At 33.4% G+C, this 120,911-nt stretch overlaps 14 protein-coding genes, 2 long non-coding RNA genes and 1 pseudogene across 24 annotated transcripts; 5 read left to right on the top strand and 12 right to left on the bottom strand.

The window, feature by feature from the left end:
• LOC18601593 (F-box protein CPR30) lies at positions 3,131 to 8,988 on the bottom strand. 5 transcript variants are annotated; one of them, XM_018119824.1, is made up of 3 exons: positions 8,693 to 8,988; positions 3,968 to 5,439; positions 3,131 to 3,406 (listed from the first exon to the last, which is right to left on the bottom strand). In XM_018119824.1, the coding sequence occupies exons 2-3, from the start codon at positions 5,181 to 5,183 to the stop codon at positions 3,393 to 3,395; spliced, it is 1,230 nt and encodes a 409-aa protein (XP_017975313.1). In that variant the 5' UTR covers positions 5,184 to 5,439; positions 8,693 to 8,988; the 3' UTR covers positions 3,131 to 3,392. The 5 variants fall into 5 exon arrangements, with proteins under 5 accessions (XP_017975313.1, XP_017975316.1, XP_017975312.1 ...); XM_018119827.1 differs by having other exon boundaries at positions 3,968 to 5,169; positions 8,693 to 8,986; XM_018119823.1 differs by lacking the exon at positions 8,693 to 8,988 and adding an exon at positions 6,740 to 8,668 and having other exon boundaries at positions 3,968 to 5,169.
• On the bottom strand, positions 11,531 to 13,162 carry LOC18601592 (F-box/kelch-repeat protein At3g06240). Its single transcript, XM_007032582.2, has one exon. It carries the CDS (start codon positions 12,731 to 12,733, stop codon positions 11,588 to 11,590), a length of 1,146 nt encoding a protein of 381 aa, XP_007032644.2. The 5' UTR covers positions 12,734 to 13,162; the 3' UTR covers positions 11,531 to 11,587.
• Positions 19,351 to 23,615, bottom strand: LOC18601591 (probable mitochondrial saccharopine dehydrogenase-like oxidoreductase At5g39410). The gene is made up of 3 exons (XM_007032581.2): positions 23,263 to 23,615; positions 21,899 to 22,223; positions 19,351 to 20,279 (listed from the first exon to the last, which is right to left on the bottom strand). The coding sequence occupies exons 1-3, from the start codon at positions 23,613 to 23,615 to the stop codon at positions 19,590 to 19,592; spliced, it is 1,368 nt and encodes a 455-aa protein (XP_007032643.1). The 3' UTR covers positions 19,351 to 19,589.
• On the bottom strand, positions 31,034 to 33,964 carry LOC18601590 (pentatricopeptide repeat-containing protein At3g03580). The gene has a single exon (XM_007032579.2). The coding sequence runs from the start codon at positions 33,611 to 33,613 to the stop codon at positions 31,241 to 31,243; it is 2,373 nt and encodes a 790-aa protein (XP_007032641.2). The 5' UTR covers positions 33,614 to 33,964; the 3' UTR covers positions 31,034 to 31,240.
• LOC18601589 lies at positions 34,259 to 39,990 on the bottom strand. Of its 2 annotated transcripts, XM_007032578.2 has the most exons (5): positions 39,480 to 39,990; positions 39,365 to 39,388; positions 37,905 to 38,122; positions 36,975 to 37,803; positions 34,259 to 36,699 (listed from the first exon to the last, which is right to left on the bottom strand). In XM_007032578.2, the coding sequence occupies exons 3-5, from the start codon at positions 38,118 to 38,120 to the stop codon at positions 34,619 to 34,621; spliced, it is 3,126 nt and encodes a 1,041-aa protein (XP_007032640.2). In that variant the 5' UTR covers positions 38,121 to 38,122; positions 39,365 to 39,388; positions 39,480 to 39,990; the 3' UTR covers positions 34,259 to 34,618. The 2 variants fall into 2 exon arrangements, with proteins under 2 accessions (XP_007032640.2, XP_017975317.1); XM_018119828.1 differs by lacking the exon at positions 39,365 to 39,388.
• LOC18601588 (UPF0301 protein Plut_0637) lies at positions 42,719 to 44,406 on the bottom strand. The gene is made up of 2 exons (XM_007032576.2): positions 44,082 to 44,406; positions 42,719 to 43,840 (listed from the first exon to the last, which is right to left on the bottom strand). Exons 1-2 carry the CDS (start codon positions 44,224 to 44,226, stop codon positions 43,110 to 43,112), a joined length of 876 nt encoding a protein of 291 aa, XP_007032638.2. The 5' UTR covers positions 44,227 to 44,406; the 3' UTR covers positions 42,719 to 43,109.
• LOC18601587 (pentatricopeptide repeat-containing protein At3g29230) lies at positions 47,323 to 49,733 on the bottom strand. The gene has a single exon (XM_007032575.2). It carries the CDS (start codon positions 49,667 to 49,669, stop codon positions 47,651 to 47,653), a length of 2,019 nt encoding a protein of 672 aa, XP_007032637.2. The 5' UTR covers positions 49,670 to 49,733; the 3' UTR covers positions 47,323 to 47,650.
• On the top strand, positions 52,795 to 57,310 carry LOC18601586 (chorismate mutase 1, chloroplastic). Its single transcript, XM_007032574.2, has 6 exons — positions 52,795 to 53,281; positions 54,301 to 54,526; positions 54,641 to 54,727; positions 55,361 to 55,504; positions 56,557 to 56,649; positions 56,735 to 57,310. The coding sequence occupies exons 1-6, from the start codon at positions 53,094 to 53,096 to the stop codon at positions 56,969 to 56,971; spliced, it is 975 nt and encodes a 324-aa protein (XP_007032636.2). The 5' UTR covers positions 52,795 to 53,093; the 3' UTR covers positions 56,972 to 57,310.
• On the top strand, positions 60,379 to 62,849 carry LOC18601584 (lamin-like protein). The gene is made up of 2 exons (XM_007032572.2): positions 60,379 to 60,790; positions 62,148 to 62,849. Exons 1-2 carry the CDS (start codon positions 60,610 to 60,612, stop codon positions 62,486 to 62,488), a joined length of 522 nt encoding a protein of 173 aa, XP_007032634.2. The 5' UTR covers positions 60,379 to 60,609; the 3' UTR covers positions 62,489 to 62,849.
• LOC18601583 (lamin-like protein) lies at positions 64,369 to 66,450 on the top strand. The gene is made up of 2 exons (XM_007032571.2): positions 64,369 to 64,684; positions 65,962 to 66,450. Exons 1-2 carry the CDS (start codon positions 64,522 to 64,524, stop codon positions 66,279 to 66,281), a joined length of 483 nt encoding a protein of 160 aa, XP_007032633.2. The 5' UTR covers positions 64,369 to 64,521; the 3' UTR covers positions 66,282 to 66,450.
• Positions 66,978 to 68,059, bottom strand: LOC18601582 (annotated as a pseudogene).
• LOC18601581 lies at positions 68,856 to 72,400 on the top strand. 2 transcript variants are annotated; one of them, XM_018118711.1, is made up of 7 exons: positions 68,856 to 69,149; positions 69,231 to 69,325; positions 69,658 to 69,775; positions 69,910 to 70,028; positions 70,872 to 71,058; positions 71,163 to 71,297; positions 71,761 to 72,400. In XM_018118711.1, the coding sequence occupies exons 1-7, from the start codon at positions 68,913 to 68,915 to the stop codon at positions 72,049 to 72,051; spliced, it is 1,182 nt and encodes a 393-aa protein (XP_017974200.1). In that variant the 5' UTR covers positions 68,856 to 68,912; the 3' UTR covers positions 72,052 to 72,400. The 2 variants fall into 2 exon arrangements, with proteins under 2 accessions (XP_017974200.1, XP_017974199.1); XM_018118710.1 differs by having other exon boundaries at positions 71,154 to 71,297.
• LOC108661687 lies at positions 72,658 to 74,028 on the bottom strand. Its single transcript, XR_001927457.1, has 3 exons — positions 73,727 to 74,028; positions 73,241 to 73,469; positions 72,658 to 72,929 (listed from the first exon to the last, which is right to left on the bottom strand). It is a non-coding gene; the product is annotated as an uncharacterized LOC108661687 (long non-coding RNA).
• On the top strand, positions 75,213 to 76,750 carry LOC108661795. Its single transcript, XR_001927629.1, has 2 exons — positions 75,213 to 75,576; positions 75,856 to 76,750. It is a non-coding gene; the product is annotated as an uncharacterized LOC108661795 (long non-coding RNA).
• Positions 75,411 to 79,835, bottom strand: LOC18601580 (probable serine/threonine-protein kinase At1g54610). Of its 3 annotated transcripts, none has more exons than XM_018119914.1 (9): positions 79,274 to 79,835; positions 78,162 to 78,446; positions 77,668 to 77,985; positions 77,183 to 77,410; positions 76,860 to 76,957; positions 76,677 to 76,785; positions 76,037 to 76,579; positions 75,798 to 75,912; positions 75,411 to 75,715 (listed from the first exon to the last, which is right to left on the bottom strand). In XM_018119914.1, the coding sequence occupies exons 1-9, from the start codon at positions 79,670 to 79,672 to the stop codon at positions 75,705 to 75,707; spliced, it is 2,106 nt and encodes a 701-aa protein (XP_017975403.1). In that variant the 5' UTR covers positions 79,673 to 79,835; the 3' UTR covers positions 75,411 to 75,704. The 3 variants fall into 3 exon arrangements, with proteins under 3 accessions (XP_017975403.1, XP_017975404.1, XP_017975402.1); XM_018119915.1 differs by having other exon boundaries at positions 75,411 to 75,712; XM_018119913.1 differs by lacking the exon at positions 75,411 to 75,715 and having other exon boundaries at positions 75,814 to 76,579; positions 79,274 to 79,833.
• LOC18601579 (probable WRKY transcription factor 3) lies at positions 81,334 to 85,537 on the bottom strand. The gene is made up of 4 exons (XM_018119894.1): positions 84,990 to 85,537; positions 83,482 to 84,182; positions 83,237 to 83,392; positions 81,334 to 82,097 (listed from the first exon to the last, which is right to left on the bottom strand). Exons 1-4 carry the CDS (start codon positions 85,410 to 85,412, stop codon positions 81,815 to 81,817), a joined length of 1,563 nt encoding a protein of 520 aa, XP_017975383.1. The 5' UTR covers positions 85,413 to 85,537; the 3' UTR covers positions 81,334 to 81,814.
• Positions 96,482 to 103,145, bottom strand: LOC18601578. The gene is made up of 10 exons (XM_007032563.2): positions 102,726 to 103,145; positions 101,084 to 101,383; positions 100,516 to 100,599; positions 99,614 to 100,093; positions 99,002 to 99,137; positions 98,713 to 98,875; positions 98,394 to 98,522; positions 97,634 to 97,828; positions 97,055 to 97,177; positions 96,482 to 96,877 (listed from the first exon to the last, which is right to left on the bottom strand). The coding sequence occupies exons 2-10, from the start codon at positions 101,358 to 101,360 to the stop codon at positions 96,764 to 96,766; spliced, it is 1,701 nt and encodes a 566-aa protein (XP_007032625.2). The 5' UTR covers positions 101,361 to 101,383; positions 102,726 to 103,145; the 3' UTR covers positions 96,482 to 96,763.

The following is a 120,911-nucleotide window of genomic DNA, read 5'->3' as shown; positions in this document are numbered from 1 at the left end:
ATTTTCACCGAAGCGTCGGGATAAATCCGAATTCTAAACTCCAATACCCGTTAAGCCAAATAGTTATTGTTAAAAAAATAATATATATATAAAAAATTTATATAATGTTGCATCGGAATTTAAATTAATAATATTAGTTAATTAGCTTAAATAAATATTACTGAATAAAGTTAATTTAATCGTTTTAAAAAAAATTAATTAATTGTTTATTCGACAAGTTATATAATCAAGTTAAATGTTAATCAACAATGTTAGTTAAAAGATACGGATCTAAATAAAAAATAGAAAAAAACAAAAAAAATAAAAAAAATAAATAATAAATAATCAAAAAAATTTTTAAACAATCAATAAACGCGTGCATGTAGATATCATCATTTTATACTGTCATTGCATGCCACTCTTATTTTGCAAATGGTGTGGGAATCCCGATGACGGCATTTCCCCGAGGAGCTTGTAGAGATGAGTTCTTCCGGGGATATCTCTAGGTGAGGAGAATTTCGAGACTTCACCAAAGCGTTGGGATGGTCTTCGAATAATTTTTCAATAAAAGATTACCGACTCCATCATTTAAAATAAATAAGTCATGACATCATTTTACGCTCGCATCATGTGCATACGTAAAACCAAATAAAAAACTCAGTCTGTCAATTTAACAAAAATTTAATTAATAAAGTAGGGATTAAATTAAGAAAATGCTATATTAAGATAACTTAAGATTAAATGGTACCGTTCGTGGAACGGGCGCCACGGAGGTGCTAACCCTTCTCCGTGCGTAACCGCACTCCCGAACCCATCTCTGAAAACATGGACCAGTTCTCGTTCTGTCGACGAATCTAAAATCAATTTAGAACTTCGTCGATAGAATCGGATTAATAGGTGACCAATCACACCTTAGATAAAAAAGATTGGTGGCGACTCCCACACGGATTTTAATTTTCGCCCGCGTCTGGCGGACGGGTTCTCGGACCAGCACGTCACGACACATCCAAAAAGTGAAGATAATTCAGTGAATCTTGCCACTCATTTTAAGTTACTTTCACTTTCCCATGTGACATGGTTATTTCATGATGTTCTCATACCGTAAGACAATACTTAAAAGAAATAATAATTAACTAAAATTGGGTATCTATGGAGACTTTAAAGATGAGGGCTTTTAATGCATTAAGATTATAGACCTTAGACAGGAAGAGAGATATTTTTATATAAAGTTGTTTTTTAATGACCCTTTTGTAGAATCTTGATGTGTAAAATACAAATAAAAAAAGAAAGATAGAAAGAAAGAAAGAAAAGAAAGCTTTGTGAGTGCACCTTGATGTATTTGTGTGATCTAGAGAATAGGTTGAAGTAAGTTAATAAAGTTGTGTGGGGGATGGAAGTAGGGGGAGGGAGGGTGAAGGAGAAAAAGGTTGAAGGAGAAAAAGGTTAGTTGAGGAGTAGGCATTTATGGGGAGTAGGGGGAGGGAGGGCCAAGGAGAAAACGGTTAGATGAGGAGTTGGTATTTATGGGGAGGTGCGACGGTGTTGATCATGTTTTTTATTTTATTTTATTTTTGAGTAAGTAAGATAGGGAGGATGAAGGAGTTGAAGGTGAAACCAGGGGGGAAGAAGAGTCTAGCTCAAGGTAGAGGGTGAGGAAGTTCTTAACGGAGGGAGTGGTGGGGGTTGCTCATGTCTTTGAAGTGATGGTAGGAGAAAGTGGGGAATTACCATGGCTTGGCTTGAGTTGTAGAGAGAGATTGTAGGAATAGAGGTCATCTATTGGGGTTTAAATGAGTGGTGGGTGGGGGGAGTTTATATAGGGGTAGGGGGAGGGTGGTTTTCGGAAAGAATGTTAAGATGATGGCTGGTGATTTGATGAGGCGGAATGTTGGGTAGGTAATGATGGGGTGGTACAGATTCAGGTCATGTGCACACAAATTTCGTGTTAAAAATTAGATTGTAAATTTGTCTTGGCTGGATTTCTTGTTGACTATGATTGATTGGAGTTGGCGCAAATTTGCTGGCTATGCGCTTGGAGTTATTGTTGAGGCTATGTGCTGCATTTGGTTTAGGAGCCACCACACTTTTGGTTTACGAAACAAATTTAAGTTTAAGAGTACAGTTGCGTATAAGGAAGGTATTATCACTCTCACAACACCCATTTAAATTGTGTGTCAGAAATTCACTTGATGAGCTTACGAAAAACTCTTACCAACCCAAATATTCTTAGAATTTCCCTTAAGCTTACTAACACAAGTGAAAAGAGGCATTCAAAGATTGTTTGCTTAACATGAAAAAAAGCATTACGTGGGTTTCAGATCGTGTCAAGCTTAAAGATCAATTTTCAGAAAAGTGATGTTATAGGGGTACGGATTAATGTGACAGAACTGAATATGTGGGCAGTAAAAATTCAATGTAAAGCAAGTGTCTTACCATCTACTTATTTGCAGTTGCTGTTAAGTGCTAATCAAGCATCACTGAAAATCTGGAAACCAGTGATTGAACGATTTGAGGTGAAGTTGAAAGGGTAGAAGTCCACATTGTTGTCACTAAGAGGTAGAGTCACTTCACTGAAATCAATGTTGAGTGGTCTGCTTATATTCTGTATGTCCTTATTTAAAATGCCTCGAGGCATTCCAAATGAACTGGATAAGATTTAAAGAAGATTTCTCTGAATTGAGAATCGGTTATGTTAGTTGGGACAGCATTTGTACTTATAGAAACAAGGGAGGACTTGGGTTAATTGATCTGGAGATAAAAAATAAGATCTTGCTCACTAAATGGTTGTGGAGGTTTGGGATCGAACAAGACAGTCTATGGAGAGATCGTGATTGTAAAGAACGACTAGGATGATAATATAAAAAATCTTTTTAGTTATTAATGTGGAAAAAAAAAGAAGACAGAACGATGCCCAGCAGCCAAATCCTAAAACAGAACCTTGCACATCTTTGTCTTCTTCCCCTCCTCCATATGTTTTTTGACGCTATGAACATTTGTTTTATATCAATGTCTAGGCTAACATCAAATCCCTAAATCTAAATATTTTCTACAGGAATAAATGGCAACATCAACAACCGGAACTTAGTAAGGTAGGAATCGGCAACACTATCCTGGCTCTACCAAACCAAAAAAAATTTCAAAAATTCCACACTTATTGATCTTAAAAATCTTTATTTATAGCACAAAGATTCTGATAAACCCAAATTTAGGATGGTAATTTTTCTGTACATTTATGATATCATCTGTACACTGAAGATTATTTCTCTGTTCATTTTTCCTTTCTTATTTATTGAACCTGGCAACATTGACTTTCCATCCTCCCCGTATGTCTCACTCATGATGGTACAGGGCTCTCAACCTTTGCTTCATACTGAAGGAAGCATTTCGGAAGGTTATCCAGGGTGGAAAAGCCTTCACCAACCAAAATCTAAGACAAAAACTAGGATTAGCAGAAATACACGAGAGAAAATTCTTGTAGCTTCAACATATCTTTTAAACCATGATATGTTCTAAGAAACAAATTACCAAGGCATGTACTGCTACAAGTAATTTACAGGCCTAAGGATGTAAGTATTTCAAGACAATATGAACATTAGCAGAAATGACACCTCTTTTATGGAAAATAATGATGCCTTTCCTTTAACAGACAAACTATACCTTTACTTGTAATGGACTAAAAAATATGTCTCAAATCAAATTGGGAACTCATCCTGTATGCCTCTAGGCCATGTTAGAAAAGGAAGAAAGGGTTGGGAAAATTCACAATTCTTCTGTGCTAAATTCTAAATAGTTGGTGTATATATATATATATATAGCAAAACTTTAAGCATGTTCAATTCTTTGAATGGGCAACAAAAGGGTTAAGACAAATGCAGCAAAAATGATTTTAAAAGATGCAAATCTGTTATGGATCTCCAATGCTAAGTAACAGAGATATAAAAAGACCTTTGTGCAAAAGAAAATATAACAAGAGTTGAAACCTTTTCACCTGTATTATCTCCTTCAGCGAGCATTTGATAGCCTCCTTTGACTGAAACAAGGCTATTCACGTAAACAAGAGTAGCAAATGACTTTGGAACCCCATAAATTGGAAGATCCTTAACTTCTTGGGTCCTAAGGTTGTAAGACACCACCTGTCCGTTAGTGCCTTCCATTAGAATCTCATCATTTTTCCAAAAAACCAAAGGCTTTTCCACTCTTTTAAGAGGTCCGATTGTCAATACTTTTGTCCAAGATTTCCTCACTCCATATTCCTTCATCACACATATCTCAAATGATTTTTCAATCCCCCTCCCTGGATAGATTATTAGAGAAATGCACCCATTCCAAATCAAAAGACTCCTACACATCGAATAATCATACATGGAGAGAAAACTTGGCATTGGTATTACTTGGAACTCCTCATTTCCCATGTGGAATGAAAGGATGACTTCATTTCTGTTATCATCCATAGCATGCCAGTGAAAGGATCCATTAAAGTATGTTTCGAAACATGGAGAATACCAGACATGGGCAGGGACCTTAACATTGATTTCTTTCCAAGAACCAGTTCCCAAAGAGTAGACTTCAACCCTGGAAAGGTGGGGTAAACCATTCTCATTTATCTCCTCCCAATATGAAACTATCCTAACAACTTTGCAGTGGTGACTTTTTGCATCATAACCAAATCCCAAGGCACTGGTTTGCGGGATCAAATTTGGTATTGATGGAGAACAAGGGAGACAAGACTGGGGGAGGACCATGGACTCCCTAGTTGCAGGGTTACATAGAACTATATCATCCCTGTAATTTGATAGACAGATAACGCCATCACAATGACCTAAAAGTTGCAAACATGGCTCCTTCTTATACAAAGACAAGTCAACATCTAAATTTACAAAAGAAAAACCGTTGCTGCAGACCAAAGACAACATATTTTCTTTCTTCCCTAAGCATGTCAGAAGGCAGCGCTTGAGAAGGACACATACATTGTTGTTGCAGTTGTACTTAAGGTGCAATTCAATGAATTTAGCATTGCGAATGAGAGTGTACCAACATTTGCAAACGCACTTGCATCGCATCAAAGATTCCACTGGCAACCGTAAGAGGATTTCAAGGAACAAGTCTCTTGGCAGATCACCAAAGCCCTCCATTCTAGGTTCTTTTTGCTTTTCTCCTTCCCTATAGTCAATAACTAGAGAAGCCAAAACCCTGCATGTGCACATTATTATCAAAAACTCATGCTTATACTCTTGTCGAAACTCATGGTTTCCCCGAAAAATATACCTGCATCAATAAGCATTTGCCATAGCAAATCTTGGAGAGCTTTAAAAAACAGGTTAAGATAAGAATAGTAATAGTTGTATGGCAGAACTTACCAAATATTATACCTGCTTTCTTTTCCTTTCAGTTATTACCATCAATTTAGCATCAGTTTTTGAAACTGATAATCGTGTTAGAATTGTTTTTCTTTCCTTAGCCCTGCAATCATAGAATTAAAAGTCCTTGAATCTTACACTCCCAAATCATGCAATCCCAATGTGGAAACTGGGACTGGCATGGTGCTGTTTCACTATCTCAAAACTTGATGATTACGAATTCATTAGTATTCCAAACTTGGTGGGTGAGTTTTGTTTCTTACTGCCTTCTCTAAAAGTTGGGGCATATACTTTAAGCACAGATTCCTGGGGAAATCTTGTGTCATCATATTCTTTTCTTTCTTTCAAAAGAATTTTAATGAGCATTTAAAATAATTCAGATGCTTGACTTTTGCTATTGATACAGTTGGTTCAGGAGTTTAATGCATATTTCTGTAAAGAAAATAAACACAGTAACAGAGAGAAGTGCTTTTGAGTACATTTTCTGTCTATCAATCTAAGAGAAGGGCACTTGTCAGGACAGAGAAACATTTGCTTTTCCTTGGCAATGCCTATGAAAGAAAATCTTTTTGCTCTTCCGCCATCTTATGATTGAAATGTTATTGTCACTGCTTATGATTTTCCTCTTTATCTCTTAGAGTTCAACACACAGTTCTAGCAAAATGTGGCCATTATTATTGAAAAAAACACGTCACAAATGTTTCAAGAGGTATGTCACATATTTACATTGCTTCAAAAATTATACTCCTGAGAAAAGTGTGCACAAAATTTGGGTGATTCCTAGAGCTTTTTAACATAGATACTCAGGAATGAGGTTCTTATATAGGTGATCTGAAAATAAATAAACCCGATACTTTTTTTTTTTCTTCACAAAATTGAAAGCTCGATGACATGGTGCCTCAAAAATCTGGTCATAAGAGTGAAAATATCTAGTTTCAATAAAAATCGCGAATTGAGAAAAAAGGTCATGACTAAAAATTTTAAGTCCTGCTATGTATTGAATAAACATTTTGAAGTACTGATATATGTAAAGGAAAGAGCATCAGCAAGCTTTCCCTACCGCAAACAGTGTGATACTCTTTCCACCAAAGTTGGAAGGTCATTTCCTCCTATATTTTCCCGACTGGTCCCAGATAGAAGTAAATATATTTTTCAATGACAAAAAGAACTCAATAAGATTTAGAGTAAAACATCTGATCTAAAAGGGCAATACGATAATGGTCGCTGAAAACTATACTTATCTTTGTTTAATACTCCACTTCATAGACAGTTAAGAATATGCAAAGCGATAGGTTCTATTCAGTCCCTTCAACTAAGCAATGAAATTGATTTCAATCCCAAATCTGTTGAACACACTACCAAGCTAAATAATAGAAAAACCAGAGGCTCTTAAACATATTTACCTGTACTCCATCAAGCATTTGATTCCCTCCTCTGACTGAAACAAGGCTATCCATATAAACAAAAACTGTGAACAATATTCTGAACCCATGAATTGGAAGATTGTTAATTTTTGTTTGCCAAAACTGTTGGACACAACACCTCCACCATTGCCTTCCCCGAGAATCTCATCATTTTTCCAAAATATCAAAGGAATTCAATAACTCCATAAACCTTTAGTCTTCTCATTTTGTTAATTACATATCCAAAAGTATTCTGTCACTCTTGTTGGAAAATGCATGCTAAAAGTGTTCAAATGACCTTCCTCATCTTTCTTGCTAATAATGATTTGGGAAAATCAAATTCATGCAGCCATAAGAGTAATAGATAACTAGAATGGGTAGCCAGGACCTTTTAAGCACAAGGGTTCCCTGCTTTCTTTTTATGGTTTTTTATTCAGATTTCTTTGTAGGCTGTGATTGCTTTGTTAGACATTTTTCTAGCCTTCTTGTCTCTTGGGGCTGGTTTTGTCAATAGGCATAATCAGCCACACTCATGCTTCACTCAAAGCTTTGTCTGCTGGAAATGGTTAAAACATGTTGACTCTGTTGTTTCTAAAGGTAGGGTGGTGCTGTGCTTCACAATTCTGTTAACAAATTTGGGTTCTGAAAAGTGTGACTATAAGTAACCGATTCAAGAAAACTAGGATCTCATCAAATTACAACTTCAAAAAAGCTCTATTATAAAACATTTATAGATATGAAGATGAATGTATTTAAGTGGTTTATCGTGCACTTGACTCGATGACAACTATCATATAAGTTCCATTTGCATCAATATACTAACCCTCCCATACATGAAGTACAGTCGTAATATGTGAATTTTCAACAAAAGGCCCTTCGAAAATACTAAGTGATATAGCATGCATGGTTGAGTAACTAAAGCAAAATTATACATATGTTTGTAAAATAGTGTAGGATAATGAAAAAGTTAAGCAATGTAAAATAACGTTTTTGAAAGATTTATGGCCCCTGCCTTCAAATGCCTCAAATTCAGAATCATATATGATATCCAACCCTCATTCATCATCCTATCTTTTTTTTTTTTTGTTTGCTTTTTTGGCCAAGGTTCATCGTTCTATCTTTCCTCTACATCAATATGTCCAATTCTGATCCAAATTGTCTCCATAAAAATTTGAGTTAAGCCTCCAAATACAGATATTCACCTCACCCTCTCGCCTATGGTCTACTGCTACCCACCACAAATTAACCAATTAACAAAATTTAAAAGCAAACCTTAAAAACTAGAAATCCTAATTTTGCATATGCTTAATTTCTCAATTCCTTAGTAAAGCTAAGACTCCAAGAATTGAACTTAATGAAAGAAAACAAAATTTTGATCGTATCATCAATACAGCAAGGCCCAAAGCAAACAAGCCTAACAAAAAGCACCAATAAAACCAAGCCACCTGAACTAGTCTCCCTCTGCCACTAAATTGTTTGGATATCTTTTGTCCCATTGTTATTGCTCCATAAGTCTCCACATGATGACACGTGCCACTATAACATCAGCATATTTTCCTTGGTACTTTACAACAAAGAATTAGAAATATATATACATATATATATATGTATACATATATCCTACTACTGTCCAAATACAGCTCTATTTACCAAACTGCAATCAATAATAGAAATTCACCAAAACACCCTTGGCAGCATCTCAAATTTTCAAAAACGACCCTTTCTTCCAAATTAAGATGACAGCAAAAATTTTTTAGCATATACCAGAGTCCTTCTTTCCCATAACAGTTTATTTTTGTCTGTTTCCAACAAATACAAACATATAAGGAAACTTTGTGGTTTTGTTCTAACAATTATTCAAACAATACCCTTTCAAGTTTATGAACATTCATGAAGAAAAATTCAATAAACAAACATGTTAAAGGAAATTAAAATCAGTGAAATCAATTATACCTTAATTGGCTCCCATAGCATCAAGGAAAATTGGGTTTCAAGGATTGTGTCTGGTAAAGCTGTAGGCCAAACAAGGAATTGATAGTTTCAAGCTTTTTCTACAAAAGATGGAGAATAAAAAAGTAGAAGGAAAGATAAGGAAATTGTTGTGAAGAAGAAGATGATGACATGAAAAGAAGACGGAAGAAGGAAAATAAAAGGGAATAATGAGAGGTGCGGAGTGAAGGGGTGACGGTTTTCACTCATGGTTTTTGGTTTTGGAGTTGTATTGTTTGTCAGCACATCATTATCCAAATATCCATGGGAAAGGAAAGGAAAACGCTACACGTACTGACACTGTCTTTGAAAAGGAAAGGCTATTCCATGTACTACTAGAGATTCTTCTACTAGATAGATACCCTTTTGAGTTATTATTACTTCCCAACCTGAATAAAAACTGTTCCACTACGTTTGGATGTGCACATAGTGACAGGAAGGAAACAAGGGATTTTGTTCCTGCCAAGACTGGTTAAAAGACAAAAAAATGAAAAGATTATTAAACTGGTTAAAAGACTTTTACACCTAAGGAATGATAGGGTTTTTATGGGTGTGAAAAGTGCAAACTGTTCTAACACAAAATCTGGTGCCAAGTGTTGATCAAAAAGAATTGATAATCATTTAGATTAATGCCTGTTTTGAATACTTCCACTGCTAATAATTGTATTAGGTACTCCTACTATTTAGATGCTTCCATAATTGAGACTTTATTAGATGCTCTCAATAATGAACACTAAATGAAATAACTGTTCATCCTAAACGTAGTTACTTTAATTTTATAACCTCATCAATTACACAAGCAAATAGCATAAAAAATTAGAAACTCTTAGTAATTTTTCTTTCAATCTAAGCCAACTCACTTAATATGTCACAAATATCTTCTCTAACTTGCTCTAATCTTTGCATATTCCAATATTTTATAGTAAATGTGTAAAACTTAATTGATTTTCACTAACATTTGGATTTTTGAACCCCTTTGTAACTTCAAGATATTTTGAGGGACATTCTAGTCTTCTATGCTGATATTTCTCAAACGGGAAGAATCATGATAAGTCCTTTGTTGTTTCCTAGGAATGTTGTTTCTTTCTTGCAGGTGCTAAGGTTTGGGGTTTGGAAGTTTCTGTTTTTTAAGGTTACCCTAGATCTTGTTGGAACAGTGCATTAGTATTTATGTTTATTTCCTTATTATACTTGGGTAGTTTGGCCTGAGAAGACTAAAGTAGGGTGAAGTGGGCACTTTCTGAAAAGAAATGATGAGATTCCCATTTCTCTCTTTTAGTCATTCATGGAAATCAATTGGACCACTTCTTCTTTCTTTTTTTTTATTTTTGTGTCAATCCATATAATTGATAAGTTACACATACCAAGAGTAGAGATGATGATGATGATGAAATCAAGTTGTTGTCAAATGGTGTATCACCCCATCTTGAAATGAAGGGACCTTTTTGCTTGAAAGATAGGTATTGGATAAGGCATGGCAATGATAAGTTTTGAAAATATCACCTCACCTCATCCTAAGTTCATTTAAAATGCATTATTTTTTTTAATTTTATTTGCTTTTTATATTGTGTGTGTGTGTGTGGGTGTGGGTAGTTTTTTTAAGAAGATACTGTGTGCTTTGATGATTGTACTACGTAATATGTACACAGATATGGTAAGATACAAATTTGTATCTTTTCCTCCCTCTAATTAGCGTCACATCAAGGTTTTTTCTTTTATTCGTTTAGCTAATTCCTTCCATTTTCTTTCATTTGGTAACAAGTGGAGTAAATGTCTTAATCAAAGCAAGTCCAAAAAAAAAAAGAGAGGATAGAAGAAATCAACTTAAATGTGCGGCACACGGTTTATTACTAATATTCCCAAACTTATCTGTAATTTTCTCCTAATATATACCCACAGTTATTTTTAAGAAAGACAATTTAAAGTGATTTTAGCTTTAAATTTGTAAGCATTTATAATTTGCACCCAAAAAAAAAAAAGAAAGCAAGCATTTATATCATCACCCTATTGTATATATATTCCAAATAAGATGTATAATGGGTTTGTTTAATTTGATATGTAAAATCTCTCCCTCATATGATTTATTGTTATAAAATAAATACAAAAAAGAGATAAATATATCGATAAGATCTTTCTCTCTAAAAAAGAGTTTACGATCTTATCTCATTTTTTCTTATCTTATAATAAATACATATTTAAGATTAAAATAAAATATAATTATATCTAATAATTTGTATTTAATAATAAATACATAATAGTTACCCAGAAACTAAAATTCTAAGTTTTCGTTTCTCAAAACAAAAAAAAAAAAGTAAGACATATGATTTTATATCTTATGTCTTTCTTTTTTAGATAATTTATGCCCTAAACCAAAACTTAAAACAAACAAACAAACAAGATCAATAAGATCATTAAAGAATTAAGAGAAAGATCTCATCTTATACTGAGAATTTTTCTTCTAAATATTATATCATGTCATATTTGGTGTAGATAAATAAATGTAAGATAGGATAATTTTGTTGTCATTTATCAAAGTTACTCTTCTTTTCCTCTCCCCAGGATGCAAAAGGTTCGCTTATTTGTGACACAAGTAATTGAAAATATCAATCTCTGATAATGTACTTCACAAGGAGAGTGGACAACATTATCCTAACCGCCAAGAATCCACAAATTTTGAGAAAATGACACTTGCTCCCCAGTGGGCAAGGAGACTAAAAAGATTGACATTTTTGTACTATGCAGAAGTGATTGGTCGGGGAAAAAAATAGCATAGTTAATCACAGTAAAAGTTAAAAAAAATAATAATGAAAGTGTCAATCAAACAGAACCACCTCTTAATTATTCATGACCGATAATAACTTATTTCATCAAGCATTGATTCCCTCTCCTGATTGAGACAAGGCTATTTGCATAAGTAAGACTTTGAAACGATTTTGGAACCCCATAAATTCGAAGATTCTTGATGTCTTTTGTGATGAAGTTGTAGGACACTGCCTGTCCATCAGTTCCTTCCATCACAATCTCTTCATCATTTTGCCAAAATATCAATGGCCGTTCAACTCCTGCAAGAGGTCCAATAGTTAATTTTTTAGTCCAAGATTCCTTCATCCCATAATTTTCCATCACACATATCTGAAATGATTTTTCAATTCCTTTTCCTGGATAGACTATCAAAGCAAGGCAACCATTCCACACCAGGAGACTCCTGCAGATGGAATGATCATAAACGGAAAGAAAATCTGGCATTGATATGTTTTGGAACTCCTCTTCTCCCATGTCGAATGAAAGGATGACTTCATTATTGTTGTAGTCCATAGCATGCCAATGAAATGCTCCATTGAAGTAGGTGTCAAAACATGGAATTGGACAGTATTGGACATTGGCAGAGACCTTGACATTCTTGACTTCTCTCCAGGAATCAGTTCCCATGGTGTATACCTCCACCATGGAAAGTTGGGGTAAGCTGTGGTCACCAAACTCCTCCAAATATGACACAATCCTAACCACCTTGTATTGTTGATTTTTCAGGTCATAACCAAATCCCAGGGCATTCGTTCGGGGAATCAAATTTGGGTTCGATGAAAAACAGGGGAGACAGGATTTCGGGAGAACCGTGGATTCTTTGGTAGCAGGGTTACATAGAACTATGTCATCTCTATAATTTGATAGACAAATAATGCCATCACAGTGACCCAAAAGCTGTAGATATGGCTCTTTCTTATACAAGGGTAAATCAACAGCTACATTTGCAAAAGAAAAGTCCTTGCTGCTGACCAATGAGAACATATTTACTTTCTTTCCTAAGCATGTTAGGAGGCAGCGCTTGATAAGAACAAATTCATTGTTGCTGCTGTTATAGCTAAGGTGCATGGAAATGAATTTAGGATTCTTAAAGAGAGCATACCATGATTTGCAAACGCACCTGAATCGCGTCAAAGATTCTACTGGCAGGCGGAGACAGACTTCGAGGAACAAGTCTCTTGGCAGATTGCCAAAGCCCTGCATCTGGCTCTTCTCCTTCAGCTACTGTCAAATACATAGTAAGAAACCCCACATTTATATTCTCTTCTACCCACAGGTTCAAAGAAAACACTATACATGCTTCAATATCTCTTATATTATCTACTTATGTGGTAGAGAAAAAGCCAAGGAGTGCTCCTACCAAATACCATCATTCCTAGTTCTTTCCTTTTCAACTTTTTACCATAAATTTGTCATCGTTTTTTGGAAACCAGTAGTTGCAATATAATTTTCACAGGCTGACATAGAATCCTATAATATTACCTAATCATCCAATCTCAATCTCGAAATATGGGACTAACATTAATGAGGGGATTCTTACTATGTACCTTTGACAGGATTCTAGCCTTCTGGTACCTCTGCATGAGTTTTATTCTTGCTGCCTTACTCAGCAAAGTTGTGGCATATACGTTAAGCACTGATTCTTAGAGAAAGATTAAGGAAAATGCTTTTTCACAGAATATATTATATTCTTTTCTCTCTCATATCTTTTCCTAGATACCCTTCAACGAGCATATCAAATAATTCTGATGCTTAAGTTTTGTTGTTGGTTGGAGGGAATCTCATATGCTCAATGAATCTCTTGTTATTGCACAAAACCTCTACTGTGAACATAGATACAATATATGTTAGGATGAGCCCTGCAGTTAATTAGAATTGGTTAAGACTTAATTACAATCATGTAACAATATCATTCATATTAAATTATTAGAAGTTTTCCTTTATCAATAAGATATTAATTACAATGGGTTATAAGTCTAATTAGATGAAGTTCATGAGATTAATATGCTTTGCAAAAGAACTGTAATGGTTTACAGTTATGAGATCTCTATACATCAAAACATAATCTCTAAATGTTCCTGATCAATGTATCATTGAAACTGAACATCAATGATATATAGAGACTAATATATTCTATGTTTTTTACTTGAGAAGTAAGCAACCGATCTCACAGGTTGAAATATAAAAATACTTGAAACTACAATGTAGGTGCTTGCCTAGGAGAGAAAATTAATTAAACATGACATGCCATGAGAAATGCATTTGGTATTTCACTCAAGTGTTTATATAATACTTCTCATATATAAGTTGTGTAAATACTCCCTAGACTTGAAATACTAGGTTGTCTTATATATGAAGTGATATATTTTGATTTTATCTCTATAGGTGCCTAACTAAAGATGTCAAAACAAGATGTTTTTGGGTATAGCATAAAGCATATGAAGGCAAATGAGTGTAGTCAAGAAAAGAATCATCACTCCAAGTGATTTAGGAGACATATCCTAATAGTTCTTGGTTGATATTAGCTTATTGAAATCCTTGACTAAGACGACTTGGAGATTATGAAAAAGAGTTTCATAAGTCTCTATAAAACTAATAATCTAACCTCAAGAACGATTATGGAGATCAATAAGAGTAGGGATGGCAATGGCCACCTGGTTATAAGGTACCCGCTGATATCCAACCCGATTATATAGGGCTAAGGTATCTTATAATTGAGTTTGGGACGAGTTCAGGTAGTGATTTTACTACCATATAGAGTTTGGGTAGGGTTTGGGTAGACTTGGCAATTCGTGTTAACATATCGTAAACGTGTCAGACATGATTAGACATGAAACAGGTTAAGGCTAAACACGAACACGACACGTTTAATATTCGTGTTTTAAATTTAAAACATGTACACGTACACGTTTAATACACGTGTAACACAACACGACACGATTAATACATTTATTAAATGTGTCAATATACGACACGATACGATTAATAACACGTTTAACACGATTAACACGTTTAACACGATTAACCCGTTTAACATGATTAAATAAAAATATTTATAATTAAATATAATTTTATTATTTAAATTTAAAATCTATAATTATAAAAATAATTATAATAAAACAAAAATAATAATAACATCAAATAATCACTAAAAGTTAAAAATTAGGGTTGAGCATGTATAATTACATTATACCCTTTATAAAATTAAAAAAACTTATTAAAATAATTATTTAAAATTATTTATATAAGGTTAAAATAGTTTTTAACTATTAATTTTTAATAGGTTAATAAATGTGTCACGCGTATACGTTTAAATACGATAATACGATTAAGTAAACGTGTTTAAACATGTTTTAAACGTGTTTGTCTTGTCTGACGCGTTAAGACACGAAACACGTTAAAACTAAACTCAAAACCTGTTTAACCTGTGTCTTCTCGTGTCGTGTTAATGTATCGTGTTCAAAATTATCAGATCTAAGTTTGGGTACCACCCCTTAGGTACTACCCGTATCGGGTTTGGGTAGGGTTCGAGTACCACCCCTTGGGTACCCGTTATCCGAATATGATTACTATTTATCAATATTTTATTATTATTTTAATAATTAAATTAAAATTTTACAACTTTACCAACTTTACAAGTAATTTTTTTTGTTAAAACCTAACAAATATATGAAACATATAGTTACTCTAATTATTAATATGATAACATTAGTATATTTAAATTAAAAAATTATTAGATTGTTAATTATGTTTAAATAATATAAATAATATATATTAAAAAAGAATATAATTACTATTATATATATACTTTTAATATAAATATATTTATTTTCTATTTTGTATTAACATTACAAAATTATAACTTATAAAATTATTAATTATAATATATATAACTTTGTTTATATAAATTTATATAAACCTAAAGAGAAGTTGTGAGATTAGAATAGTTCTAAATCTTAGTTATTTTTTTCAATTTTATGTAATTAAGGACAAACTCGTATAATTAATTAAATTAATTCATGAAACTATAATTATTAATTAACTTGTAATATCTTTTAATATTATACTTTATATATATATATATATATATATATATATATATATTAGATTCATTTATAAGGAATNTAAGGAATATAATTACTATTTTATATATATTAAAATATTTTTTTTGTATGTTGTGGTGTATATATATGTACTTTAAATATAAATATATTTCTTTTCTATTTTGTGTTAACATTGTAAAAATTATAACTCATAAAATTATCAATTACAATATAATAACTTTGTTTATATAAACTTATAACATATAGGTGGCATTTGGTGTGAGAGAAATGAGAACACATTTCTTACAATGTGTCTAATTAAATTACATTGCAGTATTTGTTTTGCAGCAGACCACTACAATATAAGATTGCAATGCAATTACATTGCAATCAAGGGATGTAATGTGATTGCAATCCAAAACTAATACAATCACATTATATTACACTCTACAATATTCTTAAGGATATTTTTACCCAATATCTTTTAAAAAAATTATTCACAATCCCTTTCAAATCTTATTCATTGTCGTTTTTGGGGTTTAGGGTTTGCTGCTTCTCTATTTTGCTAAAGTCGCTCCTCCTTCTTCTAGCTAATAAGGTCCTACTTCTTCATCATCTAAAATTGTGGATTGAAATCTCTCATTCTTCTTTTTCTTTCTCTTTTTTTTATCTTCTTTTTATATTTTTCAAATTGAGTTTTTTTCTTTTAATTGGAGTTTTCTTCATATTTATATTTTTGTTTTATCAATAAAACAATTTGATCCTTGATTGGCAAGAAACGTTGGATTTCTGGGTTAATCTTCAACAAGAAGTAGATATGTACTCCATCTTGTTTCTTGGCAAGCAGATATATCATAATTTAATGACAAAAACCAAGTAACACAAAGAATTCCAATTCCTGGCTCGAGTGAAAATTTAGAATAGGCATATTTGACAAGACCCAAGGCACTAGAAATAATACAACAAGGAAGCATCGTTTTCTGTTTGTTTTTCCCACTTTGTTCTCCTCCGTTTTCTAAGCAAACAAACAAACAATTTGATGAGAATTCAACAAGGCAGCAGGAGGCGGATACTTACCTAAGGGTTTGTAGGGATGAAATGCAAAAACAGACTCGAGTAGCTATAACTTAGTAGCCTAACTAGGAGGAGCAAAGAATTTACAGTCTGTTGCACGACATGCAACGGCTGGTGGAGATTCTGACAGCAATAATTAGCTCTATTTGACTTGATTGATCTGTCTTTCTAATATCTAAAATTTGAACAAAAAAATCTCATGTGATGTTATTCAGTGTCAACGAGAACATTTGTGTATTGCTCATTTTTTTCTTCTTCCTTTAGCATTGCAAAGACAATTTGAGTTTTTTTTTTCTTTTTTCATACTATTCATCATTACTAGTAAATTCATAAACAAGAGAGGAAGCTATCACGTTAATATATACACATAAAACATATTAAGAAATAAAAATAAAATACTATCTTTTAAAGAAAAAAATTAAAATAAAATATATAATATAAGAAATTATGTTAAAAATAAAATATATACCTGTAACAAGAAATGAAAAATAAAATATATGACATTAAAAATATATTTAAAAATGACATTATATAAAAATTAACAATAAAAAAATACATGTTAAACTTGTATTTTAATATATAAGGATAGTTTTAGAAATTAACATTACATACCCTGTAAAGTAGTTGTAAAACAAACACTGCAATATTATCTTCTCTGCATTTTAATCATTATATTACTTATATACCAAACAATGCAATGTTATCTTTTATGTAATCACATTGCTTGTAATTACATTACCTATAATCACATTGCATTGTAAAGTACTAAATGTCATCATAAATCTAAAGGGAAGTTATGAGATTAGAATAGTTAATTGGGTAATTGGGTATCCATGAAAAAGATTTTAATAACTTTTTTATCTAATCAAGTATTTAAACAGGTTAAGGTAATTAGAGGATAGTGGGAATGTATTAGGGTTATGGTAATCATTTTTAAAATTATTCAAGTAGTTAATAGGGTTAGGATATTTGATTTTTAATAGGGTTAGGGTTTGAGTACCTCGAAATTAACAAGTACCTTACCCGTTGATATCCCTAAATAAGAGTAGACACTGCACCATACTCTTATTATTTTCGGGATATATGATGAGAAAATGAATTACACTGATAGACTGTACACTGAAAGATTGTCAAAGAACCCTTTGACTCTCCTAACAATTGAGTGGTTATAATACATTGTTATATATCAATCTTAATCTATAGAATTGAATTAATTAATTTAATAAAAATTATAATTCACTTCCATTGTCAATATGTAAGGAACCTAATGGCGAACACATAATAAGTTGCATTATGAAATAAATTGGGAGTGTGATTTGAACTTATATCATACACTAGGTTTTGAACTTCTAAGGACTTAATTAAAAAAATTTAATTAAGTATAAGGCCAATATTATAATTAGTTATAATATTAAAGCCTTATTGCAAATAAATAAAATAAATTTAATTTAATTTTAATTTTAATTTACAATGACTTAATTAAAAAGGTTTAATTAAGTATTGTACCAATATTATAAAAGGTCATAATATTGAAGCCTTATTTGCAATTTAAGAAGTTAATTAACCTCAACATCAATATTACTTTTCAGCTACTCCTCATAATACAACTGAAACATTAAAGGTTTTTGAGTCCTCAGGAAACTAACAAGAAAGCCTAGCCGCACACTTTCTTAAGTGACTTGAAAAATAGTTTCCAACTTTTTTTTTCGGCTAAGAAGAGAGTGATGCGGAGAGGACAAGTTGTTGTTCACCTTACTAACACAAAGGCATAATTGAGAAAGCTCCCTCCTTATAAAAGTTCAAGTGTAACCATGCGTGCAATGGTTGGAGGTTAAGCATTTGAATGGCTCAAATTCTTTGCTCCTTTTGTTGTGTTCATGGGTTAGACAAGGAACAGGTATCATCGTGATAGCCACATCACTTGGTAAGATAATATTATTTTTTTATTATTTCTCTTCTAGTTTTGTTTGTATTAAAACCACCAAAATGATTCATGAGTGACAACATGACATAGTAAGTTTAAATTTTTATTTTTTGATGCGTATGATAATTGTTATCTCTGAGTTTCACGTCATTCCAACACTATATATCTGAAATCATATTCTCAGAATGTATAAAAAATTTAGATGCATTCTTTGCTTCATTTCTCTTAATTTCGATTAAAAAGAACTTAATTTTTGTGTGAATCCGGGCAACTCAATTTTCCTTGTGTTTGCATTGACTAGATTTTGCTTTTGTACATATTCTATTGATGACAACCTGTTCCCTTAAATCAAGTGACATGAAGCAGAAATCTAAGCAAATAGGTTTAGACTGTTTTGAAGAGTCTTAAAAGTAATCTGAATCACCTCACACCTCTGGCATAGTAGGGCCGGTATTTTTTGAAAGGAAAATGGCTCCAATTTTTCAGGAGGCTTGTTCTTTCCCTACAATACTCAGATTCCCTGGCAGGGCAGCAGGAGAGTGGAAGGCTGGTTGTAAATTCTAATAAAGAAAATTTCATTCAAGAAAGCAGAGTTCAGCAGTACATTATATTTAGACTCGCATTTGTGTGATTTGTTGGAAAGATGGGGAGGTAAAATTAGTTTTGAATAGCCACAGGCATGCTAGAAAAGGACTGGGGGACAAAGGAATTGTTATGCTTGTGTTACCACCTTTTGTCACATTTCTCATGGCTTGTTCACAGAGAAGAGACCTACGCAATTTTTCCATCAACTACAAAGGGAGCTTTTCCTCAGTTTGCTTTAAAGAAATTGTGTCGAAGAGACAATAAATAGCTTCAGCAACACAGACATTTATTACAATCAGAACTCACTGGAAACAAGTTTGAATTTTATTATTTTCAAGTGTTGGTATGTTATTCATCGAAAGGAAATTGTTCCAAGACCATGGCTTTGTTATATTTCCCAGAAAGACGAGCAAGTCCGCACCAGGCTACCAGTTTAAGCAGGCAGTGCACACTTTGAAATCAGATCAAATGATATTCCATTCTCTTGCAGCCGTTCTTCGAGATGTGGGCCAAATACAACCCCAGGGGTAAAAGCTCCTCCCTTGGGCAGGCTTTCACGTTGGCTCAAAAGTATAAGAGCGCATTGAAGTAGTACTATGGGAGTAGTCACATAGCCAATCTCAGGTCCCATCACTCTTGTTATTATTTGCATGTCAGGTTTTGAGTTTGCTTGTGAAGCGAGACTGCTGTCACTAAAACCATATCCAACAAACCACATCTTAAATGATGCACTTCTTACCTCATCCTCAGAGGGACCCTTCTTTCGAAACCATCCAAGGCTGAAAAATGAGGGAAATTTCAAGAGAAGCCACCTCCCAAAAGAAGTTCTGCCTAAGAGACCAATGAACATCCCCACTCCGATGATCCGATAGATGCCCAACAAGGACTTAGATCCTATTTTCACGCCAAAATGAGCTGGCTTCACTGATGACCAGAAGGCCTCCCTCTTGTCACTATGTTCAACACTTTCATTAACCCCAGGTAGGCCATGGGGGTTCTCTATCAGAGTAACAAGAGTCCTTCGAACAACTACAGCATCTGCAGAAGGTAGCCTTACGGCCTTAAGTCCGATTTTCTCCTGGTGTTCTATCATTGGTCCTCTGGAAGGAGGTGGACCAGGAATCTGCAACCATGCAAGTAAACCATTGTTACTGGACACCATAAGATAAATCTTTTAGAAACTCGTAATTATTAATTTTGAATATGTAAGATTCAACTTAAGGATAACATAATTCCAAAGCCTAAGACTTAATTAATAACGTGATCCATCATTCAAGAAGCCCCTGGTGGGATTCACATAAGTCTTGATTTCACAGCATCACACCAACCTTTTGGCACAAGGGTTTATGACTTCTACTAGCAACAGGGTAAAAAATAAGCACAATTACAAACTGTATTTTCTCATACTCAACCTCAGGTGCATTATATTGCAAAAATGATTATATTTTAACCATAGAATACCAGAGAGAAATATGAAATCCAATCCCACATAAATTCAAAACTAATAGCAATGCCCATGTCAAATATTGAACTACGTCAAAAGATGCTATCACAGGCAACACCATTATCCACCCACCTCTGCCTCCAACTGCAGCTAGCTCAGCACTTCTGCCAACCAATCCCAGCACTATTATTACCACTCCAATACCAGCCGATCAATGTAAATTTCACCGGTAACCTCATCACTTTTGTTGCTGTTAGTACCATTATTCCTACAATATAAATCTCTGTGCTGTAAGAAGTAAGAACCAATACCTCCAATATAAAAATGCATACACCATGGTCTTTCCATGAACATCAGCACCATCACTACCAACAACACAGCAACTACCATTATTATCTATATACCCAAAGATATGTTACCATCAGTATTTATTACTGCAGCCACCTAGCCCTAGGTTTCCAACCCTACCAACATCTTCAAAGCATTTGCCACAGGTACAGACTCCTTCATCACTTCAGCCACCTATTCCTACTCCATGGCCATTACCACCAATCATGACTACTTCATGGGATGGTGGTGAAGGAAGAAGTGGCTACCATGGTACAACCAGTGCTACCACCAACATGTGCCTTTGGCTTCATTTTCACCATTAATGTTCCCACCACCGTGTTTTAGTCATCAGTAGCACATCTGCCATCATAGTCGGTGATATGTGCTGCTACAAAAGGTAGTAGCAACTTGCCTTCCTTGATCGATACTACAAGCAAACCAGGTGCCACTGAGCATCATAATGAAGGTGCTTGCACATTGTATAGCAGTGCAAATAAAACCTGTTTAGGATCTGCCTTCCTACTTAGGGATGACCCACAAAGCCAAACATATTTAGGAATGATGAAGTAAAATCTATAAAATATAGAAGGTAAAATGAGCAGGCCCCAGATCTAGTTGCCGTCAACAGCTGTAAACCCAAAAGAAGAAGGCCAATAGTTGCATTAGGACAAGATTAATGAAGCTTGATTTCCTTAAATCTGACATTTTGTATAACTAAGATCCACAAGTTATTTGTCCTCCTCAATTTCCAAACTAACCAACTAGAGGATATAATTAAATAATACTACAATAAGGAAAAAAATCACTTATAGTGAGATGAGGTTGGAAACTAAAACAAAGCAAACCACCATTGAATTCCTAAATATTTAGAAAATCATAATAGCCGTCCTGCAGCAACTGATGTCTTTGTTAAACAATGAACCACTAGGGTATCTCTAAGCAAAAGAAAATGGAGAACAATTGCTCACCACTGGTCTAGGTCTCTTAGGTCTAGAACTCCTGAATTCCTGCAGCTTATCCATGTTCGCAACACCCAAAACTGCTGATTCGTATGTTCCAAAGTTCCCAACAATTCTTTTATCAGACTCCAAACTCACATACGCATCGACATGGTTTGGTACAGCAGGGGCCACCCACTGCCTGGAATTGAACATAAAACCCATTTCAGCAGGAATGGAATCAAATCCACATGCTGAAACAACCAAAGAACCTGTCTCCACAGCCTTTTCATGGTATTTTGCCTCCATTCTTTCCATGAACTCAGGCTCCCCACTTATATCCAAATAATCACACCTAGCATAATAAAAAAACAATTAAATATATTACTTTGGAATTTATTATAATCAAAAATTTTAAATTAGAGAGATTAATGGTCAGAACAACTAATTCAACTGATTAAATACTTCTGATAACTCAACTAATTCAATTCAATTTTAATCCTCATCTAAATAGAGTGCAAGGCATATCAAAGCAAAAAGGAAATTATAGACAGAGCAAAACTAAATGTGGGAAAAAGATGATTAATTTTACAATACATTAAGCTACTGACTACTGTACTTATCATTACCATGAACCAACAATATAACTAAGCTACAAGTGTACGACAGGAACATAAGAATATGTATCCAATACCCAATTATGTATGCAATAGTAGCATGAGATTCCATCAGTTAACAGATGACACCATACAGGCAGAAAGTCTCTCTAAACTTAATGTCACTTGTAAAACCATCAATTATCATGTAATTCAGAAGCCTTCCCAAGAATCATTAGCCTATTGAAGGCTTTCACTTTCAAGATTTCGTTTTCACAGCCTATTTCCACCCATCTCAATTATCTAATAACACTTATTTCAACAGTAACTGTTCAGCGAACAAACTAAAAGATCATAACTTTATGCATCATCGACATCCAGAATCCTTCAAAACCCAACATTTCCACCATTTGGCAATAAACCAAATACATGCCTCTACATAATCAAGATTAGCAATAACTTTCTAGAGACCAAAAAAAGAAGCCGGGGCAGAAAGGGCAGGGCCAACAACATTATCATCCCCTAATTTGCTAAATACCCCAAATATTGGTATCCTATCCAAGGTCTTTACTCTCAAGATTGAAGATTCATTCATTTCCAACATGCTCTGAATATAACATTCATTTTAACAATAAAAATCCATAAATAAAAGCTAATGGATCACACATTTATACATCATTAGCACTCAAGAACCCAAAAAAAAAATAAAACCCAATTTTGCACCATTTAACAACAAATCTGAAACTTCAAATACACAAACAAGAATATTAAAAACTTCGAAAAAGGCCAAAAGAGTACCCAGAAGAGGCGCAAGCAGCAACAACAGGCTCACCATGGATCCTAAAAGGCCCAACACAGTTAAGCAAAACCTTAGTTTGCCTACAAAGACTCAAAAGAGAAGGTCGGTCAGTAGTATCAGCAGTGATAATACTAACAGATGGAGGAAGGGGGTTAGGATGAGCTGCCCATTGAAGCGTCCTAACAAGCTTCTCATGGCTACGACCAGCAATGGCTAAATTTTTAAGAGGAGAAGCCGGTGTGTTGAGAAATTTTAAGGCCTCTTTTACTACATATTTGCCAGTAAAGCCTGAGGCTCCTAAGATAATTATGTCATACAGAAGAGAGGGGTTTTGGAGTTGCGATGTTTGCATGGTTTTTGGGTTTTTTTTTTTGGTTTTGCTGGAAAATGAAAGTGGAAGAAGGAAGGAGAGGTTTTCCTTTTTGTCTTTTAAATTGGCGACGGAGGTTAATGGATTGGGAGATTTAGCAACGGTGTCTGGTAGATTTCGTCGGATTTGACTACATATTGATGCTCAATGGGATTTTGCAGAAGAGCAGGTGGAGCAAATTAGCTGTTACTTAGTTGGCTTACTTATTTAAGTAATGTAGTTTCATTTAAATATAGGATGGCTTGTTTTGACATAAAATGTTCTTTGAAAAACATTTTACAAATTAATAAAAAAAACCATTAATAACGTAAAATATCCCTTTTTTAGAAATTATAAAATATTTTTTGGAAAATAGAAAAAATGTTTTTATACTAATACTTAACTTAAAATATTAAAAAATTAAAAATATTAATATTTAAATTATTCAATACTATTAAAATTAAAAAACTACATATTTTTAATAAAATCAATCAATGAAATTAATATTTTAATTTATAAATTAAATAAATCTTACTAATAATTATAGCAAAAAATATTTCAATGTGTATCATTTGACAAATACACATTTATAAATATAGGTTTTGTATGTTTTACACAATGGATGAATATTGATATTTTTATAGTGTTATGGTAAAAAAAATAATGAGATCAAATTTTTTTTTGAAAATTAGAATTTATTTTAATTTCAATATGTGGTTAAATACTTTTGAAAATATCATTCTTGATTTTTTCTTTTTCATTTTCATTTTCATTTTCATTCTTAATTTTAATGTGAAAACTAAATGTTTTGTAATAAACTCTTATTTATCATTTTAACATCTAAAAAACTCCACTAGTGATTATGAAAAATATTTTCTAGAGTATTATTCAAACAATAGAAAATATTTCTATAGTTTATCTAAATAAAAAAGACATTAAAGTAGCGTTTGATAACCTAATCTATTTTGTTTTCTTTTCTAAGTAAAAATATAAACATTGTTTTTGTTTTTTTTTTAAATAAAAATAAAACACGTTTGGAAATATTCCTATTATAAGAAACTTTTAAAAATAAATACATAAAAACATGACCAGGGAAATTTGAACATAGTTATCATAACTCGCAGATAAAATGACATAAAATAAGAAAAAACATTGTTCTATACAAGCACCTAAAGTCTCTAGAAATAATAAATCAAATCTAAAAGATAAAATAAAGTCAAAAAGAAAAACAGAAGAAAAGAAAAAAAAACTCGACTGACGTGGATCAAATATGAAAAAACTCGCTTGAGGTGAAAAAGCAAACAAATTAGACAGAAAAATAGAAAAAGAGATTGAGAAAATTATGAAGAATAACCTTTCTTGATAAGAGCATTTCAAAAATAATCATCAAAATAATTTTAATTATTTTTAGTCATATTTAGTCATGACTTGACAAAAATACCTTTAAAACTATTTCAAATAAATTAAACCATTCATAACAATTTCTCTCCATCTGTGCTTCCGATTTCTCTCTCTCACACTTCCACTCTTTCTAATTTTATCGATTTTTCTTTTCGGCATTCGTTTGTTATGCTCTCAATTTCTCTCCCCCGCATTTTCAAATTTCTCTTTACTACGTTTTTAAGACACCAAGCGATGGTTTTGATCTGCTTGGGCGGGTGGCTATTTGGAGAATTTGATTTTTAGGTATTTTAGATAAACTAAAATGATAAAAATGATCACAGATGTTTGAAATAGCTTTTTATTATATCAATTTGAGACCTAGACACAAATAAAATCAAAAATTTGAAATTTATAAACCTAGGTTTTCAAAGGGAATTTTTTTTTATTTTTAGTCAAAATAGGTGTTTCAGATAAGAAAATTTGTGTTTTAATTTATGAAAACATGTTAGAAACACTTTAATTGGTGCTAAATTGTCAAAAAAAAAAAATGAAGAGAGTTAAGAAGATTTGAAATTTTGGTTCATAAGTAACAACAACATTTTAGGTATTAAAGTATAACAAAATGTTTTTGAATATGGTGTATAACAATAATATTTTTTTCAACATGGCGTGTAACAACAATATTTTTTTTCAATATGATATGTAACAATCTAACCATGACATGTCACATATTTTTGTACATGGCATGTAACAACATAACTATGACATGTCACGTGTTTTTGTACATGACATGTAACAACCTAATCATGACGTGTCACATATTTTTATACATAGCATGTAACAACCTAACCATGACGTGTAACATATTTTTATACATAGCATGTAACAACCTAACCATGACGTGTAACAACCTAACTATGATGTATCACATGTTTTTATACATGGCGTGTAACATGTTTTTGTATATGGCGTGTAACAACCTAACTATAGCGTGCTAGATGTTTTTGTACATGGCATGTGTAACAACTTAACCATGACGTGTCACATATTTTTGTATATAACGTGTAATAACCTAATTATGGCGTCACATGTTTTGCATATGACATGTGTAACAACCTAACCATGACGTGTCACATGTTTTTGTACATAATGTGTAACAACCTAACTATAGTGTGTAACATGTTTTTGTATATGGCGTGTAATTTCATTAAAGGGTAATTTTGTCCAATTTGATTAAAAATAGTTAAAATTATAAAAAGAGTTATTTTTGAAAACATCTTATCTTTAAGGGTTATTTTTAAAAATGTTTCAAAAGGATTTAGAGTGTGGTAATTGGAAAAGAGAGAAACAAAGAAAAAAAAGTGAGAGTGGTGGTTTGGTGTTGGTCTAATTGGGATGAGGTGGTTCAGCATGTTTTTTTTTTTGTTTTGAAAACAAAAATAAAAAAATATAAAACACATTTTTTGTGTTTGTGTTTTTTCCACCAATTTAAAAAACGATTTCAAAAAAGAAAAAACAAAAATAGAGTTACCAAATATGTTTTTTGTTAGTGTTTTTATAATTCTACAAACAAAAATAAAAAAATAGCAAACACCTACTTTACTAAATGGAGCCTAAATTTTCTCGTAAAATATTTTATACAAAAAAAAATTTTCGTAATAAATTATTTTCCGATTACCAAATGGATTCATAATTTTTAAATAAAAATAGTATTATATCTTTATATCTTTATTTCCTTTTTATTAAAATTTTAACTAATTAACGGATTTAGATAGGGATTCAAGTAGGCAAGTCTACGAAATACGAGTACCTCTACTACATTGATGGAATTTTTGTCCTTTTTCCTAGATATTTTGAATATTTTAGATTAATTTTTTTCTAGGAAGGTTGATTTAGTTATTTAGAAAATGATCTCTTTATAGTTTAAAGTGATAAGGATGTCCAACCTTAATTTAAGTGATAATATTTTATACAAATCTTCTAAATAAGTATGCTTATTTCAATTTATGTAATTTTTTTTTGTTATTTGGCTAAATATCTTATAATCCAATATTCAGAATAATACCTAATGAAATCTGGGGGCTTAGCTTATTGACCTACTTGGAAATGACGATATGCAAGATTGAGTATTCAGAATTCCAGTTGCTATTAAAAATTAGTCCAAATACTCACCAGTTTCTATGTTCATGCATTTTGTTCAATTTAGTCTCTGTACTCAAAATCGAAGTAATTTAGTTCATTGATTTTAAGAATTGTTTCAATTTAGTCTTTTCACCTAAAGACATCTAATTTTACCGTTAAAAGGGATGATATCAGCACTGACGTGCCACATTTTAGTGATGTGGTACCGATATGATGATGTGGCAGTACCATGTGGCACTAACATGCTAACATGTCGTGCCACGTGGCAATGCTGACGTGGTAGATAGAGAAAAAAAATTTTAAAATATATCGCGTTATAGGGATTAAATTGAGCAAAAATCTATAGTACAGAAACTAAATTGAACAAAATTGAAATATTTAGGGACTAAATTAAAAAATATATAAATATAAATTTTACATAGATAATACATATACTTATTAACAAGTTAAATGTTAAAGTGTAAAAGATTTATGGTGTTAATAAATATATAAATATTTTCTTAATTGATCATTTGATTCCATAATAGGCACGTTAATTCATCTATCTTGCAAAAATTAAGTTTGAATTATCCTTTTATAAAAAAAGTTCTAATATTTTATCTTGGATATATACTTATAGAAGGATAGCATCGTCATTTACATAAACTCTAAAAAGGCTTAGAATTAAGATTTCATTTTTGCAGTTATAAAAGGCAATACATACTCTTCTCCTTGACCACCCCTCAATCTTTCTTCTCTATTCTTTGTTTTTCTCATTAAAAGTTTAATTCATCGATTAATTGTTACGAAATTAGGGCGATGATGACAAATTTATGTTTTTGGATTCTGATTTGGATTTTTTTCTTAAATTCTTTTAATTTAAGGACCAAACAACTCTCTGATGACAATATTTGTGCGTGTTTGAGTCTCATTGTTATTTCTTTTTATTTTTGTGGTTTTTTTCTTTTAAAAATAAAGAAAGAAGATATGAAATTAGAGATGATTATAAAAGTAATTCGTTGTTTTGACTTGCTCAATTTGAGCATGACAGACCTTTTATTATATTCATAGAATCTGAGCTGCTCTACCCCTTCAATGTTTTGTTTATTTTTTTATGTTTTATTTTATTTAATATTCAGGTTATATATTTTAGGTTGAAATTATTTGGATTAAATACTATAGTTATGGTGGTAGAGTTAAATATAATTGTATATATTTGTACCATTTTATTTTGTATTTACAATTTTTTTGTAGATCCAAATTAATAATTTAAATTTAATTTTAGTAGAATTTGATTGTGATTTTTAAACTTAAATAAAATCGTTTTATAAGAAACTGTGAGTAAATTTAAATAAAGGGTAAATTAGGGAAGGGTTGAATAATTTCAAAAAAATGAGTATTTATAAATTGTGAAAGTTATAACTAAATTAACTTATTTTGCTAATTTGAGTTCAACTCAAGTTAAAAACTAAGTCAAATTTAGAATATAATTTTGATCAAAATAGCCAATAAGTCCCTGTACATGTACATATGCATCTTATTCAATTTAGTTTTTGTACTTAAAATTAAAACAATTTAGTCTATTGATTTTAAAAATTACTTCAAATTAGTCCATTCTCTTAACGACATCTAATTTTGTCATTAAAAATGATGACATCAACGATGACATCAACGCTGACATGGCATATTTTGGTGACATGATACCAATATGATGACATGGCAGTGCCACGTGGCATTGACATGATGACATGTTGGTGCCACATGGCGATGCTGACATGGTAAGTTGAGAACAAAATTTGTACCACATCATAAGGACTAAATTGAACAAAAATTTATTGTACATGGATTAAATTGAACAAATTTAAAGTATTTAAGGACTAAAATGAAAAAAGTATTTGACAAAATACACATTTTTAAGTAAATAATACATATACTTATTAGTAAGCCAAATGTTTAAGTGTAAAAAATTTATGGTATTAAGAAATATATATAAATATTTTCTTACTTGATCATTTGATTCCATAATAAGTACATTAATTTATCTATTTTGTAACAATTAAGTTTGAATTCCACTTTTATAAAAAAAATTCCAATATCTTATCTTAGATATATATTTATAGAAAGACAGCACCCTTATTTCCACAAACCCTAAAATCGCTTAGAATAAGGATTTTTATTTTTGCAGTTATAAAAAGCAATAACTATTTTTCTCCTTAACCACCCATAATCTTCTTCTCCATTCTTTGTTTTTCTCATTGGAAGTTTAATTCATCCATTAATTATTACAAAATTAGGACAATGATGACATATTTACGTTTCTGGATTCTAATTTGGATTTTTTTTTCTTAAATTCTTTTACTTTAAGGACCAAAGAATCTCTAATGACAACGTTTGTGCATGTTTGAGCCTCATTGTTCTTGATTTTTGTTTTTTTTTAAATGAAAAAGGAAGATATGGAGTTAATAATGATTATAAAAATAATTTCTTATTCTGACTTATTCAATTTGGGCATGACAGACTTCTTATTACACTTATAAAATCTGAGCTATTCTACCCTTTTAATTTTTTTTATTTTTTATGTTTTTATTTTGTTTAATATTTCAAGTTATATTTTCTAGGTTGAAATTTCCTGGGTTAAAGACTGCTATTATGNTTGTTTAATATTTCAAGTTATATTTTCTAGGTTGAAATTTCCTGGGTTAAAGACTGCTATTATGACTGATAAAATTAAATATAATTATAAATATTTGTACCATTTTATTTTGTATTTACAAATTTTTGGTAGATCCAAATTAATAATTTAAATTTAAATTTAGCATAATTTGATTGTGATTTTTGAACTTAAATAAAATCGTTTGATAAGAAATTTTGAATAAATTTAAATAAAAAGTTAATTGGGTAAGAATCGAATAATTTCAAAAGAATGTGTATTTGTAAATTGTGAAAGTTGTAATTAAATCAACTTATTTTGTCAATTTGAGTTCAACTCAAATCTAAGTCAAATTAAGAACATAAATTTCAAAATTCTATGCTATTATAAAAAAAAAATTTTATTTATTTTTTTATATTATTTTATCCCAACATAATGTAAGTTATTCATTTAAATTTGATTATAGCTATGAAATTTTTTTCAGAATTTTTTTTATAAAAGGGGAATTCAAACTTAATTTTTACAAAGAAGATAAATTACTATATTTATTCTAGAATCAAATAATCAAGTAAGAATATACTTATATATATTTTTAATATCATAAATTTTTTACATTTTTTTAATATTTTTTTCAATTTAGTTCCTCAACATCTTAATTTTGTTTAATTTATTCTTATATTATACATTTTTATTCAATTTAGTCCCTATGATGTGACACAAATTTTTTTTTTAAAAGTTTTTTTTTTATTTGTCACGTCAATATTACCACGTGAAACACATCAGCATGTTAGTGCCACATCAATATTGTCACTTCATCATATCAATACCACGTGGTAATACTACATCATCACATCAGTGCCACGTAATTTTAAATTATTCTAATTTTAAATATAAAAACTAAATTGAATAATACGCATAAATACATAGACTTGATAGATATTTTGACCATTAAAAATCCCTAACTAATGTCGATAGCCTCTTAGGGAGGCGTGCCCCTTCTAGGCCGTTTTAAGGCTCTTAAAACACTAAGTCGGAAATTGGGACTCGAGGAAAACAACAACCTTACGTGGATAAGACTTGGTTCAATGACTTTAAAGAAAGATGATGCAAGGAATTTTATTGAACCAAATGTCGTTTCTTGCTTTGGGAGTGTCATGGCAGTCCATGTCTCAATCGTTTCTTGACTAGTATAATGATAAAAGCATTCATTCAGAGTAATGTGTGCATGGAAAACATGGTTGAAGCAAGGACTATTAATTTGAAGATATATCATCACTGAAATCTTGACCCATCCACTTTGTTTTATTCCACTATAAACAATTGTAACTAGATTACAGGCTACACATGCAGATCTCTTTATTACCTTGCGGTAATTAGAAACAGTATCCAAGTCAACAGTATGTTGTACCGAGCCTAGGTTCTAAAGAATGATAATTGTATTTGAAACCAATCGTGAATTCAGTCCAGTAGATATTTACATCTCTGAATCTAGTTCAATCAGACTGTATCCTGGGGGCTTTTTCAAACCCCTCTTCTTTGCCATGTTCCTCATTCTGGCTGCTGCATCCCATTTTCCACTTTCTGCATATAAATTTGATACCAAATTATATACACTTGGGTTATCAGGTTCTAAATCCAAAAGGCGATTTCCTATGACCTCCCCCATTTCTGTATTCCAATGCATTCTGCAAGCAGCAAGCAGAGCACTCAATGCAGTAGCACTTTGCCTTTCTGGCAGCAATCTAACCAAATCATATGCTACTTCAAGCCGTCCTGCTCGGCACAATAAATCCACAATACATGCATAATGCTCTTCACAAGGATCTATAGAATATTCTTCTCTCATGCACTTAAATACTTGCAGACCATCTTCTACCAAGCCTGAATGACTGCAAGCAGTAAGTATTGATGTAAAGGTCATGCCATCGGGCTTAATCATCTCCTTTTTCATCTGATCAAATAGTCGGAGAGCTTCTATGCAGTTCCCATGCATCCCATATGCAGCTATCATTGTGTTCCATGATGTTGCACACCCTCTAGTGGTGTGCTCAAACAGATTTCTGGCCATACTTAATTTTCCTAACTTAGCATAAGTAGTTATCAGGGAATTAATTACTGGTGTTTCTCTTTCCATTAGAGCTCGATACAAGTGACAGTGGACTTCCTTTGCTAGACTAAGATGTCCAAGCTGTGAGGATGCCTGGAGCAAACTTATCAGAGTAACAGAATCATGGTCTAGTCTTTCTCTTTTCATAACCCGGAATAATATGATGGCTTCATTTGCATGCCCTTGGTAGACATAGCCCATTATCATTGAAGTCCATGAAATCAAATCCTTGTATTTTATACTGTCAAATACTTGCCTTCCATCAAAGATGGAACCACATCTTGCATACATGTAGATAATTTGATTGGCAACTTCAGTATTCATATGAAACTCATGTCTCAGTATGTATCCATGCACACTCCTTCCTCCTCTTATGTTCTTCAGATAAGAGAATGCAGAAAGTATACTCAGGATGGAACCTAGGTTTGGTTTACTACAAATTCTAACCATTTCAGTAAAAATGTCCACGGCTTTGAAAGCAAATTCATTTTGGAGGTAGCCTGCCATCATGACATTGTATGAAACCACATCTCTTGTCTCCATTACATCGAACAATTTCCTAGCTTGGATCAAATTGTTGCACTTGGAGTACATATCAACCAAAGCAGTAGTAGCTACTAGATCAAGCTGGTACCCTATCCGAATAATGTGACCATGAATACTCTTGCCTTCCCGCAAATACTTCAAATCAGCACAACACAAAATCCCATTGGATAAGCTAATCAGATCTGGAAAAACATTTTCTTGTACCATTGTATGAAAATGTCCCAAAGCTTCCGAGGGCTGCCCCATTTGAAGATATCCAATTATCATTGCATTCCAAGAACCAATTGTTCTCACCTTCATGCTACCGAAAATGCAGGCTGCCATTGTTGGGACCCTACATTTAATATACATGTCAATGAGACTTGTCTCAAATACTTCATCTAAACAACCAATCCGTCTTCTAATAGCATATCCATGGATTGAACGACCTTCTTCTAAAGCCTCCAACTCAGCTGCTGCCCGCAGTAAACTAACCAAGGTCACCCTGTTGGGATCAATCTTTTCCTTTGGCATTCCACGAGCTAATTCAAAAGCCTCATAAGCAAGCTGACCGCCCAGCTGTGCATATCCAGTTATCATTGAAGTGTAAACAACAACATCTCTAACAGCTATTTCATCAAACACTTTAGAAGCACCACCCGTATCTCCGAACTTCGAATATAACCCTATAAGTGAAGACCCCACAAATCCATCTTTACTAAACCCAAACTTAAAAGCATCAACATGAACCCCTTTTCCAAATTCAAAGCTACCCAAATCAACACAACTCTTCAAACAAAACGTAATAGCTGAACCATCAAAACCAATCTTATTTTTCTTTAAATTCAAATACAGCCTAAGAACTTCACTACATTGACCATTTCTAAAATACCCAACAAGAATTGCATTGCAAAGAGAGAGATTGTTATTGATAATTCTATCGAATACACATCTTGATTCAGCCAAGAATCCGAACTTTGAATAGCAAGTTACAAGCTTTGAGCCTAGAAAAGTACTTTGACAAAGCCCAAGAGTGAAAATACAAGCATGGAGCTTTCTCAAGGAAACAATATCTCTACAGTTCTCTAACAAAGAAGCAAACTTTTCTACTTCATTGCTAGTTGAATGATAAAGGAATAGACTTTGAAATTTAAAAGATGGAATTGGGTTCATTTTTGGGACAAGTGAAGGTATTTTAAACAAGAAGAAAATCATGCTTATACGTAGAATAACGGAGAAAGATTGCTCTTTTGAAAGGAGATAGGAAAACCCAGAAGGCAGATCAACTAATCAAGTCATTTTTTGAAGTTTTAGATTTTTCTGCAATTTTTTTTCCGAAAGATTACTAGTTCTTTTTGCAAGTAGTAGTAGGCCTAAAAACTACAATTTGAATTTAGCGCCAAAGCTGAAAGGCTGGCTTCTAAGTTCTCAGAAAGAGAAAGAACTCAAACAAGGCATTCCATGTGAGAAACCTAAATTTTTTTTTATCTTTCCTGCCATTTTTTTCATTTCTTTAAAGGACGAATTGTGAAAAATGGCGCTGAGGCAAAAGAATTCACCTTCTCTTTTTTTTTTTTTTTTGCCCTTTTAGAAACATAAGTACATGTATCATTCTTTATGTTGCATAGGCTTGAAGCAGTATCTAATATGAGTATGTCATGTAACCGCAACCATAAACTTGACTCACATTTTTGAAGGTCATGGAGGATATATCTGGATTGAGAGCTTGAATGGCCTATTCAACAGGTTTTACTACGCACAGGATGCGAAGGGATCAAAACAAGTGGTATAATGCAATACAATGAAGGAGCTTGCAAGCTTTAAAACATCATATCATATTTTATAGACAGATAGACACAGTTGATCAGCCAAAACACAGAAATATAACAATGAGCTCATTAACAGTGAGGCATTGAACAGTTCTTGCACACTCTCAAGCAATCCTATGGAATATTTTACATTCTACGTCGAAAATTTTCAGTTTTTTTTTTTTCCTTCTCTGGTTACATAAGGGGCAATACAACTTATTTATAAAAAAATTATACAAGTCACTCAGGAATTAGGATACTGTGAACTAAGAGAAAACCGAATTATGGTTAAAAAGGGAAAATGAAAAGAAAGATGATGTACAATACGAATCTTCCTGGCTTGGAAAACTAGCGAAGCCATGACAAGAACATCCAGTTCACTCTGAAATGACAAACTGATTTTGGTTTTCGCTTATTTTATAGCAAGAGGACTGCAAATTGGGTATCTCTGACGTGGTGGACGCCTGGTCCTCTTTCCCCATCCTGTTAGGCTTCTTTCTTCAAGTCCTGTTTTCATTTGCTGAAACTGGTTCAAACAGTCTTCAGTCGTAGTGGGAGGAGCAGATCCCCCTGAACGCTTCCTTCCCCTACCAGTACTGCCCTTAGCATTATTCTTCTGTGTCAAACTTGACTGCCAACTTCCACCAATTTCTCTAATTAGGCCTTCTATCATCTGAAAATCCTCAGTCACCTCATTTCTCGACAAAGAAGTGAGATTGGGAAGTACATCTCTCTGAAAATCCTTCCGCTGCCTTCCTCGCCTTGCCTGTCCTCTCCGGGGTCGTTTTGAAAGTGGTTCTTCACTTTTTTCATTCTCCAGAACTTGTGGCGTATAATAATACTCCTCTGTTTTGGTCTCCGCCAAATTTAATGTCATGAACTCAAAAACATCAATCCCATCAGGTATTGAGTCTCCAAGGCATGCACCATTGGCTGCCTCAATATCATGCTCAGGATCACTCCAGCAAGAAGAAACTATCTCTGCAAACCAATGAAGGGAATCACTTGCTGATGTTTCTGATTGTTGACAACTGACATTCTCCTGAAGATTAGTCACACACGATGATGATATGGCAACCAGTGCCTCAGCTGCAGCAGAAACACTCAAGAGTCCTTGAGACTCTCTAATTTCTTCATCTTGCAAGTTAAAAGGTTTTGTAAGGTTGCTTTCAAGATATTCACAACCAGAAGTATCATTATTTCCCATTTCAATGGCCACTGGCATATCCAAATCTATCTTGGCAGTCCTTATATTGGTTCTCATAGAAGAGGGTGTTGATTGAACATCTTCTTCTACCCCTTCTTCCATAACACACAAATTCAAATCAATGTGCCTGACATCAGCATTCTGATTAACTGATCTCTTCTCTGCAACCAGACCCTCCAATAGACATTGTTGTTCACATTTGGGTGGCAAAGGACCATGAGTTATAACAGAGTTAACACCATCGATTGCTGAAGCAGGAAAACCCGGCTTTAAGGGGGAGTTCGGCAAAGGCAGATCTCTGGATACATTTCCAGAAATGGAGAACCCAAGAATCTTTGTACTGCTTGAAGAGCAACCATTACCGCTTTTCCGGTGCTTAGCATCGGCAGCACAAGTTGCTGAAAAGGAATCTTGGATTCGCATTGCAGTTTTCTCAATTGATTGCTGAGAGCAGTTTTGCAAGGAATTCAGATTCATTTGACCAGAAACTTCTTCTTTGATAGGTTTGGCATCACATGGTCTTGCGGCTGTTAACCAAGACAATCCTCCATTTGAGTTCTGCTTCACTGATCTGTTCATAGAAACAAAGCCAGATTGAGAAATTTCTTCATTCTGATAGTTGTCCACAGCAATTGCACCCATATTTAGATCTACTGCAGACTTTGACTCCATCATGCATGGTAAAAATTCGAAGCCAATTTTAGGACCATGTTGAGCTGATTGTTCAGAAGCAAAATTACTCTCACTGGTGCCATTTTGGTTGCAGAAGCCAACTGGTGCGCAGCAAACACGTGACTCCTTGGAATCAGATGGAGAGCCAAAGTGAAAGTCATTTTGGGATGATGCTTCAGCTCTCAAACTTGGAAGAGATCTTGAATTGCCATCAACAAGCAACTTGCCCCAAATAATGTCATGACCCTGCATCAAGGCCGTTGAACTAGAATTCAGTTGGCCATAGGTCCTAGAGCCAGGGTTTCCTAATAAATTCTGGTTCAAGTTACCAGAAAACTTTGTCCAAGTTGAACAAGAGAGTATCTCAGAATTGTCTGCCTCTAACTGAGAATGAACTGGCAGTGGATCAAGTGCATGTGACGCAGCAGCAGATGCACCAGTACTCTTTTCAGGTATATCTACACCGAAAATTTTCCGTTTAGTACATGTTTCTCTCTTATTCTGATCAGATAAAAGAAACATTGCAGAATGGGCCTTGGTAGTTTCAACTTGTACCGATCTACATGGGATATGCAAATCTTCAGAATGAAAACTTCCATTGCTTCTGGTTTGTCCTGAAAGTGTGTGCCATATCAAAGAGTCAAATGGAATTGAATAATGTTGCGACACTAATAATTAATCCTGCTTTTAAAGAAAAAAAAATCTTTTGCTGCTTTTGCATTAAGCACCAACTTATTAGCTTTGGGGATTGAGGAAAAGAGAAGTTAATGTAAAAGTTTTAGTTATAAAGGATTCAGTAAGTGGCCAAAAAAAAATTTAAAGGATATAGCTACTTGTAATAGCACAAAATTTGAACATCAAAAGATTCATAGCAACATAGATACATTACCGTTTTCAAATTTACTGGAGAACCATCCATTTTGCCTCCTTTCAGCCTCCAAATGCAGATTGTTAAGACTAATCCCTCTATCTCCTGCTTTGTTGCGGTCATGCGAAAATTCTGCACCCCAATGCTGGAAGCCTGTATGTGAGCGTGACAATGATGATAGATCCTTCCTTTGGACCTCCTGCTTGGAGCAGGTAATGTTACCAGGAATGCCAACACAAGCTGAAGTAGATGCTTCTTCAACCAAGATAGGTTCATTCAAATCGGTGAAACCACGAGTTTCCTTTAAATTTAAATTGAAACTGATGGCTGCATCATTACAACTATAATTGCTATCAAAGTGCATAGATAAATCCCCATCCCTCTTACAGGGAACCTCATAACTCCTTTTTAAGTGGTCAATTTCCACTCCTGACACTGCAGAAATTCCTTGCCCTCCCTCTTCTTCGTTAATACATTCCTCGGCTGGACATTCAAGGTCAAACAATCTGCTCTGAACCTTGCTGCAATGAGATTCCAAACTTTCACAGTTTTTTAATTTTAATCCATTTTGAGTCAAACCACAACCAGATTGGACAACATTCCCTTTCAAAGGACTAAACTGGGACTGGATGTTATGTGCACCAGACATGGATAGTCTAAAACAATTTAAGTCTGACAAATGAGATTCCGAAGCATGACACCTCTTTTGTTCATCTTCAGACATAAATCCAGATGAAAAAGGATTTGGCTGTGATGTAGCCACAGGAATCAAATGTTGGTTTCCTTCTTCACTATTGATTTCATTCATCATGTCCCTCTGTATTCTGTAAAGACGATGGAGTTCACGGAGCTGCAGAAACAAATGCATAGCATCAGAGAACTGCAATCCAAATCGACTTGTGCGGCGGCCATTAAAACATCATAATCCAACAAAGTTGATAGAGGGAATACCTGATGCCTGAATATAGAATCATGCTTCAAGATAGTCTGCCTCATTTGTTCCTTATCATATCCCATTGCCAGCCTCGTCAGAAATAAATCATTGAACTGCCCTGAGTTTCTGTTTTCATGATGTAAAGGCCAGCCAACGTTGCCAGTATTTCCATTTAGATTCCTCAAGGAATAGTATCCAGGAAGCTGCATGTTTGAATGTACTTCAGTTCCCATTCCTGCAAGCAATACAAAAGTGGCATTGAATTACTAGGCAGAATGCAATCTAAAAGAAATACTTTGTATATTAGCTGAGTATCACAGGAGTACTCAATGGTTCATGATCAGAACAACTGAAATAATCCTTGCATTATGCCTAAAACATACAATGATGCAGACAACTTTTTGTGATATGCATAATCTAGAGCCTCCTGTCCATCTTTGTACAACCATCCCCACATCACTAATTATAATCAACCTCACTATTCAAGAGTGATTAAACTAACAGAAAGAAATGGAAACCATCCCCAGCATCATAAACAAGTAATGAAGCAGTTCACTTCTGGGAACTGGAAAATTATATTGGTCTAAATTCTCCTTTCTGTGCAAATGTTCCAAAAAGGTCCTTTGATTAAGAAGTATATGGTGTGTTTGTATGCAAGAGAGAAATGTGTTACTCGGTTTAATTAGGAAATTCATAGAAGCAAACATCTTAACTGACTATTCACCAAGTATTATATTTGAGGTGTTTTGTCTTTTATGTCAAGCATTTCTGAAGTCAAATCATCAACTAAACGCCACAAACATAAATTAAAGCACTGTTGGTTTCCACAAACTATTGCCATACCTTTCCAAATGATGGCTAAATTTACACGCAATCTAAAATAGACAACTCATTATTGCATTGATAAGCAGGGAATGCATTTGGAACAAAACCCATAAAACCAAGGTGGGTGCAGATTCAGAAGTCAAAAGTCTATAGATATGGTCAATCTGGATGAAATCTGTGGTTTCAACCATCAAGATCCACACACACACAAAAAGATCACCAAATGGTACAAAAAAACGCTAGGCAAAAGCAGCAGAATGCAATGCTCAAATTAAAACTTTAAACATAACTCTACAAAATCAGGGAACAAAACGAGAAGATTTATTAGGTCATTCACTGGAAACCGAAATCAGTTCTGCTTGCTATCTGGAAAAACAGCGGGAGACGTTGCAACAGATAATTAAAGTAGATTTTTAATTGGACATTCAAATGCTCACACAAGGAATGACAAATGCAGCTATAAACCTATTCAGGCCAACAACAAAGCAATCAAGGAAAGGAAAACTAAATCCCCAAACCCATAATAAACATAATAACAGTTATATAGGAATAGAATCTACTATAGTAATGACTACCATGGCCAATACAAAAGAAGCGAGATGGATAAATCACCCAGATATATAGAAACTCAGACAGAGAGAAAGAACCATACAATCAAAGCACCAAAATATCCAACCTGCAAAAGGGAAGAAATAAACTCCAGATTATAATCAATTAACAGAATCAATCATCCACTCTGGAAATTAAAAAATAAAATAATAAATTACCTCATAATTATATTCTTTGCCACCCTACTTATCAGACTCTGCTGTATAAAGTCACCAAATTATCCAGAAAATGACAACCACCCAGAATCCAACATGATTCCTGACAATTCACTGTAGCAGAACAGGAAAAAAATACACAATAAAACCCAGAACAACCCATGATCTATATGAACCAAAACATGAAAACAAAGACCTTGTAAAGCCTAAATAAGGAATTGGGTATCTGAAAAAACCAGCCATTGAAGAACAAAAGAAAAAATAGAGAGAAAAGCTCAGATCATGGTCACCCCAGAAAAAAAAAATAAAGGAGGAAAATTCAGATCTGCTGGGCCAGTATCTGATGAGAGAAAATCGAGAGATCCCACATCCCAGATAAGAGATCTTCTCTAAATAACAAAAAAAAAAGGGGAAAAAAATGTCTCTCTTAACAACAACAATGACTTCAAATTTGTCAACTTGTGGTCTCACTCATTATTCTATTATACTTAGCTTTGTTTTTCAATTAATGTAAACCTTTTTCTCATAACCTTTTTCTTTTCTGGGCCAATGAGGATGTGAAAGATATGCCCCTTCTTGAAATAAATAAATAAATAAATTATTATTATTATTATTATTTCACAATTTCTAGATTCTCTCCCACCCTCCATGCTTTTTGGGTACACATATTTTTAAGTAGTTTAAGAAAAATTCAGACACCTGGGTTTACTCAAACAACACCTCCCCAACAGTTTCCAAAACAGCTGACCCCACCATTGCTTTCACTTATAAAATCTTGTTTTCTGAAGACTCTGTCACACCCCCACGCGCAGTTTCAAACACATGAGACAACAACACTCTCAGACAAAGTACGACGTCTTTTATTTTCTAATACTAGGAACTAAAAGTTCTGTCACACGCGCAGCCACAACAAAAGAAAATTCCTTTTTTTTTTCCTTTTCTTCTTTTTTTTTTTTTTCTCTTTCTGGTTTGGGGTTTGAAAACTTTTCTAATTATTAAAATTTATTTGGATTATTGCGTTTGTTTGCTTATCTATGTTGGATTGGTTGGTTGGTTGGTTCCTAACTTATTTGATCATGATCTTCGGTCCTTTTGCAGCAACCAACTCTTTTATTCTGAGTGCTGTGACCAATCATGGAATGTTAATATTCATTAACAGATAAGCTTCGTGTCCTGTCCCATTGATGGGTTTATTGTTTTTGGAAGGATTACTACATGTTCCTCCCTTCTTCTTTTTCTTTTCCTTTCAGTTTTATTTTGGAGAATTTTTAAATTTATGTTATTAGAAAAAGTTGGAAATTAAAATTATGTGGACGCATCATGTGGTTTTGGATTATGTACCATGGATTTTAAAATTGAAAAAGCGACAAAAATGATTATGAAATAGGACTGTTTGTTTAATTTCAATTGAAATGAAGTGAAGAATAGCCAAAGCAAGAATGAGGTAAAAAGAGTGCACTTTGAGATGATCAATGATGAGACCCAATTTAGCTGCACATTGGAACAATTATTTGCTTTCTTTCAAATTAGTTTTATGGGTGTAAATCCAATATGCTTAGGAATCTTACCCAACCATTATTATTATTATTATTATTATTATTATTAGTAAAGTCATATAATTTTTTTGGTTAGGTCCAAAAATGATCACCTTCTATTCTATACCTTACTTCTTGATTAATCAATTAAAAAATTGAAGAGAATAAACGTGGCTACATATTTTGACACCACATTGATTAGTCCTCTGGCATCTTCAACTTGTGTATTAAATATATATTTCCAGTTATATTTGATTCCCCTATTGAAAAGCATTTGCCTCTCTCTCATATGAAATGAATCCTTTTGTCAGCTTTCCAACCCATCACCATTGATGAGGAAAGGCTAAAAATGGAATGATTAGTTGATGACAATATTCTTATTTGTTTACAACATAAATCGTAACAGTTATTATGCCTTGAATAAATTAAAATCCATGGGATTTCTACTGATACATGTTGTTACCTGAACTCAACAACCTTGGCAACAGTCAGAATTCCGCAAGTCATCTCAAGTTAGGTTTAGTCATAACGTGACTCTAATCAACTTCATTTCAACATGTACAAGGCTCTCTATGTGCAGTGCAGATGGCAACTATGTCGATACATGTTCTTATCCAATGACACTGTGCAGCAGCAGTCAACCCAGAAGCAGGTAAATTAAAGCAAACTTTGCAAATGAAAAAGAAGCACAACTTTTTTTTTTTTTTCATCTTTCCCTGTATTTCTCTCCTCTCACTACAGTTAAAAGAAACCTGGCAAGATCTTCAGGGTTACCTTCTTTTTGACCAATTTTGGACCATAACCAGATACAGTTTTCAGGCAAAACCTGCTCTAATTTGAAACAAAAGGGTTCAAAATCATCAACAAAAGCTACTTTAAAAAGCCTGTCTGTTTTGAATGGAATGATCTAAAAGCTAAGAGTGCCAAAAGAATGAACATGAATCCCCCAAAAAAAGGGTTGGAAAAAGTGTGATTGAAATGATTACCAAACATACTTGTCTTGCAGCTTGAATCTTCGAAATTGGATTGGGCACAAGGATTTTAAATGTGGTATTTTTCAGTGATGGGGTCCTAAGGACTTCCATTAAATGCTGCTACTCTGTATGCACCCTTTGTGCATAAATTGCTTGGTCCCATGATGTAAAATATCTACTTCCTCTTCTCATAGTTGGCAATAATTTAGGCCATCTACAAATTGAAATTATAGGTTTGTAGTTATGGTGTTTTGTTAGATCTGAATAAAATATTTGTATTTAATAGTCCATTCATCATATGATCTTGGCACGTCATAAATTTGATTGAATATGTTGAACCCTCAATCAATTTCCAAAACCCCCTATGTTTAACTTGCCCACCTAACTAATAAAGCTGACATTAAAAATTACAGCTATGTAGGCTGTAGGCTGGAGGCTGAAAGGACCATCTAAATATTTGCTACAATTTGTCAAATTGTTGTTTTGTTTGGTCAGTTTGTACATCATAATATAGAGTTATCATTGTATGTAAATGTTTTCAAGTTTGGGAATCCAAATTCTAGGTTAATGACATGGGCATGAATAAGGACGCTTGCCGTCCTGGACTGAGTAACGAGAAATATCTATATATACCATGATTATACAAGAAAATAAAGCATAATAGGTGATCAAGTCATTAAAGGTATGGGGTTGGGAAGGTGGAAGAGACCAGGCCAAATTTCCTGGAGCTATATGTGCAACAACCTTATTATAGCAATTGCATTTTGATTTCAAACAGGAAACATCTTTTGTTCAAATTTTGAATAGGTGGGGAAGAAAGCAGCATTGCATCTTCATATGCCCCACTTTTCTTTTTAACTGCATACTTTCTGTTTTAGCTCTGCAGCTAGACAAAAAAGGCAGTCTTAGTTTTGACCATATAATCTATTTCTGTTCACCATAAATCAACTCCAGAACATTGGCCAAAAAAGAAGCTAAAAGTTATATAATAGAGAGCATACTATACAACATGTAAGACTATGGATCAGATTCCATTACCATAGACCAGATCATGGTATAATTATTGCCTGAATACGCACATAACCTTGGATGAAGCAGTCCTACAATTTGTATGGCGTGTAACTTCACCAAACCTTTCTAGGACCCATAAGCCCAAGAATCTCTTCCCAAAGCCCAACACTTCCTACACTCCCAAGACCAATTACACTTGGGCTACAAGCTGCCACTGTCCAATAACCAGCCCTTATCTCCTCATTCAATTGCTCCTTCTCCCACCCACAATACCCATCGAAGAACCTTAAATCCCCTGCCCCGACCTCGTTTCTCTTGACCATCTCCGCTGCACATCCAACGCTCTCTTTCGTTCCGTAATACAACCCTTTCATAACCTCTTCAAACACCGCGCTGTTATCATTCCCCGTCGGGCTCACCAGGAACAACCCTTCTTCCAAAGGCCCGCCGAAGAACAATGGCCTATCCGAGAACGTCCCCACAACGTCCAGCACCGTCGATCTCATTTCTTTTATCGACATCAGCGACGGCCGGTTCAATATGATCCCGGATGGGCCTATGGGCCCAGTTGATAAGAGCAGGATCACCGTCCGTTCGAAAATGTGGACCCCATCCAGCTTCTCCTTGGCGATGAGCAGACAACCCTTTTCCGGTTCATGGATTATATGAGCCCATTTGTCACCAAGCGTAACTGGTGGATGATCAGGGTCGGCATATGCTGACGAGTCCTCGGGCCTTGATACTTTCTCCTCAGCCACTAATCTTGCTCTAAATGAACGCCAATCAGGATCAAGGATTGGTCTGCTGTCATCATCCAACGGTGAAGATGAACCGAGATGGCAGCCTATCAGTGAAAAAACTCATTAGATTATCCAAAAACAAGTTTAATAATCACAGAAGCATTGCTTTTCAGGCCCAAAATATTGTAAGTGGTATCAGTAGCAATGCTTATGATCAATAAATGTATCCTGCCGGTGTATGTGTGGGTTAAGACACTTCTCAAAATAAAATCAGACCACAAAATCAAACCCAATACAAGATTTATTCAGTTGATGTAATGTTGATATGGAAATTGAACAACTTACATGTTATACAAGTTGGGAAGGCAACTTTTCTACGGTGGGAAAGGTTGGCGTTTCTTTTTGGAAAGGAGAGTGCTTTAGCTTTGATTGAGGGCACAAGCTCAACGCTTTTAGTGAATGAATTTGACGAAAGACAGCAAGCTTCCATGCTTTGTCTTCTGTGCGTAGTTCCGTCAAATTCAAGTGAAGATCCTAAAGGATAAGAGAGCCAATACTGGGCAATTTATACTTGGAATGAGAGTATATATGCACCACAAGCTGAATTCATTCTCATCCCATTCCATCCAAGTTGGAGGCTTTGTCTTGCGCTTTACGAACAGCACAGCATTTGGACACTGAAGCCTAGACCTTCTTTTGTGGGAAGTAGTTAATGGACATTTTAACCCTTTCTGAGATGATGTGTCATGCTCATAGCCAGTTATTTGTTATCGAACCACTATCTCAGCAGACACTTTTTAATGATGTGTCATCCACTTAGCCTGTCACGTTTTTTAACATTTTCTGCTGCTCACCTTACTTTCAAATGCAATTTGGACAATTCAACAAGTTTGGTAGTGCATCCTCCGCTTGCCTACATAAAGGGGGGGATGCCAAGAGGGCAAAAAAGGGAAATGATATCTTCTTCTCAAGAGTGGATAGACTTCCTTGATAACCCACTAAACTAAACTTCTTGAAACAAAATATTGCAAAATTAGAAGTTAGTCAATTGAGCAGGGGAATATTCCTCAACTGAAAGAATATAAGTGCCTCCAACTTAAGCCAACTGCAAGTGCGAGTGCCATGTGTCTTTAATTTTGCTAAGCTCCAGCTCAGTGCCAACGTTTGTTCGGTTTGTAAAGAGGGGGTTAATAGATAGAGCTTTCTTGAAGTAGCATCTATATATTTATACATAACACTTGTTATCCTAGAAGTTGGCAATGCCTTTAGAATATTAGGAAAGTCACACTGGTGCTCATTCCACTGTTAATATTATCTTGTCATTTTCAAATCCAAAACTGAGATAATGGGTTTCTAGGCATCTACTTAGTTGCTCTGTTCTCCAAGATTGCTTCACATCAACAGCATCATCCCAATAACTGTCGCCTTTTTAATTAAAATAGGGGGCAGGTGGGAGCAATGGTCACCCATGGAATGAGATGAGGCACATTGATTGAGTCCCAATGCTATAAGCATTGGGTACTTGTATTTGCCAAAATAGTACAGATATATGAGATTTTCCTGTACAGTTGCTTTGCTTTTCCTTTCTATAGTGACAGGCAAAGCATGAATGTTCCTCTTTTCACCAAATAAAGAAGAGGCGAAGCAGCATTCAAGGCCCATAGAGGAAAAAGAAAATGTTAGACAAGCCGGGTGTCTGCTACAAAAATGTGATATCCTTCTTACCTTAACCTACTGGAATGACCTCATTCAGCTTAGCTTCTAAAGTAGACACGAACCTGCAGCACAAAAGTTCGTCACGGTGGATCTACTGCAGGCTCATATTTTCTGTTAAGCACCCTAGCTAAATTAGTTTGAAGCTGTTAGGGAGGATGGTGGTAGGGGGGAGGGGGGTGGGGGACTGCTCAAGGATAGTAGTAAGCATTTCCAAAAATGAACTTCCAACGCCCAAAAAATGCAAGTTTACAGCACATAAGCATTGTACCAGCAGTAGCATGAGCAATGACTAAGTGACACAAACAGGTGGGATAGATAAATGCTAAGAAAGATGAAGGAAACAGGTGGAGAAAGAAGAAGCCTATAGTTTCTTTTAATCAATCATCCAACCACAACAAGAAACACTCCCCACAAAACATATTGGCTCTTAACAATCAAGCAAATTTAACCAGTGTAGAGGATTCTTATGATAGAAAGAGAGGATATGTTGCAATGAGTGAATCAGAATACGCTAGAGGCGACAGCGAGAAAGACTGGAGTAGTTTTTGAAGCGTAAATGCTTTGGTGGCATATGGTGAGGGATAAGAAAAAGTGAAGGAAACGATGGATTACGATAAATGGGAATGACTGAATAGAAAGAATGTTTACAGGAGTCTTGAGAGAGCTTTCAAGATAATCTCTGCTAGATTTCTAATGTTTTCTTTTTGTTTCCTATAACTTCCAAGACTCTCATATTTTTACTAATCAGGAGCATCTTCTTAGAAGTAGTTGGAAGAATACGTTCAATAAACATGCTTGTCATAGAAGAGTAGTTAAAAGAACGGTTTATAAGATATTAAGAAAATAGCAATGTAGTTGAGTAGTTGGCGCAAGTTTTGGGTAATGAAATAGTAACACTTGACAGTGCGCCACGTATATTTTTAAGAAAAAAAAAAAGAAAAAATGGTAAAATACATGTACTTCAAAGAAAGTTTAAGACGAACTATCTCCATATTTGAGCTATCAAGCCAAACTCTCTAAAACATCCCAAATGTGAAGGTAACTCATGAACTCTACAGCTCGTTCTAAGTTACTTTCACTGCCCCAAACAAACAGTTGTTCAATGCTTCTTCCTAGGTGCTTCCGCACTTGGAACGCTCTTGGGATCTTTTGCGTTTAGAACACCCTTGGGCCCTTCCGTGCCGTTTTCATGCTTGGAACGTTCTTGGATGCTTCCGTGCTTGGAATACCCCTGGTGCTTCCGCGCTTGGAACGCCCATGGGGGCTTTTGCACTTGGAATATCCCTGAGCGCTTCCATACTTAAAACACCCTTGGGCGTTTCCTTGCTTGGAATACCCTTGGGTACTTCCGCGCTTGGAACAACTCTTGGGCATTTCCACGCTTAGAACGACCTTTGAGCGCTTTCGAGCTTAGAACACCCTTGGGCGCTTCTGCACTTAAAACACTCTTGGGCACTTTTGTGATTGTAATATCCCTGGACGCTTCCATGCTTGAAACACCCGCTTCCGAGCTCGAAATACCCTGGGTGCTTTCACGCTTGGAATGCCCTAGACGCTTTTGCACTTGGAATGACTCTAGATGTTTTTGTGCTTGGAACGCTTTTTGGCGCTTAGAATACCCTTGAACGCTTCTGCGCTTGAAACACCCTTAATGTAATTTTTTTCTATAATACAATACTACAAGAATAATAGTTAGCCAAAATTGGACATTTACAACCAATAACCTTATAAATTTGCAGCAACCTATAGGAGAAAGTCCTAACCAACAAAACAGATGCGTTAAAACTATTGAGAAAGAAAGTGAGTGGAAGTGGGAGAAAACAGAGTAATAAGGAAAGTAAGTCCATTTAACAACATGGGACAATAAAAGGAGAAATATCAACTAAAATGTTTTATCATCTATTTGAACAAATATGTAACACATTGGCATTAAAATAAGTTTAAGTTTACAGATAAAATCATATAAAAAATAAACCACTCGCTCCATAATCCACTCTACACCCATCGTCTTATGCTTTTCATATTCTCCCAGAGTCAATTACTTCTTTTCTTGGTCAGTTTGCAACTAAAGAAGTAGAGAAAAGAGCTTGACTCTCCCGAAATACAGGCTTTTTACAAGAGTGCCCCTACCTCTTTGAGTGATAACTTATAATATGCTTGCAAATTGTAATTAAACAATCTTGTAGCAGTGCAATCATCTAAATCACCACCTCACCAACTTCTATCGGTAAGGTTGTACCTTCGGGGTGTACAACTTGCTTAAGGTCCTCTCGCAACCTCTCAATCATTTGATATATTCCATCAAATTTTGGGTGTGATTTATCAAATACAGTGAAATCATGGACCTCATTGTCTATTTCAATAGAACTTGATCCTGATGGTTTTTGGACCCCTATGCTCTTCATTCGAAGCCTTACACTTGCAACATTGTCCCAATCCCCTGATGCAGCAAAAATATTTGCTAACATGGAATAATTTCCGGGATCTGAAGGATCCAATTTAAGAAGGTGATCAATCACCTTCTCTGCCAGTTTCACAGCATTATGCAATCGGCATGCAGCCAAAAGCGTACCCCAAATAATGGCATTTGGTTCAAAAGGCATGATTTGAACAAGTCTAAAAGCTTCATTTAAACGCCCTCCACGGCCTAAAAGGTCAACCATGCAACCATAATGCTCGATTTGGGGAACAATCCCATAATCCTTTTCCATCACATAGAAGTATTCAACACCCTCATCAATAAAGCCTGCATGGGTACAGGCACACAAGATACCAACAAAAGTAACTCTATCAGGCTGAAATCCTTCCTTCTTCAATCTGGAGAAAACTTGAAGTGCTTCCTTCCCATGCCCATGCATAGCAAACCCCTGCAGCATCGCATTCCAAGAAACCACATCCCTTTTTGGCATTCCATTGAAAACACTCCATGCCTTGTCCAGACTACCACACTTTGCATACATATCAACTAATGCATTACACACCGCAATGCTACATCTAAACCTAAGCCTCTCTATTGAATTATGCACTTTTACACCCACTGCTAACAAACCAGACTCAGCACAAGCAGCCAGAATACCAATAACAGTTCCATCATCCAACTCCAGTCCATCTTGCTCCATTCGATCATACAACTCAATAGCTTCCTTTGCTAACCCCTTTTCTGCATAGCCGGATATAATTATAGTCCAAGGAACCAATGTCTTAACTGGCATCCTATCAAACAAAACCCTAGCCATATCCATATCCCCAGCCTTACTATAACCTGAAACCATCGTTGACCAAGACACAACATTCCTCTGAGGTATCTTTTGAAACAATTCAAAAGCTTTCTCCATCTCTCCTGCTTTAACATAACCATCCAAAATTGTATTCCAACTAACCATATCTCTCTGAGGCATTTCATCAAACAACTTCCTAGCTTCCCTCAACTCCCCAACTTTCAATAGCCCCCCCATCATAGAATTCCAGGAAACAACATCTCTATCTTCCATTACCATAAACAACTTCAAAGCTGCTTTAATACCCAATTCTCCAAACTTTGAATAACTATCAATAAGAGCATTCGGTACAAAAATATCACTCAAAAAACCATTTTTTTCAATCTGGGTATGTATCATTTCCACCATTTTCAGATCAGTACAAGCCTTTAAAAGAAAAGTATACGTAAAATTGTCAGCCAAAATCCCATTCCATTGCATATCAAAGAAAAAAGAAAAGGCTTGGCTGGGCTGTGAATTTTGTACATAGGCTCTTATCAAATTGTTATACAAATGAACATTGGGGTCTTGAATTTGGTTAAAAACGTTAAGAGCTAAGGTTATTTGGCGGCAAAGAGAGAAAGCTGAAATTAACTTGGGAGCTATATAAAGGTCTTGGTGAAGATTTTGTCTGATTATTTGGGCTTGGAGTTGTTTAATGTGGCTTAAGTTAGTACATTTATGGAGGTCTTGGAGCTTTTGTTCAAAGAGCCTTCTCGTGGAGAACCATGATGGGGATTTAAAAGGGATAGACATGGGGTTTTGGAAGGGTTTAGGGAGAGGAAAATGGTGGGAATTTTGCATAGAAAATGAGGTTCTGCATTGGAGATTTTGATGAAGTAAAAAGGTTTGGCTTTTTGAACTCGTGCTCTTGAGAGTGGCTTTGCTAAAGTAGAAGAGCAAAAGAGTTAGAATGAAGAAAAAATTCTTGAAACTTGGAAGGGGGAAGAGATAAGGCATCTGTGTTTTCTCTGGCTAAGGTCTTCTTCATTTAACTGAGCTGTTGGGTTTATTTTTGCGGAATTGGTTCTTTAGATTTCTGCCCTGCTTGTCTTGCCTCAGTTTTCCTCGTATTGGGCCCCTTTCCCATGTGAGTAGGTGGTTTTTTTTATTCCGGAAAAAAAATCTGAACCTTATCTTTTAATTAAATAAATACCAACTAGTAAGTTAAATATTCGAATATATATAATTATTATTTGATTTAATATTTTATAATTTTTTTTTTTGTTTTTTAGAGCTTGTTTGTGAGTCTGGATTTCGAAATCTTGAGTTAAGACTTTCGTTCAACTCATGGATAAATTTTGGATTTTGAATTCATGTTTACCTCATTTCATCAATTTTCAATTACAAAATACACAAGGAAAAAAAATTACAATATTTACACTTTTGAAACCAAAGTTGTCACAAATTTAATATTTCAATCAAGGCAAACTACTCAAGAAGTCCTTGTACTATAATGTTTTTTTTCAATTTAATCTCTTTATTAAAAAATTGATTAATTTAATCTATATATTATGGCATTGTATGCAATTGAGTTTTTATAATTAACTTAGTCCAAATTGGCCGTTAATTATATTAATGTTGAGGTAACACTGATGTGTCAAACAATTTTTTTTTTTTGAGAAAAATTCTCCACATTAATTTTTTCTATACCACGTTATAAGGACCAAGTTACACTAAATAGCAAAGTATATGAATTAAATTGAATAAAACTCTACACTATATAGACTTCTTAGATACTTTCACCATTTTTTTTGTTTCACATTATATATGGGAATGTTGACCCTTACTATAAGTTGAAATAGTGTATGAAGTGTATGGAAATCTTGAAACACTATAGTTGAATGCAATTTTTCCTTATGATATGAAACACTCTAGTTGAATGCAATTTTTACTAGTAATATAAAACCCTGCTATTTTTTGTTTCATTTTACCTCCCCTTTTATGATGCTTTCTTGAGTTGAAACTAATGCACCATCTAACAAATCAACAATCGATGAAGGCCTATGTGGTTGATGTTATTGTACTACTGTTATTTTGGTTATTGTTATTTTGTTGGAGCTGGTGAAAGATCTTGGGATAGATAAATGGATCTTACAATTCTTTTTTAACTAAAATTGATTATTTTGTAATCAAGAAATTAAACTAGATGTTACATTTTTTGAGTTAATTCTTAAAAATGGAGCAATGCAATGTAATTGATTTGTATTTGAACATGAATCAAATTGTTACCTTCTATGTTTTCTGGTACAAATGAGAAGTTAATACAATGCTGTCATTTCATGATATATTTTTTCTTGGATTGCATAAATAGATCAATAAAATAAAAAATAGCAGGGTTTCTTATTACAAGTAAAAATTGCATTCAATTACAATGTTTCAAGATTTTCATACGCTTAGATATATCGTTTCAGCCTATGGAGAGGACCAACATTCCCATATGTAATGTGAAATAAAAAATAGTAAAAATACCTAAGAAGTTCTTCTACTATAGAGTTTTGTTCAATTTAATCCTTATATTATATAATTTTGTATAATTTATTCCTTATGACATGATATAAAAAAACTGATGTCGCACAATTTTTTTTCTCTCAAAATTTTTTTTTGACACATTAGTGCCATGTCAACATCATCTGACATGCCAGCATAATTAGCGGTCAATTTAGACAAAATTATTCATAAAGATCCGATTGCACATAATGTCAAAATATAAAAACTAAATTGACCAATTTTTAAGTAGTTTGATCATTTTAGTTAGTATAAATTGTTGTCAGATAATGCACTAGCAATATCAAAAGATACCAAAACAACAATTTCAAAATCTCTCTTAAAATTTAATTTTAATTATTATATGTCATAACATAACAAAACGTATCAAAAATAATATAATAATTATAACCATTGTGTATTGTTTTCCAAGAAGATGCACTCACTTATAATTTCAATTAAAACAAAACAATAAAATTAATAAAAAAATATGTCAAAATAATTTTAACCGTTACATATAATTTTATCTAATTAAATGTGTAATTTTATCTAATTTTTATGTTAATTTGTTTAATTTATTTATGGATTTCCTTTTAAAATTTAATAGTTATGTCATATGTGTTGAGTAATATTTTTATTGAATTGCAATATTTACTTATACATGTACTTATATAAAAATCACAACAAAATAGAGTAATGGAAACAAGTAAAAAAATAACAAAAAATACCAAAATAATTTTAAAAGTTATATATCATCATTTAAGAAAACTCACTTGTAATTTTAAATCATAATGAAACAACAAAACTAACATAATTGAAAAAAAGATTACATAATAATTTCAATTATATCGACTTTTAAAAAAAACACCTTCTTAATTTAAATCACAATAAAACAATAAAATCAACTGACAAAAAAGGTAAAGAATTACCATAAATAATTTCAGTAGTTACATATTGTATTTCAAGAAAACTCAATTGCAATTTCAAATCACAGTAAAATAATAAAACTAACATTGCAAAAAAGAAAAAAAAAACATAATAATATAACTGTTAAGTATGATTTTTCAAGAAAACACACTTACTTTCGATTTTAAACCACATGAACAACAAAACCGATTGACAAAAAATAATATGAAAATATTTAACCATTATATATCTTTTTCCCATAAAATTTACTTACAATTTCAAATTACAAAAAAAAAACTAAATTCTATAAAAAAACAAGAAATGCATTATTATATATATTATATATATAGCATCTTCGAAAACAAAACCCATTTACGCACAATTTTAAATCACATTAAAAAATTTACTAAAATAATTTTATCATATTGGGAAAAAGAATTCACTTATCATTTCAAATCACAACAAAATAAAATAAAAAATAACAAATTAGTTGTAGTAAACACCTTCCAAAAAAAGGACTTATTATTTCAAATCATAGAAACGGATAAAGCATGTGACTACTTTTAATCATAGTATATATCCCAAAAAAAAAACCTATAAAATAAGGCAAAATAAAATATATAATTTAATTATCCAAAAAGATTTTCAATACCGATACAAAAGATAAAAAACTATACGTAGGTATTATTATTCAAAAATTTCAAAAAAAAAAAAAAAGTGAACGTCCTTGTGACCTGTCAACGCAACTCGTGTTTCTCTGTTTCTTCTCAGATTCTCACACTCCACCAACCCTCCTTTCAACACCTAACTCAACCACCACAAGAAAGCGCCAATCTCCGTTTTTTGTTTTTTTTATTGATGGATCTTTAATTTTTCTCTATTTATACCCTTTGGTTTCTCCTCGTTGGCTCGTTGTGTTTTAAAGCCTCAAACTTTTGCTTTCTCTGTTTTTGTTTAGTGATTTGTTTCAAAAGTCTTCTCTTCGTGATCAATGGAGGCTAAGTTGTTAAGAGCTTCTTCTCCAGCCTTACCTGCTGCTAATGGCACTACCAAGTTTTCAAGACCCAGATACCTGTTAACCTTGCAGACCAGGGAATTTCCAAGGTTCAAGTTTGATTGCCGTGCAAGCTTGTCGAAGAAAAACATTCAATCTCTTCATGCTTCCACCACCTCTGTTGGGTATAAGAATAGCATCCCTTCTGGCTATTTTTGTTGTTTCTCACGATTCAGCTTGTAGATGGTTGAAAACGGAGTCTTTCTTTTATTGTTTCTTTGAAAGAAAAAAAAAAAAAAAGCTTTGACTTTTACTTGCCTGAATTTGAAATTGGGTGCTTGCGATTATTGAATGAGCTGCCTCTTTATTAATGCCCTGTCTTTAAATTTGGCTGATGTTGGATCTTCCTGAATGTTATGATATTGGGTTTATTTCTATGCTTCAGTTATGATGATTGCATTTCCAGATTGGTTGGAATCTGGGTTTTTAATTGTTTTCATGGTGTTTTTCAATCCTGGTTGTTAAATATTGCAGGAGAAGCTTTCTACTTGTAATGCAGTTAGACAATTCATATTCGAATTACTTGTTCTGACCCTTTTTTTAAAAAAAAAAATTGGAATGGATTTTGCTTCCTTTAATCTTTGACTGCTGAAATTTTTATTGGTATTTGTTTGTAAGAATTTATTTTTCCTTCTGGAAAACACCAATTTGAGTGCAGCTGTATACATGCTAGCGCTTCTTTACCTGAATGCATTAATTTCTGTATTTTAAACACCATTCTGCTAAATATGTACAAGAATGCAAGTATATTGTCTGCTCTAATTTTTGCTGTCTGTTTGGTAATGCAAATTATAATAATGATATAGAAAATTGAATGATTCTTATAAACATGCGTTGTTGTGTGCTTTTTATTTTATAAAAAAATAAAATCATGGATTCTTGAACAAATGTGAAAAGAATACTTTGAAAGCATGTGTATATGCTTGCATGTATAAGCATCAAGAGACTCTGGCTGCTATGGTCATAGAATGAAGTGCAATAGCTCTTAAATAATTTGCCAAAAAAAATGTTAGTTATTGGCCTTTGTCCAAAACTCTTCCAAAAAATTCTTTTTCTTTGGTATTTCAATTGTGCAGTAGCTGATTTCCTTTTGACATTTTATGAAGGTTTTTTAGTATTTAATGTTTTGGTAACTTCTCTACAGGCCTATGGGAATGAAGAAAAGGGTAGATGAGAGCGAGAACTTGACCCTGGAGGCCGTTAGGCATTCCTTAATTCGACAAGAAGACAGCATTATATTTAGCCTTCTGGAGAGAGCTCAATATTGTTATAATGCGGATACATATAACCCTGATGCCTTTTCAATGGATGGGTTCCATGGCTCTTTGGTGGAGTATATGCTCAGAGAAACTGAAAAGCTTCATGCCCAGGTATGTTGTACTCAATAGTCTGGTTGGGAAATGTTAATTAAAGGATAGAGATAAAGGAAAGAGGTACAGCAAAATCAGTGCTGGTTTTCTGACAAACTTTTAATTGAAAATTAGGTTGGTAGATACAAGAGCCCAGATGAGCATCCTTTCTTCCCAGATGAATTGCCTGATCCATTGTTGCCACCTTTGCAATATCCACAGGTAAAATAGTAAGATGCAATAGGAATTATATTGTTGCTTTGGCACAGCAGCCTTGGACTTATGTTTCACTGCTCCAAATGTCATCATTCTCATTAAGACACAAAATATTCTGTTAATTACTTGTTTTATTGGAATTTTAAGCATTTGTCACTGCCATCACTCTAGTTGTAAAGGGATGGGGTAGGTTGAGGGAGGTCTTAGATTCAAATCTAGCAGTATAAAATGATAAATCTGGGTAAAACATAGTCCTTTGCTAGGAAATCAGTATTAAGTGCCCTCTTGAAGAACTTGGGAGTACTTTTCTATGACACTCTTAATACTATTTTTTGGTGATGAGTGATGCTCTTCATGTCAATGCAACACATATACACAACTCATCAGTGAATGACAATTCAGTTTGATTCCAGTTTTTATCATCATCAGAATATAACATTTAAATTGTTTTGGAGAGGAATGCTATCTTCTGATTTATTATGATACTATATGGCAGTCTTTTCAAAGAATTTAATCCTCCACACATGATCTATCTCTTGCTTTTTTCATGATATTTGTGAATTTGTGGACATTCAGTTTTTTTATTGTGGGTGCTAAGTTGTAACTGCTTATTGGAGCCTTTTACTTACAATCAAACAGGTACTACATCCCATTGCTGATTCAATAAATGTAAATAACCAAGTCTGGGAAATGTACTTCAGAAATCTTATTCCAAGATTAGTAAAGAAAGGAGATGATGGAAATTGTGGATCTACTGCCGTTTGTGACACAATGTGTTTGCAGGTAAATGTTTTAACTAATGTCTTTTATTTGGACAGACATCACATTAGCCTGAATGGCTGGCCTGCATGTTACGAACAAATTGAAACATATTTTGTCCTTTCTGACAAGTATCATGTGCATTTCTAATTAGTTTCCACTCGCTTGCGCATGCACCCACAATATGTACTTTACATCCCCTGATCTAAAATATGATTGAATGGTTGCAGTAAATATTGTGAATTCTGCTGCCTTCTTTCCCTTCTATGTACTTTCAATTCAGATTTATTATGTGCTTAATGTTAAAAAATTTGGCTAGCAGAATGGGCAGCAGAAGTTGAGGGTCCTTTCTGGACAGAAGTAGTTGACCCCTGATAGTTGAATGTGGTTAAGACTTTCTAAATGCTAATAACATATGGTTATCGGATGTCTAATAGATAGATGCAGGTGAGGTGCCTAAGCAAGAATTGGTCTGTACTATTGTCTAGAACCTTTTCTAGCACTCAAGGTACTTTGTAGCATTGCTTCTTCATTGCTTTGGTTTGCTTGAATTTGACAGCGGACCACTATACTAGATATATCTGCCAAACTAGTCTTCTTGGTTCATTACAGGTTATATTGGTCACTAATTCATGGAGAGTTAGGTATCATGGTAGCATGATCTTTTCGAAAGTATAGGTCCCCTTACTTTGGGAAGTTACTCCTTTTGTATTTTCCAAGTGTGAACCAAAAATGCAGGAAATTGATGATGAGTTGGTGACAAATAGTGTCTTTTGAACGACAGATAAATTTGAATATACTATACTGGATTTTTCTAGTACATGTAATTGCATTGTTGTTATACTGTGCGTCTATACTCTTTTCCACATATCCTTGCCAACCATTAATGCTACAATTTTGTGACTTTTCATGGGTCTCACTCAAAATCTTGTGGAAGGATTGCTGGTTTATAAAGTTTTCATGGCATGCAAGAACACCTATTGTTCAGATCAGTTCTTTCATCTAACTATGGTCGTACTCTTGACAACTTGGCGTTCTGGGAATTGCTGGGTGCTTAAACATTTGTGTCACTGCAGGCTCTTTCAAAGAGAATTCATTATGGGAAATTTGTGGCAGAGTGTAAATTTCAGGCATCTCCAGATGCCTATAGATCTGCCATTAAACGACAGGTATCATTGATTGGCTTCATTCCAAGTACAGTTTGTTGAAGCATCTGTTGGTTTGTGTTTCATTATTTGGCCTTGTATTTTGCAGGACAGGGAAATTTTGATGGACACGCTGACATATCCGGCAGTTGAGGAGGCAATCAAGAAAAGGGTAGCAATGAAAGCCAGAACTTATGGGCAAGTAGTGTCAGCTAATACAGAAGAAGATGGTGGCAATCCAGTTTATAAAATAAAACCAAGCTTGGTGGCCAACTTGTATGGCAAGTGGATCATGCCATTGACAAAGGAAGTCCAAGTTGAATACCTGTTGAGAAGGTTGGATTGAATTAAGAGAGAGATTTCTTTAGCTATATCTGATGAAATAGAAATCCTGGGTAGGGGTGAAGTTATATGGAGAAAAAGTAATTTCTGTCAAGTAGTATGAAATATTAATGCCAAAAAACTGGTAAGGTAGTTGTGAGTTGGTCCCAAAAGAAAAGCTCAGTAGAACTTTTCTCATGCCATTTGCACATAACTTGTTTCTCCATAGGACTTTTATCTCTTTGTGTGTGTGGATATTGGTTTGTTAATGCCAATGTTTTTAAGACTAAAAGATGCATAGATATAATGCAATGTAAAGGGTGTCATGCGCTTTTTTTTCAAAGTATTCCTATTATAAGATCATCATTCTCGTGAGCAAACAATCCTAAATTATGCTTCAAAAATTGTTATGCAGTGAGGGTTAGGCTCAACACCCACTGGCCCCTCGGTCCAATTCTGCCAAACTATTCCAACTGGGATGCCTCTGCCTCCCTGTTGAAATTGCACCCTGCTTTTTAGAACTTATAAGAATCTGCCCTCAGGCACTGGCTCCAAATCTTGGGCTTAAGTTAGCTGTTGTTGACCCAGCCCAAGCTTTATTAGGTTCCTCCCTTCTCTTAACTTTCGTTATCGGGTTGATTTAGCTAACAAAATTGTCAGCCTTATTTGGTTTCCATTTTGTTTCTCTGTCAAGAAAAGAACTTGAGCATGTACACCTATTCCTCTAAATAAAAACTCAGAAAAGAAAAGTACATAATAGCCCTATATTAATATAATATACAAGAAAAACAAAACAAAAAGAACTCAGTCATGGTGTGTATACCATTTACTGCACGTTTAGTATAGCTATTCCCCCTCTATTCTCACTCTTTTTTTGTACCTTTGTTTAGTTTAAAATTAGAACACGGAATAACAATTCTTCAGAAATAAAAATTTCATAAAATTGGTTAAAAATCAGCTTTAGTTATTCCCTTCTCCCAAAAAACTATATTTATTCAATGAGACATGAAATAGCTTTCAAATATATAATAACTAAAATACCCCTTATAACTTAAAAATATTATAACTCTGACCTATGAATACTTTTTTCCCATTTTTCCTATTCTTTCTCTCTCTTCTCACGTTCTTTCCTCTCTCATTCTTTCTCTAACTAGCACTCAAACCGACGACGACGGCAACGACGACGACAGCGGCAGCGACCGAATATGATCGAAAAGCGTCGATTAGTCCTTTCTAACAACATTCAACCGAAATCCAGCCAGATCTAACCGCGGGAAGCACTGGATCTGGTGCTTCCCGACCAAATCCCACGGTTGAATCTAGCACTCCACGGTCAGATCCAGTCGCGAGAAAACATTGATCTGGCACCGTAGTGGCCAGATCCAGCCAAATGGTGCGCCAGATCGACGTTTTGTTACATTAGTCGCCTTTCCTTCGATCAACCCATAAAAAAGAAAAAAAGAAAAAGGAAAAAAATAGAATAAAAAAAATAAATTATTTGTAAAATTTAAAATATTAATATTTTATATATAATTTAAACATTATTAATATTAATATGATTAAAACATTAAAATATTAATATTTTAAATTATTAATATTTTATTTATTAAATTATTAATATATTAAATTTTTAATGAGTATAAATAAAAAATAAAAATATTAATATTTTAATCAAAATAATATTAAATTATAAATAAAATATTATTAATTAAAAATATTAATAATTAAACTATATTAAAATATTGATATTTAAATTATTAATTATTAATATTTTAATTAATTATAAATTATTAATATTAAAAAATAAAATAAAAATAAATAATTATATATAATAAATGATATTTTTATTTTTTTATTTTCTATTCCTTTCTTATTCCAAAGCTATTGTTACAAACCAAACACTGTAATAAGTTATAATAATTATTCCTACTCTATTCTATTCATCATACAAAACGACGTAATACTTATTGTATTGTATTCCCACCTCATTTAATTCTCATGTAATAACTATTCTATTACATTTTTATCTATTTTGCAAACTAAACGTGCCCTTAGGTGACAAATTGTTCACATATTGGTTGAGCCTTTTTACTATATGAAATAAATAGACGAAAAACTGGACCTCGTTGATCATCAAGTGTTTCTTTTTTTAACTAAGATTTTATTTTTTACGAGAATATGTCAAAAGTAAAATTTCGAATGCAACATCTGACAGAGTATGGTTCGAATTTCTTTTTCCTTAATTAAAAAAATGATTAAAAATTTTTTTTGGAATGTGTAACTTTGGTTAAAAAAAATATACCTTTATTATCTTGAATAAATTCACATAGAATAATGTTAGTGTACGTTATGATGATCCCACAACCATAATCATAATGAACACATGGGAAGATGTACTGGATTTTGGGGATTTCTTTTTTTGCAAATGTACGTAATTTATTCAATCAAATCTCATGGTTACTAGCCTAGGGAGGGACCATGGACCATGGACCATGGACCATGGCTACCTCCATTATGAGTAGAAAAAAAAATTATAATATGCTTTTGAATTTTCTAGAGAAACTTATGCTTCTATATCATCAAAATTACTTAAATATATACCCCACTATAGATTTTATAGCGACATGAATTTTGTCAGATTAAGTTGGTGTTGTTTTGAGCAAAAATATTATTAGTGTCAATTAAGTGTGATACTTAAATGGTAGATGCCAAGGAGACAAGTACAAGTTTTAAGTCATGGTTCATGGACATGTAAATTGTACTGAATATTATATTTTTGTCTCTTTTATTCTGGAATAATAATTTTTAAGTGACACCCTAAACAAAAAAGTTAATTTCATGGTCATTGTTAGTTTGGGTTCCATTTCTTAAAACTTGCCTATGTTGTCATTGTACGTTTTAAATGCAAATAGAAAAGCCAATAAAACTATATTCTAACTAGCTCAAAAATGGCTTTAAAATATTTCAATTTAAAAATTAAAAATTCTGTTAATTTAATTATCACTCATATAAATTAAATAAATTATAAAGTACCCACCAAAAGGGAAAAAAAGGGTTCACAGCCAAAAAAAAAAAGAAGAAGAAGAAGCTAAATTCCCATCCAACTAGAAAACAGAAGGGAGTCAAACTGTCCTCTCTGATAAAGATCTAGTATAAAAATTCTTTATCATAATTTTTAACCTTAAGATTCTCTAAAAAGTGTAAAAAGATAGCTGTGGATACTGGTTGTGAGGTACATTGAAAAAGTGAAAAAGCAAAGCAAAAAGAACAGTTAAAAAAATCCAATAAACTTAACTGAGAGTTAAAAGGTGAAAAAAAGAAGAAGACAAAAGACAAAGAAACATGAAATCTCGAAGTGTTGCCTGTAACGGTAACGACCAAAGACAAAGCCAAGATAGTGAAGTTGAAAGCAAAAGCTTGTTAAAACTTGGGAACATGAGATAAGGGTCTTGTTTAAGCATGTTACCCCTCCAAATAAAAAATCAAGGGCAGTTGTGGATCTAGAAACTACACACAAAGTCAAGAAAGAAACCTTCTTTATCGTAGGTAAACACTAGCTGGCTAATTGGCCTGACCTTATAAACCAAACCCAAAACAAAGGCCAACCCAATTAACAGCAAACAAGAAAACTCAGCTGAGAGAGAGAGAGAGAGAGAGAGAGAGATGGAGAGAAGCAAAGCGATGATGGTGGTGGTGGTGGCAGCTGTGGCATTCGCCTTGGTGGTGATGGTGCCACAGGCTGATGCTACAAGGTACATTGTGGGAGCAAACATGGGGTGGACTACTAATGTGAATTACACTATCTGGGCTCAAAGCAAGCACTTTTACAATGGTGACTGGCTCTGTAAGTTCTTCTCTCTTGTTTGGATTCTTTCTTCTTCAGATCTACTTGGTGTACCTTTTTCTTCTACTATTTTTATTGCTCTTTTAGTGGTGGGTACCTCATTTTCTTCAAAATTTTTGCTTGTTTTTTGGCGTATTTGGTTGCTAAATGAATAGATCTAGATTTGGGTAGTTTGAATGAATTGATAGTCTCAAATCTCGACCTTTGTCTTGGTTTCCTGGAAAGCTACAGCTTACCTGCTGCTTTAGTAAGATTTTGCCTACTGATAGTTACATACTTTAGTTTTCGCTGTTAGTCACTTTGTTGAACTAAAAGAAAAGTAAACTTTAATCAAGATTTAAAAGAACAGAGTTTTCATGTAAAAATAAACTTTCTTTAGCTGCCCAGAAAATGCAGGGAGAGTGAAGGAAAGCGAGAAAGATTTACATTTGTTACTTTATTTTTCATGTGATGCTCAATAAAGTATTTTCTAATTTAATCGGATTAACATTTTCTAAATATGTAGTCCTGGCCATCCTAGATCTGGAAATTTTGCTTAGTATCTTCTAGTATTGGTTCACTACAAAGAGGAGCTCATTGTCTACTTAACTTCCTTTCATGAAGGTTGCAAAATGTTCTAGTATCAGTTGAAAAAGTCCTATCTTTTGTTCCTTTTAGCTACATTTTTTTTATGATATTCACTCAATCACCATCTTTTGATTCCAACTTTTATCTATCCGTTCCGCGACAGTGTAACATATATCTGGTGGTCTAGTCTTCAGTGTCAAAAGAGGTCACTCAGGTACAATGGCAAAATAAATAACTTTCAGTCTTAAAACCGTTTACCAAGTTTGAAGGAGGGAAACCAAGAGAATGTGTTGAAAGAAAAGTTTGATGAGAGGCTGCCTTGAAGTCTTTTTTCATTTCCTACTCATAGGCCATTCTGCTCTGTATTCAGGGCACAGTGAACAATTCCAACTTCTCCCAATTCTATCACCCAAAAATAGATCGCAGTTCTAATATAGGAAGGTTGATTAGCCTGTTTATGTACTGTTTCTCCCTTATTGGGACAATATCCACTTTGTTGCATCCGCAAGAACCAGGCACCAGTTCAAAGCACCTGCTGCAATCTGTTGCTGACCAGCTTTTTTGGTACTTGGTTCTGTTTACTAGTGTTTCAAATTTCAATGATCATAACTAGAGACACATCCATAGGTTTTCAGGCAGCGATTTTAAAGATTGGCTCCTATTTACTTGCTGCTTACCATTGTATTATAAGCCCCAATTTTAAGTTATGATCTGATTCAAATTATAGAACTTTGCTTCAACCTGGCTATTAGTTAACTATCTGGTTGTATGTCTTTGTTGTTTTTCCCAGTTTTCGTGTATGATAGAAACCAGATGAATGTGCTCGAGGTGAACAAGACAGACTATGAGTCATGCAATTCTGATCATCCACTTCACAACTGGACAACTGGAGCTGGCAGGGATGTGGTTCCACTAAATGTGACTCGTCACTACTATTTCATTAGTGGCAAAGGGTTCTGCTATGGGGGCATGAAGCTAGCTGTCCGAGTCGAGAACCCACCTCCACCTCCCACATCTTCTCCATTAAACGAAAAGAGTGGCTCTCCAAGTTCTATGTACAGAGGCCGAATTGTTTTACCAGCTGTTTTCGCCATTGGTGCACTGTGGGATGCATTTGTGCGCGTCTGGTAGTGAAACCGAGTCCACCATTTGATCAGCTTAGACATTCCTTCATCAATTGTGAAAGAAATTGAGTCACATTCCATTCCTTGTTAAATTATTGGTGTAAGTTTTGATATTTTTGGATTCTCTCTCCATGTTCATGATGGTTGACCTGGAACAAGGGGTGTTGTGTAATCTTTAAGGTAGTGAATGGTGTTTGAATTTGGAGATGTATTGGGGTTTGCTGACAGAGAGGCATTTGAAAAATGCTTCCTTGTTGGAGAGTCTTAGATGCTTAGATTGTGGGAAAATGCAATGGTTATTGAGCTTTGGAAATGAATTTAAAATTTTATGGGGGTCCAATGCAGCATGTGGTAGGCCACTTTGTCAATGTTTCAATATCCCAAAATGGCCACTGATTTCGGAAGCATGCTTTCCTTTATTTGTTCATGACTGCCATTGCTTATGCCTAACGATGAAAACTTTGTGCTAAAAGGCCACATGGTAGTGACATCTTCGGTCCACAGCAATTCTTTATAGATTGAATTATAGTCACCTAATTTTTCCCTAATAAGAACCATAATTAATGCTTATACAATAATTCATTCTTTTGATGGGCTCTGGCCACTCACTTATAATACATTTCACCCGCAACAGTGTATTTTTATCTAAATGCAGTCCTTCATTAAGCTATCAGCAGATACTAATTGTTCACCTCACACTAGTTTTGCTCCCACTTAAAAATGTTGACCAGAGATGAGTAACTAAAACTTAAATACTATTTTACGAGATAAGTAATTAATAAAGTATTTAAAAAATTTTCTTACCTGATAATTCAGATAAAGAGGAAATTAAATCAAATTACCCCTTAAAACATTATGATCAATTTGTAATTGCATGATAGAAGAAATTAAATCAAATTATAAAATTAATCCCTATATTCTATAAAAGTATTGAATTTAATCTTTGTACAATAATTTGTAAAAATTAAAATTCTATATTTTACAAAATTGATAACTTCAGTCTACCATTAATAATGTTAAAAATTTTCTAGCTATTTATGCGGTCATGAATTTGACTTTACTAACGTGATATATTCTTGTTAATGGCATGTGTAGATAACAAAAATACCATATCAACAACATAGTAGTGCCACATCAACATCACTTTATTATTTAAAAATCATGTCCGATCGGTCACGTATGTGTAATCATGTCATTGCTTTTGGATTTTAGTCATTACATTTAATACCACATTAGTAAGGATATGTCATGTCAATACAATCAAATACTATATTAATATATATAATGAATTTTTTTTTAAATAAATAAATAAATAATGAAAACAATTTTAATACTATTAATAATTGGATTGATATTATCAAATTTCATAAAATAGAGGATCCAATTTTCACAAATTATTATATAAGTATAAAATACAGAGTACATGGGTTAATTGTATAATTTCATAAAAAAAACATCTTTTATTAAATTTAATAAAAAAATATTATTATTTTATTTCGAATAATTCGAATATCCACAAATAACATGACATCCATATAGTATTAACAAATCTATGAACATTTAATTTTTTGTGAGTGACTGGACTATTGACCTATCCAACCTGTTAACATTAACAAAAACTTTTTACAGATAGAATTAAACCGCCCATTACTCAACATTGCGTAACTGCTCTAAAAATTCTCATCGCCCAATACTTTACAAACAAGATACAGATAACAGCCAATCATCTTTTGGCATCTGGAACAAACACCCCATTTCTTTCCCACTTTGACCTCGCACTTTACACGTGGAGGTGACTAGGCAAGAAGTGAATCATCAACCGTGTAACTTTAGCACTGTCGCCTAGTACGTTACTAATTAACTCTCACCAGCAAAATTAATTGGTCCAACTCATCATTTGTCTACTCCAACAGGACACAGAGAGTGCCCACGACTGTTTCAGCTATAACTGAACTGTGGAGACAACCACCGTATACGAGGATTTTTTGCAGCTGCCTAGGTTGATTTTTCCCAGAAATATTTCTCAGAGAAAACTGAAGGATGAAAAGAGATTATTCAGTCAAGTTTATGATCGTGATGTTCGTGATGTTCGAGGTTGGTGTGGGGAAATTGCATCGCGTGGGAGACAAGCAAGGGTGGAATCCTAACGTGAATTATTCAGAGTGGTGCAGCCATGAACAATTCTATGTCGGTGATTGGCTACGTAATCTCTCTTTTTCTATTTCTTTCTCAGTCTCTGGAAATGTATCTGTGTTTTTATATTCATATATTTTGGACAAATTGACTTCTTTTTTCTTTTAAATTCTTTTTGGACGAAAAAATTAATATCGAAAAATGCTTTTGTTTTTTCCTTTTAATCATGAGTTTATATGTAAATCAATATGGAAGGGAATATGTTTGCTTGCACTTGTTTTAATTCATTTATTTTATGTATTTATGCTAACTTTTCTACTTAAATATAAATTTCTTTCATTTTTTTCTCTATTAAATGAATTCCAAAACCAAGGGTAAAACATCTGTCAGTGCTTAGCAGCATTTCCTCCTTGAACTTCAACTTCATCTTTAACATCACCGTTGCTTTTAATGTGTTTTAGTTGATAATATTAGCTGGGTACTAGGAATATGTGCATTGCTAGCTGTACTTAGGGTTCTTATGGTGCAACGCAAATAAACATTAAAGAAAAAAGATTGCAAGTGTTAGTGAAACTTAACTTTCAATCCAAAAGTAGAGAATTGAATTTAATACTAGCTATATACCTTATCAGATAAGGAATAATTGAATGTGAGCTATGAAATGGCTGGCTTCATCCATTTATAAATTAAATTTGGTAAGTCATTGATATTTTTTTCACATCTTAGCTGTTTCTCGTAGTGATTTTTAGATAATTTTTGACAATATAAAAGAGAACCATTCCATAATATGAAGGCATATCTTTTCTTTACCTTTAATCCAGAAATGCCATACTTATTGCTATTCACCTTACCTTAGTGCTTGACATAATATCTAAAAAGAGTCGACAATTAATGAACTTTTTCTATTGACATATTTTGGATGCATTGAGCACCACTTATCTGTTTCAAGGTTCTAAGCTAATATTGAAACTTGTAAAACCATCCCCACTCCCTAGCCATTTCTGGAACCTTTTTTCTTTCTTGATAATACGGTCAGGATAACCCTAAGTTTTGCTTAGGTTTAATCCCCTCCCCGAAACATTTTAAGGCGGCACTCCCCCACATCGACCTGGTGCGTTTAGGATTTTACTCCCAAGGGTGCTCCCCACAAGTCATTTGCTGAACATTGATCTTCAATACACTCATATTTGCAGAAGTTGGAGAACAAATCCTATGTATAAATTGGAGTTCTGGGTACCTGATGTTTGACAGAATTCAAAACTGTGCAAAAGCAAAAGCTGCATTAGAACTTTGAGGTTGATTCTGTTGTTATATGCTAACATGCTCAAGTTTTTGCTCTTTTTTTAGTCTTTAACTTCGACAAGCACTACTTCAATGTTCTGGAGGTGAACAAGACAAGTTATGAGACTTGTAATGACCAAAATTTCATACAAAACATTACTCGCGGTGGCCGTGATGTGTTTGAACTGACAGAGGCAAGGCCGTATTACTTCCTCAGCGGTGGAGGATACTGCTTTCATGGGATGAAAGTTGTTGTGAACGTTGAAATACCTCAGGCTCCGGTACCTGCTCCTGCCAAAAATGATTCCCCCTCGATTGCTGGCAGCTATATGTTTTTACTCATTGTGATTTCAATGCCTGTGGCATGTTTGGTCCTCTTATTTTAGATCAGATAGTTGAATGAGATGAAAGCAGCACTGAAAGGTTCCATATAAGATCACATTAAGTATGATGGACTATGATTTTCTTTTCAATATAGAATCATATGCTTCAGAAATGAAATGAATCTATGTGAGTCTGGTTTGCATACAATTTGGAATATTATGAGGTGTGAGATTTTACTTTCAGTGGTCTCTAATGACATCCATCTGATCTGAGAATCAGCAAGTGGGAAGCCTTCTTTTGCTACTAATTAATTACTTCCATTTTAGGCCTAATTAAGCTGATAAATTTTCTCATAACTCGATTGACATTTGATTAAAGATAAATCTGTAATGGAAAATGAAGGGAAATAAGGCAATGCAGCGAAAGGCTTTTGTCTTTAAGAAATCCTATCGTAGATCTCTCTGAGCTAGAAGCTAATGGCGGCAGCAAATATCGAATAAGATGAAAAGATCTAAGATTTTATTAACAAAAAGAAGCATCCTAGCATCCATAATTGTCCCAAAGAACACTAACTTCATTTTCCAGCTGTTAAAGAACTCAAGCAACCTGAGAGAAATATAGCTGCTAAATGCTTTTAACTGGAAACAAAACTAAAATTCTTCAACCAATAAAGACCTTCACTATACCATCCGTCGATAATTTACCTGCAATGTAAGTATATAACCTAGCATATCCTCTTTCCTTGCTTTTAATGCAACTCAATCATCATCAGAATTTTTCTTCATCATGCGTTTATATATGTCTAGAGCCTTTGTTATCATGCTGGCAGGATTCGCAATGTTGCCTGGAAGCAAAGTTATCCTGCTCTTCTTCCCTATCTCACCAAATGCTTCAATGTACTGCTCTGCAACCCTCATTCCTGCAGCTTCCCTTCCCCTGGGCGAGTATGTAGCATTCGAGACATCTCTTATCGCCTTTGCGGTAGCATGTGCATTCGCAAGTATAGCCTCCGCTTCACCTGTTGCTCTATTGACCTGACTTATTCTTTCAGCTTCAGATTCCTAAATGACCGAACTCCTCATTCCGTCAGCGATATTAATACTAGCTTGTCTTTGATCACCCTCGGAATTAAGAATCTGAGCACGCCTCTTGCGTTCGGCTTCTGCTTGACTATTCACGGCCTTCCTCATCCCGTTCGGTGGTGATACATCTTTAATCTCATACCGCAAACACTCTAGACCCCAATTCTTTTTCAAAGGCCAGTCGTTAATAGCATCGAGAATGCTTTTGTTGAGCATGTCACGCTCTTCAAAAGTCTTGTCAAGTGTGATCTTCCCAAGCTCGCTTCGCATTGTTGTTTGAGATAGTTGAATGACTGCAAATATAGGATCTTCGATGCCATAAGATGCCAACAAGGGATCCGAAATCTTTATATAAAGCACCCAATCAATGGCTATAGGAACATTGTCCTTTGTTATCGCAGTTTGGTCTGATATGGGGATTGCTTGCTCCTTAAGGGAATGCACATACCTGATTTTATCGACTATTGGCATCAAGAAGTGAAGGCCTGGATCCAGAGTTGTCAAATATTTTCCGAATCTTTCAACAACATAAGCTCGTTTTTCAGGGACAATACCGAACACCCGATGGGAGTTCTTGTCTTGTATGAGTCAGTTGAGAAGCTGCGGACTGATGAGCCAAGTTGAGTTGGGATTGAGTGATGGGGTGTTCTCAGCATCAGGTAACTCGAAGCTGAAACGTTGCGGGAAGAGGCTCTGGGGTTCGGGAAGTTTTTCAAGGATTTAATGGTGTTGATGGAGCTAGCTTTGAAGGGATTCATGGTGATTATCCGGTATCGATGCAAACTGTTGCTAGTTTATGAGAGTCCAAATATTGAAGCCGCCAGACTTTTTTCTGTGTCTTGCGTGATGGAAAAGAAAGGGAGGCTTCGGGATAAACCCTACTTTATCCATTCATATTTTTATGTATAATCATACCAAATTTACCTTTCTTTCTCAAGAGTTCAATAGTTTTATAGTTCTTTGTATTTATTTATCAATGCTGGTTACAAGAAAACAGAATTTTATCAATACCAAAATTTATCTTCAAAGGAAAAAAAATTCATGTAAGAGTAATTCCTTGAATAAAACAGCTAAAATCATTACCACTTACAAAATGTAAATGTAAATATATATATATATATATAAATTAATTTCTAAAAATTTCTTATACTATTTAAGTTTAATTTTAAATAAATTTTTATTCTTTCATTAGATTCATTTAAGTTACTTTGTCAATTTTATTTCAAGTGCCATTAATGTGACATGTAGATACATCATAATGAATAATAATAACATATAATAATATAATATTTTAAATCTTCAATTCAACTTTATGTTAATCATAGTTAATTAATTATTAATTATAAAACTTATTTATTCTAAAATATATACAAGAACTTGATTTAAGTAATAAAAGAATAAAAAAAATTTTAAAATTTCTTAAATTAAATAATTTATGAGAAAAGCATCATGCTTTGGAAAACATAATTTATTAGTTATTTGTAACAAAAAGTTGAATATTCCAAAATTTTTATTTTTAAAAACTAACTTAACTGAAAAAATCAATCTATAACAGATAAGATAGTACTGGAACAAAACCAAGCTCTCCACTGTCTCTCCCTCTTCCGCCCAATGGCTTCAATCTGTTACTCTTCCATTTCCGTTCTTTTCCCCCCCAATTCATCCAATCCAAACAAACCCTTCCCCTTCCCTCCAAAACTTCCCTACCCGAACCCTTTTCCCTCCCTTCGGACCTCCAAAATCAGAGCCGCCAACTCCTCCTCGGTCCAAGAAGAACATTACATGAGCATCGATAATCTTCACCGGTTTGTCGACCTTAATATGGGCAAATGGACCGGTTCTTTCCACGTAATTATTTATTTCTCAGTCACATTTAATTGTTCTCGTTTCTTAATATATTTTTCTAAAAAAAGTTTTTTGAATTTGCAGCAATTTGATGGAAATGGTAATTTATTGCAAAAAATAAATACGAGGCTTTCGGCGAGTTCCTATGGAGAAGATGAACTTATCAGTCTTATTCAAACGTAAGCTTTTCTTTTTTATTTTTTTTTGTGAAATTTAAACTCTTTTAGTAAGTAAAAGTGAAGAAATGGCTAAAATGAAACACACATTTAAACATAATTGCTTTGCGTAAAAGTCAAATCGTGAATTTTGTTTGTGGCAAATTTAAAATTTTAATCCATTAATTATTTAGAAATATTATTGCTTTTGTTTCCCCAAGGCATTTTCTTTCCTTTGATGGAAGCTGATATTGGATCAATGTAAAATCAAGAAAGCCAATTAGTTATAGCAAGTAGATTCTTATGGTTTTTATATTTCTCCTTTCCAAGTTGCTTAATAAAGTTGTAATTTTTAGGTTATATATACAGCAGCCTCAATCAAGTACTTCAGTTTCTGGACATGATGAGGAACCTGAATGGGCAGAATACAAAATAAAAGAAACAAACATGTTCACTGTAGACAAATATCAGCAGGTGAGCTCTTCCAATCATTTGAGGAGTTGAAATTGATCCACTTTCAATGTACTTTATTATTATTATTATTATTAAATCTTATCTTTTAGAGTTTGTTATCTTCCCTTAGAAAATCTATTATGTTTAGTCTGCAGATTGGCTTTTTTCCCAAAGAGAGGGCTTATTCATTAAGATACCTGACTGCTGGCATGTTAGAAACCGTGTTGAGGCAAGGGGTGTTGGGGGAAGATGACACAGGAGAGGAGTCACCAAAGTAAGTGCTTCCATTCTCGGAAGGCAGTCCTTTTATGAATTGAATAACTTGTACATGACAAAAGAATCCGATAGCAGTTCTTCCTCGTCAAGCTAGAGCAATAATACTGACATTGGTGCAGATGATTCAAACACTTTGGTTTTTTTGCTCTTTTGTTGTTGTTATGGTGAATGAATCTTGTCCAAGGCACCAGTTTAAAACCAACTGTAATATGTAATGCATGATCCATGGTACAGTATCCCCTGTTTTGAAGAAATTTTCTACTAACCTTAAGAAGGCATCTTATGGTTGTGTCACATTATGGCAAGTTGATTTGGATATTTCTGATTGGCTATATAATTTGGTGATCTGGCAGCCATATCCCTTAATGTCTTCTTACAATCATTTCAGGGCTTTATTTCCCACCTTCAAACTAGTCTACTAGGGTTGCTACTTGATAGTCTGCCTGTTTTTTTCTTAGTATTTGGGCAATGGCTTACCAGGACAGAGTATGGGGGAGAAGGATGATTAGCTATTTCCTTCTTTTTGGATTTCTGATCTACATCATTTCAGTATAGTCAGAACAGGAATATCAGTTTTATTACGTTGTTTACAAAAATATTTAAAACTGATCTTCTTTGAGTATCAAATTTGTGTGAACCAATGGAACTCTAGACAATGTTGATTAGCTAATTCTCTCAAATTATTTGTCACAATCACCCATTTCTGAAATGATGAGTGTGCTTTCCAGACAAAAATATCACAAAATGACTGCCTTCCAAGGTTTTCTCCTCTATCTCGCAACCTTCATATCTACATGGGTGAATTCCATTAAAAAAACTAACTATTTGTTTTACTTTGCAGAAATCTTAAGCTTCCTTCTCGTCGGCCTTCCATTGTTTGTGAGAATTGCCTATATTCACAAGAGAAGGATAGGCGAGCGAGAGCCTTTCATATCATGGACCCAAGAGGCTTTATAGATATGCTTGTCATCTTCCTTGAGGATAGAGGTGATGGGCTGCTTTTTCATCCATCACTTGGCAATATGATGGTAATTGATTTTTGAACACATTGTTTGAATTGACAATGTAATCAAACTTTCTTATAAGATATATGTATACAAAAGTGTGTTTGTTCTGATTGTAGGATGGCCAGGTCCAGATTTTACCATTTCTTGGCAAGTGGGAAGGTCATTCTGTAACAAAGCGCAGTGGTGTTTATGGATCCACAATTACAGAAGCTGATACAGTTGCTTTACTCCAAATGGATGACAAGAATAAGCTAGTCCAGGTATGTGCCTGTCTCTCCAAATGCATAAACCAAAACACAATTGTCGTAAAAGGGTAAGAGTCATTGAATCATGAAGTGGAAATTGATTTGTATGAGCGGCTTGACTGCATATATGATGACACATGGGGTTGTTTCCATGAAGTTAGTGATGAGATCTTGTTCATTATGTAGTGCATTTATGTGCTTCTAAGAGGAAAGAGCTGCATCTTGGTTCTGTTATTGTCTTTTATGGCTTTTAAAATGAAGGAAAATTTTATGCCTATTTTTCTTGTTTCCGTTTTGGGCTTGGGATTCTAAATGCCACATACTCCAAATTCCAAAACCATGCAGGTAGATAGTATATTGATGTATAGTCTACTGCTTGTCTGTGGTGATATCCATTATAGTTGGTTTTGGTTTTGTTATTATCACTCTTGGCCAATTCTCTTTTTTTTTTCCTTCTTGTTTCCATATACACAATCAGGATGTTACTTCCATGGGTGGTGGGCGCGATGTAAGGACTAACGTGCATTGGACGGGTACAATCTCAGATAACTTGGTTGAATTTGAAGGGGCATATCAGCTAACATTATTACCTGGTGGCATGTATATGGGATATCCTTCTGATATTGCAAAGAGTGTAGCCGAATCCAAGTCATTCCATTTGGAGTTCTGTTGGCTTGAGGCACCTGGCAAGAGACAGAGACTGGTTCGAACTTATGATGCAGAGGGGTTGGCTGTCTCATCAACTTATTTTTCTGAGGTTACAATTTGAGTCCCTCCTACATCAGTGCCTGCATATTTCATTCCCTCTTTGAATGTTGAATCCTTCTCTCAGCAATTCCTTGCGGTGAAGTTAGGGTTTTGATTTAACATAAATGAGAGTAAGGAAAACGGAGCTCTATTGATGTAACTGATAAGATGGTGTATATTTTTCTAATTTATTGCTCCATCCCTTGTAAAGTCAGTGAAAGTATTAAGTTTCAACATTCTCTCTCTCTGTGTCTAATCATTAAATATAAACCTATATTGAATTTAAAATATTGAGTTGTTTATATAGATAGACTCATTCTGGGTCAGTTAGTATGTACTTTTGTGGCAGGGATTTCCTGCTTTTGGATGAATGAATATTGTCCATTATGCCAATAAGAAAAAGGGTCACCACGCATACAAGGATAATTAGCCTAGTAGATGGCCAATCCTTGCTGGATTTTATCCTCCCTAATAAATCCCTTCAAAATGTTCTAAAGTACCGAAAATTTAACTGCACAAATGAACAAAAACTATAGACACAGATGCAAATTAAAGTGATGACTTAGGTAAAAAAGCATTGAAATAAAAACAACCTTAGGTAGAGTTATTTAGGTGTCCCTAAAACTGATTCAAGAAAGCAAGTGAAGCATTACAAGCTGCTTGCTCAATAGTTTTCCTTCCAAGTAAAAACTTACATTGAACCTTTCTTCCAAAAGTAAATCTAACACCATTTCTATTCATAAAAGATCTTGAAAGTAATCCATAATACAGCCATATCCTTGACTTTTACCTGTAAGATATAACAACAGAGTACTTGAGTTCATCATCTCATAACTTAAAAAACTAATAACAGCATTCCTGAAGTGAAGGGCCAAGGTATCCGTGGACTATGGTGTCATTCTGCAAAAACAAAGTGATTTTGTGATGTGTTACAAGGATAAAGTTATAAAACCAAAAAAAATATTGCAAATAAGGTAGTAACAAATTTTGCTTGAAGATGATCTTATTGTCATAATCAATAGTGGAGGGAATGGGGGCTAGTGGGGTCTTGTCCCTTCAAAAGTTTTAAAAGTTCATAATATACTTTTGTTTTTTTTTTTAATTTTATAGTTTTGCCCTTACAATAATTTTGTTGTTTGGTAAGATGCTCCCACAGCAATTAGTCAACAACTAATTTTAATAGACTTAGAGATTAAAGTAAAACCTATTACATTAAAATTATTCCACAAGCCCCCTTTCTCCAAGACTTCACGATCGTCCGATCTTCTGTTGGCCCTTCAACGCGAAATTTTGACTCTGCCACACTCATAAAGAGATAATGTCATTTGGTTCAACTTGAAGATTGGTTGCACCAAATTCCAATTTTTGGGAACTCTGAAACAGTTTGTGAGCCTAGAAAGGCTACCTCAGTGGGAGATTGAGATAAGCAGTGGTGAAACCCTGGAAAGCAGAAAAGCCAAGCAGTAAATTTCACACGGAAGGCACCTCTGTAATGACTGCTTTGGATATTTAACACAAGCAGCACATTAAATCTTATGCACAGGCAAGCAAGGAAACCAAAATAAACAGCTTAGCGTGAATAATAAACTTCTACCCCATCCCCATTTTTTAATGAAACCATCAGAATTAGTTCTGGGTGGTTCACATAAAAGCAATTAAAACAAAGAAATAAAGCTTTTTTGGAGGTGCTTAGTTACCTATTTAGTCTTGCAGGGCCTGGTCTGAAGAAGAGATGGGGGGCAGAAACAAAAGAGTGATAAAATACCAAGGCTTATGAAACAAATGATAAACAGAGCTTCCCAAGAAGAAAAGCATCCTCAACAAAGGATTTATGATCCTCCAAAACGAGATGTCCATAGCCCATTCCATCCAATCGAAACTAAGGAAACCACCAACAGAATATCTCAGAAAACACAATTTAACCAGGGGAGAAGAATCCTACCAGCACTTATAATAGGATTACCAAAATTGAAAAAGAAAATAACGAAAGTTCCATGCATTTTCTTTATCTAAAATGTCTAATTTCGTTTCTCTTTTTTGAAACATGGTATAAATATCACATGCATACTATGCTTTCTTTTCTTTTGATTAAATACTAAAAAGCAAAGCTCTTAAACTATGTCTTTTTGCACAATTAAATTTTATAATATCAAATAAGTTCTTTATTTTATAATTTCTTACCCACACATGCCTTTAATCTTAATGAAAAATAAACAGTCATTGGACTTAATATCAATTAATGAGCACATGATAATTGATGTAAAATGGGTCACATAATTACGTTATACATCAAGTGGACAGAAAATACAAATTAATATTAAGTTTGATGAATATTAAATTTATGTTAGGGTTAAAGATTAGTCTGGATGCAAATTAAAAGATAAAAACTTATTTAACTACAATAGGAAGATAGAGATTTGGTTGCATAAATGGACAGTTGGAATACAATTAGCATTTTTTGTTCATGTGATAAGTTAACGTGATCACGTGACAATTGATGTGAAATAAATTTCATAATTTCGTCAAATATTATTTAGATAGAAAATATCAATTGATATTAAATTTGACTGATGTTAAATTTTTGTTAGAATTAGAGTTTATTTTATTATTTAATCAAAATATAAGTTATATAAATGGACATAGTTCAAGAGTTTTTTTTTTATTATTTAAGCCTTTTATTTTGAATTTTGTTAAGGATGGCTTGTTTATATATATTGATTAAGATACTCTTCAGTCAATGCAATTTTTGTTCGATTTTTAACAGCCTTGACTTACGTGGTAAGGAATACAAAGGTCAATGACGAAAAACAAAGAAGGTAAAACAGAGAAAGTAAGATTAGGGTTCGAAGGATCTATATAAAGAGAATTATGAGACAAAGGATGCGGCGCCTAAGGCCGAGCGCTTCCCTCGTGAAAGAAGGGGAGGCGTGGTATTCCACGGAGAGAGGTTCTTACACATCGTGGCGCACGTCAGTGCGATAGGCGCATATTAACACAGTTCTTTTGGGGATTCCATGGCCGCTTTGCTGCTTTAGTTCTTGTAGCCAAAGCGAGGGTATAGCCCTACATTGTTTTTCTTTCTCTTATCCTTTTTTTTTTTAGAAAAATTGTTTTTTGATTTTTGTTACCCATTAAATGATGAAGTTTTGTGTTTATGGGCACTTTTCGTTTTGAAAAACTCTCTTTGATCTTGTTTTTGGGGAGTTTTTCGATAATTTTAATGGTTTTTTTTTTCTTTTTTTTATTCACGGGATTCGTTCTTCATTGCCTTTAGTTGGTTGAGTTGTTAGAGTTTTGGTACTAAAAATGATTGAAACCAAAAAAAGGGAAGCATTACAAGTAGCATGATGAAGATTTCTTCCTTCCCAATGAAAACTTGCGTTACACCTCACAAATTGCGATGCCGAGGTTGAGATTTCCCATTGTAATTTTCTTCACCTACTCAAAGTATGCGAAATCATCGCTCTGTATTTTCCGTATACGTTCTGCAATCTTTGTTTTGATACAATTGATTTCAGTAGCACAGAATGCGGGCTAAAAGGCAAAGGTAGGCACCGAAACTGTGTTGTTTGAGCTCAAGTGAATTGTTTTCAAGGTTTGCTTGCTTGTAAGCCTGTACAATTGATTGCCTGTTATCTATTTCAGGATTTTCCACTCATGGAAACAAGCCTTGCATCATTTCTCTGCTAAAAACAAACAAAACCCAAATTTAGCCAATGTTTTTCAGACAAACAGCTTCTCTTATAAGTAAAATTGAGTTTCCCTTACCTCTGTGAAACCTTGATCTTCGCGCAACTTGCCTGATATGGCTTTCATTCCTTTGCAGGAGTTCATCGACGTTATATGATTCTGTTACTAATGGTCCTGAATAATCAATTTTCACCTGATGGGGACATGGTTGGATAGCCGAGATGAAGAAAAGGTTCATGAGTTAGAAGCAGAAAGTGATTCGAAACTAAAAGCAGGAAGTCACTTATGATAATCACAGATGCTGCCTGTGATCTTACCATGTCATTGTTTATTGCAGTTTCTTGATGAAACGCCATTGAGTAATCATGAGATTGGGGTACATCACTTGCATGAAAAACATCTGACCTATCAAACTTGCTTTGCACCTGCTGATCATTTACATAAAAGAATCCATGCCTATTCAATCCGTTTTGCTGCTGCTTCTGCTCCCTCCAATAATCATAAACACCTTGAGGAACATCTTGAGTCTCTTCTTTTGTTAGTTTAAAAGCACTATTTGAAAAGGTGAAGCTGGATGAATCTGCATCACTAAGTTGACTAATTGAAGAAGGCTGGTTGTATGACAGTGTAGATGTAGAATCTTTTCGCTTCGCCCAGGAAAAGCTGCTTGATCCCGTGACTGGTGGTGGAGCTGTGAAAATGTCACCCTGAGATACAGTTGTTACTTGAGAAGTCTCTGACCTTGTATCGAAGAAGGATGAATTCAGCTGCCCTTTATGAGCAGCCCCTTCTCTCCCCTTGAGATTGTTCGCAGTCAAACCATGGTTCTTACTAGCAAACTGAGTATTGTCTCGCGGTTCCTGCACACATATATACATAAACAAAACCTAGTAGTTAGCTCTTTGTGTTAACACCACACACAGACAGAGGCATACATTCTGAGAGAGAAGTATAGACCTCTTTTGGCGCTGTTTTACTGAAATTGTTGGGTTCCTGCAAAGCTTTACGAGATCTTCTTGTTTTCTTGGATACTCCAGATTCTCGGGTTCTAGATCCAGCCTTCTTCCTGAAATTATAATGAATAAAACACATGCAAATGCAACTGGTTAATAAAACTTCAACATGGAGTGAAGATTTCACCTTCGTAATTCATCACGCTGTTTAGCATCAATTTCTTTATTAGGTGAATACTTTGGCAAGCTTGACGGATCACAGGCGTAGGGCTTTGTGTGGAAATACTGAAAGAGGGCAACAAATAAACATGGGATCAGAAGCCCATACAAAAACTTTTGAGCAGTGATTGAAGAAGCATGTCTTTGAGGATGTTATATTTTTCAGTAATATTGGACAACATGAAAGCTTGGGGAGCCTGAGAAACAAACTGCTGCAACCTGAAGTGTAATCATTTTGGTATTGAATCTCAAAAGACTTCGGTAGCAGACAGAAGTTTCAGTAAGCATTACCTCAGACATTAGCGATGAAGAGGCAGTCCCACGCTTGTGGGGTTCTACGGAAAGAAGAGCTTCTAACAAGTTCATTGCAATTGCGGGAATATCTTTACACCTTTCGCGAAGACAGCTTTCGTAAGGATGCTGAGGTTTAAACATGGTTGAATGAGGAAGCCGAGTCTTTTTCCAATAATCATCAGGAGGGGAACCACAAAGCTTAAAGATTTTATGCAGTTGTTCAACCTGCCAATGAAGGAGAAGACCAATCAACTTAAGATGCCTAACAAGAAAATATGAATGTAAGCCAATCAACAAATAGGGAAAACCCTGTAAAACTTTCTGTTTGACTCCTTATGTTGAAGATGAGTGTAAAACGTTTAAATCTCACTGATATCAAGTCTGAAAAGTTTTAGCATAATAATAATCATAATAGAAGTCTGCCTGCAATGATGAGATGTCATATAAATAGCAGCTAAAAATGCAACATAATAGCACGTCACCTCAGTTCGCCCTTTAAGGATAGGCTTTCCCATAAGAAGTTCGGCAAAAACACAGCCTACACTCCACAGATCCACCGAGACATCGTAACTTGTTGATCCCATCAAAAGTTCAGGAGGGCGATACCATAAAGTGACTACTCGACTAGTCAATTGTTGCCTGTTCCTCGAAGTAAGGATGTTTGCCAATCCGAAATCCCCCAATTTCAGAACTCCTTCATTGTTTACCAAAATGTTAGATGCCTTAATGTCTCGATGCATTATACCTCGCAAATGGCAATGCTCAAGTCCTGATAATAGCTGCTTCATATAGCACTTCACCTACACAGAAAGGTGACCCTCAACTGAACTTCTTAAACATTGAAGAATTCGAGGTAAGATACCATGATCACTAATTACTACTTTCTGAAAAAAAAACAACAAAATATATATATGCTCGAGTTTCAACTAACCACCATCTATGCTTTTTCAAAGTGATCAGAAGATGCAGAACAAACCTGTGCTTCACTGAACTTGATATCAGGACAAGAAGATAGTCCAGCAAGATCATGCTCCATGTACTCAAACACAAGGTATACAGTACTTGAAAACCGAGATGTGATTACCCCGTCCAATTTCATGATATTTGGATGGTCAAGCCTGCGAAGAATTGTTATTTCTCTTGCCATGAACCTAATGCTTTCTGGTTGAAAGTTGTCGAACCGCACCTTCTTCAAGGCAACCATCCTCCCAGTTTCAACTTCGCGTGCCTGGAATACGCTACTATATGTACCTTGTCCAATCTACATGAATATTATGGATTGAAAAGAATTCTTGTCAAAATCAGGACTGATGCAATGACCAAAATTATGACCAAAGAACCACCTATTGTAGAAAAATAAAACAAGAAAAACAGTCATCGCCAGAACAAAAAAATGATACAAGGAGTACAATTGACTTCATACATGGATACTGCAAGGTATTCAGCCTGCTTGTAAATCAAACAACGTACCCATTGTTGCTACAAACTTGTAAAACCTATATTTTACCAGTCAGTTCAATTAGCTTATTAGGTAAATAATGAATATTCCTACTAGTGTAATACCTAAATCTTGAATCAACGGAAAATAAGGCCTTAGCTTTAAGGCTCTATTTTTTCTGGCAGGAAGGCATGTTAAATTATCAGTTATATAGAAATGGAAATGAAGTTGGGGAACCTTGAAGCTTGGCTAATGGCTAAGTTGAAGGAATAATACAACCTAAAAAGCAAAAATCACCAAATTATTTGCAAAGAATGAATGATAAATTGTAGTTTGATATTCATGAACCATCCAGCACTTCTGCTTTAGAACTAAGTTATCATTCTCTTTTACATTTGCAAATGGATAATTCTATCACTCAACCAGTAGTTTCAGAGGAGAACAGAAAAAGTACCTACATCAGGAAACTTATATCAAACAAAGGCATGCTTAGAAATGCGTAAAATAGCTCACATTATGACAGCAGTTGACAATTAAACATGCAAACTTCAAATGACATAATGCACTCGATTTGAAATCATGATTAACAAAATTCTACTTTTAAGTCATTTTGATGGGAAAACATTTAAATTCTAAAAAACCTTAGCTACCTTGTCTAGTTTCTCAAAAGCATCAGCCTGCAAAGGCACCCAACCATGTACAGCTTCACCAGCAGCTGAGCTGAGCCAAGCAGGCCACCCGGCTGCGACCTGTTCAGCCTCCACAAACCTATGTGAAAAGCCCAATTTCAGGCTAAAAGAGCCGCTCTTCCTACTAGAACTCCCCCTCTTCGATTTCCTCAACTCGCGGCCACTCTTTCGATGATGATGGTTAATAGTTTTACCATTATCATCCAATTTCTTATCATCTCTATTACTCTCTAACCTCCCAGATTGTTGTTTTGATGATGATGAAGAAGCAAATATCAAACCGTGGCTATTGTTGTGAACCACTGAAACAGGGGAAGCTGCCACAATAGAGCCACCGTGTTTGGAGGTAATGCAACCCATTTAGCTCGAAACCAGGATTGACCCAGATCACAAAAAGAGGTCTGGGTCAAAAATGGAAAATCATCCCCTCATTAGACCAAAAGGGTAAGCATTTAATCTGGGAAACAAGAGAGAAACAAAGAGAAATAAGAGAAACAGGACAAAAACAGAGTTACAGAGAGGAAGAAAACAGGGTAGAAACAGGGAAAGAAAAAAAACAGAGCTTTGTTTTTTTTTTTCCTTTGGCCTGTCTGTCTTGGTCTTTGTCTGCGAGATCTGCGGAGGGAACAGAAGGATACCAAAGGAAGAGAAAGAAAGAGAGAGAGAAAGATTCGTGGGTCCATAGTGGCACATCTTTTGTTGTTAGAATAGAGGTTTCTTGTTTTTGCAAAAGCTTAAAAACGTGACCGTTGGCAAGTTTCTTGTTTTTTCTGTTATATACTCCTGTTTATTTTTTTTGTTAGTTGATTTGATTTTCACTCAGACATAGCAATTTCTTTTTTAAAAAATAGAAAAAGAATATACAAGTTAAACAGAGAAGTTAATGGTTTATTTATCATTTAATAATTTCTCAAACTTTGGAGTTGTATAGTGAGGGGTGGTTGTAGGTGGTCAACTGTTCCAACAGATCCACTGCCAATGCAATCCTGTTAAGAAATGTGGTTTTAAGATTGATGATTAGGTATTTAACCTTTTAATCATTTAGGAAGATCAAGTGGTGATGATTACTAATTATTATATTTAAGTGAGTGAAAGGGTGCCTTGGAATTCTGTGTTAAAGTTTATTTGAGGAATTGCTGTTGCATCTTTTAATGGGTCCAAACTTTATTCTAAAGAAACAATCACTATCCCATTAACAAAAGCATTTAAGCAAATTTTCAGTCTTCTGGGTATCATTTAATACTTCAAAATTTTTTGAAGAATTCTGTTCACTTCATTCAAATAAGTGATTCATGGAATATAAAACTTGGCATAAGCTTGACCAAAAAAGGGCAAAGGAAAGTTTTTTTTTTTTTTTTTTATCTTTAAATGTTTAGAACTCTGATATACATACATACAACATTGGAAATTAGTTGTGATTCTGTCAAAGAACTTAAATAAGGAAAGGTCTAAAAGGCAATGCCTGCCAGCTGACTCAAAAGCATAAGCTAGACCTAAAAGTTTGAACAGCATGGAAGAAGAAATGGTTGAAACCATCTTTTCTGAAGGGAGAGTTATGGCCTTATTGTCAAGTTATGTGAGGAGAAAGCAACAATCAATTTGTTTGTTGGAATTGGGGTCGAAACGATAGCCAGAGTTTGGTTTCTTACGACTGAATTCATTGGCTTGTTGAACCACAAACATTTTTCACAAAGATCTTCCCACTTGTATACCTACAAATTCTCACCAAACTGTTTACATGGACAAAAGCAAGTTCTAGTTTTCAGGTTAGATAATTTCTAGGAAGAAATGACATCTTAACAGCTCCTTGTATCTTTTAGGCTCTAACGCTGCTGTCGTAAAAGGCGATTATATCAGTCAAAAGTACCCTTGGTCAATAAGAAATGGTTAACCGTAACTGAATAGAAAAGGTTGAAAAGCATGGCGAAGTAACCATAAACTGATCTAAAACACATGTATATCATGTCAAAGCTTATATAAAACAAAAGTTTCCCCAGCAACCACCAACAAACATACCAATGCAAAAAACATTCACGAAGAACATTGTATTGGATACTGTCCAGATAAAATTATACAGTAGACGTATTGCCATAAACCTCCAAGAAAACCTGGCCATTAACAGATAAGAGGGAATCCAGTTTCTGAACCTGTTTCTTGGCCTGTGTATCAAAATGCTTATTGTTATTAACTGAATCTACAAAGTATTCATCAATCCGGCAGCAACAAGCCTGGCAACTTGAATAACACCTAATATATGTCACCTTCTCCAAAAGAGTGTAAACATATATACAGCATTACTTACGAATATCAATATACAAAACTGGGTAGTCAATAAAGCACTCCTACTTAATCAAATTATATCACAGCAGCAGCTATTATCATTTGATTTTTATCACCTTTTGTCTACACTTTCTGCCATATATTTATTCGTTTCATAACCATGTTAGTTGGCTGGGATCAGCAGCTGAACCTCCTGTTACTTAGCAGGTTTTAGCAGGGGAATTAAACTCTAATTTGCTCCTCTTTTAGCCTTAAAACTGCTGGTCCCTGGGCATTGTTTAGAAAATCCATCTTTTGAAGTAAAGAATGCCCCTCAGCCACCACCTTGTGTGGTTTTGGCTGCGGCAGACTATTGTTGACTGCGGTGTGGCTACTGTTTCTAGCTGCTGGGACATCATGATTATGTTTTCCCTCATATGTTGTTATGACAGCTTTGGGATCTGTTGAAGCTCTTTCCACATGCTTCCGAACGTTGCATCCCGCACTTGTGCATTTGTAATAGCTCCTGCGGGGAAAGCTTAAATGCCTCAGAAATAATCCCAAAAAGGCAAACAACTTTTTATTAAAGTACAGCAGCTTGAAAGCCAAAAAATAAATTACTAGAAGGTAGATGAAGCAGAGTGGGATTAGATTAGAGCCCCTTGATAAAACCGTGTTCTTTCTATTTTTATAATACAACCATCAAATATATTTACTCCCAATTGTATACAAATATACATACATAAATACATACATACATATATATATATAAAAGATATAGAGTCAGCGTATCACGATAAACTCAAAGTCATAATGTATATGAGAATAAATAAATAAATTCACATTCAAACATGTATCTGCAACAAGATAACAGCATTGATACTACATCTACATTCGTCAAATCAGTATTAGATAAACAGCATTTAACAAGCAAAACAGGGAGATAAATTGATGACGGTAGCATCTATCCTGCAACATGAGTTCTTTTAACTCAGGCTTAGTTTGGCATTTGTGGTTAGGTTGCCAAACTGCAGTCCAGAAATTTGATAGATGCTTTGCACAGATAAAGAATAAGGTTATCTTTCCATTTTAAGTTTCTTACATTCATCAAATTTTTCAGCCAATATGCACACAAACTAAACAAAGTTGGGGATGTAGGGTAGCCCAGTTTACCAGAGAATCTAGTCAATATATACTGATGGCAGACAATCAAGAAAGGTTTTTGCTATAAAATGCGTACTCAAGGACTTTTTATCAATTTTTTTAGTCTAAATGCAAGAGAGATCAAAAGTCACAATGATTAGCAGTCCTAAGGTTGTATGCCTATTATCCAAATCTCCAAGAAATTAGATCATACTGCTTTTGAAGATCAATTCTAAGATATATCAAGCAGGCAATTTTCCATTTTAGAGCACTCAAAAGTTTATACCATAGCTAAAACATCATTAGGTATAGATTTTGCTCATCTTCAAATGGTTGTAGAGTTCAATACTGTTAAAGTTTCAGTTTATAAGGAGAAAAACACTGTGAGAATGAATATAGAATGTCTTGAACAGAGAGGCAACTGTATGTTTAATTAATCAGAATATGTTAAGCACCAGAATTTATGCCATAATGTAATCATTAGAACCATAGGCAAACAAACATATGTATATTCCATCGCACCTTGGATGTGGGTTCCCTTTGACCACTTTCTGCCCATATTTGCGCCACCTATAGCCATCATCTAAAAGGTCGACTTCACTTCTTGTTTGCACAATAATTTTTGATTCTGTGACTGTCTTGTGCGACAAGACTACTGCAGATTCCCCTGCAGCATTCCTGCAGTCAAAAGCACAATGCTCTCAAAATTATGAAGATTTAAGAAATATGAATTTGCATGATCGGTTACAAGTACACTTAAAACTTGCCTTCTTTTTGGATTTGGTTCATCATCATCTCTTTCTTCTCTACTTTCTTCATCGCAACCTTCCTCACTCTCACTTGGTATTTCCACAGCCACTTGAGCAGATTCATGATTTTTCCCAGGTATGGAATGAGTTGGTACAATTTCACTTAACTTGTTCAAATTTCCAGCTACACCCTGAGAACCTAGTTCGGAATTAGCCTGTGAAATTGAATTTCCATCATTTCCACCCTTTCCTTGTTTATTTGGTTGAGGCTTTTCATGATTGTGTGCACCTTTGTATATAATTTCAGTTATTTGGCCATCAGCAGATCGCTCAACCTTCTTCTTGACAGGGCAATTCAAATGCGTACACTTATAGTAGCTTCGCGGATACTCACAGCCTTTAATAGGCTTCTGCCCATACTTACGCCAGTTGTAGCCATCTTCAGCAGGTTTATCCACAGCAACAGAAGGCTGATTTTTCCTATCAGATTGAGAAGCTTCGGAGTATTCTATTGCAGAGCTTTGAGGGTCAGAGGCTGCAGGAGGCATCTGCTGTGAAGTTTCTTCAGAATTGAAGGATGGATGATGTATCAATGACTCTGAAGGAGCTGCTACTGACAAAGTTTGATATTCTGCTTGTGCACGCACATGAGATTGGGCTAGGGCAGCTTGAGCTGTAACTTGTGCCAATGCTTGCTGGTGGGATATTCCAAATGGACTCTGCAGAAATTATGAAACAAAAGTTTGATTAACTGATTATCACCAAAATAAGAATTTGGTTATGGTAGATTGATAGCCATCAATATGGCACCAAGTGACACAAGAAGACAATCATGACACAGTAAGCAAGGTACACTTTTTCAACTTCTGGATTCAATTTCTATATGTATTTGACAGAATCCCACAAGTCCTACATAGAAGACTGAATTGAAAGGGAGTGCACACTGCTAACAATCAATAACTCAATTCAGCATTTAGACCATAAATGATATTCCATCCAACTCTTGTGTCATCAGCAACAAGTTTTAACGTGTCAATTCAGCATTAATATCTACAGCAACACTTGAACCAGTAGCCAACAAATTACACTTCCACGAAAAGACCTTCACCATTCTCAACTGTTCAACGTGTGATGCTAAACCCAAAAAGTTCAGTTTGATGCAGGCCATAAGAATTCATAATAAAAGAAGAAAATAAATAAGCCTTAACCAAACAGACTAAGATGCTCAACAGATCAATTAGTTGATCATAGAATTCCCAATTCTATGAATGGAAGAACGTAACCTTAAGCATCTAAGTTCTTGACCCCCCATCCAAGAAACAAAAAACAAATTCCCCCATCATTTAAAGGCTAAAAGCTAAAAACTGCATAAACTACATTTAAATCCAAGATACTATTACTACCCAAATTATTTATCTTACTTAAAAGTAATAAAAACCGATACTTTTTTTCTTTTTTAGTTTCTTTTTTTGACACCAAGAACAAAGCAGACTCATAATTAAAAGAACATAATTTAAGTCAATTACCTGAGGAGAAAGAGGAAAGAAGCCCGGAGAATTAAGCAAGCCAGAAGGGCTTATCCCTGGAGGCACAGTGAACAAAGGAGACCTAGCAACAGCCAAATTCAAAGGCCTACTCTGCTTAAACCCAGCACTTTTTTCAGCTCCATCTTTAAAACCCACTTCCATAAATAAACCATCCATGGAATTGTAAGGTAGTCTAGCTCCAGGTGAAGCCATAGCTCCAGCTAAAAGCTGAGAAAAAGACTTATGCTCTGTTGAGTCAGGGTCAGAAAAAAAAGCTGAAACCAGTGTCATAGGCCCTGGACTTAGCCCTGAACCACTTGAAAATAAACCATCCATGGCTGGTCTTGGCGGTAGAGTAATTGTTGGTCGTGTTAGAGCTGAAAGCTTTGATCTTGTTCCTTGCTCTGCTTCTCTCTCAGCCATTTTTTCCCCTGCTTTTCGTCTGTGCTTTCTTTCCCTGTTTTTGTGTTTATATATAAGAAAGAAGAAGGATTGTCTTTGCTCTTTGTTCTTTGTTTCTGTGATTCTTTAATTTTGTTGTTTTTCTCTTTGCAAATTGGTTGGTCCTTCTGATAGTTTCGTGTTATCTTCAACATTGAGTGAAAAGTCTAAAGAGTAGAATTGAAAACGACATTTTTATTTTTCTGTTAATTTGTATTTTTTTTTTATTTCTTACATAGCTTTTCACGATTAACTAATCTTACACTATAAACAAAACTATTATTTTCTTTGTAAAACGGAAAACAAAGGCTAATTTTGAATTAAAAATTGATTAAAGTCAACGGAATGATTGTATCAGCCAAAACTATGGTTTAATCCAAGTGAATTTCTTAGTTTTGCTATTGTTAAAGAAAATACCAATATTGATAAGGTTTTTAATTATTTCAAATTAGAATAAGGAAGGTGCTATATGTCCAATGACGTTGTAAGCAAGATAAAGACAACAGAAAGATAGACTTTGAAACTAATATGTTTAATTTTTCTTTTTCCATATTTGAGAGGAAGAGGTTCGAATCTTGTTTTTTAAATAAGAAATTATGTATCAATCAATGAGTTAAATGTTCGAGTACAACTAATATGTTTAATTGAAAGAGGAAGAGAGGATAAATAAAAAATAAAAAAGGATTAATCACTAAATTTTTTGTGTTTTATTCCTAACAATTATTATGTGTTTGTTTTAATAATAGAGTTCAATCTTTTTTTTTTAACAACAACACGTGACACTCAAATGGACATGATTTCGATTTAATGATTTTAGCCGCACCTTGCCTTTAAAGATTCAATGATTCACAAAATTTTACGATTCACGAAATAGAATTCAATACAAAATTTTAAAGTTTTTTCATAAAATAATAATTTTAGTTAATTTCTATAACGGCATCGTAATTCTTTTATATTTTTAGCATTTGTAGCTAATAGCCTAATAGCGAGAATTTTCTTTCCTTTTCTTATTCGTTTATTAGCTCCTTTTATGAAGTTTTGTCACCTTTTTCATGTTTTGCAGCAATCATAAAAAAGGGAAATAATCTTACACAAGTTGTAACTTTATTTTGCGTCTTTATTCGTTTATTTAAAAGACAATTTTAAATCCTATAATAATAAACCTTATATAATTGAGACATTGAATCAAGACCTAAGGTCATGCTGCCATGTCACAGAGCAATTGACATATACATGAATTAAAATAAACACTGACACATGAGCAACCTTTTGTCCACTTAGATGCCCAATTGGAAAACCAAAAAGAAACGAAATGGAAGGTAACCCCATAATACCTTGTGCTTTGAAACTTGGGGTTGGTTAAGTGAAATGTCAAAAGGCAGCCAGGAAATGGGTAAAGTCTACGAATTGACTTGTTGCCCTCCAAGACCGGCGTTTATAGTCTTCTAGACAAAGGAGGACCAAATATCAACCACTTGCAAATACATGGTAATAATGATCATGTCCTAATCACTTCTCTTTCTCCCCCCACTTTATTTTCTATTTTTAAGCAATTTTGGATGAGCAACTACTCTCCATTGCAATTAGAAATTTAGACTTTCGTGCATCAACATTTTGTAAAATTTAAACCCAATTCAACAAAATTGATTACCCCAATAATATAAAGTTGCTAGGATTTTTGTGATTTAATGTACAATTGGGACATCTTACTTTGTCAATCCCAATTGAATTTAATTAAGTAGGGGAAGAAGACTATAACAAATTTGCACCAAAGGTCGTGTTAAGAAAACTTGGGAAAGGTGGTAAAGCCAATGAGAGAAAAAAAAGAAAAAAGAAAAGAAACCCAATGGTAAAAATATTAGGAGAAACTTAATTATCACTCTAGAAGTATCAACCATGAACAAAATCCAATGTGGCTGTCAATTGCAAACAAGGTGGAAGTCTAGAGACCTTGACTTGATTTCTTGGGGTGGACATGTTCAACCCAAGCGTGACTCCAACGTCACCCTTTTTCTACTAAACACAAAAATTACTCTTTTTCAGCAATTTAGTGATTTATGTACTCTCTTTTTATTCTACACGCATAGTAATTTTTAAATTATTTTAAAAAATTTTATTATGTTATTGTATTCAACGAAATTCTTATGTTTTTGTTTTGAACAAATTAAACTTTTATAATTAATGCTTGATTACTTGTTATTAGTATAAATGTCATTTATAATTTTATATCACATACATAATGACATGATTATATAATTTTTTTTTTACCCTTAAAGTCAGCACCACATTAGCGTTACATGACATAAAAAATAACACGTGGTACTGCAACTAATGATAATTAACCAATTATTAATTATAAAAACTTATTTAGTCAAAAATAAAGATATATAATTAAATTGAATGTAACAAAAGAATATAAATTTATTTAAAATTTTAAAATAAGTTATAAATTTTTTCAAACATTATATCTTTATTGTTTTATTATAGAATAACCTTAGGCATCAATTACTTTTCCGCCAATAAGATTGATTGGTTCCAATAATTGAAAAAAGATGATTGGAACATAAAATTCTATCGAAATGATATTTCATTGAACTCGTGAAAAAATGCACGTTCTTTTTACATAAATAATTGATAGTTGAGGTGTAAATAATAAAAACTAACTATAGGAACGTATTACTATTTAATTTTGTTTGGAAATATCATAGTGGGAGAATACGGACCAACCAAAAGGAAGCAAGCATCACAATGCCGTATACGTCTTTGCAAACTAGATTTATATTAGCCGTAGTTGTGTTTGCGCTCACGCCTTTTCTTCTTCCGTCAAAATCAATCCCATTTGTACATACATGAATCTTAAAAATCAAACTATATACAGGTTCAGGCACCAACGAAGATCCAACTATAAACTTTACTCTATAATCTTTTTTATTTTTAAAAAGTAAATAAATTAACCAAAAAAAAAAAACCCTCTATAGTTATCTACTTTGGATAAGACCACCCTTTTGAGTGTTGGGACCCATTTTTATGGTGCTACAATACCTAGCCACCCTCATCATTAAGAGGGTTGAACCCTTTTCTCTCAAATTGTTATTACCATTATGGAATATTTACTTCAACTACTTCCAAGTAAACTTTATGATCTTTGCCATGTTATGTCATGCCCTCCAATCAAGTATAATATTAAAAAAAAATTAAATTATTTAAAAAATTTAAATAAATTCTTAATTTTTTATTATATTCAATCAAATAATTTTATTTTTATTTCCAATCAAATAATTTTTTATAAATAATAATTAATTAATTATTATTAATCAAAATATCACATGTTATTTTATCTCATATGATATGAACATATTATAATGATGATGATGTGAGATGTTGATATAACATAATAACACAAGTGTGTGATATTTTTCACTTTTTACGTCTATGCCACACAATAGTATACAATGATAAAAATAATTAGTCAACTGTTAATTATAAAATTTTATTTAATTAAAAATAAAAATACATAAAATTAATTTAATAAAAATACATAAAATTAATTTAATATAAATAAAAAATAATTTTTTTAAATAATTTTAAAATTTTTTCAAGTATTATATTTTTATTTTTTATGTTTAAAAAGTATGACGCAATATCTACATGGTGTGAAGGAAATGTACTTTCAAATTTGCTTCTCGACAATCATGCATACCAAACTCTCAAAATCTACCAATAAACATCCTCAAAGGTTGCTTACCAAACTTGTCCTTCTAGCAGGTCATTTATTATTTAATTAAATAATTGGCAGTTTGAGGTAGCCCACAATCATTAAATGTCTTGCTAATGTTAAATCAAAGCATTATACATCAATTACATTAACCTTAATCATGTTGGCCTTAGCTAGTCTAATGACTGTACCCAAAAAAACAAAACTGGTATGATCAAAATAAAAGTTAAATTAAAATTTTTAAGTCAAGTTATATTACTTAATTTGTTTTCTTGTGGAAAGTAGAAACAAAATTATCAATAAGTATTAGAATATGTAAATTTGTTTTAACATACATTCGGTAATTATTTTCGATAGAAAGTAGTTTTTTTTATAAATATCATTCTTTTTATCTTAAAATCTCAAATTTTAATTTAGAGAGATTTTCAAATTACAATATCAAATTGTCGTTGTCTAAGATATCCTATTAACGGTGTACTACATAACATTCTAATAATTCGAGTTGGGGATCTCCAGATATAGCAAGATCTTGAGTCATGACTATATATATGGGCAATTGAAGCATAAGTTTTGCGCAAACAAATAAGTTATTATCAAGATAATGACTGGTCCATTAATGGGAAAAATGTGCGCAAGAAGAGGAGGTGGCGAAAGGATAAAATTAAGTGGCAGAGTTAAAGTAGTGATGGATGATAATTACTGTCATTTTTTAATTTTTTATTACTATATTATAAAATTTGAGATAATTCATAATTTTGTAAAATTACCTTTAATTACCTTGTAAAATTCTGGATCTATCTCTGATAAAATCAATATTAAAAAATCGTTAATGACAGCCGAAAAGAAAGTAACGTAGAGTAATCTTGTGGATATCTAGTTGTTGTGAATAATGGAACGGTTTTATAATTTTCCTAAAAGAAATCAATAGGACAGGTTGGTTGCTTGGTGAGGGCAGGCACAGCGTTGCGGGGTGGGCGGTATGTTTGGTAGCAGAAATGGACGTGGTTGCGATCAAGTTGTAAAATGTCAGCGTCGACTGATTGAAGGATGGGGTGGGATGGGATGGGATGGGATGGGTTGGGAGTAGGCGTGGAGGCCATTTTTCACAACATTTTTTTTTCTTCCTTCTTAACGAAACGCGGTTTCGCGTTGTCAGAAGCAATGACAAAGGAAAGAGGAAGAAAAAGGGGAAATCTGTCGGCTTGTATGCCAACTTGGCTTTGTTTTCATGTGGACAATTTAAGTCTGTCGCACGCCTAACAAAGCAATCTAATATACCATATAGGGATTTCACAACTCATTTTTTAAGCCATTTAATAAAATCAACTCAAAAATAAATAAAAAAAAATTTGAGTCAACTTCATGGTTTTTTTTTTTTAAAATTAAAAATGAATACCAAATTACTAATGGATTGATAAATTTTATTAATTTTTTTTTTAAATTTAAAAGTGTCAAAAACAAAAAACTTCTCAGATCAGCCAAATTTATATATTTAAAAAATATTTACGGGAAGAGAATTTTTCTAATGAAGTTGTTCAACGGCTGAAGATTTAGTTACTTGAAATTTTTTTTCCGAGAATGGTTACTTGAATAGTAATTGTAGATAAATTAAAATTATTGGGTAATTTGGTTATATTTTTTTCTCTATATAAATGTATAAACTTTAAAAGTGTTAAAAGTGGTTGACTTAATTACTTTTATATAATTTTGAATCAACAATTTTATTATCTTTATCTTTTTCTTTAAATTAATCAATTTGTTTAAGTTTAATTTTAGTCTAGATACAATAGTTAAAATAGTTACATTTTACTTGAATTTTAAAAAAACGACAGCATAATATTTAAAAAAAAACCTCTAAACTATTCAGAAAAATTCAAAAAAATTCTTAATTTTTTATTGTCTTCAATCAAGCATTTATACTTTTATTTTAAGCTAAATAAAATCCAAACCCTTAACAACTCTAAGGCATTCCTCCAAATGGTTATACTTTTGTCCTACCCCCAAATCTACTTTTTATTCTTATTGTTCATTAGGGTCGTCCAAATAAGGCATATGAATTGGGTCATAAGAATTTGCACTTAAAGCTAGCATAGTGTTCCTTTAAGTCGATAATTGTCTCATGGGAGGTTGTATTCTAAGGAATGATACATTATGACATATGGCTTTAGTATCTAGTGGAGCGAATCTTCTTGGATATAAAGATTCCTTTCTATCGTCATCTTGAGATTGGGAACCATTTGGAGTAGAAGTTACTTCAGCAATCCCTTTCCTTTATCGATAGCCATAATTGCCATTAACCTTGCCAATTTTTTCATCATTTCCTTTTTAGTTTTCTTGATCTTATCCATCCGGCTTGATTGTTTGTTTTCCATAATTCTGATTCTATCTTACAATAAGGTATTATATGCATGGCAAACGGGCTGCATTTAGAAAAGAGCACAATGTTTTTAACTTTTCGTGCGTGTTACATTAAATAATCCAATGTGACTTCATCAATGAAACTTCTTGTACTTATTCTACAAGTTTGTTTCCATGTCTTAGTAATCTCTTTCACTTTCTTTAATGTTTTAGGGTTACCATAAGAAAACTTAATTTGGTTAAGCTTGTGAGTCATTGGGACAAATTGTTCAGACTCAACTTGTCTCCATACCATAAGTGGGACATAGCTGATTGCCACCCATGGCCTTAAATGAAACTGATAGCTCACTTTCACAATTGTCCAATACCGATTGATGGGCCATCCACGGTGCTCTCAATACCATTTACTATCTTATGAGGCTTCGGAGTCTCGAAATCCATGCTTGTTTGGGTTTTTGCTCAAGCCATTCACTTTAGAAAAACTCCTTAATGGGAATGTTGTCGGAAGTGTATGGTGCATGGAGCTTACTCTTTTCACATTCGAAGTGGCTCTTGGTCCAGATATGCAATAGCTACAAACACCTAATCAAATAACTTTCTCCATTTTGTCGATAATAACTTAGCGATCTAAAAGTTTTGCCAAAATTGCTAGTGACACATTGAGTTTGTTTTCAATTGGCTTGAAAAAAATCCACCATAGCAACCTCGATATGTCCCAAAACCTTTAAAAAGACCATCTCATAAATTGCTAATGCCATAATACTTATGCTTTGTTCATATTCTAAATGCTTCATGATGAAACTGTGTAGGAAATCCCATGGAATGTAAGTACTTATTCTTTTTTGTTTAACATTCATGTCAACTTCTTGCACACTAATTCCCATGATTTTCACGATCGTTTTTCGGTGGCTTGTCTTTTGTCTCTTCAAGTAAAGCTTATCTTGTAAAACCCCACTTCTTAAATTAGGTTTGATTTGTAACCTACCTTGGTGAGCTATTAATTTGGTGTTTTTGAACTTAAATTTTGGACTATATTGACTTAGAAAATTCATTTTTTGATAACCAAATGTGTTTGATTGAAAGTTAAGGCTATTGAAGGGTCAAATGGAATGACTTTGAACTTAAAAACAACATTTTGTGCAAAATCTATTGATACATGTTCATCATGTAGCGATAAATCAAACATAGAAAATGATTTTGAAAGACATATGAATAGATGAGCCAATCTATTGATAGATAGTCAAATTTATTGATAGATAGGTCTGATTTATTGATAAAATGGACTCAAACTGGAAAAAAAATGAGGCATATTGGTTTGTTCTCACTCATTTAAAAAGCCCTAAAACCTCAAACTTTTCTCCATTTGGTAAAAATATGGTTTTTCCTTGAAAACCTAGTCATTCTTCTTCTTTTCTCTTAAATCTCATCTTCAACAAAATATATGGATTTCTAGCTTTCAAAAGTCATTTCAAGCTTGGACTTTAATTCTAAAAGATATTGGAAGGTTTAGTTCACTATTTTAAACTTTAAATCTAAGGTTTGATTTCTAGAAATTTATGTATTCTCATAAATTTCTTTTATACATGAAAAACATAGGTTTTGAGTTGGTTTTGGAACTCTTAAGCTCACCAAGGTAGAGTTGTCTTAAACTCCAGCTAGTATTAGACTTAAATCCTTTAATTAGAGCTAGATTAGCTATTGATTTGTTGAGTATGAGTTGTTGGAAAATATTTGTGGAAGGATTAGATGATCATTAGTCTAAGATTATGTTATAGAATCAAGTACTAATAATGGAAAACTTCATGGTAAGTGTTGTGGAGAAAGTTTGAATTTTTAGAAAACTGAGTGTTCCACAAAAAATGCTAAAGAGTAAGGCACGCTTTTTTGAAGTGGGTAGATGAGGTGTTTTTAATTATTTTAGTATAATTAAATATGGCTATTCTATAACCTTGCATATGAATTAATTTCAAATGAGTTTGTGCTGTGAACAAAGATTTACAAGTATATTTTGACGAGAACTATAGACTAAATATATTAGTCTACTATGTATTACTTTTGAGCATGAAGAACAAGCCTTTCAAAGTTTTATCATCTCAAACATTTCATTTTTCTATGATTGATTTATGATTGATGTTTTAAATGTTAATGTGATAATTGATTTATCCTTGGTGAGGCCATGGTATTTATGGTCATTTATTTTGAGATTATTGATATGGTTGATTAACTCTAGTTGTGGTTATGTCACAATCTCTATAATATGTTGGTGATAGGTTTTCACCTTTTGATTGAATGTATATTTTAAACATTTGATTATTGTAATTTGGTTGTTGAAGCCTATTGGGATAAGGACTTGTAGTTAGTGGCAGTAGGCACTAGCCATTGTGCGCAATGAGTTTTGGTGAGTTGGTTGAGGTTATATCCCAAAACTCACAATGATTTATAGCTTGAGCTAGTTGAGGCATTTTCTCGAGACTCGCTAGGTATTGTTAGTTGCTTGAGTGCTACCTTTTCTTTTGGTCGGTGTCTATGTGAACCAGACTGGTCTATTGTGATGACAGTAGGTGATGTGGTTGTCCTTGGCTAATGCTCCATGATTTGCTTGACTTGATGTCTAATATGATGAACTTGTATCATGGATGATGTTTATATGATGTTTGAATATTGATTATTTGACTATTGATTAATAATAGTCTTGGTTGAAGTCCTAGTGGTGAGTTATAAGCTAAAAAGTTGTATTTTGTAACAAATCTATCGATACATTGCACTAATGGATCAATAGATACAACATAAAACAGTTGGAAATGCATTATACTTTGTATTTATCGATAGATTGAGGCAATATATCGATATAAGGGACAATCTATCGATACATGGAGTCAATGTATCAATAGATCAGGATTATTTTGAAGTTTAAATGTTTTCAAGAGGTTTTTTAAATATAAAAATGAGTTTGTTTTAGAATCTTTGACAACCTTTATTTATGTTTCAAATACTCCTAAATTGATGTTTAACTCAATTTTATCTATACTTCTTGAATTGGTTTCCAAACTTATAAATATTCTTTAAACCAATGCCCTAAAAATGAACTTGAGAGGGAACAAATGAAAAACACTCCATATGCTTTAACTGTTGTAAGCCTAATGTATGCTCAAGTTTGTACCAGACTAGACATTGCATTTGTAGTTGGAATGTTGGGAAGATATTAAAGTGATCCAAGCTTATATCATTGGGGGGCTACAAAGAAGGCAATGAGGTACCTTCAAGGGACTAAAGTTTTATGCTTACATATAGACGATCTGAGATCTTGAAAGTTGTTGGATATTCGAATGTAGACTTTGCTAGTTGTGTTGATTCTCAAAAGTCAACGTTTGAATATATCTTCATGCTTGTTGGGGAGCTATATCTTGGAGAAACACAAAGCAATCTTTAGTTACTGCTTCTACCATGGAAGTTGAGCTTGTTTCTTATTTTGAGGCTTCATCGTAGGGTATTTGGTTGATAAGTTTCATCTATGGGCTTCAAGTCGTTGAATCTATTTCTAATCCATTGAGGATGTATTCTGACAATTTAGTTGCTGTGTTCTTTGTTAAGAAAAACAAGAGTGGAAGTCAAAGTAAGCACATCGACATTAAGTACTTAGTTATCAAAGAACACATTAAAGCAAATGAAATGCTTATTGAACATATTCATATCGAGTTGATGATAGCAAATCCTTTGATGAAAGGCATGCCACCAAAGATGTTCAAGAATCATGTAGTGAAAATGGGATTGAGTATCGGTTTGTCACTTACTATTTGAGTTAAGATGCTAGCACATTTTCTTTGTAACAAGACTCTGAATTTTAGTGTGTTTTCTCATATTTGATTGTATACATTTTATGTTTGAGAACAATAAATATTTTAAGGATCCAAAATAAACATTTGGGGTTTATTCATAAAATAATATATCATATTTAGGAAGTTTATTAGAAAGAGGAAAATTGCATTGTAGTACATGGAAGCTAATCCTTATTTACAAGAGGACTTATCACGATGGTTCATGTAATTCTATTTTTCTGTTTAAGCATATAAGGTATAAGAATACTGTGTTTTGAACATTATTGTGTAATAAAAGTTCAAACCAAGTGGGAAAATGTTAGAATTTTTAAAATTCAAATTCTAGATGTTCCATATATTAAGTGGTCCTGAGTTTTATATTCTACAATTAACGGAATAATTAATATTCATTATAAACGGTAGTTTTAATGGGATTGTGATAACAGCTTGTTATTTGGAAATTTTCTGATTTTGAGAGAGCAGCTATCGCTTTCGTGGGAGAAATTCTATTTATAAAAAGGACAAATCACGAGTCCCCAACTTAGACAATTCTGAGTGCCCGATCTTTATCATTGTGAGTTGCTATTGAGTTGGAAGAACCCATAAAGAAGTTCGTGTTGGACTATTTGCTATGGCTGAAAGTTAAATGTTATGATCTCAACTTTTCAGCTTCCATTTTGCTCTGTGATTTTCATATGTGAACATGTTTTATATGTACATTTGGGAATGTCTTACAATTTCTTCATTAATTAACAAAATATGTTTAATTTACCACATTGGGCACCCTACAATCCACTAAATAAGCATGATTTCAAAGAAAGCTTTCAACCTTGTCAACAAGAACTGTGTATTTCCGAAATAAAAAAGACATTCTTCCTATAACTTTTTCAATTAAGTTAATACTAAATAACAATGATTAGCATGATTTGTACCCTAAACTAAGATAAGTTTTCCCTGGAATTGGTTTTGAGGGAGTCCTTAAACTAATATTTTACTTAATAAATCAACAGTGATAATTTAGCAAACTCTACATATTTTAGAGTTTTTTTTTTTTATAATTGGAGAAAGAGAGATTCGAATCCTGCTCTTTAAACAAGGGGATTATGTACCAATCCATGAGCCAAATGCTCGGGTGCTTTACACATTTTAGAATAACTACCGAGTTTTTACTGCCAATGTATTGATTCTCTAAATAGCAGGCATGGAAAAGGTCAAAGGTACTAGATTCATAGTAAATTTGTGTGACATTTCTGAAAGATGGTATTACAAAAGCAAATGTATAAAAATTTACATCAATATATTTGCAGTAAAGATTTCCTTTTCTTTTCCTTACATTGTTAAGGCTGGAATTGTTGACACTTGAGCTTGTACAGAATGAGCATCTTGATCCTCCATACCAGAGTTTCTAAATCTTCAACAGCCATATTTGCACCTTAGCAATCATGTCAATTATCATCAACAGTCACAAGTGTAGGTATTTGGCCATGATCAGAAAAGTCAATCTTGTTCAGTCTCAAACAGCACAACACTCGCTCTGGCAGTTCTTCTTGTTTTTGTGCCTGTTAATAGAATGCAAAGACCATTAGACTAAGGTATAACATTCAGAGGTTGCTTAAAGGAAGTTGTCAAGATTACAGTTTCCTTGATGTTATTTATTATCTTATGATTTATTGATGACCAGTCATTGATTGGTGCATAGCGCCCACACGATGAATGCAATCAGATTGTTGTCTTACCTGGATGGTTAAACCCAGATCAAGTATTCCATTTTTCAAACGATCTCGAAATGACTCAAGTCCCTTCCTTGATATGTAGCTGAACCGATGAATATCCAAATCAATCTCAAAGTAATTGGGGCCCTGCAAGAGAAAGAGAATCAACAATCTCATAACTAATTCTATACTGCTAGTGATCATGGTAGTTACAAAATACTGTCTATGGATGCATGCATGGTGTATGCACTTTCTAAATTCAGACAAGCTAAAAACAACTCAAGCAGAGGAACTGAATGAAAAGGTTTTATACTATCATGACTCTGGAACAGACTTAGAGTTTGCTATGTATGCTTCAAGAATGGAAGACACTGAAGCCCATTGGAATTATCTCATGTAGTGTGTGAATTCTTGTTTAGAAACAGTATCTAATGTTCTTGGATTAGCCTAGAATTTCAGAGCACTAGTTAATATGTGTCCCCCAAACTACATGAGTTGTGTGTCCAAATCATGTCTTAGGACAAAAATTTGGGTTAATTATAGTGCGCTCATCTCACTAAACACTGATAGACCCAATGGGCGAAGTAGAAACTTATGCCATACCTTATAAAAGTTGTGCTGCGGGCGTGAGAGAACTGGCTTTTCATTGTAAGCATTTACAAGCTTCTTTTCTGTGGAACTCAAACTGAGATCATCAGGATTAACGAACCCAGCAATGATCTTTAGCCTTTCTCGGAAGGGAACAGTAGACTCTTTTGCAAAACCTTTAACCTTTTCCATCTCATCATCAACCAATTTCTGGAGCAAATGAGAAACTTTTAGCCGATAGTACACAGTGGAAAAAGGAGGCAATAAGGAATGAATAAATTAGGTTACAAACAACAATTGGTAAACAGGAAACAATATAACATTGATTCAAAAAAAAGATAAGTAGATTCTGTTTTTCTGTTTCTTTTTTTTATCAAATGTTCATCTTTCACATTAACTACTACTCTAGAACTACAAAATATGCTAGTAAACAAGAGTGCATGAATGTGCATGCCAAGACAGAGATGCTACATATGCACATTCATTCTTCATCTGCATGCAAAGAAATAGTACCCAAACAAATAAGAGCTTTTAATTCAATCTCCTAAGTGGATTCTCTATTAGCAAAGAGGAATAGCTCAGAATCTTCTCATCTCACATTCTGTTTAAGGACACTGTGACTACAGATATTAACAATGCTTATTCTTATTATGCTGCAGGCTATAGTGAGTCCTGCAAGCTATGGAATTACAACAGGCTGAGTGCATGATCTGAATATTATAGAATTAAATACAGGACTCATTCAGAAAGAGAAATTTTACTTTTATTATGTTACCTTGATGCTCTCCTGATATTGAGGAGAGATGACCCTGTCAAAATACTCAGAAACTTTGAAATAAAGAACAAGACTCATTCCTTCACCATCACTATCACCAAGGAACATTGCAGCTGGATAAGTAGGCAACTGCAACAGGACACACAAGATGATAATAAGATACAATATAAGAAATTACTGGCAGGGATTTTTTGTGGTTTGATGGATGAAATTGCAGTCCAACAGCCCACCAAGATATGCCACAATGATTAAAACGGAGAAAAAGCAATAACCGCAAAAAGCATAGAACTGTACACTACATGATTACTCCAAAACATACCTGAATATTAACAACTAAAAGAGGAGGGACTTTCCCATTTGCTTTCACATTAGGAAGCTCAATATGTTGAGCAATGTGATTTATCTTTCTTGGACAGATAAATAAGTCAACACCTATTGGAGTATATGGGGAGTAATCAGGAGCAGGGGACTTTCGCTTATCTCTGTACGGCAAATTAATCAACCATGAATAGTTAAAATTAAAAGGCATAGAAATATATGTGTGAATTTCTTTATAATAACAACTAATATAAGTGCCTACAAATCAAGGGTGAGAATCACTAGCATACTTGAAAAAGGTCTCGCCTCGAAGTTTAAAAGTTGACGGTGGAATCTCAGACCAACATCCTGGATTTGGCTTCTCATCCTTGCTACATGGAATTATGTATCCTGCTCTGGGACGATATAAAAATTGTTTTGATGAACCTGTATATACATCAATGAAGTTGAAATTGTACATAAAATCTTGAAAGAAAATACAATCAATATATTACATGACATGACATCTGAGCATTTGACTCATTGATTGGTGCATGATCCCCCTGCTTAAAGAGCAAGGTTCGAATCCCTCCTGCCCCAATTATAAAAAATATATATATTACATGACATGACATGACCAGCACCAGAGCATTTGGCTCATTGGTTGGTGCATGATCCCCTTGCCTAAAGAGCAAGTTCGAATCCCCTCTCTCCCAATTAAAAAATAAAAGATATATATATATATATATATATATATATATACATATATTATACACAAACANATATATATAATTATATATATACATATATTACATGACCAGAAAAGAAGGGTAGAAATTCTGCCAAAATGCAGTGCAAACATCTATCAATTTATATAAATCAGAAAATTTTCATCAGAAATATAATTAACTGAAATTACTTACATTCTTCAAGTTTGTCTTCTCCATCACATGATCTCCTCTTAAAAGAAAGCCTAAAAACTGCTGATTTTTTCTTTTGGGACTGTGGAGCCATACTTGATGTCAAAATCTTCTCATTGAAACTCACAGAAGGAACCATTCTGGATAAGCCAGATCTTAAGATTTTCTCTTCAGAATTATGCCTATCCTCTTTCAGACCTTTAAAGCTTCCATAAGGATGATCTAATACTTTCTTCCTCCTATTACAAATATCATCGGCACTCGCAAAGTGCGAAAGCTCATGACCCTGATTACTAATAAGAGAAAATCGGTTTGATTCTTTGAAATCATCTTTGCTCATTTTACCTCCATCTATTTTTAAATAACTTTCATGGAATTCTTCATATTTACACTTGCCATCCACAAAGCATGAAGAGCTTTCATACTGAAGCACCTGACCACTCGATATATTCCCAATTGCATTGCCCGCTGATGGAAAACCATCTGGAAAGAAAAATCAAGACAAATTACATACATAAGATTGTCATAGATGATTAAATCTTTCCCTTTTCTGTCCAAATCAGCAATATATAACTACACACTCAACAACATATACAGCTTGCAATGTAGTGTACTAAACAAGGCAGACTACATAACGTAACATACCAAAAACACATTTTATCTATTATTTAAATATGGAAATTAGCAATCATAACTATGTGATATATTAGCCCCAATATTGTCTAAAATTCAGCAGATGCAGAAAAATATAGTCCAGATAATGCCTATTAGTTTTATCTTGCAACATATGGTGATTGATAGTTCTGCTCCAAATCACTGCATTGCTATGCAATCATGCTTTACTTTCTTTTAAAGAAAGCAGTACCCTTTAAATACAATCAAGGAAAGGTTGAATCTTTTATTACCTCCATGAACGCTGATGAAATCATCATCTGAATCGGATTCCAGAATACTGACTGAATCAAACCAAGCATCCTCTTGGCAAGTTACTGCAAAAAAGAAACTTCTTTGGTCAATTTCAAAATTCTTTTCTGGCCACAGTGTACTATAAATCTGTGGTAAAGAAACAAAAACAAAATCATCTTAGCTAGAGGGTTGGAAACTTCAAAAAAATGAATGAAATTTTGCTGATCAACCAAAGGAAATGTATACTCAAAACACCAGAGAAAACACAAGATAAAAAATGTTTTTCTGAGACATGTCATTGCATAGAATAAGATGTTCATTGGAAGGAAAAAGGGTACCAAAATGCATTTGTTATACTGTCATCTTAGACTAGTGCCAGTCATCAGAATCCTTTCTTACGTGACATATATGGCGAGAGACAATGGAAAGTTATAGCACTCAAGAAAATAAGAAGTCCCTTCGGAAAAAAGTTTTACACCCTTTCTTCAGAAGTTTTTCATAACCTTCTATACTCTTTAGCAAAATGTATTACAAAGATATTAATATTGAAGAAAAGAAAGGACCTACCATTTGCATCAATTTGGCTAAGATGCCACTGCAACTGGGTGAGATGGAATGTCGAGTTTGAAACTTCAGATCTTCTACAAGTAGTGGTTGCACCTTTCTCAAAATCCATATGTACATATTCGCTAACAGCTATATCCGTTACTCGAGCATCACTACTCCTTTTCTTGGTTCCATCTGTGATAGAACCAGAAACCTTCCCATGGCATTTTCTGGACCGACGACGGTGCCTCTTCTGTGTCTTGATTCTTTTAGAAGGTGTTGATACACAACTCCCCATTAAGACTGCTTAGTGACAGAACCCTGTTAACAACCAATATTTTCTACATCAGATATTCCAACCTTTCTGCAGGAAGCCTAAGCTGCTCTACGAAAAGCAAAGAACTTGCAACTAATGGTAGGCATTATCACATGATCAGTTTCTTTTTGTTTTAAAAAAATGTTTGTATAGGTGAACATATATGGAACCGTCATGGTCATAACATCGAATTCCTTAGCAGACAGAAAAGCACATATTATCAAACTAAAATAGATTTAAACAACTGAATTGAGAACCCAAAAGAAGTTTTCATAAGGATTCTAGAGCTTAGTAGTTAAAAGCCTAAACCAGCTATATTCATTAAATCAGATAAACCATTTTAAGAAGAAAAACTGAAACGTCAAAAAAAAAATGAAAAACCTGATAAAATCCAAAATCAACAAAACAAATAATTTCTGACAGGATGATCAGGGTCAGGAGGACCCCTGCTCAAACTGGAAGCAGCTCCCGTTCGAAGTTTAACAAGAAATACAAGACGGAAAAGCTGAAAAGCAAAGACAGATATAGGCTCCACATCCAGTGATTAAAGAGACCAAACGAAGAGGATTGAGGACAACTACACAAAAACGTTTTAAAAAAGAATGATGTACCCCCAAAACTAAAATGAATGAAATCTGCCCCACATCAGACAGGGATTATAAAATGCTCAAATAACCATATCTGACAGTGGAAACTGAGAGCTACACAATTTTATACCACAAATATGTATAATATGTATATAGATTAGCAGGTAACAAGGAGAAAATAATTTTTAAAAAAATAAAATTGAATCTAAAAATGGAACCCGAGAAATAGGATACAACACAATCTAAATTAGAAAAGAATTTCTGTTTTCACACCTAAAAAAAAAAGGGAGGAAATTTGTCGACATCGAAAGGAAACAAGACAATGTTCGAATAAAAATTATATGAAAACGACATAAGAAAAAGAATTATTAACAACATATTTTATTTCTAAGAAAAGGGTAAAGAAAATAGAAATTTTGAATCCAAATTGGCAAAAACAGAACACACAAGCTGTATTATAAAAGAATACAGCCTCTCTGGTATGAAATCAACGATATGTTGAGACATTCAAAAGCGGATATCCTTACCCAGAAAATAAAAATAAAAGGTAACGCAGATTGTAAACAAAACTCAGAAAAAGAAAAACCAGCAAACTTTGAATCCAAATTGAAAATTAAATGAAAACCAACACATATGCTGCGGAATACAAAACAAAAGCCAAAGAAAATCTAATACAAAAAACCAACGTTGAAACCAATATTAATGCATTCAGCCACCATAAGCAACAGCTAAAAAGATAAAATACCAAATAATAAAATACCTTGAAAACAAAGAAACCAAATAAAAAAATAATAAAGGCCCCAGCCTTTTTCCAGCAATGGGATCTCTCGAATAAGAGAGACTCTGCAGAGAAAGGGAGACAGAGCGGGAAAGAGATATGTCAACACATTCAGGTCGGGTCGGATCCAGGTAAAATGCAGAGAAGATCAAGCTGTTAAAGAGAGCAAAACAAAGAGAGGAGAGAATTTATAGGGCTTAAAAAAAAAGAAGAAGAAGAAGATATGTTTTTTTTTGGTTAATTAAGGGGTTAATTAGATGAAAAAAAGAGAAAATGGAGGGAAGGGGTTCTCTCTAAGTTGGGATTATTCCTCCATGAATTTAGCTCTTTTCCTTTTCTGGATGTGTTGTTGGTAATACAGACATGGAGCTGGCCGTTTTAAAGCTTGCTCTCTTTTTCTGTTCCTCGTTGGGTTTGTTAGTGTTGCCTTCACGCCATCTCATCCTCTCTTGGGTAAACAATGTGTTTGTTGGAGACGCATTTTTTGTCAGGTAATGATTGCTAAGTATTATCTTTTTTCCTTCAAAAGAAATAAACTGAAAGCATTATCAAATAAGTTGTTAAATTATTTAAAAATATTTAAATAAATTTTTTATTATATTTAATTAAATATTTATATTTATATTTTAAATTAAATAAATTTTATAATTAATAATTAATTAATTATCATTAATAAAAATAATATTTATTATTTTATATTTACATAATACTGACATGATATTGATATGAAAAATAAAAAAATCACATAATTATGTTATCATGCTAAATTAACATATTATGTCATTATTAATTATGGTATGTCAACATCACATATTATCATTAATTATAATATTTTAATATTTCACATTTTATATAAAATAACAAATGATATTTTTACTAAGTCAACCATTAGTTATAAAAGTTTATTTGACTAAAAATAAAAATATAGAGGCTTATTTAGCTGAAAATAAAAATATAAGGGCTTGATTGAATGTAATAAAAGTATATGAGTTTATTTGAATTTTTCTAGAAGTTACTCATAAATATTTGGTTTTAAAACAATACTTAACTAAAGAAAAAAATAATCCTGTCAAATATTCAGTAATTTTTTTTATTAAAAATATATTGTTCAAACAAAATAAATAACATTTGTGATTTAGAGGTTTCTATTTTTATCAGATGATGTACATCAACTTTTCTAAATACAGGACTTTTACTTCGCTAAATGTTAAGGAAATATAAACTGTTACACAATTGTTAGATATGTCTAATTATGGTGACAGTTTGCTTTTCCTTTTGCCATATACATTTGTTTCTATTTCTTTGGGTTCTATCGTTGTGCTATATTATATTACTAAACTGCATGAATATATAATTCTTGCTAATAGAGGAAAAGATAAACTAGTATTAATTGAAAATAGTTATTTGCTTTGGTTTCAATTACTAGAAATCTACACCTACATATATAGTTAGAAAATAGTACTTATCTAAATAAGATAATAATTCTATCAAAGATTGTTAGATATATAATAAAATATTAAAAAATAACAAAGTATATAACCTATACTAATGGCAAATTAAGATAAGTCGTTGTAAAATATAAGGCAACAATATAATGTAAAGATCCTATCAATATAAAATATTTACTAATTTTTAGTAGCATCTGTCTTTTATATATAAAATGAATGGTTAAAGGTTGTCAAATTTAGTTAATTAGTTTATTCAATGATTACTGTGTACTATGTATATTGATAAACGAGTAGACCTTCTTGATTTTTTTTTATTTTATTCAAGGAATTGAATAGATAATTATTGAAATTTAAACATTAATGTATAAAAGATATGTCTAAATACTATGGATTCAAGTTTATGCAAAATAAAAATATATAGATAAAAAATAATATTAAATTACAACTGATAAATATTAAATAAATCTATCATCTAAGTATTAAAAGTTCGATATTATTGTTTTCAAGTATTTTTTATTGAAATAAATAAAAGCAAAAAAAACCTCCAAATGTAAAAAATAACGCAATTTTGACATAAGGTGTACAAACAAAATTAATTTAATTGAGAATGACAAGTATCAATTAATTAACCCAATCAATTATCTTACTTTTATATATATTATAAACATAACATATCAAAACAACGTAACTTGAAAATCTCAATTAAAGGTTTTAATTGGTTACTTGTAAGGTACCAATTAATTAAAGAATTGTTAATGCCATTAATAACATAGTTGTAGTACCTATAACTTAGGACCAAAAAACTTGTTTTCAAATTAAGGCATCCAACATTGTAAGAAAAAATAAACACATTATAAACATGAAGCGGGCTTTGGGTTTAAAACATTGCTATTGACTTCTTATATAAAATGGACAAAATATAAATAAATAAACAAATAAATTAATTAATTAATTAATAAAAGTTGTATATATGGTATGGTTTGTTAGTATTTTTCATGTGAACATAAATATTTTTTTATATTATTTATTATTATTCATGAAAATCTTGGTTTTTATTCTTCTTGTACATAATATCTAGGATTTTATAATGTGAATTGACTTTATTAGTTTATTGGGAGAAATTTAGGTAAAATTGAAACTTGAAATTAAGGACATTATTCATAAAAAGGTTTGGAGGAAATATTTAGTTAACATTAAGAATTCCCAAATTAATTGAAAATGAAATTTCATGTTTATAAGAAACAGAAAGAAAAGAACAAGGATTTGTGGGTCTATTTTACACAACTGTACACCTACTATGATAAGTTTTTACTAATTTAGAAAACTCAAATTATGTTGGAAGGGTATGTATGTATGTATGTATGAATTATATATATATGCTCTCCATGTACTAATAATTTTGGTTAAATCAAATGGGACATATGTAAAACGTTGCCCCTAATTACAAAGGAAAAGTATGTATGTTTCACATAACAATCATCTAAATCTAGCTATATCATCACTGGTCCCATTTAACTCGAAAAGGCCAAGAGATAGATAGAAACAAGAATACAACAGTGAAAAGATGAGCTCCCCATTTTTATATCTATCTTTTTGTTTTTCATGGTCTTTCTACTTTATTGTTATTCGACCTTGAGTTTTTATGCTCTAGATGTGGTCACAATAAAAAGGAAACTCACTTTTTGTCACATAAGAACTTTGAAGTTGAAGAAAGGACAAAAAAAAAAAAGAAAAACAAATCAAATTATCAAATATTGTCAACAAGATAATTGAGGATGTCAAATCTAACTTTTTAATACAAAAAAGGATGTTATCCAAAAAATAATTGTTGTTTCTAATCATTCATTTTCATGGTGAGAAGTTACTCAATTCTTATAATTAATTAAAAATTTTTTAAAAGAATTGAAAGATCAAATTCGTCATTTTTTTTCTTGAAAAATTGCCAACTAATAAGAGAAAATTTTTAATTATGTAAATGGACAACTAAGTTTGGTTTTGCTATGTCTTGTGGACAATCGAAATGTGAAATAATTGTGTTGGTTCTCATATTGTCACTTTTCTTTGAAACATAATCATTTACAAATTTTTGTTCATGGTCCCCTCCCCTATTATATATTTGCCTAGGTGGAGTTTGAGATTGTATCTTTCACAACTGTGACATCCAAGAACTGGCTGCACCAATGATTTTAAGTTAGCTTCAAGCCAAAAATATTGCATTTGAGTGTAACCACCTTCTTCTTTATATTTCAAAGATTCAAAGGTAAAAAATGCCATCAAGCCAAGTTGGGAAAATCTTTGTGATCATTTAGTAAGATCCTTTGGGGGAGAAGGAGGGTTAAGAAAGTTTTTACCAAGGAAGATTATACTAACTTTGTGATATCATTTAATAATGACTAGGAACCAAATTAAATTATTTAGCTAATTTTGCCATTTAAAAAAATAAGGTTTTTATTAAAAATACCTCTCATACATAAAGTTTTTTTGAAAATAACCCTCTTTATAATTTTAATTATTTTTAACCAAGAGAAATTAATTTTAGATAAAATTATCTTTAATGAAACCAATCTATACGTTTGAATCCGCATCTCAAACTGACCCATATGTTTGGGTCAAGTTTTTTACCATTGTAAATTCTTAGCTTTTCTTAACAGACCATTTATCTCCAAAGCATTTCTCATCAGAGCATTTCTCTCCAAGAAGAAAAACTTTTGAGCTTTTTGTGCATTTTGGAATGATTTTTGATACACGAAGAAAAATATTGGGCATTTTGAGTATTTCTCGCCAGGTAGGCATATTCATTAATTATGTTGTTAAATGGAATATGGTGTGTTTTTGAAGTTATTGATTTTGTTAAATAGAATTTGGTAGTTTTGGTGGTTTTTGGGTCGAACATCAATAGGACATGCGTGATTGGTTGATAAGGTATGCATGACTGGTTTTCGGTATTAGGTTTAGGGGGTTTTAGGGTTTGCGTAAGTTAGACATTGCATGAGTGGTTGATGAAGGATTGCGTGATATGTTTTTATACATTGCGTGGTTGGTTTTTAGGGCAGTGCATGATTGAGGTATGTCAACACATCCAAGTCGGGTCTGATCCAGGTAAAATGCAGAGAAGATCAAGCTGTTAAAGAGAGCAAAACAAAGAGATGAGAGAATTTATAGGGCTAAAAAAAAAAACAGAAGAAGAAGATATGTTTTTTTGTTGGTTAATTAAGGGGTTAATTAGATGAAAAAAAAGAGAAAATGGAGGGAAGGTGTTCTCCCTAAGTTGGGATTTTGCCTCCATGAATTTAGCTCTTTTCCTTTTCTGGATGTGTTGTTGGTAATAAAGACATGGAGCTAGCCCTTTTAAAGCTTGCCCTCTTTTCCTGTTCCTCGTTGGGTTTGTTAGTGTTGCCTTCACGCCATCTCATCCTCTTTTAGGTAAACATTGTGTTTGTTGGAGACACATTTTTTGTCAGGTAATGATTGCTAAGTACTATCTTTTTTCCTTCAAAAGAAATAAACTGAAAGCATTATCAAATAATTTGTTAAATTATTTAAAAACATTTAAATAAAATTTTTTATTATATTTAATTAAATATTTATATTTATATTTTAAATTAAATAAAATTTATGATTAATAATTAATTAATTATCATTAGTAAAAATGATATTTATTATTTTATATTTACATGATACTGACATGATATTGATATGAAAGATAAAAAAATCACATGATTATGTTATCATGCTAAATTAACATATTATGTAATTATTAATTATGATATGTCAACATGACATATCATCATTAATTATGATATTTTAGTATTTCACGTTATGTATAGAATAACAAATGACATTTTTACTAAGTCAATCATTAGTCATAAGAGCTTATTTGACTAAAAATAAAAATATAGAAGCTTATTTAGCTGAAAATAAAAATATATGGGTTTGATTGAATGTAATAAAAGTATAAGGGTTTATTTGAATTTTTCTAAATAGTTTAGGGGCTTATTTGTATATTATGCCTTAAAGGAATTATCATTTTTTCCTTTAAAAATAATTTCATATTTTTAATTATATTTTTAAAATTAAACTTAAATAAAAATAAATATTTGTTAATAGAATAACATCTCAAATAGAATTTGAACTTTTTTGTCTGAGTTTAGTGGATAATCCGACTTGTGGACAAGTCTAATGCTACAAATTTTATTTTATTTTTACAATTATTAATACTAGGATGGTGCCTGTAGCTACTCTATGGAAAAGATCATAGGAAATATAGATTATATTTGAGTGGACTTCAATTTGATACCTTCAAAAGAATTTGTAGGAAAAACTATATTGTATTAGTCAACTGCATGAATGTATGATTTTTGCTGATAGAGGAAAAGATAAATTGGTATTAATTGATAATAGTTATTTGCTTTGGTTTCAATCACTAAAAGTTGCTCATAAATATTTAGTTTTAAAACAGTACTTAACTAAAGAAGAAAATAATTTTGTCAAACATTCAGTAATTTTCTTCATTAAAAATATATTTTTCAAACAAAATGAATAACATTTGTGATTTGGAGGTTTCTTTTTTTGTTAGATAATGTGCATCAACTTTTCTAAATACAGGATTTGTACTTAGTTAAATGTTAAGAGAATATAAACTATTACACAACTGTTAGATATATTTAACTATGGTGACAGTTTGCTGTTCCTTTTGCCATGTATATTTGATTCTACTCTTTGGTTTCTGTTATTGTGCTATATTGTATTTACTAAATTGCATGAATATATGGTTCTTGCTGACAGATGACAAGATAAAGTGGTATTAATTGAAAATAGTTATTTGTTTTGTTTCAATTACTAGAAATCTATACCTACATATATAGTCATAAAATAGTACTTATCCAAAGAAGACAATTATTCTATTAAAGATTGTTAGATGTATAATAAAATATTAAGAAATGACAAAGTATATAACCTGTACTAATGACAAATTAAGATAAACCGTTGTAGCATATAGGGCAACAATATAATGTAAAAATCCTATCAATATAAAATATTTACTAATTTCTAGTAGCATCTGTCTTTTATATATAAAATGAATGGTTAAAGGTTGTCAAATTTAATTAATTTGTTTATTCAATAATGATTGTGTGTTATGTATATTGATAAACAAGTAGGCTTTCTTGATTTTTTTATTTTGTTCAATAAATTGAATGGATATTTATTAGAATTTAAACATTCATGTATAAAAGAGATGTGTAAATACTATAGATTCAGGTTTGTGCAAAATAAAAATATATAGATAGAAAATAATATTAAATTACAACTGATAAATATTAAATAAATCTATCATCTAAGCATTAAAAGTTATATATTATTGTTTTCAAGTATTTTTTACTGAAATAAATAAAAGTAAAAAAAAACCCTCCAAATGTAAAAAATAATGCAATTTTGACATAAGGTGCACAAAAAAAAATAATTTAATTGAGAATGACAAGTATCAATTAATTAACCCAATCAATTATCTTACTTTTATATATATTATAGACATAACATATCAAAGCAACATAACTTGAAAATCTCAATTAAAGGTTTTAATTGGTTACTTGTAAGGTACCAATTAATTAAAGAATTGTTAATGCCATTAATAACATAGTTGTAGTGCCTATAACTTAGGACCAAAAAACTTGTCTTCAAATTAAGGCATCCAACATTGTAAGAAAAAATAAACATATTATAAACATGAAGCGGGCTTTGGGTTTAAAACATTGCTATTGACTTCTTATATAAAAAGGATAAAATATAAATAATTAAATAAATAAATAAAAGTTGTATATAGGTAGGGTTTGTTAGTATTTTTCACGTGAACACAATATTTTTTATATTATTTATTATTATTCATGAAAATCTTGGTTTTTCTTCTTCTGGTACATAATATCTAGGGTTTTTAATGTGAACTGACTTTATTAGTTTATTGGGAGAAATTTAGGTAAAATTGAAACTTGAAATTAAGGACATTACTCAAAAAAAGGTTTGGAGGAAATATTTAGTTAATATTAAGAATTCCCAAATTAATTGAAAATGAAATTTCATGTTTATAAGAAACAGAAAGAAAAGAACAAGGATTTGTGGGTCTATCTTACACAGTTGTACACCTACTATGATAAGTTTTTACTAAGTTGGGAAACTCAAATTATGTTGGAAGGGTATGTATGTATGTATGTATGTATGTATGAATTATATATATATATATTTGTTCTCCATGTACTAATAATTTTGGTTAAATCAAATGTGACATATGTAAAACGTTGCACCTAATTACAAAGGAAAAGTATGTCTGTTTCACATAACAAACATCTAAATCCAGCTATATCATCACTGGTCCCATTTAACTTGAAAAGGCCAAGAGATAGATAAAAACAAAAATACAACAGTGAAAAGATGAGCTCTTCTTTTTTATATTTATCTTTTTATTTTTCCTGGTCTTTCTACTTTATTTTTATTCAACCGTGAGTTTTTATGGTCTAGATGTTGTCACAATAAAAAGGAAACGCACTTTTTGTCACATAAGAACTTTGAAGCTGAAAAAAGGAAAAAAAAATCAAATCAAATTATCAAATATTGTCAACAAGATAATTGAGGATGTCAAATCTAACTTTTAATACAAAAAAGGATGTTATCCAAAAAAATAATTGTTGTTTCTAATCATTCATTTCCATGATCAGAAGTTACTTAATTCTTATAATTAATTAAAATTTTTTTGAAAGAATTGAAAGATCAAATTCGTCATTTTTTTTGTCAAAAAATTGCTAACTAATAGGAGCAAATTTTTAATTATGTAAATGGACAACTAAGTTTGGTTTTGCTATGTCTTGTGGACAATCGAAATGTGAAATAATTGTGTTGGTTCTCATATTGTCACTTTTCTTTGAAACATACTCATCTACAAATTTTTGTTCATGGTCCTTTCCCCTATAGTATATTTGCTTGGGTTGACTTTGAGATTGTGTCTTTCACAACTGTGACACCCAAGAACTGGCTCACCAATGATTTTAAGTTAGCTTCAAGCCAAAAATATTTCATTTGAGTGTAACCATCTTCTTCTTTATATTTCAAAGATTCAAAGGTAAAAGATGCCATCAAGCCAAGTTGGTAAAATCTTTGTGATCATTTAGTAAGATCCTTTGGGGGAGAAGGAGGGTTAAAAAAGTTTATACCAAGGAAGATTATACTAAGTTTTTGATATCACTTAAAAACGATTATGAACCAAATTAAATTATTTAGCTAATATTGCCATTTAAAAAAAAAGGTTTTTATCAAAAATACCTTTCATACATAAAGTATTTTTGAAAATAGCCCTTCTTATAATTTTAATTATTTTTAACCAAGAGAAATTAATTTTGGACAAAATTATGCTTACTGAAACCAATCCATATGTTTGAATCCGCATCTCAAACTGACCCATATGTTTGGGTCAAGTTTTTTACCATTGTAATTTCTTAGCTTTTCTTGACAGACCATTTATCTCCAGAGCATTCCTCACCAGAGCATTTCTCTCTAGAAAGAAAAACTTTTGAGCGTTTTGTGTATTTTGGAGTGGTTTTTGATACACGAAGAAAAACCTTGAGCATTTTGAGAATTTCTCACCAGGTAGGTATATTCGTTGATTATGTTGTTAAATGGAATATGGTGTGTCATTTGAAGTTGTTGATTTTATTAAATAGAATTTGGTAGTTTTGGTGGTTTTTGGGTCGAACGTCAATAAGGCATGCGTGATTGGTTGATACGACATGCATGACTGGTTTTTGACATTGGGTTTAGGGGTTTTAGGGTTTACGTAACTTAGACATTGCATGAGTGGTTGATGAGGGATTGCATGACTGGTTTTTAAGTATTGTGTGGTTGGTTTTTAGAGCATTGCATGATCGATTTTTAAACATTGCGTGATTGGTTTTTAGGGCATCGTGTTACTTATTTTTAAGGCATTGTGTGATTGGTTTTTCGCATTGCGTGACTAGATTTTATGCATAACATGACTGATTTTTAGGTATTGCATTACTAGTTTTTAGGCATTATGTGATTGGTTGATAAGACATTTTGTGGCTTATTTTTAGGCATTATGTGATTGGTTGATAAGGCATTATGTGACTGATTTTTAATCATTGCATGACTGGTTGATAGAGCATTGCGTGACTAGTTGATAGGCATTGCGTGATTAATTTTTAGTCATTATGTGACTAGTTTTTAGTTGTTGCATGACTGGTTTGTAAGTTATTGCATGACTAGTTTTTAAGCATTGCGTGATTGGTTGATAGACATTACGTGACTAGTTGATAAGGCATTGCGTGATTGGTTTGTAGGGCATTGCATGATTGATTTTTAGACATTGCGTGCCTTAAGCATTGCATGACTACTTGATAGGGCATTGCATGATTGGTTTTGCTCAACTTTAATGCTTATATTATGTATCTATTTTGTTACTTAATAAGTCATGCTTCACACATCTTTATTTATTTTCTTTTATGTATGCAAAGATAGTAAAAACTAGTTCTTGTTTTTCAATCTTCCTTGATCATATTTACTAAATGGATATGTTATCTGTTTATTGTTGCAAATGGCCAAAACAAAGTAGGAGAACTTGGAAGCTTTTCTTTGTGTTCTGAGGGACAAATGGGCCTTTAATGTTGCCATTAACATCAACTGTAAATGGATGCAGCTATATGTCATACGTGAGACGTTGCGAAAAAAAATGAGTTCGATGCAGTAAAGAGAACATGCTTCGAGAAGTTGATGGACGTAAAATAAAAAAAAAACTTATTCTGCTCTAGTCTCGTGTACAACCCATTCCTACACAGAATTGATGAACCTGGGGCCATCGAGGGTGAGATATCGTTTGCCATAGGCAATTCCAAGGCGTGCTTTTCCAATAGTGAGTTTTGCTTGGTGATAGGACTGAAGTTCAACCCCATGCTGGATGTTATCTCAAGTCCTTACAAGGCCGTCCTTGGAGGAATTCACTAGAGATAGTAGGGAATGGAGAACAAGGTGAAGCTCCAAGATGTGTTAGATAAGAGCGAGAGAGGACAGTTTGATTAGGATAGAGACGCAACAAAGATGGCCTTACTACTGATCGTAAATAATATTTTATTCAGTCAAGACTACAATAGATCAATGACTCCGTGGCTGTTTTGCTGGTCGAGAACATCAACTAGTGGAATGGGTTCCCATAGGGTACCTATGTGTGGAGTCTGACCATGGACTATATATCAAAGGGTTTCCAAGTTCATCCAATGGGGATGTCTTAAAAGAAATAGTACCACTATTTCAGATTTGTATAAGCGCTATAAGCAGTGTACATTAAGGTTTTCCATTTTCCTTTTCACATAAGATTTTATTAGGTGATTATAATGTTTACAATTGACTTCCAGTTCTAAGCGTTGGAAGTCATTCTTGTTATCCAAAACTACTGTGGATCCTATCGCTAGTTTGAAGATGCTTATCCATGAATGCTTAGATGACATTGTGATGAGATGCCCACAGGCTTTGACAAGATCATTGCAGATTTGGAGAATGAAGACAGGATAAGGAGCGAATCGATACTATTATTATTATTATTTTTTCTTGTCATATGTCAACTATCTTTCAACCTAATGGCAATGTATGTTTTGGTGCAGTTGCTCACATTACAAACCTTGGAGCCAACCACGAAGAACTTGGAGGCATATTGGACCAACATTGATGTCCTTCTATCCCAAAGGCATCAGTACATTCCATTATGGCAACTTAAGGGTCGAGTAGCATTCAATCTTAAATAAAGGTAGAAGATCATCACACACAAGGAGAAAAGAGTTACAAGAGCCGTTAAACAGAGGTGCATTATGAATGGGGAGGTTGATGCCCCTTCTACTACTCTTGAGGCTCTTGTTACTTGATCCCTGCATGATGATCAGATGTATACGACATTGCATCCTTAAATGCATACAATCATAAATGCCTTAATTGAAATGATTGAGGATGTAGTGGAAGAAAGGCCTACAGTCAATGCAGCTAGAGATCCAACGGGAGATCCAACGTGAGATGCAGTCAATGCAGTTGGAGATCCAATAGGAGATGCAAAGACTAGAAGATCGGATTGTACGTCGCCTTCAACATTTTGAGGTATGAGCTTCTAACTTTTTTCATTTTCAACATATAACATTTAAGATGTATTTGATGTTTTAATGTGCTTAATTTCTGTCACTATGTAGGGTGGGTCTACCGGTCAACAACATGGTGCACGCAAGGAAGATGATGATGTCCACAGGGTTGATAGTGATGAGCCAACTAGTATGGAATGAAGGACGAGTGGTGATGAGCCATTTGCTTAGGATTTGCATATAGGTGGTGATGAACTAATTAGTTTGGATTCACATATGGGTGCCAAGCAGTCATAGCTAGGCTTGTATGTCTATTCAGCTCAGAGCACACCTCCTCTTATGACCAACATCATGTTCAGAGTTCACCTTCTCTTGCCCCATACATAGATCATCTTGAGGCCCCACATCTTGCTCATAACACACCTCCGCCTACAGCCCTATATCTTGCTCATAGCACACCTTCGCCTGAGGCCCCACATCATGCTTAGAGCACACCTCCTCCTAAGGTTTCATCTCCACTTTCAATTGAAAATGTGCGACTAAGCAAAGCCAGCAAATACTTGAGGAGCCTTTATGTTAACTCCTTATTAGTCCAATGTAAAGAGAAAGATGATTTGAAGGACAAATACGGGCGCTTCAAGAATGACAAGCACATCAGATAACATGAAAACATTACAAGATATTAGGCATTATAGTTCGAAATAATGGAATCTAGTGACCTTTTGGCACCAATATTTATATGTACAGGGTTAACATGATGGGCATCGAATAGCAAGAAAGCCCTAATTTTTCAGGCAATTGGAAAAATAGGATAAGTGGATGAACAGCCAACATATTGACGCATGCATCAGCGTCATGTGTAAGCGTAATCGTAAGCACCATTCCTTGTTGTACAAGTAAAACATATGCATTGTTGACACGTTTTTCTATGTAAGTATATTATAATGAGTTTCAATTATTAAAATATTTGTTTAGGGGTTTAGTTCATAGCGTTGAACTATTGAGCGTAACTTAATTGACAAGATATTTTGCATATCATGTGTCATGAAATGGACCCTAAACCCTTTGGTTCAAGTCTAATAAAGTGGTTATTCCTAAACTTTTGCTTGATTATGTGAGGAGTGACAATTCTCCATGGGGAAGCCATGGCATGAGGTCTACTCGATCTTGACGCCATGCCATTTTAACAGCCACTTGGTCAACTGGCATATAATGTTGGTGGACTCCTCATATGGTCATTTGGATGCAATCAAAGGGCTGAAGAAAATATATGCACTAGAGATTTTTGCTAGTAGTATTGAGATAGATTCATCGTGAAATGCAAAGTAACTTTGTTATTTTTTTCATTTAGACTTAAGTTTGTAAAGTAAATTTGTTTATTATTGCTCCAAACCATTAAGTTGTAAACTTTTGAATTATGTATAGCTTTACAATTGTGGAAATCATATCTTTTGTAGATAGATTACACAATTGTCAATCTAGAACTAAACATGAGTATAGCATACGGGCATTGCATGACTTAGACATTGCGTGACTGGTTGATAAGATATTGTGTGACAATTTTTTAGGCACTGTGTGACTAGATATTAGGCATTGTGTGATTGGTTGGTATGTATTGTGTGGCTTAGACATTGCGTGACTGGTTTTGACGCATTATCAGGCATTGTGTGACCTATATCCAGCATTGCACTACGTGACTTAGGCATTGCATGACCCTACATTTGACATTGCATTGCATGACTTAAGCATTACGTGACCCGACATCCAACATTGCATTATGTGATTCAGGCATTACATGAATGGTTTTTTGGCATTGCATGATCAATTTTTAGGTATTGTGTGACTGGTTATTAGGCATTATGTGACCCCACATCTGGCATTGCATTATATTAAACATGATTGACTTGCAATTTAAGGCTTTTCAACACTCAAATTAAATGTTTGTCAACTTGAATCGTCAACATTATAAGCAAAACCATAAAAAAGAAATTAAGAAATTGGCAATTTCTTCCCATATTAAGTGAAGCAAATTAACAAAAGTTTATAATGGTATTCCTCCCATCAACATTCTCATCCTTTATTCTAAAATTAATCAGTTTCTATGAAAGGCTCGCTTCCTTAAGAAACAAAAAAGTAAGAATTTTCTTGAAAATAATGGAAATATATCGCAACATGTTTTCTTCTTTTTTTCTCATTTTCTTTTATAGTTTGGGTATTAATTACCATATGCTTCTATCAATGGCAAGGCATAAGAAAACTAACTAACAAATATGTTCATTGATCATATTAAGCATTAATGAGACACAAGAAAACTAATTAATATATATTTATTGAAATGTAATTGACAATGATGTTACATGGTTAATTTGTTAATAGCAATGGACCATACATACTGGGATAAACATCAAGTTCATAAACAGTGATCAAAATATCATAAAAAGAGTATTTTGGCTCTAGTAATTAATCAACATACAAATTATGATATATGTGATGCACTTCATTCTAAGGAGCCATATCTTTGTCTACGAAACCCAATACGTTATTAGAGTTTGTCATTCTCATTAGTTAACTGTTGCGTGTGTGCCTAGGTTGTCAACAAGTTGAACATGCTTTCGATCGTCGTCGTCATTAAGGCATTGACTGACTAGAAAATAGTGCTAGATTTGTCGATGGAACTATAAACAACATTGGGCAATTTTGTCTATTATGATCGTAGCTCTTGCATTGTGTACATATGTCTATTGAAATCATGTTCATCTCCATCGTAACAGCCTCATCCAACTGATGGAATCTTTTTCCTCTTAGGTCTTTCGCTTGACCTCACCAAGGTGGTGGCAAAATGACAATTTATTTCACATCAAGGGGGATTTCCCAATCGCTAGGATGCCTAACTAGGTGAAGGGGAACAGCATAACCCTCCACCCAAAATTGAGTCTTGTAATAATCCAAGCAAAATTCAATGGCTGTACACTTACTACGAAGACAATGAACTCACAGTTGAGGAACCATGTAAAAGTTCAATTCATTACAAAGCAAATAAGAAACATGGATATTCATACCTTATTGTGGCTACAAGGGAGTAAATTGGTTTGGAACTACTCACATGAACATGCCTTGATGGACAAGTTTACTACTATATCCTTGCTCCAGCTTATAACTTGGAACTCTACTCGATTGATTACTTATATAGAAAAGTGACATGTTTAATTAAATCATGTGTTCAACAGATCGATAGCCTAAGAGTTGAGGGGTATGGTCAAATTAAGGGCCTTCTTATGTCATTCATGGAACGAACGCTGAAACATGCCTCTAATACACTCGATCAAGAAGGTGATTGGCATTTTTCTTGTCCGACTTAGACATGAGTTATACACTCCGCAATATTGGATGTCATAAGTTTATAATGCCTTATCGGTGACCATGCACGTGCCCATCTCTCAAGGCGTAATTTCATGAAGTGGTCATAAGCATCTTTGTAAATTTGTTTCAGTTGCTTCATATGTCTATTGAAATCGGCTACCCTGTAGCAGTTAGTTACAAAAGTGAAAATCCTTGCAATGTCTTTACGTTTGTACTTGTTTTTTATGTTTTTTTCCAAGTGCTAATCGCATAAACTCTGGTGCGTGTTATGGTACACTTTTTCAACTACATTCTTAATGCCAAGATGTTGACCAGAAACAAACATTGCATTTTTATGACAACCAATCGCATGACACAATTAGGCAAGAAACCATGACCACGACTTTGCATCCTCAACGTGCCTAATGTTAAATGCAATTGGATATATCTGTTCGTTCGTGTCTTTGTAAACAATACCCAGATACATGTTCTGGTAAACCCTAAACGAAATACTCTTGAATTTGCCTTTCAGATGTATGGTATTGATAGCAACTACTATCCACATTACAACCTTGAACCTGCGGATACATGCCCCGTACGCCCATAAACAATATTTGAATTATTGTGCCTGATCGGTAGCCACAATTGTGACTGTACTAGGATTTTCTTGTACTAACATATAAAAATTCAAGGGTAAGAGTTGGAATTACTCCTCTGGGGGACCGAAAACAAGACTCTCTGCATACTTCTTCGTTTGCTAGGCCTTACCATACAAGCATTACAATCCCCACTTGTGATTCATCCCTTCTATTATTTTCTTAGGTTTCAATGGTGTTACATTATTTCTTTACAGCTTGAGGGATATAAGTTCACCAATTAACCTTGCGTTCGTTGTTCAGTACCTACCTTGTAAACCATCAATCGTACACGTGTGTACCTTGTGGAACGTGTGAACTTGCCAATAATCTCCGTTAGGCAACTTTGTTGCACGCACAACGAACTTGCATGCCTTGTCCTTATAAGCAACCTCAAAATGAGCGCGATATGACTTTTTAACTTTAATCTTGAAATGCTCTTTTAGTGCCAACATATTCAAAACTTGTTTTAATTCAACCTTGGAGGGAAACACTTTTCCTCAGTATAAACGATCATCAATTGATCTAGACTCCTCGGTGGTAATTGTTTAGAAGGAGATCATATCTACACCCCAGAATAATCCATTGATGAGATACCCTTACATTTACTCTTTCCTAATCATTGTCATCGAGTGAACGAATCTCGTTGTCACCAGCGATGGTGTTGTTTTAAATAGGATCATCACATTGAACATCTTCTAAGACAATAGTTGTGGCATGTTCTGTACCACCATACACATGATTGCAATCCGGAATGTCATTGTTGTCACCCCTATCTTCCTCTAAATAATCATCCTGCCCACCAACATAATTGTCATCATTCAAATTAGTAGTGTCATCTTTTACATAATCATTATGCATCTGATCAAATGCATAGTCATCACTCATTGCCATAGCAATGTCATTTGAGAATGACAATGTTCCCACTACAATCTCGGGCGACGGTTGTATTCATTAGCAAGAACAAAGTATTTGGTTTAATGCACAGGCTAATTAAAATTGTGCAGATAGCATTTGCAAACACCTCATGTGTATACAGGGCTGCTTAAACTTATTGCATTCATTGATGGTGATTGTCATTATTATCAATTAAGGATTGCATGGTGTGGTTTGTTTGAAGTAATATAAATCTGATTTAGGTGATTACTATGTTGGGCAGCTTATTCATGTGGCATAACATTTATATGTCATTCCTTAACAATCACAAACATTACAATTCCCCTCTCATCTCGTAGAATACTTGCTAAATCTTCATCTTCCCTGATAACCGGGCATGAAATCCCTACAACATGACTGAGCAATGCATGTAGCTCGATTTTGTGAGTTTATTCTAACAACATCTTCAACTAGTTTCATCAAGCCCGAAAACAACAAATCACTCTCAACACCCTTCACTTATGTCTCACCACTCTTGTAAGTGTCATCAACCCAATGACCACCGTATATAATTGTAAGCTTCACATTTGGCATGCCGCTGAAATTTAATAGAAAATAAGTGTCACAATCAATTTGTCAAACACGTGTCACAAAATGCTTAAAATCCAGTCACGTAATGCTTAAAATTCAGTCACATAATACCTAAAATTTAGTCACGTTATGCCTAAAAATTAGTCACACAATGCCTAAAAACTAGACATGTAATGATTAAGTCACACAAAGGTTAAAAGGCAATCTCGCAATACTTAAGTCGCACAATGCCTAAAAACCAGTCACGTAATACCTACAACCTAGTCACGCAATGCTTCAATCACACAATGCCTAAGTTACGCAACGCTTAAAAAATAAAGACACAATGTGTCACGATCCGAAACTCCTATTGAGCCTGTGACAATTGCCGCGACGTCCCGATTGACATTCATTACCTGGAATGTTAATTGAAACCTCGCAAGGCTTAACATCAGTTTTTCTTGCTTCCCCTGTGGATATTAGTCACTAAAATTATGTTTTGAGAGATTATAAACTATTTCCAAATCAAAACAATGGAAAAATATTTTTTTCTCAAAGTATGTAGTTTGCGAGTACAAAACACATAATTCATGATCAAAAATAAGTTTAAACATCTAAAACCTTCATTTAAAATGAAATTTTGATTATTTGGATATAATAAAAAATAAAAAAAAATATTCAATAAAATATTCTATTTTCTTATAAAAAAATATTTTTAGAGTTATACGTAAATAATTTTTTTGCAGCGTAAAAGAAAAATAAATTCATACATACTGTAATACAGTAAGCCAGAGTATTTGATTTAATTTACAATAGCCAGTGGGCCCCTGAATAACTAAAAGTAATAAAGACTGTGAACCTATAGTTTGGAGGATGCAAATCCAATGATAGCCTTGATGAAATCAGCTATCTACAGCCTATTCTGAGCCTGAAATTGGTGGAAAAAAGGGTGGTGAGATTATATAATCCCAGTAAGTAAACAAATACTATCTAAAATATCTAAAACTGAGTAAATTGAGACAGATAAAATAGTTTAACATACTGTAATTCATCACCTTTCAACTCATTTCAACCAAATAAAATCAATTCATATAAATCGAGTAATCAACATAGCTTATGAATTTCTTAAAACTTTGGCTCGTGCCAAAATCATTCTCATACTCAGTTATTAGGGATACCTTG

Source organism: Theobroma cacao, chromosome 4 (genome assembly GCF_000208745.1).
Source record: "Theobroma cacao cultivar B97-61/B2 chromosome 4, Criollo_cocoa_genome_V2, whole genome shotgun sequence".
Classification (NCBI taxonomy): domain Eukaryota; kingdom Viridiplantae; phylum Streptophyta; class Magnoliopsida; order Malvales; family Malvaceae; genus Theobroma; species Theobroma cacao.
This window is presented reverse-complemented; position numbering and strand designations above follow the sequence as displayed.

Bases quoted from the DNA above. Each gene is read 5' to 3' on its own strand.
- LOC18601591 (XM_007032581.2), bottom strand. From the start codon at position 23,615: ATGCAAACATCGCAACTCCAAAACCCCTCTCTTCTGTATGACATAATT. The intron at 22,224-23,262 runs GTACTCTTTTGG...TTATTATGCTAG, and splicing joins GCTGCTTGCGCCTCTTCTGG to GTGTGATTATTTGGATATAA. The intron at 20,280-21,898 runs GTGAGCAATTGT...GCATGGTTGCAG, and splicing joins CTAAGAGACCTAGACCAGTG to ATTCCTGGTCCACCTCCTTC.
- LOC18601578 (XM_007032563.2), bottom strand. From the start codon at position 101,360: ATGGGGAGTTGTGTATCAACACCTTCTAAAAGAATCAAGACACAGAAG. The intron at 99,138-99,613 runs GTAAGTAATTTC...ATGTATATACAG, and splicing joins AGAAGACAAACTTGAAGAAT to GTTCATCAAAACAATTTTTA. The intron at 96,878-97,054 runs GTAAGACAACAA...TTCTATTAACAG, and splicing joins ATCTGGGTTTAACCATCCAG to GCACAAAAACAAGAAGAACT.
- LOC18601579 (XM_018119894.1), bottom strand. From the start codon at position 85,412: ATGGCTGAGAGAGAAGCAGAGCAAGGAACAAGATCAAAGCTTTCAGCT. The intron at 83,393-83,481 runs GCAAGTTTTAAG...TTTTGACTGCAG, and splicing joins GAACCAAATCCAAAAAGAAG to GAATGCTGCAGGGGAATCTG. The intron at 82,098-83,236 runs GTGCGATGGAAT...CTTTCCCCGCAG, and splicing joins AAAGGGAACCCACATCCAAG to GAGCTATTACAAATGCACAA.
- LOC18601584 (XM_007032572.2), top strand. From the start codon at position 60,610: ATGGAGAGAAGCAAAGCGATGATGGTGGTGGTGGTGGCAGCTGTGGCA. The intron at 60,791-62,147 runs GTAAGTTCTTCT...TGTTTTTCCCAG, and splicing joins TTACAATGGTGACTGGCTCT to TTTTCGTGTATGATAGAAAC.
- LOC18601592 (XM_007032582.2), bottom strand. From the start codon at position 12,733: ATGCAGGGCTTTGGCAATCTGCCAAGAGACTTGTTCCTCGAAGTCTGT.
- LOC18601587 (XM_007032575.2), bottom strand. From the start codon at position 49,669: ATGCCTTATCTCTTCCCCCTTCCAAGTTTCAAGAATTTTTTCTTCATT.
- LOC18601593 (XM_018119823.1), bottom strand. From the start codon at position 6,828: ATGGGTTCAGAATATTGTTCACAGTTTTTGTTTATATGGATAGCCTTG. The intron at 5,170-6,739 runs GTAAATATGTTT...GTGCACATGCAG, and splicing joins AAATGCTTGATGGAGTACAG to GGTTTTGGCTTCTCTAGTTA.
- LOC18601589 (XM_007032578.2), bottom strand. From the start codon at position 38,120: ATGGGAACTGAAGTACATTCAAACATGCAGCTTCCTGGATACTATTCC. The intron at 37,804-37,904 runs GTATTCCCTCTA...TTGTTTCTGCAG, and splicing joins ATTCTATATTCAGGCATCAG to CTCCGTGAACTCCATCGTCT. The intron at 36,700-36,974 runs GTAATGTATCTA...ACACACTTTCAG, and splicing joins CTCCAGTAAATTTGAAAACG to GACAAACCAGAAGCAATGGA.
- LOC18601583 (XM_007032571.2), top strand. From the start codon at position 64,522: ATGAAAAGAGATTATTCAGTCAAGTTTATGATCGTGATGTTCGTGATG. The intron at 64,685-65,961 runs GTAATCTCTCTT...CTCTTTTTTTAG, and splicing joins CTATGTCGGTGATTGGCTAC to TCTTTAACTTCGACAAGCAC.
- LOC18601590 (XM_007032579.2), bottom strand. From the start codon at position 33,613: ATGATTTTCTTCTTGTTTAAAATACCTTCACTTGTCCCAAAAATGAAC.
- LOC18601580 (XM_018119913.1), bottom strand. From the start codon at position 79,672: ATGGGTTGCATTACCTCCAAACACGGTGGCTCTATTGTGGCAGCTTCC. The intron at 76,958-77,182 runs GTAATGCTTACT...GCCCTCTTTCAG, and splicing joins CTTCATCGCTAATGTCTGAG to TATTTCCACACAAAGCCCTA. The intron at 76,580-76,676 runs GTCTATACTTCT...ATATGTGTGCAG, and splicing joins GTAAAACAGCGCCAAAAGAG to GAACCGCGAGACAATACTCA.
- LOC18601581 (XM_018118710.1), top strand. From the start codon at position 68,913: ATGGCTTCAATCTGTTACTCTTCCATTTCCGTTCTTTTCCCCCCCAAT. The intron at 69,150-69,230 runs GTAATTATTTAT...TTGAATTTGCAG, and splicing joins AATGGACCGGTTCTTTCCAC to CAATTTGATGGAAATGGTAA. The intron at 69,776-69,909 runs GTGAGCTCTTCC...TTTAGTCTGCAG, and splicing joins CTGTAGACAAATATCAGCAG to ATTGGCTTTTTTCCCAAAGA.
- LOC18601588 (XM_007032576.2), bottom strand. From the start codon at position 44,226: ATGGAAGCTTGCTGTCTTTCGTCAAATTCATTCACTAAAAGCGTTGAG. The intron at 43,841-44,081 runs GTAAGTTGTTCA...TTTCACTGATAG, and splicing joins CTTCCCAACTTGTATAACAT to GCTGCCATCTCGGTTCATCT.
- LOC18601586 (XM_007032574.2), top strand. From the start codon at position 53,094: ATGGAGGCTAAGTTGTTAAGAGCTTCTTCTCCAGCCTTACCTGCTGCT. The intron at 55,505-56,556 runs GTAAATGTTTTA...GTGTCACTGCAG, and splicing joins GTGACACAATGTGTTTGCAG to GCTCTTTCAAAGAGAATTCA. The intron at 56,650-56,734 runs GTATCATTGATT...TGTATTTTGCAG, and splicing joins GATCTGCCATTAAACGACAG to GACAGGGAAATTTTGATGGA.